At 39.9% G+C, this 144,179-nt stretch overlaps 4 protein-coding genes across 6 annotated transcripts; 2 read left to right on the top strand and 2 right to left on the bottom strand.

Annotated features, from left to right (window-relative positions):
- The first annotated feature begins 27,999 nt into the window (after positions 1-27,999).
- Positions 28,000-33,548, top strand: LOC308102284 (serine/threonine-protein kinase/endoribonuclease IRE1-like). Of its 2 annotated transcripts, none has more exons than XM_080451924.1 (6): positions 28,000-28,106; positions 30,519-30,691; positions 30,774-30,994; positions 32,109-32,256; positions 32,345-32,451; positions 32,944-33,396. In XM_080451924.1, the coding sequence occupies exons 2-6, from the start codon at positions 30,620-30,622 to the stop codon at positions 33,212-33,214; spliced, it is 819 nt and encodes a 272-aa protein (XP_080308050.1). In that variant the 5' UTR covers positions 28,000-28,106; positions 30,519-30,619; the 3' UTR covers positions 33,215-33,396. The 2 variants fall into 2 exon arrangements, with proteins under 2 accessions (XP_080308050.1, XP_080308049.1); XM_080451923.1 differs by lacking the exon at positions 28,000-28,106 and adding an exon at positions 29,910-30,425 and having other exon boundaries at positions 32,944-33,548.
- A 2,509-nt stretch (positions 33,549-36,057) lies between these two features.
- Positions 36,058-52,901, bottom strand: ift46 (intraflagellar transport 46 homolog (Chlamydomonas); the record flags this gene model as incomplete). Of its 2 annotated transcripts, XM_080451928.1 has the most annotated exons (8): positions 52,679-52,901; positions 49,749-49,883; positions 42,934-43,298; positions 42,069-42,081; positions 41,730-41,810; positions 40,047-40,178; positions 37,465-37,580; positions 36,058-36,322 (listed from the first exon to the last, which is right to left on the bottom strand). In XM_080451928.1, exons 2-8 carry the CDS (start codon positions 49,875-49,877, stop codon positions 36,058-36,060), a joined length of 1,101 nt encoding a protein of 366 aa, XP_080308054.1. In that variant the 5' UTR covers positions 49,878-49,883; positions 52,679-52,901. The 2 variants fall into 2 exon arrangements, with proteins under 2 accessions (XP_080308054.1, XP_080308053.1); XM_080451927.1 differs by lacking the exon at positions 42,069-42,081 and having other exon boundaries at positions 41,730-41,823.
- A 6,283-nt stretch (positions 52,902-59,184) lies between these two features.
- On the bottom strand, positions 59,185-69,913 carry LOC308102287 (proteasome subunit beta type-6-like). Its single transcript, XM_080451929.1, has 7 exons — positions 69,757-69,913; positions 65,872-65,939; positions 65,692-65,757; positions 64,857-64,922; positions 63,161-63,290; positions 60,171-60,315; positions 59,185-59,447 (listed from the first exon to the last, which is right to left on the bottom strand). Exons 1-7 carry the CDS (start codon positions 69,829-69,831, stop codon positions 59,320-59,322), a joined length of 678 nt encoding a protein of 225 aa, XP_080308055.1. The 5' UTR covers positions 69,832-69,913; the 3' UTR covers positions 59,185-59,319.
- Positions 69,914-71,492: 1,579 nt separating this feature from the next.
- LOC308102279 (uncharacterized protein) lies at positions 71,493-98,341 on the top strand. Its single transcript, XM_080451918.1, has 14 exons — positions 71,493-71,580; positions 79,608-79,946; positions 80,453-80,797; positions 82,022-82,297; positions 83,522-83,635; positions 83,784-83,831; positions 84,034-84,057; positions 91,445-92,014; positions 92,187-92,374; positions 92,476-92,699; positions 92,860-92,979; positions 93,869-93,920; positions 94,953-95,050; positions 96,409-98,341. The coding sequence occupies exons 1-14, from the start codon at positions 71,499-71,501 to the stop codon at positions 96,620-96,622; spliced, it is 2,694 nt and encodes an 897-aa protein (XP_080308044.1). The 5' UTR covers positions 71,493-71,498; the 3' UTR covers positions 96,623-98,341.
- Positions 98,342-144,179: the final 45,838 nt, after the last annotated feature.

Raw genomic sequence — 144,179 nt, forward strand, 5'->3', positions numbered from 1 at the left:
GAACTGAAAAAAAGTTCCAGGAATTAGTCATGCCCCGAGTATAGTAGTTTTTTTTCCTGTTCCAGGAAGTAGTCATGCCCCGAGTATGTAATGGTTTCAACAAACCATTACATATTCTGGACATGACTTATTCCTGGAACTGAAAAAAAGTTCCAGGAATTAGTCATGCCCCGAGTATTATAGTTTTTTTCCTGTTCCAGGAAGTAGTCATGTCCAGAGTATGTAATGGTTTTTTGAAACCATTACATACGAGTATTGTAGTTTTTTCCTGTTCCAGGAAGTAGTCATGCCCCGAGTATGTAATGGTTTTTTGAAACCATTACATACTCTGGGCATGACTAATTCCTGGAACTGAAAAAAAGTTCCAGGAATTAGTTATGCCCCGAGTATAATAGTTTTTTTCCTGTTCCAGGAAGTAGTCGTGCCCCGAGTATGTAATGGTTTCAAAAAACCATTACATACTCTGGACATGACTAATTCCTGGAACTGAAAAAAAGTTCCAGGAATTAGTCATGCCCCGAGTATTATAGTTTTTTTCCTGTTCCAGGAAGTAGTCATGTCCAGAGTATGTAATGGTTTTTTGAAACCATTACATACTCTGGGCATGACTAAGTCCTGGAACTGAAAAAAAGTTCCAGGAATTAGTCATGCCCCGAGTATTGTCGTTTTTTTCCTGTTCCAGGAAGTAGTCATGCCCCGAGTATGTAATGGTTTCAACAAACCATTACATACTCTGGACATGACTAATTCCTGGAACTGAAAAAAAGTTCCAGGAATTAGTCATGCCCCGAGTATTATAGTTTTTTTCCTGTTCCAGGAAGTAGTCATGTCCAGAGTATGTAATGGTTTTTTGAAACCATTACATACGAGTATTGTAGTTTTTTTCCTGTTCCAGGAAGTAGTCATGTCCAGAGTATGTAATGGTTTTTTGAAACCATTACATACTCTGGGCATGACTAAGTCCTGGAACTGAAAAAAAGTTCCAGGAATTAGTCATGCCCCGAGTATTGTCGTTTTTTTCCTGTTCCAGGAAGTAGTCATGCCCCGAGTATGTAATGGTTTTTTGAAACCATTACATACGAGTATTGTAGTTTTTTCCTGTTCCAGGAAGTAGTCATGCCCCGAGTATGTAATGGTTTTTTGAAACCATTACATACTCTGGGCATGACTAATTCCTGGAACTGAAAAAAAGTTCCAGGAATTAGTCATGCCCCGAGTATAGTAGTTTTTTTTCCTGTTCCAGGAAGTAGTCGTGCCCCGAGTATGTAATGGTTTCAAAAAACCATTACATACTCTGGACATGACTAATTCCTGGAACTGAAAAAAAGTTCCAGGAATTAGTCATGCCCCGAGTATTATAGTTTTTTTTCCTGTTCCAGGAAGTAGTCATGTCCAGAGTATGTAATGGTTTTTTGAAACCATTACATACGAGTATTGTAGTTTTTTTCCTGTTCCAGGAAGTAGTCATGTCCAGAGTATGTAATGGTTTTTTGAAACCATAACATACTCTGGGCATGACTAAGTCCTGGAACTGAAAAAAAGTTCCAGGAATTAGTCATGCCCCGAGTATTGTCGTTTTTTTCCTGTTCCAGGAAGTAGTCATGCCCCGAGTATGTAATGGTTTTTTGAAACCATTACATACGAGTATTGTAGTTTTTTCCTGTTCCAGGAAGTAGTCGTGCCCCGAGTATGTAATGGTTTCAAAAAACCATTACATACTCTGGACATGACTAATTCCTGGAACTGAAAAAAAGTTCCAGGAATTAGTCATGCCCCGAGTATTATAGTTTTTTTCCTGTTCCAGGAAGTAGTCATGTCCAGAGTATGTAATGGTTTTTTGAAACCATTACATATGAGTATTGTAGTTTTTTTCCTGTTCCAGGAAGTAGTCATGTCCAGAGTATGTAATGGTTTTTTGAAACCATTACATACTCTGGGCATGACTAAGTCCTGGAACTGAAAAAAAGTTCCAGGAATTAGTCATGCCCCGAGTATTATAGTTTTTTTCCTGTTCCAGGAAGTAGTCATGTCCAGAGTATGTAATGGTTTTTTGAAACCATTACATACGAGTATTGTAGTTTTTTTCCTGTTCCAGGAAGTAGTCATGTCCAGAGTATGTAATGGTTTTTTGAAACCATTATATACTCTGGGCATGACTAAGTCCTGGAACTGAAAAAAAGTTCCAGGAATTAGTCATGCCCCGAGTATTGTCGTTTTTTTCCTGTTCCAGGAAGTAGTCATGCCCCGAGTATGTAATGGTTTCAACAAACCATTACATGCTCTGGACATGACTAATTCCTGGAACTGAAAAAAAGTTCCAGGAATTAGTCATGCCCCGAGTATTATAGTTTTTTTCCTGTTCCAGGAAGTAGTCATGTCCAGAGTATGTAATGGTTTTTTGAAACCATTACATACGAGTATTGTAGTTTTTTTCCTGTTCCAGGAAGTAGTCATGTCCAGAGTATGTAATGGTTTTTTGAAACCATTACATACTCTGGGCATGACTAAGTCCTGGAACTGAAAAAAAGTTCCAGGAATTAGTCATGCCCCGAGTATTGTCGTTTTTTTCCTGTTCCAGGAAGTAGTCATGCCCCGAGTATGTAATGGTTTTTTGAAACCATTACATACGAGTATTGTAGTTTTTTCCTGTTCCAGGAAGTAGTCATGCCCCGAGTATGTAATGGTTTTTTGAAACCATTACATACTCTGGGCATGACTAATTCCTGGAACTGAAAAAAAGTTCCAGGAATTAGTCATGCCCCGAGTATAGTAGTTTTTTTCCTGTTCCAGGAAGTAGTCGTGCCCCGAGTATGTAATGGTTTCAAAAAACCATTACATACTCTGGACATGACTAATTCCTGGAACTGAAAAAAAGTTCCAGGAATTAGTCATGCCCCGAGTATTATAGTTTTTTTCCTGTTCCAGGAAGTAGTCATGTCCAGAGTATGTAATGGTTTTTTGAAACCATTACATACGAGTATTGTAGTTTTTTTCCTGTTCCAGGAAGTAGTCATGTCCAGAGTATGTAATGGTTTTTTGAAACCATAACATACTCTGGGCATGACTAAGTCCTGGAACTGAAAAAAAGTTCCAGGAATTAGTCATGCCCCGAGTATTGTCGTTTTTTTCCTGTTCCAGGAAGTAGTCATGCCCGAGTATGTAATGGTTTTTTGAAACCATTACATACGAGTATTGTAGTTTTTTCCTGTTCCAGGAAGTAGTCGTGCCCCGAGTATGTAATGGTTTCAAAAAACCATTACATACTCTGGGCATGACTAATTCCTGGAACTGAAAAAAAGTTCCAGGAATTAGTCATGCCCCGAGTATGTAATTTTTTTTTAAAAACAATACATACTCGGGGCATGACTACTTTCTGGAACAGGAAAAAAACTACAATACTCGGGGCATGACTAATTCCTGGAACTGAAAAAACTCTGTCTCCAACCGGAAATACACAGTCATCAAATTATTGGCTTAGGAATGCCACAAAAACAAAAACAAATCCATGAATTCAAGGCTTCATTGGGGTGTGCAATTGATAGAAAATAAGTATTTTTTGGGGGTGAACTCCTCCTTTAAGGACAGACTGGAGCTGCTTGATTCGACTGTAGAGAAACGGATTCACACCAATATTTTTGGGTTAAAACAAAATAAATGTTAATCAGGAGAGAGTACCCATTTATCAGCTTCATTTATACAGTGTTCCAGTACTCAAATGTTTTACTTAAGTAAAAGTATCAATACTCAAAACTTTTCAGGCAATCATTTACCTAAAGTTAATTGTACTTCTATATATAGATTACCAAACTCAAAAGTCAGATGTATTCAGAACTGGAACTTTTTAGGTACTTCTATAAATCGATAACCATGATTTATTATTGTCTACTCAAATAATAGTTAGTACTACATGTACTCTTTATTCATGATTAATTAAATATATTTATTATATCAACTCAAATATGTATTTGTGCTAAATGGCTACGCTGAGCTTGATCGCCACACCCCAAATTAGCCATCTTTACGACTTCAGCATTATTATTGCACAAATGTAATGACCAGAAGTCTAGCTTCACATTTGTACTTTTTATAGAATTGTCATATCAGAAGACAGACCCTTGCAGCATAGAGAATAGTTATACCCTTCCAGACAAGAGTCATATCCCGGCGGACACAGTCGTCTTCAAGGCAAGAGTCAAAGTCAGAATGCAACATATACCTTATAGACGCCGGTAGGGAGGGGCAACTATTATTCACTTAAAGATTCCAAGGACTTGAAATCAACTCTATTAATGTTAGAACAGAGTCCTAACAACACACTTCCCTAAAGGCGGGGCTCCTTTTGGTCAGAGGAGGCATCTCTGCTTTCAGAGCTCGCTCTATTCGGGACGGACATAGGGTCCTTCAAGACATAAGAGCTCTGACTGGAAGGGTATGACTATTCTTTACACTGCGAAGCTCGGTCTTCTGATATGACATTCTATAAAAAGTACACATGTGAAGCTAGAATTATGGGTATTGAATTCCCATTATATGGGAGCGCCAATGGAGGGGGAAGGCTGCTTCCGTACACGCTCCTCAGCGTCGCAACGTTTTTCCTTCTTTTTAGTATTTTTAAGCCTTTTATTTTTTTCCTACACCGTCGGGTGTCTAAGGAGTTATGACAGACAAGCACTTCTGGACATCAGCACAGCGATCACACACAGAATTCCGGACTTTTTCGCGGATAACCCTCCACCGGCTGGGTGGTGGGAGATCTTCCCTTTGTCTTGTGGGAGATCTTCTTTGTCTCGGCGGGGATCATAGCATGGAAACGGCGAAAGAGGCGAGCGCGTCCTGGCCGTCGGAGGACAAGAGCGGGCCTTCGAAAATGTTCAAAAATAGCAGATGTCCAAGCTCGCAGCGCGGCACGAAGTGACGCGCTGTGAGCTTGTAGATCTGCTATTTTTGAATAGCAAACATATAAATGGATAAAGTGGTTAAAATGTTTATGATGCTACATTAACTACTTTAGCTGGGGACCTCCTGAAATCCCCCCAAGGACCCCTGGGACCCCAAGGACCCCTTGAGACAGGCTAAGAGCTGCAGGGTGTTTGTAGCTGCGTTAGCATTGGGAACCGTATCCATCACACTGTCAGAGCTGCTGTGTGGACTTCACGTCTGATAAACCATTACAATACCAGTGGTCCTCAAACTTTTACATTTCAAAGGCCACCATTTGGTTCCATTTGTACACTAAGAGTTACAGACCTGTAATGGTCCATTTGGTCATCAACAATTAAAATGATAAAGAATAAACCGGGTAAATACAATGAATATAAAAATAAAACAAACCTAAAACATAAACCATGTAAGGGTAAATACAACACAATGAACATAAAGAATAAACCAGGTAAATACAATGAATATAAAAATAAAATAAACCATGTAAGGCTAAATACAACACAAAGAATACAACAAACCATGTAAGGGTAAATACAACACTATGAACATAAAGAATAAAACAAACCACGAAAGGGTAAATACAACACTATGAACAAAGAATAAAACAAACCATGTAAGGGTAAATACAACACAATGAACATAAAGAATAAAACATAAACCATATAAAGGGTAAATACAACACTATGAACATAAATAAAACAGACCATATAAAGGGTAAATACAACACTACGAGTAGGGCACTGCAGGGAATTGAACCCCATCCCGGTAAACCAGGAGAACCACACCAGAGCCTTTGTTTTTGTTTTGTTGTCATTTACAAATCACATGGTACCATTCACACATTTACATTTCAACAGTTAAGTCATTTCACAATTTACATTTCAACAGTTAAGTCATTTCACAATTTACAATGTCAATATTCATCTATAATCTTTATCCAGAGTGACTTACAATAAACAAAGTAAACGCATACATAGAATGCAGAGACAGTGTAGTGTCTCAGTAAACTAGGATCACAGGTAAACCAAGAAGATAGCATTAGTCTAAGCAGTATAATAAATTAATAAACAGTATAATAAATTAATAATCTGTACATAGAAACTATAAGTCAACTAACCAGGTCAACAAATGAACCCAGCATCGGAGGTCTTTTTGACTTTACTGGAGTATTTCCAATTTGCAGTACTTTTACTTCTACTCCACCATATCTCAGAGGAAAATATTGTACTTTTACTCCACTACGTTTATTTGAAACCTTTAGTTACTTTGTAGATTTTGATTACGACAAAACATTCACACAAACATTAACCCTATTTAAACTTAGATCTACAAGCTCAAAATGCATCTAAGTGCTACAGGCTGAGGTGGAGTCTGAAGAGGAGTCTTCACATTATAACAATGATGAGTTACGCTGTTGGTCACATAGAATTCCTGAAGCAGCACAGCTGTACAGTTACAGATAATGAGCCTACTGAGATTAGATACGGTAATGTTTAGCGATATAGCGCCTTTTATTTAAAAAAAAGAATACAATAAATACAAAAAAAAACAAAAAAAAACATTAAAATACAGTAAATGGAAGTTAAAACAAAACATACATTACAACTGATGTTTTTGTGCATATTACATAATTTCCAATGATATTATCTATCAAAGACTAATGCCATTATGTAATTTTGACAGGCCTATGTCAGGCCTACATAATTTCCAATGATATTATCCATCAAAGACTAATGCCATTATGTCATTTTGACAGGTCATGATGACCAAGAAAAACAGGAAAATAGCACAAAATACATGTCAATAATTAACAGTACAAAAAAAATAAAAGGAGAAAAACTAACAAAATACAGATAATAGATACAATAAACTAACAGATATTCAAATTAATATTTGTACAAAAAAAACTCTTGCTGACCTCCATCTATCCCGTCACAGTTCATCCATTTACCAATTTAGCCATGGCCATGTTAAAGGACAAGTCTGGACTAGAATAACGGCCTTTTTTTCCTACTTATATTGATCCCAAATGACCATGTAAAATTCATGAACAGACCATAAATAGGTAGCCATGTTTTCACTCCACAAAAACCTTATGGAAAACTCCTTAGACAGAGACTAAGAAAATATATTTGCATTTTATTTGTTCATGCTCATAAAGTGCTCCAAGTGTTAAAAGTGAAAAGTGCAGCAGCAAACGTTTGGGTCAACGGACCATCGTCAGTGCCTCGCCTACTGACCGCCGTGAATAATCAAGCTTTACCCGCAAATGACAACACATAAGTCCACATCACATACAGCGCCTATGGTCATATGTGATGTGTACTGACGTGATGAAGACTTACCTGCAAATGACTGAAGTGACGTGAAATGATAAGAGACGCAAATCAAATTATGCGAAATGATACGAGAAATAAGTCCACATCACATACTACACTACACTACACTACACACACTATGGTCATATGTGATGTGGACTGACGTGATGAAGCTTTAACCGCAAATGATTAGATCTGATGATACAGCACTGACGATGGTCCTATGACCTAAATGTTTGCTGCTGCACTTTTCACTTTGAACACTTGGAGAACTTTATGAACATGAAACAAATAAAACAAAAAAAGATTTTCTTGGTCTCCGTCTAAGGAGTTTGTGGAGGGAGTCTTTTTTCTGCCAGTTTTGCTTTGTTTTTGAGACCAGCTACAGTCTATATTCCTCTTTTTCTTTTTAGTTTCCTACAATTAAAAAATATATATTTACAGAAATAAAAAGCTTATTTTTCTAAGGAACCTCACACATTTAAGGCAACAAATGGAACCAAATGGACCCTGGTCCACTGTTTCCCAAGTTATGGGTCGGGACTCAATAGTGGGTCGTGGACACATTTTCTTGGGTCATGAGTAAATAAATCCCCCCCCCCCCAACTTGTTAATTAAGTATTCAATCAAAGCTTCCAGCAGGTGATTGGCCCGTGGATTACAGTTCATTGAACATTGTAATGTATTAAATACATTTGAAAATGACATTGGTTTGTTCTGCATGGAGCAGATATGACATATTGGAATATTGTTGATGTCCAAAAAAACATTATAAAAGTGAAAATAAACGATCTACAAGATCAACGTCACAAAAATAAAACATTCAAAAGAATGTAATTTAAGAAAATGCTAAATAAGAAATTCCATAAAGAAATGAAAATAATGAAAAGATCTACAAGCTCAAACGAATTTCATAAAGTAAATTAAAAAAAGAAAGAAAAGCAATTCCATAAAGTAGGGGAAACATTTGTTTAACATACAACTTACATTTAGTTGAAATTTAAACCAGTCGTTCTCTGCCTAAATAATTGGCAAAAACATTTAGATTTAATATAAAAAAGTTCTACCAAATAAATAACTTAGTCACTAAGTTAGTTCCAATGGATTGATTGGTCATTAAAGCATGCTCTGAAAAGGCCCACCCATCTGTCCACTTAACACGGCTGTCATGTTAAGTGGTCAGATCCAGAATAAGGCTGAGAACCACTGATTCACACATTTCAAAGATCTACAACTACGGCAGATGAAAACATAACCCTATCGGTTAAAGCTCTGTACATGAGCAACATTTAATTAAGTTTCACAATTATCGTTTTTAGAGGAACTATATTTTATTCAACACTTTTTTAAAGCTCTGTGGAAATTGTTTTACTTTGTTTTAATAAAAACCTGATAATGCTTTTAATCGGGTAAACAAGATATAGATCATAATTTTATCAAAAAACTAAAATGTCCACAGAACTTACAAGTGTGAAATACAATCTTGACTCCCCCAACCATTAAATAAAAAAATGTAATAACGTAATCCTTTACAGACCATAAATGTGTAGCCATGTTAACATCTTTATACAAAAGAAACCGGTTGAAGAAAAGACTCACTCCACAAAAACCTTAAGAAAAACACCTTAGACAGAGACTAAGAAAATATATTAGTGTTTTATTTTGTCATGCTCATAAAGTGCTCCAAGTGTTAAAAGTGAAAAGTGCAGCAGCAAACGCTTGGGTCAAAGGACCATCGTCAGTGCCTCGCCTACTGACCGCCGTGAATAATCAAGCTTTACCCGCAAACGACAACACATAAATCCACATCACATACAGCGCTATGGTCATATGTGATGTGTACTGACGTGATGAAGACTTACCTGCAAATGAAAGTGACGTGAAATGATAAGACGAGACGCAAATCAAATTATGCGAAATAATACGAGACATAAGTCCACATCACATACTACACTACAATACACTACACACACACTATGGTCATATGTGATGTGGACTGACGTGATGAAGCTTTAACCGCAAAGGATTAGTTCTGATGATATAGCACTGACGATGGTCCTATGACCTAAATGTTTGCTGCTGCACTTTTCACTTTGAACACTTGGAGCACTTTATGAACATGAAACAAATAAAACAAAAAATGATTTTCTTGGTCTCCGTCTAAGGAGTTTGTGGAGGAGTCTTTTTTTCTGCCAGTTTTGCTTTGTTTTTGAGACCAGCTACAGTCAGTAAATATTCCTCTTTTTCTTTTTAGTTTCCTACAGTTAAAAATATATATATTTACAGAAATAAAAAGCTTATTTTTCTAAGGAACCTCATACATTTAAGGCAACAAATGGAACCAAATGGACCCTGGTCCACTGTTTCCCAAATTATGGGTCGGGACTCAATAGTGGGTCGTGGACACATTTTCTTGGGTCGTGAGTAAATAAATCCCCCCCCCCCCCAAACTTGTTAATCAAGTATTCAATCAAAGCTTCCAGCAGGTGATTGGCCCGTGGATTACAGTTCATTGAACATTGTAATGTATTAAATACATTTGAAAATGACATTGGTTTGTTCTTCATGGAGCAGATATGACATATTGGAATATTGTTGATGTCCAAAAAAACATTATAAAAGTGAAAATAAACGATCTACAAGATCAATGTCACAAAAATAAAACATTCAAAATAATGTAATTTAAGAAAATGCTAAATAAGAAATTCCATAAAGACATGAAAATAATGAAAATCTACAAGAGTGAAGATCTACAAGCTCAAACGAATTTCATAAAGTAAATAAAAAATAAAAAATAAAGCAATTCCATAAATAGGGGAAACATTTGTTTAACATACAACTTACATTTAGTTGAAATTTAAACCAGTAGTTCTCCACCTAAATAATTGGCAAAAACATTTAGATTTAATATAAAAAAGTTATACCAAATAAATAACTTAGTATACTAAGTTAGTTCCAATGGATTGATTGGTCTTTAAAGCATGCTCTGAAAAGGCCCACCTATCTGTCCACTTAACACGGCTGTCATGTTAAGTGGTCAGATCCAGAATAAGGCTGAGAACCACTGATTCACACATTTCAAAGATCTACAACTACGGCAGATGAAAACATAACCCTATCGGTTAAAGCTCTGTACGTGAGCAACATTTAATTAAGTTTCATAATTATCATTTTTAGAGGAACTATATTTTATTCAACACTTTTTTAAAGCTCTGTGGAAATTGTTTTACTTTGTTTTAATAAAAACCTGATAATGCTTTTAATCGGGAAAACAAGATATAGATCATATATGGCTACCCATAACTGGGTAGCCATGTTAACATCTTTATACAAAAGGAAAACCGGTAGAAGAAAAGACACTCCACAAAAACCTTAAGGAAAACTCCTTAGACAGACTAAGAAAATAAATTAGTGTTTTATTTTTTCATGCTCATAAAGAGCTCCAAGTGCTAAAAGTGAAAAGTGCAGCAGCACACGTTTGGGTCAAAGGACCATCGTCAGTGCCTCGCCTACTGACCGCCATGAATAATGAAGCTTTACCCACAAATGACAACACATAAATCCACATCACACACTACACTACACTACACTACACTCATTATGTGATGTGGACTGACGTGATGAAGCTTTAACCGCAAATGATTATATCTGATGATATAGCACTGACGATGGTCCTATGACCTAAATGTGTGTTGCTGCACTTTTCACTTTGAGCACTTGGAGCACTTTATGAACATGAAACAAATAAAATAAAAATATTTTTTCTTAGTCTCTGTCTAAGGAGTTTTCCTTAAGATTTTTATGGAGTGGGTCTTTATTTCTGCCAGTTTTTCTTTGTTTTTGATACCAGCTACGGTCAGTAAATATTCCTCTTTTTCCTTTTAGTTTCCTCCAATTTCTAAAATAAAATAAAACATTTACAGAAATAAAAAGTTCTCATATTTCAAAAGAACCTCACACATTTAAGGCAACAAATGGACCCTGGTCCGCTGTTTCCCAAGTTATGGGTCGGGACTCAATTGTGGGTCGTGGACACATTTTCTTGGGTCATGAGTAAATAAAGCCCCCCCCCAACCTGTTAAAGTATTCAAAGCTTCCAGCAGGTAATTGGCCGTGGATTACAGTTCATTGAACATTGTAATTTATTAAATACATTTGAAAATGATATCCGTTTGTTCTGCACAGAGCAGATATGACATATTGGAATATTGTTGCCGTCCCAAAAACATTATGAAAAGTGAAAATAGCCGATCTATGTCGGCAATGTCACGAAAATAATCAAACATTCAAAAGAAAGTATTTTAAGAAAATGCTAAATAAGAGATTCCATAGAAAAGAAAATGGAGTGAAAATCTCCAAGAGTGAAGATCTACAAGCTCACAAGCGCAAACACATTTCATAAAGTAAATTAAAAAAAAGCAATTCCATAAAAGTAGGGGAAAAAAGTATTAGCAAACATTTATTTATTTTCTTCATTTGTTTAACATACAACTTACATTTAGTTGAAATTTAAACCAGTGATTCTCCGCCCAAGTAATTGGCAAAAACATTAAGATTTAATATTAAAAAAGTGATACCAAATAAATAAGTTAGTTCCAATGGATTGATTGGTCATTAAAGCATGCTCTGAAAAGGCCCACCCATCTGTCCACTTAACACGGCTGCCATGTTAAGTGGTCAGATCCAGAATAAGGTTGAGAAGCACTGATTTACACATTTCAAAGATCTACAACTACGGCAGATGAAGACATAACACTACCGATTAACGCTCTGTACATGAGCAAAATGTAATTAAGTTTCACAATTAAGATTTTTAAAGGAAAAACTATTTTATTCACTTTTTTTAAAGCTCTGTGGATTTTGATAATGTAACCTGATAATGCATTTAATCATCGGGTAAAAAATACATCATATTTTTATCAAAAAAACAAAAACAAAAATATACACAGAACTTGGAAGTGTGAAATACAATCTTGACTCCTCCAACCAAAAACATTTAGACAATTGTAATAATATAATCATTTAGACCATAAATGTGAAGCCATGTTAACATCTTTATACAAAGGAAAACCGGTAGAAGAAAAGACTGACTCCACAAAAACCTTAAGGAAAACTCCTTAGACAGAGACTAAGAAAATAAATTAGTGTTTTATTTTTTCATGCTCATAAAGAGCTCCAAGTGCTAAAAGTGAAAAGTGCAGCAGCAAACGTTTGGGTCAAAGGACCATCGTCAGTGCCTCGCCTACTGACCGGCATGAATAATGAAGCTTTACCCACAAATGACAACACATAAATCCACATCACATACTACACTACACTACACTACGGTCATTATGTGATGTGGACTGACGTGATGAAGCTTTAACCGCAAATGATTATATCTGATATAGCACTGACGATGTAGCCTGGTAAACACCCCCTCCCTCCGGAAATCTCATGCATTGCATTGCATTTGGTTTCAGGAAGGAGGGTCTGGGATTGCTCACAGAGTAAAGCTGCCCGAACCGCTGCGCATACGAACCAATCAGCGGCTGCTAGGGGCGGGATCATCCAATCACCTGCCTAGTACCTTGAAAAAATGAAACTCCGTCTGTCATCGATTCTACGCCCGGAGTCTCAGATGCAAGTACGCTGTGAAACAAAATGTGTGTCGCAAGCTTCTTCCATTTGACGGAGTGAGGTTACTGACGATGGTCCTATGACCTAAATGTGTGTTGCTGCACTTTTCACTTTGAGCACTTGGAGCACTTTATGAACATGGAAAAAATTAAATACAAATATATTTTCTTAGTCTCTGTCTAAGGAGTTTTCCTTAAGGTTTTTATGGAGTGAGTCTTTATTTCTGCCAGTTTTAATTTGTTTTTGAGATCAGTCAGTAAATATTCCCCTTTCCTTTTAGTATCCTACAATTTATTTTTACATGAATAAAATAAAACATTTAGAGAAGTAAAAAGTTCTCATGTTTCAAAAGAACCGATAGATTTAAAAACAAAAATCAAAGAAATTCAGATCTACAAGCCAAGCTTGTAGATCTGCTATTCTCACTAGGTCCCAGGGAGACATCACACGTCTTTTGGGTCTCGAGCTAAAACATTATGATAATCCTTACACTGGAATGTTTACGTCCCAGTGTGTTTTTGCCATTGTTTGTTTATTGTTCATTTCAGATCCAGATTCATTAGTGACTATTCTTCCTGGGGTCAAATAGTAAAATTAAAAAGAATTAAAAGTACATATAAGAAGCAAGCAAAAATAGAACATGTGCTATTTCTATTTCTAACAACAAATCTAAGCAATAAATTAGAAGAAAAAAAATAAGAGGTTGTGAAAATAGATTTACATGCTCGTTGTGAGCTTGCAAATCTTATTATTTTCACAAGTTTGGGTTCTGAGCTAAAAGGTTTGGGAACCTCTGCAGTGGCACAATGCCTGGTAGCTGTTAAATATAGAGCTTACACATTTTGATTGACATCAGTTATGACTAATGTTTAGAATGCAACACAGTTATGACACATGTTTAGAATGCAACACACAGTTATGACACATGTTTAGAATGCAATCACACAGTTATGACTAATATTTAGAATGCAATCACAGTTATGACTAATGTTTAGAATGTAATCACACAGTTATGACTAATGTTTATTTTATTTTCCAGAAGTAATACAGTCTACAGTGACTGAACTGCCTCTTACAGTGTCACAGTGGCTGCTAGCTGATGCCTATGAGTTCAATTCAAAGTTTACAATTTAAATGGTGCATTTATCTATAGTACCTTTAACCAAAGCACTTTGTAATGTGCATTACATTCGCCAACCTACTCACCAGGGGGAGAGATAGAGATGAGAGGGATAGAGAGACAGAGAGAGAGAGAGAGAGACTCGTATAATTTACATCATTTGTGGACGATTGACATAAATTATACGAGGCGCATATGACGCAATGGCAGCAGCATTCTTTGCTTCATGTTCTCTGCATCAGTCTCAGTCCAGCATCAGTCCATTTTCTTCATTATTCTCCTGCCAAATGACGAGCATTGTACGCAAACAACGTGAAACGAAGTCCACATCACATACTGGTCATATGGTTGTATGTATCGTTTATATTATATTATTATGTGATGTGGATTGACGTGATGAAGCTTTACTCGCAAATGACGGCACAAATAACGAGTAACTATACGTGATGCGTATGCCGACATCCGTCACACACCTTCACATCACATACTGGTCATATGTGATGTGGATTGGCGTGATTAAGCTTTAACACAAATGACGCAACGCAAAATCAATTGTGCCAATATTTGTCAGCAATACAGCAACAACATGAATACATTAGTACACAACATACAACACTATGAATGACATTAGTAAACAACATACAACACTATGAATAACATTAATACACAACATACAACACAAGCAACAGGAATAACCAAAGTCATTAAATGCATATAATATGAATGATGGCCCTACATCTCTTCCTGTTCTGACCTACTGTAAACAACGGCGTGTACCTCGCCTAAAAGAAAAAATTGCCGACCGATGTGAATGACCTATCCGCAAATGTCGTGAAATAATCACAAAATCACATAAATCCACATCACATACGACCAGTAATGTGATGTGGCCTGACGTGATGAAGCTTTACTCGCAAATAACCTGAAACGGTACAACGCGCATCAAATTACGTGAAACGACACGAGACACGACGTAAAGGACGACATGCATCACATACCTCCACATATGTTCATGTGTGACGTGGACTAACGTGATGAAGTTTTACCCGCATATGTTGTGAAATGACACAACACAACACATACATCACATCAATCCACATCACATACGGCCCCTGTACGGTCATATGTGATGTGGGCTGACGTGATGAAGACTTACCTGCATATGACGGAAGCGACGTGAAATCATAAGACACGACGCAAATCAAATGTAATGAAGGTTTACCCGCATGTGTTGTGAAATGACAACACATACATCACATCAATCCACATCACATACTACACTACACTACACCATGGACTTATGTGATGTGGGCTGACGTGATGAAGACTTACCTGCACGGATGTGACGTGAAATCCTGAGACGCGACGCAAATCAAATTACTTATATACCAAATGACGCGAAATGCTACGAGACATAAATCACACAAACGCTGGCCGTGACCCAATAATAAAAAACACTGGTCCAGTCCCTTCTTACTTATTCTTCACGAATGACGGGCATTAAACGCAAACGACGCAAACCGCTGGCCCGCCACCCTTTAAATGACGCAACGCAAGCGGCGCTACGCGAACGAGGCTGATAGTGCAAATTTTACGGTTAAAGCTAAAAAATATTTAGTTGATACTATGACAGGGCAAAAAAATATATATTTTTAACTTTATCAAAAATAGATAAAGCACAAATAGGTTTAACTATGCGAGTTTGCTATGTGACCAAGAGCCACATATACTATACCCTGTCACTATATTATACAACCTAGTATACATATACTGTACCCTGTCACTATATTATACAGCTTAGCGTAGGCCTACATATACTGTACCCTGTCATTACATAAACAGCCTGGTATACGTATACTGTCAGTACTACAAATGGAACCAAATGGACCAGTGACGGGTCCATTTGGTTCCATTTGTACACACAAAAACCACTAGTGAAGAACTAGTGCAATAGACAGGCATGAAGAAAGAAATAAGAAATAACAGACTTTTATAAAGACTGTTATTCTGAGTACTCAAAGACACACTAGAAAACAAAAAAGTTATAACTTTATTCAAGCAAATAATGAAGAGAAAAGAGGGGAAGTTAAAGTATGGAGGTCAGGCAGAAACCTTGCATGTCCAAAATTGTTACTTTTTAAAATGGACGCATAAAAGAACTTGTGTTCCAATGGATCCAATGTAATTATCATGATCTTTGCGTTGTGAGCTTGTAGATCGGCTGTTTGTACTGCTTTAGTGTGTGACACTGTATGACCAAGTAAAGAAATGTATTTACGACAAAAAAATATGTATATATATATATATATATATATATATATATATATATATATATATATATATAGAGAGATACAAGGTTTCTGCCCGACAACCAATGATAGACCGTGTCACTACTATCACTTACCTTTAACAGCAGCCACGACTCAGACAACAGCAAATGAAATAAAAAAACACTAAGAAAGATGCAAATGACACTACGGACATCATTTGCTTTCTCTTTTAGTTTGCACAGACCTACAGCATAGATGACTGTAAACACAGTGTTAATGGGGCTACATGCTACCATAATGATACCAGACATAAATCACATAGCTCCACATCACATACATTTGTACACACAAACCACTAGTGAAGAACTAGTGCAATAGACAGGCAAGAAGAAAGAAATAAGAAAGCGTTTTTCTAATACAAGAAATCGATCAAATCAGACACAAAAGTAAATAAAAACAAATCATTTTGTGATTGCTTTATTAAAGCAAAGAGAAAAAGAGAAGTTACGACCACATATGGTCGTATGTGATGTGGACCGATGTGACCAAAGCTTTGGGCGCAAATTACGTGAAACAATAAATAAAATCACATAAATCCACATCACAGAAAGGCACATGGTCCTATGTGATGTGGACCGACGTGATGAAGCTTTACCCACAAATGACGCGATGCAAATGACGTGAAACGATAGACGACGCAAATGACCACATACATGGTATGGTAGCATGTAGCATGTAGCCCCCTTAACAAGCAGCAGCTGCAATCAAAAGGTTCCTACCTTCCTGCCATCTTCACTGCAGTGACACAGAAGACGTCTTCTTCTTGTTCTGTAAAGACACAAAAAATAAAACAAAAACGTTGAGTTGAGCAGGCCTTACAGGGTGACATTTTGGAAGCCATGATGATCTGTAGAGACATAAGCTGGTCACTGACAGGGCTGTGTCACCATTATGACATTTTACTTGAGTAATTGTCACAAATAATAATTGCGATTAACGATTTAATTGTATTGTACATGAACATTGAACATGTTTGAAAATAAATGAACATTTTTGTAACTAGAAGAGTGGGTACCCGGGAAAAGTGGGCACTTCAATGTGTAATTGGCCATTTCTATTCCTCAAAGTAAGTAATTAAGTAACTTAAAGGAGTAGTTCACCCACAAAATGACTTATTTTCTATCAATTGCACACGCCATGAAGCCTTGAATTCATGGATTTGTTTTTGTCGCATTCCTATGCCAATAATTAGATTCCCGTCTCCTACCGGCTAATGTATCTGGTAGGAGACACAAAGTAAATTATTTGTGTCTCCTACCGGAAATACACCCGGTCATCAAATTATTGGCTTAGGAATGAGACAAAAACTAAAACATATCCATGAATTCAAGTCTCCATGGGGTGACTAATCCATAGGAAAAAGTGTTTTTTTAAGGCATGAGCTCGGCCGTGGCCTCCCTAGGTTGGCAGAGGGAAGGTAGTGCCCAGGATTACGCGCTTAGGCATTGGCACTAGGGTGAAAAAATAGGGGTTACAAAATCGTGGGATAAAATAGCCGATCTACAAGCTCACTACGCCTTGTAGATCTGCTATTTTTGGCTTAAGTTCTCCTCAGCAAAGGGATGCTAGGGTTCAAGTGGTTAATGTAAAAACAAAATCATATCACACAAAAGATTTGGCGGACCCCGTGTAGTAACTCTGAGGACCCCCTAGGGGTCCCGGGCCCCCTGTTGAAGACCCCTGCTTTAAGAACATTTTGAAAATTCTTCATTTGTTTTACATTTTGGGAGAAAAATTGCCAATTTAACAAAGAGGTGCCGTCTATTCCTGTATCAAACACCATGTTCAAGTAAAGTCTACAATGCTTGTCATTTCATCAAGTTTCAGAAACAACTAAAGACGGTGGCTCTCAAAAGTTTCATATCAAGGACCCACAAATTAATATTCATTTGGCCAAGGATTGGGCCTCTTCCTTACTTCCTTCACATGTGTTACCAATGATACAAATGAAGGCTCTGTTCTATTTAGTGTAACACAGTGGTTCTAATGAAGGCTCTGTTCTATTTAGTGTAGCACAGTGGTTCTAATGAAGGCTCTGTTCCATTTAGTGTAGCACAGTGGTTCTAATGAAGGCTCTGTTCTATTTAGTGTAGCACAGTGGTTCTAATGAAGGCTCTGTTCTATTTAGTGTAACACAGTGGTTCTAATGAAGGCTCTGTTCTATTTAGTGTAACAGTGGTTCTAATGAAGGCTCTGTTCTATTTAGTGTAGCACAGTGGTTCTAATGAAGGCTCTGTTCCATTTAGTGTAACACAGTGGTTCTAATGAAGGCTCTGTTCTATTTAGTGTAACACAGTGGTTCTAATGAAGGCTCTGTTCCATTTAGTGTAGCACAGTGGTTCTAATGAAGGCTCTGTTCTATTTAGTGTAACACAGTGGTTCTAATGAAGGCTCTGTTCCATTTAGTGTAACACAGTGGTTCTAATGAAGGCTCTGTTCTATTTAGTGTAACACAGTGGTTCTAATGAAGGCTCTGTTCCATTTAGTGTAACACAGTGGTTCTAATGAAGGCTCTGTTCTATTTAGTGTAGCACAGTGGTTCTCAAAGGACCCCCATAACTCTGAGAGTGTACAAATGGAACCAAATGGACTGTAATTTGTTTCCATCTGTACACTAAGTTACACACCCCGTAAGGGTCCGTTTGGAACAGAGCCTTCATTAGCATCATTGGTAACACCTGTGAAGGGGAGTGAGGAAGAGGCCCGATTTATTTCCAATATGGCCGCTGATTCCAAAACTCCAGTTTGTGCCTCCTGCCTCCAGCATGGTGGTGTTGTGTTACAGTGAAATTGGTAAGAAAACATGCGACCATCTCGTGGACTTCAAAAAAACATCACCATGTCCAAATGTAAAAAACAACCGTTTGTTTGTTTATGAACAGAGCAACTCCGTTCATAAACTAACAGCGATTGACTTTGGATGTTTGACATGTGAAGTCCACAAGATGGACACATCTTTTGTCAGGTCACCAATTTCTCCATAACACTGGTGGAGGCAGAATGTTGAGGGTTGGGATTCGGCTTGAAAATAAAACCACAGACGTCTTGGTTCAGCTCTCAGCCGCTAGACCAGTGGCTCTCATACCAGTCATCAGTTACCATGAGTATAAACCCTAGGGTTTATACTAGACCAGTGGCTCTCAAAGAGTGACTGTTACCAGTCTTCAGTTACCATGAGTATAAACCCTAGGGTTTATACTAGACCGGTCACAATTATTACGTAATAGCCTAATTGCAATTATTTGAATTTGCAATTATGTTCTGCATAATCGTCATAATCATTACCATGTTAAAAATGTTCATATATTTTCAAACATTTTGTGGAAATAGCAGATCTACCAGCTCAAAACATGTTGCGATGCCACACGTTTTGAGCTTGTAGATTGGCTACTTCCACTCTGCTAATCCCACTATGAATGTATTTGTTGTAATTAAATGATGTATATTATTTGTCATATCTACCTTGTGCAACTTTTGTTTACGAAGCCCTAAAAGCCTAAAATAAATTACATTTGTATTCATAATGTTCCAATGCTCAACGTCAAACACAATTAAATCTTTGATCGCAATCATTTATGTGACAATTAATCGTCAACTTACATTTAATAATATAATAATAATAATAACAATGGTGACACAGCCCTAGTTTAAAATGGCCAGCAGTGGTGGAAAAAAATACTGTTTTTTTTTACTTAAGTAAAAGTATCAATACTGCAATGTAGAAATACTCTGTTACAAGTAAAAGTCCGGAATTCAAAATTCACTTGAGTAAAAGTACAAAGGCACTGGTATCAAAATGTACTTAAAGTACCAAAAATAAAAGTACTCATTATGTAGAATATCCCGTTTCACAAATTTCAAAATATATTCAAATCTTTTGAAAATAGCAGATCTACAAGCTCACAATGTGTCGCATCGCAACGCATTGTGAGCTTGTAGATCGGCTATTTTCAAATGGCCGAAATGTATATAGGGCTGAAGTGGTTAATACATGTTTTGTAATTATAATTAAAATCTACAAAGTAACTAAAGTTTTCAAATAAATGTAGTGAAGTAAAAAGTACAATATTTGGATCCGAGATGTAGTGGAGTAAAAGTAAAAGTATTGAAATTTGGAAATACTCAAGTAAAGTACACATCCCTTGAAATTGTACTTAATAAATACAGTACTCAAGTAAATGCACCTAGTTACTTTCCACCACTACTGGCCAGGTGTGATCCAGGTACGTACCGTGTGGGGTCTCCCGCCGCGTGGTTGAAGATAGCTGGTATTAATAGAGCCGCGTAGGTTGTATGGCACCACGTCCCGAGCACCGTACGCCTTGTATCTCGGACGGAGAGCGTGCGTTGGCACCGTTATACGTTTCAGCTCTCAGGGCTCGTTGCTGCGTCGACTCCATCGAGGTTCCATCTTCCTGCCCCTTGTCCTGAGTTACAGACACTCTATTACCAGCTATCTCCTGATGACTCCATCCATCCAGGACCTTCACTGTAGAGCTCATACAGCGAGTCAAACGCTGAGTCATAGCTAGGAGCCATGACTCAGCGTTTTCAACTCACTGTATGAAGTAGATTTAGTCCACTCTGCTGAAGGTCACCACATGATTAACCTGCAAGACACAGATATACACCAACATTACATTTAATATATTGTATAATAATAATAGAAAAACTTTGATGATGTAGAGGGCCACTATATTTACACACTCACTCCAGAGGGACACTTGTTACTGTCGGACAGACACCTCTTATCTCCTTATTTGTTATTTTTACTTTTTTCATAAATTAAATTTGTCATTCTAGTATGTCACACAAAAGTAGCAAAAATAGCTGATCTACAAGCTCAGAGCTTGTAGATCTGCTATTTTTGCTATTTTGGAATTGGAATCCAGAATATTTTTTTGGTATTTTTTAATTGGAATCCTGAAAAGTTAATATTTTATTTAATTTCAAATGCATTTAGTTATCCTTAAGTTAACTTTATGAACTTAAATACAAATACATTGGACAGTCATTAAACTAATAATATAGACTGAAGTAATTAAAGCGGGTCATGATTGCATGTTAGGAATAGTAACAGCTAAAATCAATAATAAATCAGTATTAACCTGTGGGCCACATTAAGTGAAGGTGAGGGCCGCATGTGGCCCCCGGGCCGCCAGTTGACCCATCATGTATGCTATAGTGTTAACCCTTTAAGACCGGGAACGCATCAGTGTAACCACTTTAACCATTATCTTACACTTTGGCTATTCAAAAATAGCAGATCTACAAGCTCATAGCGAGGCACCGAGTGCCGCGCTATGAGCTTGTAGATCTGCAATTTGTTTTGAAAAATCGTGAAAATGTGCACATTTATTTTACTCAAATGTTTGCTTCTGGGGGGTCCCTGGAACAACATATTTTGAGATGGGGGTCCACGGCCAAATACATATCATTTTGGGTGGTCCTTGTCCTTGTCATGAAAAAGTTTGATTATAGCAACATAAGTTCTTTTCAAAAAACTGTTATTTAGAAGACATTTGTAGAATCCCCCCAGAAGCAAATATTAGAGTTAAAAATGTTGACTTTAAAACATATTTTGAAAAATGTGCACAAATTTATGATTTTTAAAAAAAATAGCAGATCTACAAGCTCGTAGCGCGGCACCGAGTGCCGCGCTACGAGCTTGTAGATCTGCTATTTTTGAATAGCCCAAAGCATAAGATAATGGTTGAAGTGGTCCAACCTCTCGTCCTACTTGATCAAACTACAGCGTCACATAAAAGCATCAACAGTAGAAGATCTACAAGCTTGAAACGCACAAAGCAACATGTTTTGAGCTTGTAGATCTGATACTTTCGCCATTTTTGAATCCTGAAAAGTAACAGTTTTGGACGTTCTGAGGTTTCCTCCCGATAGAGACCATATTATGGTTTCATTTCAGCATTAGATCAAGACTCACATTTCTTGTTATCGATATTTAGTTTAGATTAATTTTTCTCCTGCCTGAGTGTTATTTATCTTACAATTTAGCTCAGTTTAATCTCTATCCTTAGGCTTTTACATTTGTTTTGTTCTAGATATTTTATGAAGTGAAAAGTGCTGTACAAATAAAATGTCATTATTATTATTATGATGTCATCTATGACTATCTTGAACACTCTCCAAAAATAGTGTTGTGGAGTTTTAGTTCCATGTTAAAGTCTCAAACATCTTGATAAATGTATACGTTCTAAATATAAAGTTTATCCCAAAGCCACAGATGTTATCCCACCATACGGACCCTTTATGTTCAGTATTATTCAATGAATAAATGTTTTAATCTGCTCTGTCTGAACATCACTGTAGGCCAGGGGTGGCAAACTCATTTTGATGTCCGGGCAAGATTGGTCAAATGGTGACTTGAGGTGGGCAGGAACCAGTTGCGGACGCACATGCGCGCTCACACGCATTCAGTTATACAGCATTGTTTTTCAATCTGTTGTCTTGTCTTGTCTTATTATTATTATTATTATTACCCTTATTATAAACCATTTTAAGTAGAATAATTCAATTTGAAATGAAACAATACCTGGTAATGTGTGTGGGTGGTTAAATAATTACATTTATAGAACAGTGGTGTAAAGTAACTCATTACATTTACTCAAGTACTGTACCTAAAGATTTGAGTTTTACTTTACTTTAGTATTTCCAATTTCCAGAACTTTTACTCCACTACATCTCAGTCACTGCTATAACTACAGTATATCACTTTAAAAAATGTTTTATGAAGATTAGCTACTTTAATTATTTACATTAAAATCAAACAATGCAATTTGTAATGAGCCCATCCATTTGAAATAGAACAATTAAATTCATTCAAGTTCTCTCTTCTCCTCAGCTTTCAGGTGAATGGTAAATAGCTGTTTACCTGTGGCTCTTTTTATGCGGTATTTGACGACGTAGAAGAGGACACCTTATGTTAATTTACATGGCCATGGCTTCAATTGCTTGCCTATTGTTCTTTACAGAACAAGTGGGGAGGGGGGAGCGTTCTCACACACACACACACACACACACACATATATATATATATGTTTATGTTCAGTATTATTCAATGAATAAATGTTTTAATCTGCTCTGTCTGAACATCACTGTGTAGGCCTATATATATCATTCAATGGGTGTAAGTGGCGCTGTTGCAGCAGGTGAACGCCGGTATTACACCCCATGTAATCCAGGAAATACAATGACGTTCATCCACAGACGGGATTAAAACACGTCTTTATTAAACTATACTGAATATTAACTGAACACTAACACCCCGTATGTACGGATAACATCTGTGGCTTTAAGATAATCACTTTATAGTTACAATGCATACATAAATGTAGACGCACGAGCCTTAAACACAGAACCACTAACTATTTTGTAAAGTGGCGCTGTTGCAGCAGGTGAACGCAGGTATTACACTCAGTGTAAATGTGGAAATAGAAGGCGTTCAGACACACACGGGATTAAAACGCGTCTTTATTCAATTTTACGTAATATTACGGAACACGACAGACCCGTATGAACGGGTAACATCCGTGGCTTTGGGTTTAAACACTTTATGTGTTGGATTGGGTTCATTTATGGGGATTTATGAGCCGTTTAAAACTACCAACAAACATCAGACTCGATCACCATCAATACAATCCCTGACCGTCTTTTAATTATTCGGAACGAGTCTGAATTTTGCGTATATTCGCATATTCGCCGGTGTGTAAGGACCTTAATGTATATAATTATGGCAGGGTTAGATCTACAAACCCCCTCACAGTGAGTGTGGTTTAAAGTGTAAACTTTAGGTGACAATTTAGTTTAGTGATCATTTGGAACAAATGTTTGTTTGACGCTATAGCCTTGAATCAAGACTATCGTAATCGATTTAGTCATTTGCATATTATATCTATGAAGTAAAAGTTAAGACTCGATAAAAATGACTAGTTTGATGCATTTTCTCCCTCGGTTATAAAACACAATATTTCACATATTTGTCCATGTTTGGTGTCATAATAATTCAGTCCTACAACACCTCGAATGCTTAAATAATAATTGTGTTAAATATTGGTGATAAAAACGTGTCATGTTGATATAAATCAAACATTAGTTTACCTTCTACAGAGCACAGTGGTGCGTTGGAGACCAAACTTTTCAAATCAAGCAGCCGTGATGCGCCTGCGTCCAATTTAAACCCGTATTCACATCCGGTCCAAAGCCCCGCCTACTGGATCCGGTGCGCTGAACAAGACATAGACGCACCATTTCCGTTTCCGTTTTCTGACCGGATGTTGATCTCCAGACTGCTATCAGTCATCAACACTAAACCATCTACACCTGTGTGGAGTCAGAAAGCTCCACATTTTATACTTTGGCTTTTCAAAAATAGCAGATCTACAAGCTCACAGCACGTCACTTCGTGTCGCGCTGTGAGCTTGTAGATCTGCTATTTTTGAAATGTTTTGAAAAATCTCGAAAATGTTTGGAAAAGTTTGAATAATGTTGAATTTCTTAACATAAATCTTCTCTTCTGGGGGTCCCTGGCACAAAATGTTTCAGATGGGGGTCCGTGGCCAAATGCATACATTAAATAAAGTACATAAATCAATCAAACTTGTCTCTCGGACGTAGCAATCACAACATCACAAAAAAACAAAGACAGTGTGTGAGCGCCATCTACTGGACCGGCAGCGTTCCAATGTTTAACAGAGCGTTGCAATATTCAACAAATCACAAGTGAAGTGTGAATAAACAAGTTTAGTTAGAGAAAAGCACACATGGTAGCAGCACAGACCAGTGGTGGAAAGTAACTAAGTACATTTACTCAATAACTGTGCTTAAGTACAATTTTGAGGTATTTTGACTTTACTGGAGTATTTCCAATTGTCTATACTTTTAACTTATACTCCACTACATCTCAGAGGCAAATATTGTACTTTTACTCTACTAAAATATTATTATTATATTAATATTATTATATTAATATTATTATTTGAAAACTTTAGTTACTGGTTACTTTGCAGGTATAAATTATTAAATTACAAACCAAACCTGTCTCCGTCCATCCTGTAATGAAAACATGGCCAACCATTTAGTGTCTAACAGTGAAAATGGTCTGGTTTCCCTGCATAGGCCTCAATGACAAATACCTGGTATCATTTTCACCAGATCTCCCCAGAACTTCTCTTCCACAGCACTGGTAAACAGAACAGACAGAGGGTCATTTTAAGCCACAGTGAAACGCACCTCCAGCTCAATCAGGACGCAGACTGTTGAAGTCAACTTGATGCTCCTCTGCTTTGTGGAAGTCATCATCTGTGAGCCTCTCTAGTCTGGGAAACAAAGACCATATGAAGATAAGAATACAAATATGATTTTAGCCGGGCAAATCAATCAATATTTCAGTTTTCACATCTATGTAAATTGACCAGAGTTAGCTAAGAGCTCTGGTGCCAGAAGCAGGGACAATTAGAAGGACAATACAGTCACCAGAAGCAGAGACGTGTGTTTTAATGAGTCTAACATTCATTAGAAGGACAATATCAGTCACCAGAAGCAGAGACGTGTGTTTCAATGAGTCTAACATTCATTAGAAGGACAATATCGGTCACCAGAAGCAGACACATGTGTTTTAATGAGTCTAACATTCATTAGAAGGACAATATCGGTCACCAGAAGCAGAGACGTGTGTTTTAATGAGTCTAACATTCATTAGAAGGACAATATCGGTCACCAGAAGCAGACACATGTGTTTTAATGAGTCTAACATTCATTAGAAGGACAATATCAGTCACCAGAAGCAGAGACGTGTGTTTTAATGAGTCTAACATTCATTAGAAGGACAATATCAGTCACCAGAAGCAGAGACGTGTGTTTTAATGAGTCTAACATTCATTAGAAGGACAATATCAGTCACCAGAAGCAGAGACGTGTGTTTTAATGAGTCTAACATTCATTAGAAGGACAATATCAGTCACCAGAAGCAGAGACGTGTGTTTTAATGAGTCTAACATTCATTAGAAGGACAATATCAGTCACCAGAAGCAGAGACGTGTGTTTTAATGAGTCTAACATTCATTAGAAGGACAATATCAGTGACTAGAAGCAGAGACGTGTGTTTTAATGAGTCTAACATTCATTAGAAGGACAATATCAGTCACCAGAAGCAGAGACGTGTGTTTTAATGAGTCTAACATTCATTAGAAGGACAATATCAGTCACCAGAAGCAGAGACGTGTGTTTTAATGAGTCTAACATTCATTAGAAGGACAATATCAGTCACTAGAAGCAGAGACGTGTGTTTTAATGAGTCTAACATTCATTAGAAGGACAATATCAGTCACTAGAAGCAGAGACGTGTGTTTTAATGAGTCTAACATTCATTAGAAGGACAATATCAGTCACTAGAAGCAGAGACGTGTGTTTTAATGAGTCTAACATTCATTAGAAGGACAATATCAGTCACTAGAAGCAGAGACGTGTGTTTTAATGAGTCTAACATTCATTAGAAGGACAATATCAGTCACCAGAAGCAGAGACGTGTGTTTTAATGAGTCTAACATTCATTAGAAGGACAATATCAGTCACCAGAAGCAGAGACGTGTGTTTTAATGAGTCTAACATTCATTAGAAGGACAATATCAGTCACTAGAAGCAGAGACGTGTGTTTTAATGAGTCTAACATTCATTAGAAGGACAATATCAGTCACCAGAAGCAGAGACGTGTGTTTTAATGAGTCTAACATTCATTAGAAGGACAATATCAGTCACTAGAAGCAGAGACGTGTGTTTTAATGAGTCTAACGTTCATTAGAAGGACAATATCAGTCACTAGAAGCAGAGACGTGTGTTTTAATGAGTCTAACGTTCATTAGAAGGACAATATCAGTCACCAGAAGCAGAGACGTGTGTTTTAATGAGTCTAACGTTCATTAGAAGGACAATATCAGTCACCAGAAGCAGAGACGTGTGTTTTAATGAGTCTAACGTTCATTAGAAGGACAATATCAGTCACCAGAAGCAGAGACGTGTGTTTTAATGAGTCTAACGTTCATTAGAAGGACAATATCAGTCACTAGAAGCAGAGACGTGTGTTTTAATGAGTCTAACATTCATTAGAAGGACAATATCAGTCACCAGAAGCAGAGACGTGTGTTTTAATGAGTCTAACATTCATTAGAATGACAATATCAGTCACCAGTACAGAGAGAGACAGGGAGATAGAGACAGATATAGGCAGAGAGAGACAGAGAGAGGTATATAGAGACAGGGAGAGACAGGGAGAGATTAACCCCTCCTCCCTCTGCCCTACAAGGTCTGGGACACACCCCCCCCTCCTTAACCCCTCCTCCCTCTGCCCTAAAAATTTATCCCACACCTTCATTTCTGTCTCGTTGCTTCCTCCTTGTTGAACAGGTAGGTGTTCTTTACCGTGTTCTCTGTCATGACATTAGAAATGGAATTATTAATGATTTAATCAGTATAATTATGATGATAGCCTCAGATCATCTGTATGTTAATGTGTTTACTTTCATACATTAACTCCGATCAAGTTGTTTTGGACTGAAGTCACCAGCCAAGAACCGTGTCGATCGTTTTATCATGTTCCTACTTCCTCAAAGGAGAGAGGAGTTGAATCATTAAAACTATGAATGTGTCTCTTTGTTCCAACAGGGTTTTATCAACACACACAGACATCAACACTTCACTCCAACAGACACTGACTGGCTGTTAGACAAACATCACAAACAACTACACAACTGCTCCAGATACCAGGTAACTTTATTTTATTGCTCATGAGTCAAACAACCATTTTGTTTCTGCAGAGTCTTGTACTGTACTGCCTTGCTCATGAGTAGCAACAACAAAATAAAAACACTTCTAGGAGCACGGCTCAAAAGTATTATTATGTGAAGAGAACAAACTTAAAGTATTTTGTATTTTGACATCGCCTCAGGCAGCCAGAGGAAGAATGCAGGAGTTGCAACACTCTGTGTGTGTGTGTGTGTGTGTGTGTGCGTGTGCGTGTGCGTGTGCGTGTGCGTGTGCGTGTGTGTGTGTGTGTGCGTGTGTGTGTGTGTGTGTGTCCTGCATATCCTGATCCATGGCTTTTACACTGATTGTCATTTCATAGTGGTCACCCAGATTCATATTTTTTGCCGCTTCAAGATGGAGGATATTGATAATCAGTGCAACAACCATCAACACCACTACATCTGAGGTGAAGCTTGACAGCCTGCGGTTGCAGATCTCATGTTTAAATGAAAAGCTGTAAAATCCTATCTGAGCAGGTGTATTGACCTCACAATTCTGTCTCCCCACAGATCTTCTGAAGCAACAAAATGGTTCGGTTTCTAGAGGGAACACATCCTATAATACAGCTCATTATTAACAATGACCTCGACAATCTCAAGAATTCAATTAATGTGGATAGTATTTATGGAGTTTACCCCTGCAACGAGTTGGAGAAGTATGTAACTCCCTTGTCAGCTGCTGTAGCATTTCACAAAATGGACATTTGTGACTTCCTTCTGACAGAGGGTCCAGACCCAGCTTTTTGGGATTCAATATTTCACACGCCGTCTCCTCTAGATTATGCCTGTAAATCAGCACCAGTTGAATTTATGAGGAGATTAATTAAAGCTGGCGCACAAATCACAAACTCAAATACCCAAGGGTTGACACCACTTCACATTGCTGCCCTCAATGACAGGCAAGATGTTATGAAAGTTCTTATTGATGCTGGTGTATTTACAGGTTTACTCCCTCGTACTCATAATAATCATAGGCCTATTTACAAGAAGAAAATTGGTGAATTGATTGATGAGCTTGTATCGAGCGGTGAGGAAATGTATTCCAAAATACAACTTTTTCATGATGTGCTAATGGCTATGTCCCAGAAATCACCAAGAGAGGTTTTTGAAATTTTTGAGTGTAACATGCTGGAGGAGAATCCCCTGAACCACCTGACTGTGATCGATATTCTGTTTAATGGTGTTCACCTGAGTCACAGACGAGAAGAATACCATCAGAAATGTATTAAGTGGCTGAAGGACAATAACAAACTGAACTTCTACATTGAAAATGTAGTCAAACGATTTTCAAACATGACACATCATTTTCCCAAAACCACAGTTAGTTCTCTCCGAACCATTTTCAGCACAATGGAAGAGATACCCAGTGAGGTAGCACTGGCTCTGAGCTCCCACCTGCTGGGATTCCATCCCACAAGAAACAAAATTCATCTTGATCTTTTAGAAGTTCTGTCAACACTCTCTGTGATTACACAGAAAACTAATGTCAATGGCAGCTGGAATCAAGACTTCATCAACAATATATGCACAGCAATTGTTCCTTTAGTGGAAACTAAACACCCCCGAGATGTGAGCATGTACACATATGCCATACTGGCAAACCTTCCATTTGTACACACCTCCAACTTCTTTACATCAAAGGGAATAGATCATGTGCCTGAGGATGTCATTATGTCTGCACAAATGCGGAGTCAGGAAGTTATGACAGACAGGCTTAGAAAACTGCAAAAGCATCTCAGCAAACCAGCCTCAGAAATTGACACAGAGCCATCAAAACAACCACGAGAATGGAACAGAATCAGTAAAAGGTGGAGTCAACAGTTAGAGAAGCTTGCGAACGCTCATGATGATGACAAAGTTGTCAAAGTTGAGAATGTTGTGATGGGGAAAGGTGGTGAATTCCGCATAGCAGGTGGAAGTGATGGAACTCAGGTCCTCTTGGGGTTAAGAAAGGATGGCACTGAAGTTGCAGTGAAGAGAATGACTCTGGAAAACTATGAAGTGCTGAAGAACGAGAAAGACTTTTTACGTCTTCCAGAGCTTGGTGATCCTTCCATTGTACGATATGTGGACTTTATAGAGGATGAGAACTTTGGATACCTTGTGATTCAGTTATGTGAATACACGCTGGAAGAATACATCAAGTTGGGAATTGAATTTCCTGGAGGCCGTCTTTCTGAACAGGCGATCGCACAACAAGTTCTCACCAGCTTAAAGATACTCCATCAGCAGAATCCCCCAATTCTCCACCGGGATATCAAGCCCCAGAATGTCTTGATCGGTAAGCTACAGAAGAAAATTAAAACAAATGCCTGATGTAAATTAGTAATACAAAAATCATTTGCTATATTTATCTATCCAATTTACCCTGCAGATGTTACAAGGAAGGCCAGATTGGCAGATTTTGGAATAAGCAGACGGCTGCCCAGAGGACAAACAACATATTCAACAAGAAGTGCAGGAACAAAATGCTGGATGGCGAAGGAGACCATTAATGAAGATGGTGGTGATGAACATGTTCCATATAAAAGAAGTGCTGACATCCAGGTTTGTTCTTATTCTGCATGAGAACAATTTAATCAATGAAAACAATACATACTGTCACTAAATGTTCATGTTCATTCTAAAGGTGGCTGGGATGCTGTTATATTACATCCTGTCTGGAGGACACCATCCATTTGGTCCAGCAGCTAGATGTGAAGGCAACATTCTGGATGGAAAGTACAAACTGGAGCATGTTCAGGATGTGGTTGCCAAGGATCTCATCAAGAGGATGATCAAGGAAGACTCAAAGAAAAGACCTAGAGTGGAGGAATGCTTGGCTCATCCCTACTTCTGGGGAAATGAAAAGTATGAGAAACAAACAAATCATCACAAATCATTTCCATTGTACACACAGTATTTTATTATACACTCACTGACTCTAGTGGCTGATATTGTCCTTCTAATGCATTGATTTTTGTACTAAAAAATATATTTATTCATAGAAAGTAATTGAAAAATGGTCTCTTCATGCATCAACACTTTCATTGAGTAGCCAACACTAGCGTTTTCAATGAGTCTAACATTCATTAGAAGAACAATATCAGTCACTAGAAGCAGAGACGTGTTTTAATGAGTCTAACATTCATTAGAAGGACAATATCAGTCACCAGAAGCAGAGACGTGTGTTTTAATGAGTCTAACATTCATTATAAGGACAATATCAGTCACTAGAAGCAGAGACGGGTGTTTTAATGAGTCTAAAATTTATTAGAAGGACAATATCAGTCACTAGAAGCAGAGACGTGTGTTTTAATGAGTCTAACATTTATTAGAAGGACAATATCAGTCACCAGAAGCAGAGACGTGTGTTTTAATGAGTCTAACATTCATTAGAAGGACAATATCAGTCACTAGAAGCAGAGACTTGTGTTTTAATGAGTCTAACATTCATTAGAAGGACAATATCAGTCACCAGAAGCAGAGACGTGTGTTTTAATGAGTCTAACATTCATTAGAAGGACAATATCAGTCACTAGAAGCAGAGACGTGTGTTTTAATGAGTCTAACATTCATTAGAGGACAATATCAGTCACTAGAAGCAGAGACGTGTGTTTTCAGTCTAAAATGGTTTGCATGGAGTTTGAAGGTGAATGTGTTATATTGGGTTTATTGGGGTATCCGATCAAATGAATATCAAATATCTAAATATTGAATCAAGCAACTTAAAAACTGTCTGGGGTGCGCGAGCGCTATTAGTCGTTAAGTGACCCCAGAAATGTTTTGACGTGAAATACCACTTAATGCCCTATTTTCAAAAATAGTGAAAATAGCAGATCTCCATGGGCACAACCCCTTGCATCACATGTTGTGAGCTTGTAGATCTGCTATTTTAGATTTTAACATTTATTTTATTTTTCTACCAACATGTTTTAAGAGTGATGGTTTCAGTACATTATCTTTGTTTTGTAAAATCTTCCAGGAGAGTAGATTTCCTGAAACTGGTTGGAAATGAAGAGGAAGTAGAGAAGTACTACAGAAACCCAGACCACCAGAACCTCATGGCAGGATTGGACCAGTATGCTGAGAAGGGACTGTTTGATGCATGGAAACACACAATGAAAGACACAGTAAGTAAAGCATCTTTAGAGGTGAAAACATGTGTCTTTATGTCTATTAAAAGAGTTCATTTATTATTTAAGTTGTGTGTTTTTCCAGTTGCCACCCAAGGTGTTCCAGGAGATGGAGAAAAGGAGAGGGAAGACAGGATACTCTGAGAATGGATTTGAATTGCTGCGCTTCATACGCAATCTCCATGCACACCAGTAAGTTGAATTTGATTACAAAATGAGTAAACGACACATAGTGTAGTCGCTCCGATTAATTTCTAAGTACAAAATATATATTTGTTCTAATGTGTGATCATTTCCCTGGGTGTGTAGTCTAAAGTGGGGTAGGATGTTTTTTAGAACTCGGTCAAGGTCACAATCAAAGAACATTATTATTATTATTTTTTTTCTTCATAAAACGTGTTGGTAATGATCAGTAGGTTTTACATCTCATAAGGAATATGAGCATTATATGGATATAATGTGATACACAACAGCACAAAGACAATACACACATTTTGTTTTATAATTTGTTTTAATGTTTCATCTTCTCTGTCTCGTATTGAAGCTTGTCAATGATTAGGAGCCATGAAGCTGAATTCAATAATGTGATGCGTTTTATTACTTTATAAAGCAGCAGTTAGATACTATAGATGTGAGTGTGTTCATTATAACATGTTCAGTGATCACTGCTTTGTGTGTTTACAGTGCTGAGGCTGCTGCTGACATTGACCTGATGGAGATGTTTCCTGGTCTGTTTTACTGTGTCTACCTGTTTGTCAAAGATCAAGGCTGGAACACACGAGTCACCCTGAAGAAGATGTTACGGCCGACGTCCGCACATCTTAAGGACAGTGGTGCTTCTAGCTCTGATGGTGCCCTGGGTGAACCCTCCTTTCAGCCCCTCGCCCAAAAAGTCCCAGAGCTTCTAGCTCTGATGGGGCCCCCCGCCCCAAAAAGACCCAAGAAATCTGCATAATGTAGACGTCATTTAACTCAACTCTGACAGTAGAGATATCCTACATTAATGACAGGAGAAATGACTGTATTAACCACATGAACCCTAGCGTTCCTATTCTGTAAATATTCACCAAAGATATGTGGTGTAGAGTGAAAACATCAGGGGTCCTAGGAGAGCCCTGTGGGACTCCTTTTCACCCTTTTTTCAAACCCAGGTCCTCACCCAAGTGCTGAAATTATTTTTAAACTGAGCCAATAGAGCCAGTGAACTTTGACCCTCAGACCACAGGATCTAAATGCCTCAATACAAGAGCAGGAAGACCAAATAGAACCACTGCAGTTGTGTTTACGTAAGCTTTGTAAATGAACAAAAGACTATATTTTGCACCCTGTGTGTGTGTGTGCGTCTGTCTGTGAACAGCTAATCTCCGGCGCCGTTGGACCGATCGCAGGAAAACTCTGTACACACACTCCCTGGACGTCTGTGGCCGAACACCATTTTCCCCCCTCGTTTACTTCCCGTTTATATTGAGTGTAATATTGTCTTTCACCAGGCGCGCCGCCTCACAACCGCCCAATGAGGAATACAGGGAACTCCCGACAGAATCCGACACAGACGGGATTAAAACACATATCGATTGAAATATACGGACTAATACATTGAACACAGGTTCCTAATTTAGAGTTAACATCCGTGGCTACAGGGTCAGCACTTAGATAGTAACTCCATTTGGTTAGATAGATTTGTTTTGTTCGTGTACGGAGAAGAACAGGCTTTCTGCGCGGATGTCCAGTGACAATTTGGGGTGTGAAGCCCAAGACTATCATAGATACGAAAGTAAACACACTCAGTAAAATACATCTATAATAGTCTTGATCCAAGGCTAATTACACACAGTGAAATGTAGCCACACCAGAAGAGAGGAGACAAAAACAAATAAAAATAAAATTTAGTTTTTCGAAATGTATATATTCAAATATTTTCAAAAATAGCAGATGAACAAGCTCGCAGCACGGCACAGTGACTCGCTGCGAGCTTGTAGATCTGCAAATTGTTTTATGGATAAAGTGGTTAAAATGATTGTGATGCTGTATTAACACATTTAGCTGGGGACCCCCTGTTACAAAACATACATTAACCACTTCAGCCCTATATAGACTTCGGCTATTTGAAAATAGCAGATCTACAAGCTCACAATGCATCGTGACTCGTGACACGTTGTGAGCTTGTAGATCTGCAAAAAACAAAATTACACACATTTGTACACATTTGAAACTTGTGAAATGGGACATTCTGCATAATGAGTACTTTCTACTTTTGGTACTTTAAGTACATTTTGATACCAATACTTTTGTACTTTTACTCAAGTAAATGTTGAATTCTGGACTTGTAACAGAGTATTTCTTCATTGCAGTATTGATACTTTTACTCAAGTACAAAATGCGAGTACCTTTTCCACCACTGCTTGCAACTGGACCTTGACAGGTCTTCTAGCCAAAAGATATCACCCCCGCTGTTTGTTTCTGTAAATATACTTTTATTGCTCTCAGTATTGATTATATAGTATTGTGTCTTTATACGTCTTTATGAATTGAATACACAGGACCACAATGGATACAAGCCCTCTGTGTTATCCTTTTAGCATTATTGTAGAACTGTACCGCTGTACTTTTTGCAAACTGTTAATAAAGTATTCAATCAATCAATCAAAAACATCAAACAGAAAATATACAACCACACGGAAAGATATAAGATTATACTCTCAAGACGTAGTGAACAGGGATGCCATGGTCTTGGGACGCGGTAACACGCCGTGCTACAACCTTTTTGAGCAGGAGCACGCACACACATCGATTTAAAACAACCTTAAATTCACACCTCAACCAAGTTTACAAAGGCTCCCGACCAGGCATGCATTGTTCATTTGGTTCATGTTCTTGCACTCTATTTCAATGACGTGACGCGCACGTCGCTTAACACCTACACTGCAAGTCACACAATGGACAATTGATATGCATCTATAGGCTCATTCCTATGTTAATTCGCTAGGTGTGAGTCGGGAGCCTTTGAAAACTTTGTTGAGGTGCGAATTTAAAGTAGTTTTAAATCTATGCGTGTGCCTGCGTGTGCTTCTGGTCAAATAGGTTCATTCTATGCGTGTGCTCCTGGTCAAATAGGTTCCGGCACGGCGTGCAAGGCCGTCCAGTGAGCATTGCACCCCTGCCCCCGACTCACACCAGGTACATTAACACATTGACCGCCAGAGGTTAATCTCATAATGTACTCACCAGTGCCAACGTGTTATTGTTGTTTTTTTGTTTTTTTCATGTCGCCATAGATCTTGTTAAAATCCTTAAGATTGAGCCGTACACGGTCTGTTTACATCCGCGACATCTCACTGTATCTCCCAGTGAAAACCGCATGTCAAACGGATCTCCATGATTGTAGTTAGAGCGGATTACGTTAAACAGTGATATGCGAGGAGAAAAAACTACAGGAAGAGAATTGAGTTTCAGTTTGCGCTTTAGAATGAGAGCCGGCGTGATCGTCAAAACCGGATCCCAAATAATTCTGTTTCCGGTCATCAAACCGGAACCGGAAATGGATCAAAAAATTCCGAAAGTGCACCTGGAAAATTTTCAACGCGAATCTGCGGTTCGCGTAGATCTACGCGACTGGCACGCTGCGGCTTTAAATAGGTTCGCGTAGATCTACGCGATTGGCATTCAAAAACATAGGAATGAGCCTAGATGCATAACAATTGTCCATTGTGTGACCTGTAGTGTAGAAGTGGTGAGAGTTCTTAAACTCCTGGTAGAGGGTGAACAGGTGTGACAGTGTGTTTGAAGTGGAGAGAGTTCTTAAACTCCTGGTAGAGGGTGAACAGGTGTGACAGTGTGTTTGAAGTGGTGGGAGTTCTTAAACTCCTGGTAGAGGGTGAACAGGACGTGCAGAGACTGGACTCGGTTCTTGTAGACGGGGACGTCCAGCAGACCACACACCACGTCCACGTAGTCCTTCAGCTCACAGTCCAGGTTGGCCCCCGGCAGACCCACGGGGCCCAGCAGCTCCTCCAGCTGGGGGGGCCACTCCTGCATCAGGCTGTCGATGTCCGGCATGGAGCGGCTGGAAGGAAGCATAACAATTTTTTACGAATGCAAACAACGTTGATTCAGACAACATAGAACATCACCAAACCCAGTACTGTTTGTAAAAAACTAAACAATCTAACAGCAAAATCATCAGGAAGTTGACATTTTTATTAAAAAAAACAAACAGTACTGGGTTTGTTGATGTTCTATATTGTCTGAATCAGCTTTGTTTGTGTTTGTTTATGTGCTAAAAGAGTGACTTTGACCGTACAATGTACGTCAATGAGGAGCATTATTTTGAATGATCAATTTCTAATCAATGGAGCAATTATTTTACATTTCTTGTCCACCTTAGGAGTTACATCATGGCAAGATAACTAAACCAAAGTGATCTTGGCCTCAGCAAGCTCACTGTGAGCTTGTAGATCGGCGTGAATATCCCCCCCCCCCCCAGAATGGGGAGGCAGGGGTTCAAGTGGTTAAATAACAATTACAAACCTGTAATTAGAGTTGTTGTTCCTGTATCAATACCAGTATCAGAAAAGCTGTTGATTTACTGCCTACAATGCTGGTTATCAGTATCAGAGAGTATGTCAGTCTGTGACATTCTGATACCATTTATGTCATTTACAGCATGGGTTCTCAAAGTGGGGTCCGGGGACCCCCAGGGGTCCTTAGGGGGGTTCCGGGGGGTCCCCCAGCAAAAGTAGTTAAGTAGCATCACAGTCATCTTAACCACTTTATCCATGTAAAGGTTGGCTGTACAAAAACAGCAGATCTACAAGCTTGTCAATCTGCATTTTTGTTTCAAATACTTGAAAACTAGCGAAAATGTTCGGAAAATCTTGAATGATTTAGATTTAGAATTTTGAACCCCAAATATTCTCTTCTGGGTGGTCCCTGAAGTGGTCCCTGAATTGGTCCCTGATTCACATTATTATTGTAGCTGCACTTTAACAATTATTAATGGATTTATTTATTTATTCCTAGATCAGTGCTTCTCAAACTTTTTAATTTCAAGGACCCCTATAACTGAGAGTGTACAAATGGAACCAAATGGACCTGTAAGGGTCCATTTGGTTCCATTTGTACACTCAGAGTTACAGACCTGTAAGGGTCCATTTGGAAACCCTTCAATGTAATCTGTACTGTAATGTAATGTAATGTAATGTAAACCTGTAATGCACTGTGGCTGGAGGCTTGGATCTGTGGAGCTCTGAGATGCTGTCCATCCAACTGTCTAACGCTCTGGGGTTCTTCTGAGCGTTAGACACACTGGATACCTTCTTTAACTGAGAGAGAGAGAGAGAGAGAGAGAGAGAGAGAGAGAGAGAGAGAGAGAGAGAGAGAGAGAGAGAGAGAGAGAGAGAGAGAGAGAGAGAGAGAGACAGAGAGACAGAGAGAGAGGGAGAGAGAGAGAGAGAGAGAGAGAGAGACAGAGAGACAGAGAGAGAGGGAGAGAGAGAGAGAGACAGATGGAGACAGATTCTAGACCTTACCATCTTTAAAAGTACTGATGGTTTGTTTGACACCACTATTTACCGTAAACCACTCAGTAGGAATACTTTACTAAGAGCGAATAGCAACCATTCTAAACAACTCATACGGAATATTCCTATTGGCCAATATCTGCGCCTTAGGCGTAACTGCAGCTCCACCACAGACTTTGAATCAAAAGCCACAGAGCTCACTAACCGCTTCACAGAAAGAGGTTATAATCCAGTGGACCTAGACGCAGCATATAACAGAGCCCTACATACAGACAGAACGTCCCTACTAATAAAAAAACCTAAACAGACACCCACTCGGCTCTGTTTCTCAACACAATATTCTCCAGCGGCAGGGCTAATTAAGAATGCTTTCCTAAAACATTGGCACGTTTTAAAAAGTGATCCCAAACTTGTCAACATGTGTAATGATCCTCCTCTCTTTTCTTTCAGACGCTCTAGAAGCCTCAGAGACCGTCTTGTCCACTCGGACATGAACACACCCTCCCCCCCTTCCTGGCTCCCTAGTCCCCCACAGGGTTTCTATAAATGTGGCAACTGCGCCCAATGCTCTAATTCAACGAATGCTAAATTCTTTACCCATCCACGTACAGGTAAAAAATACAAAATATCCTCATTTATAAATTGTAACTCAACCCATGTGGTATATATGCTCAAGTGTCCCTGTGGACTGGCATATATTGGTCAAACCAAGAGACCACTTAAACTCCGTATAGGCGAGCACAAAACTGCTATTCGCACTAACAACCCAGAATATGCCATGGCCAGGCATTATAAATCAGCAAATCATGGCTCTCCAGCATCCCTGAAATTTTGGGGAATTGAAAAAATGTCAGTCCCATCACGGGGTGGAGACATAATTAACAAACTGCTTCCAATGGTCTAAATGAAGAACTGAGCCTTTCATGCTTTCTATAGACGGTCCCTGAGGTTTCCTGACTTTGCTTTTGTGTGCTCTGTACTCTTGAGAGTGTTCCCCTTTTTTGTGAATTATCTTTTTTGTGAATTATCTCTTTGTTGTGAATAATTATTTAGTCAAATGTATTCTAAATGTTTTTGCATTGGCCTAATTTTGCCTCTTTCTACTTATACACTGTTTTTCTAAGCTAACCTTAACAAGGCACTATATGTGTAGACTATTTTCCATATCTTGCAATATGCTAAATGGTCCACATGCCCAGATCTAAGCCTAATCACCACTGATGGGCGCATCCTTCAGACTGTGACATGCAGTACTAGGTAATTACCACTAAACAGAGGGCCATCCACCATTGGTTTATTGAGAGCACAGCCCATGCTCACCTCTGTATATAACTGCTTACCTTGTTGCTGCCACCTATGACTCTGAGGAAGGTCGAAACTTCAGTCATTCTGTTGTACCTGCACCGATCTAAATAAAAGGCCTAAACTGTCCGTGTTGCTCCAGTGTTCTCTCTTCTGTATATACTGTCCCTACTCCTGTGACGCACCGGACCGGCCGTCTAAGGCTTGAGGCGCAACGGTAGAATCCCTTTGATCAAAAGATATCTCTTCTATTTTCAGGTCCTCCATCATGCTGTATAAGCATTCTACTGTGAAGCCGAGCATGTTTAGCCTGTGTAACGATGATTCTGTGTTCTCTAACATTTCAGCTAACACCCCTGATGTCATTGTTGTTAATGAAAACCATAGGGAGGTGTTCATTGTCGAGGTCGGCTGTACTTTTGATTACAGCTTAGAGGAAGCCTTCCTAACCAAAGTGCTAAAATATCATCATCTAGAGCAGACCATCTCTCTGCTATGTAAACTTTTGGTTGTTATCTTTGGTAGTCTAGGACACGTGCACAAGTTGGTTGTAAGGGGCCTGCAAATGGCCGGCCTCTCCAAAAGGAGGGCTAAACAATTAGCAAGGTACTGCTCAATATCAGCTATTATAGGAAGCCGCTCAATTTGGAGGAGGCGTTGCTTCCTTTACCCATGATTGTTGTCCGCTGTGTTCGACAAGTATGTCATCTTTTGTTTTGTATGTAACAATGCTCTGCTTTACATGCACTTTGTAACTGTCTGTTTTCCCTTCATCTGACTGCACTGGCAGTGTTTATGTCCTTTGTACATCCTGTACTTCTCATTATGTGGACATAAATAAATATTTTGTGTGTGTGTGTGTGTGTGTGTGTGTGTGTGTGTGTGTGTGTGTGTGTGTGTGTGTGTGTGTGTGTGTGTGTGTGTGTGTGTGTGTGTGTGTGTGTGTGTGTGTGTGTGTGTGTCTACCTGTGTAGTGCTGTGTTGCTTGGTGTCTTCAGACAGCCACAGAGAGAGGACAGTAGGATCAGACTGTTTGACACACGGCTCATCTAACACCAACAGACCTAGACTGTCTGTCACTCCATCTGGTCTGGGGACCTGAGATATGAGAGAGAGAGAGAGAGAGAGAGAGACATAGAGAGAGAGAGAGGGACAGACAGACAGACAGACAGAGAGAAAGAGACACAGAAAAAGGGAGAGAAAGAGAGACAGAAAGAGGGAGACAGAGAGAAAGGACACACAGAGATTATTTTTAATATTGCACAAACAAAAATACCACAATTCTGTTTTCTTTTTACCACATTTTCTCCTCAATTTAGTCGTTATGACAATTAATTCCTTAATAATTAAAAGGAATTAATTAAGTCATTCCTGATTAATTCAATAAAAAGTTTGACAGTGCAGTCTTTTTTCTTTACTGTTATTTATGTTGTCTTTACTGTTATTTATCTTGTCTTTACTGTTATTTATGTTGTCTTTACTGTTATTTATGTTGTCTTTACTGTTATTTATGTTGTCTTTACTGTTATTTATCTTGTCTTTACTGTTATTTATGTTGTCTTTACTGTTATTTATGTTGTCTTTACTGTTATTTATGTTGTCTTTACTGTTATTTATGTTGTCTTTACTGTTATTTATCTTGTCTTTACTGTTATTTATGTTGTCTTTACTGTTATTTATGTTGTCTTTACTGTTATTTATGTTGTCTTTACTGTTATTTATGTTGTCTTTACTGTTATTTATGTTGTCTTTACTGTTATTTATGTTGTCTTGCACCAGAGACTACTGGATGTGAACATAGCTCATTGATACAGTAGCGTTGTGCTCTGAACTGTATGTAGTCCTACCTTGTTGTCAATTAAAATAAGCAGTCTGCCATCATTTAGTTAACGGATTCATTGCTTTTAAATGTTCAAAAACAATTGATTGATTGATTGATTGATGTACTTTATTTAGTAAGACATGAGAACATCAGTACATGGAAGTACAAATTCACAATACAAGGTCTACTAAACTGGAAGACTCATTAAGCACTGAGCTTGTTTAAGATGAGAACCCCATGCACACAAATCATGATGACATATAAGAGACAGACAGATATACACACTACTATACAGAATGTCATACAATCAGCTTTCAGGTTACTGGTATGAAGAGAGAAAAATATGTACAAGAGAAGAAAAAGAAATGGGGGGGGGGGGGTAGGTTAAGACTTAGACAGGGGCCATTTTTGAATTGCAGCCTCCTGAAGGTGTATCTTTAGGGCAGTTTTGAAAGTGAGTAGGGTTTTACACTCCTTTACTCCTTTTGGTAGGGCATTCCACATTTTTGATGAATAGCATGAGAACGAGTTCATTCCCTTTGTTGAGCCAAATCTGGGTTGGACATGAATTCCTATGGCTCTGTTGCACTTCACTATGTAATGTGCTCTAAATCAGCATTGAAAGTTTATGAAACACTTGCAATTGTATCCTCCAATAAAGGTCATAATTAAAGACCTATTTTCTGTATACAAAAAAAATGTTGAATAGTCTCGTTAAACTCCCGACTCTGATTGGACTTCCTGAGTCCAATCGGGGGACAGCCCTACACCCCAGACATCCAATAATGATGAACATGGTGGTTACTATGGTTACGTAAGTGGTTTACCTTTATGAAGGCATCGATGTCTCCTACTGCTGGAATGAAGTCTGGAATGAACGGCTTCAACTTATGATCCAACTCTACTATCTGAGGAGTATATCTGTACAACAATATACACATTATTATTATTATTATTATGATATATAACTCTACTATCTGAGGAGTGTATCTGTACAACAATATACACATTATTATTATTATGATCTATAACTCTACTATCTGAGGAGTGTATCTGTACAACAATATACACATTATTATTATTATGATCCATAACTCTACTACCTGAGGAGTGTATCTGTACAACAATATACACATTATTATTATTATGATCCATAACTCTACTACCTGTGGAGTGTATCTATACACAGTGGTGGGAAAAGTACTCAATTTCTTTACTTAAGTAAAAGTACTGTATCAATACTGCTCGCTCATAGCGCTTGTACATCTGCTATTTTGGAAAAAATAAGTCATGAGAATGTGTGCAAATCTTTGAATATGTATATACATTTTTAAGTCAAATCTTTGCTTCTGGGGGTCCCTGGAACAAAATATTTTCACATGGGGGTCCGCGGCCAAATACATATCATTGTGGGGGCCCTTCACGTGAAAAAAGGTTTGAGAACCACTGATATTATAGCAACACAAGTTATTCTTTTCCAAATAAAGTCACGAATTAGAAGACATTTGTAGAATCCCCCAGAAGCAAAGATTTGAGTTACAAATGTTCACTTTAAAAATATATATATTCAAAGATTTTCACACATTTTCACAACCTAGTACGAGCTTGTAGATCTGCTATTTTTGAATAGCCTAGGCCAGGGGGTCTTCAACAGGGGGTCCGGGACCCCTAGGGGGTCCTCAGAGTTACTACAGGGGGTCCGCCAAATCTTTGTGTGATATGATTTTTCTTTTTTACATTAACCACTTGAACCCTAGCATCCCTTTTCTGAGGAGAACTTCAGCCAAAAATAGCAGATCTACAAGCTCACAACGCCTCGCGCTGCGAGGCGTTGTGAGCTTGTAGATCTGCTATTTTTGGCAAAAGAGGCTATAGGTGTAGAGGGAAAAAAAAGAGCAGACCACGTAAACAAAAAAGTATAATCTGAAACACAATTTTTATACAATATAGAGGGGGTCCCTGCTTCATCTCTCTCTCAACCAGGGGGTCCTTGGCCTGTAAAGGTTGCAGACCCCTGCTCCAGGCCGTTACCGTGTGATGTACTGGAACAGCTCCTTGATCTCCGTGGAGACGGGCAGGTTGTCGTAGTCGGCGGGATGGTACGCCCCCTCAGCCCCGCCCCCCCGCTCATCATCCTCATCCTCCTCTTCATCGTCGTCAGAGTCCTCCTCCTCCTCCTCGGAGTCCTCCTCCTCCTCCTCTTCCTCCTCCTCCGGCCCCGCCCCCTCGTTAGGGCTCGTTAGGAGGGCGGGCTGCCGTCCCATTGGCTCTTTGGCCTTCTGCTGCTGCTGTTGCTCCTCCCCTCCCCCCTGCTCCTCCTCGTCAAACTCGTCGCTGCTGCTATTGGCCGCCGCCATCAGGCCACGCCCCTTCCTGTTCCCGTGGCCGGGTCCTGTCTGAGACACATGAGAGACATGACATGCAGGGGTTAATACATTTAATTGATTATAAAATATAGATTAGATTTGAATGACATCATTGGTTTTCAAATATAATGAAAATAGCAGATATACAAGTTTGTGTCGTGGCGTGTTGTGAGCTTGTGCATCAGCTATTTGTGTTAAAAAATAAATACATCTCTACCGTGATGTGTGTGACGTGCGTTACTGTGTGTGTGTGTGTGTGTGTGTGTGTGTGTGTGTGTGTGTGTGTTTGTGTTGTGAGTTCAGAAAGAAGCACACACACACACACACACACACACACGCGGTAACGCACCCAATCGATTTTGCAAAAATTATATCATTTTGGAATTTTTTGATTAAAAAAAAAATCGGTAAAATTAGGCAAAAATGTTTTTTAAATAACATAACCCTAACCCAACCCTAACCCTAAAACCGAAATAAAGTAACAAAAAAACGCCCAAAACATATCAGGTGCTGAACCAAAATACACACATTAGAGAAAAAGAAAAGGAGGTCCACACACTAGTGCTGACCTGCTCGAGGTGCCACACACTAGTGCTGACCTGCTCGAGGTGCCTACAATGACATATAAAAAATACGGTGAAGCAGCATTCTGCTTTTACGGACCGACAGTGTGGAATAAACTCCCATTACACCTAAGACAGGCAGCCTCTGTCGATAGCTTTAAAGCACAGCTCAAGACCTATTACTTCACTCTTGCTTTTAGCTGATTCTTTGGTTGATTTTTAATTCCTCACTGTATTCCCTATTTTAATGTTGTTTTATGCCTTTGCTTTTGCTTGCTTTTATTTTATTTTATTTTATCTTTGTTTGCTTTATTGTTAAATTGGTTCTAACTGTAATTGTATTCTTGCTCTGTAAAGCACTTTGAGCTGCATTTCATGTCATGAAAGGTGCTATACAAATAAAGTTTATTATTATTATTATTATTATTACTAGTAGCTCCCAGTAGAACATGTATTAACTAGACGCGTCGCAATTCAGGGCAATTGCAGAGTGTGGTTGCACCGACGCTAGTCGCGGGTCGCTGCCGCCGGGACTCGAGGAATACGCTGGGAGGAATACCGTCGGAGGCTGTGCCAATTACATTGTCACGTAACTCCTGAGATCACTTGCGTTTCATTTTGAGAGGATTGATCCCCCCAAAATAAGGTTTTTGCATCAAACGGTTACATTTTGAGCATTTGTGGCGCCCCCTATGGATCAAAGTGGAAATTCTTTTGGGGATTTGTTGAGTAAACCACCCTTGACATGTGATTCAAATTTGGGATTGACTGGACGTTTTGTTCGTGATTTGTGGGCTTTTTTGTAAAACGGGCCCCTCCCTTTAACTTTGGAAGCCATTTACGGACGAACGGTATGGACTATCAAAATTCTGTTTCGCTCCAGATTATCGCATGGGTCCAGAGATCATGTGTACCGATTTTTGTGAAATTTGGAGAAAATATGTGGGAAGAGGAGCTAAAAGTGTGTTTTGAAGAAAATTCAAAATGGCGGAAAATCTATCCTGACGCAAATGGGCGTGGCCTATATGGGGAGTTGCGTCATGACCCAAGGAATCTAGGGTAAAAAGATTTTTATTCTACGATCTACGGTTCAAGAGTTATAGGCCAAAACGTAAAGGGAGCTGTTATAGCGCCACCATGAGGCTGATTGGTTTAATTCTTTTTATAATAATTTTGGACTAAATCATGAACCACCCCTCCAAGTCTTGAAACTCTAGCCCTTACGGTTTCTGAGAAAGAAAAACTTGAATTGGAGTCTTTTCATTTTCCCATGAAAGTGGATGGGGATATTTAATGCACTAATAAATCAATATCAATTAAACTATGTAACCAATCTCTTAGCAAAATACAAGCACACGATTCCCGATGAAGCCGGTCATTTTGACATATGGCACTAAATTGGGAAAAATAAACTGTGGGAGGAGATGCGGTGCAAAATAAAGTTTATCTACAATAATAATAAAGCGTAAGGATTACTATAGTCTGGTTGCCCTGTTAGGGCAACCAGCCTTTGACCTTCCGGGGCCTCACTACAAGGCAGTAGTCTGGTAACCCTGATGGGGGGGGGATCGGGGGCTAACGGGTGCTAAAACCTTGCCCAAAGGGTGACCTGAAACTATGTAAGGCAGGGGCGTTCAGCTCCCTGAGGCTTATACGAGCCGTAAATAAAGCAATAGCCAGCACTCCAAAGTCCTTCTGGTACTTTTAATTCATATGCACCAGCATGGACAACAGCGTACACGGACACGTTTCGGCGTCAAGCCTTCCTCAGCGTGTATGGCGATGTAAACATTAGGGACAGTTAAATAGGGGGACCAGGGTGTCGCACAGGAATCGGTCCGTCTAAAAACAGGCTAGTTCATAGGCATCATCATAATTCTTCATACAACACATAAGTCCCTATATACCCCTTTTGTTTTGGATGGAGGACTCTGATCCATTACATATACAAATGACTAAATACCAGTTGAAAATGTTTTAAAAGGCAGTTCATGTGGGTACACTCCCTTGACTTACTGTCATACACAGGAATGCAGTAACAAATGCAAATACAAATACAGAACAACAAAATAAACCCAAAAACATCATGAAAAATTATGAAAAATTATACGAGCCCACATACCCATACACCAATACATGGCAAGGCGTGTTAACCCATTAAGACCTGAAGCCGATTCTATAAAATGTCTGTTTTTAGAATGTCTTCTAAAAACAGTTTTAAAAAAAAAACGTATGTTACTATATATCAGTGGTTCTCAAACCAAAAAGGACACCACAATTATATGTATTTGGCCAAGGACCCCCATCTCAAAATATGTTGTTCCAGGGACCCCCGGAAGCAAAGATTTGAGTTAAAAATGTTTGCTTGAAAAAAATGTATATTCAATGATTTGCACACATTTTCACGATTTAAAAAAAATAGCAGATATACAAGCTCCCGCGCTATGAGCTTGTAGATCTGCTATTTTTGAATAACCAAAGTGTAAAATAATGCTTTTTAGCTGAAATGAAAAAGTGACACACAAACCCACTCAATACTATGTCTCCTTGTGGGGTTCAACCAAGAAGCCATTCCTGTGATTCCTCTGTATCTTTATATTTATATTTTTTATCACTTTTCTTAGTATATCTGTCATTTTGCACTGGTTTTGTTCTTTTGTCCGCTTTATTAATATAACTTTTTTTGTATTGCATCTGCTGCACCTACTCTGTTAGTGGTCGTTACTTTTAGGCGTTTTTATCATAGAGGTACTTTTAATCTTAATGTGTCCATTTAGCTGTGTATGGTAATGTATAGACCACTTATTTGTTTACCAACATTGAGATGGACGCACAGGTGATTGTTTCACGCAATCAATTCCCAACATATTGTTTCGGGGTTTCGCTGGTTTCAGCACACCCCAACCTGCTCTTGTGTGTTGGCTAGTGAGGCGCGTCCTAGCGAGACCTGACAGAATGGGTTTCATTTGCAACCAGTGTGACGTCGTCTGTTAAAGGTTTCATGACGTTCAGTTTTACCACACATTAAAAGTCTTTGTCATGGTCCTTCAAACGTGTATAGAAAGTTTTAACAAAAAAATCCATTCCAGTGATCCATGGCAGGTGTTTTTCTCTCACATTTCTAAAGCCTTTTCAACTGCAATGAAAAAATAAATCTTTGCCTGCGGGTGTCGCTGGTGAGGGATTTTGCCTGTCAATCATCACCTCTGCTCCGCCCCCCCCAAAGGAAAGGATAGGGGAGGGGAGGGGCGAGGAGGAGAGTGGGCGGGATTAATCGACTGTGACCTCACTGCCGAAGGGCCAAACTCAGATTACTTTTCAGCCTAATTATTCAGAAAACCCCAGACCACAGAAAATCCACTGAATGTTCAAAGTTCAGATTTTTTGGGTGTAATTGAGGTCATAAAACCCCCAAAAAAAACATAAAAAACTAGAAAATGTGCTCCTCGGAGCACAAGTCTCCACCAGCAGACTATAGCAATTATATTATCATAGCAATAACTAATGAGATACAGTAGAGTAAAAGATATATACTGTAGTTAAATAAAAAGGTGTATGTTAAAGAAATATTTATTTAAAAAAAAATGATTTAAAAATCATATTTTGGGTATTGGGTCGAGTAATAAGTTGTTAGCCCAAGCCTGTGTAGGGAGTTTCCCAAGTTTAATGGCCCGATGACACGTGTGGCACATCCAAGTGTTGTTTTGCTTGATTGCAGTTGGGTTTTTGCCTAGGAGACTTACAATATCTATCGTTCCTGTATGATTTCCAGGTTTAAACTCTGCCACTGATTCTCTGTAGAGCATTCGTTCACAGGAACCACAGACATAATTGGGTCCACTTTCGGACATCTTCTTTAAGAATGCGAGAGCAGCTTCATTAACTTCTAATTCTTGTGATCTGTATCGTTTCTTCTTACTCGTGTTATGTGCTTGTTGATGTTGTCTTTCATTATTTAAATACTCTGACCAGTTCCTTTTTTTCCTTTCGATGTTCTCTTCAGACTCTTCTACTTTTTCTTCCAGAGATTGTAGCAATCTTTGCTGTGTCATATTGTAAGCATTCATGGCTAGTCTTCGTCTTTTGTCATTTAGCAATTTTTTGTCTCTGATTAATTTCATTCTTTCTTTATGATTCTTAGCTCTGTTTAATTGAAGCAATGCTTTGTTTACATTGAAGCAATCTATCATATGGGAGTCGTCATAATTGACTGGTTTGTTCAAATACTTGTCTGTCTTCTTCATCTTCATTGTCTTGAACAGTTTCAGCAGTTGATTGGTGTGTTTGATCAGCTTTGGCCTTCTGCGCCTTTGTTTGACCAATGTTAGGTGTTCTCAGAGGGACACACACACGCACGGACGGGTGATTTGGACTAGAAGATACTGTTCCAATCAAGACTGATTGATCCTGTCTTACCTCGCTTCAAAAACGTAAACGGTTTTTTGAAGTGACACACCTATTTATAGAATTGTATTTCGTCATGCATTCCTCTAGCCAATCAAAGGCATTGGTGTCAACATATTAATACGTATTAAGATTTCGGTCTTGTTGTGGGATCAATTCAACTCTAGTCCTCTTCTGTGTTACTGTTGTAGATGAGTATGCTTTCTTAGCTTTGGCCTTCTGCGCCTTTGCTTGACCAATGTCAGGTGTTCTCAAAGGGACACACACACGCACGGACGGGTGATTTGGACTAGAAGATACTGTTCCAATCAAGACTGATTGATCCTGTCTTACCTCGCTTCAAAAACGTAAACGGCTTTTTGAAGTGACACACCTTTTTATTATAGGATTGTATTTCGTCATGCGTCCCTCTAGCCAATCAGAGACATTGATGTCAACATATTGACACGTATTAAGAGTTCGGCTTTGTTGTGGGATCATTTCAACTCTAGTCCTCTTCTACGTTACAATTGTAGATGAGTATGCTTTCTTAGCTTTGGCCTTCTGCGCCTTTGCTTGACCAATGTTAGGTGTTCTCAGAGGGAAACACACACGCACAGATGGGTGACTTGGACTTACTGAAGGTACTGTTCCAATCAAGACTGATTGATCCTGTTTTACCTCACTTCAAAAAGTAAGGGCTTTTTGAAGTGACACACCTATTTATAGAATTTTATTTCGTCACGCGTCCCTCTAGCCAATCAGAGGCATTGGTGTCAACAACTTGACACGTGTCATGTGGAGCTTGCCCAATGTTAGCTTGGCTAACAATGTTTGCTCACACAAAGCGAAAACATATTCTCCACCTTCGGCGGAGACAATAAAAAAAGTGAAAATGAATGTCATAGAACCTTTAAGTGGTCTATTGCACATGAACTATGCTGTTGGCCTCTTAACCACCCCACCCAGAATGCCCTTATTTGGACAGTTGTTTTACTTTTTTTTGATGGCGTTACCGCCCCCTTCACTCTACTCAGCCTGAGCCTGTAGATCTGGTGGGTGTGTTTGCTGGTTCATTACTTTTGTGAAGGAGGCCGATGCACACCCCAAGGGTTAGCGACAGGTGCGTAAAAGTCAAAAATGTACAAATTATGGAGGAGATCTCTTGATGGTTTAGATCAAAGAATGGGACCCGCACACCATCTGGATCTTGCAAAAAAATGGAGCTCTTTATTATTCAACGTTTCGGTCGTTAGACCTTCATCAGGACAGACTATTACTAATTACTACCACAGCCGCCTTTGATTGGGTCGTTCCTCTCTTCCTGTATTTAACACGCCTTTCCATGTAATGTATCAGACCTGATGAAGACCCTTTGCGGTGGAAACGTTGTGCTAACTTATTAATATGCTTTCTACTAGGAGCTACCAGTGTGCGGACCTCCTCTTCTTTTGTGTGTGTGTGTGTGTGTGTGTGTGTGTGTGTGTGTGTGTGTGTGTGTGTGTGTGTGTGTGTGTGTGTGTGTGTGTGTGACCTTGCTGTGTGTGTGTGGTGTGGGGGTGTAGATACTGGCTACATCCTCAGAGTCGTGAACCTCCACACTCTCATCATAAGGCTGGTTAGAGATCAGTTTACCACTGTTACCACGGTTACCACGCTCCATCTGATACTGAGGAGAGGAGAGGAGAGGAGGGGAGGGGAGGGGAGGGGAGAGGAGAAAATTATATATAAAATATTTTCTTGCTGTAGCAGCAAGTCTTTATCCAGAGTGACTCTCAATAAGTCATACATCACATGCATAGAGACTGTGTAGAGCCTCAGTCATCTACGATCACACTAACCGCAAGCAAATCTTAGATCCTATTTATAATATCTGGATGGAATCTAGAGATGCAATACCAACCCTTGACAGCCCATTCATCCAAACACAATCTGATTGTATTAAACAACGTAATATAAATGCACCATTTACCATTTTACGATTATATTCTGTGCAGATGATTATCTTTCTAAGTGTCAGAGTGTGAAAGCGCTGGTTTTCAATAACACAACGTCTCGCTGCCTCCTACATTATGTGACATTTTATAAACAGGTGCTACACAGGACCGTTGTGGTGGCTTCCAAATTCTAGCACTTAGAAAAACAATCACCTGCACGTAATGTATTGACATAAAGTATCTGATAACATGTCTCTATGGTGGATTTTTATGAAACAAAAACTTGACAGATATAAAGAGGATAATCCAAGCTTTCTGTACAGCTGCAATGTTGGTGAGTTTAACGTTGTTTAATACAACCAGATCAGACTTTTCTGTTTGGATGTATGGACTGTTAAGGGTTGGTATTACAACTCTACATGTCAGATATTAAAGATAGGATCTAAAGAGTTCCTTGCAGAGACATGGTGTCTCAGTAAACCAGGGGGTCCGGGACCCCTAGGGGGTCCTCAGAGCTACTATAGGGGGTCCGCCAAATCTTTGTGCGATAGGATTTAGTTTTTTTACATTAACCACTTGAACCTAGAATTCCTTTTCTGAGGGGAAAATTTGCCGAAAATAGCAGATCTACAAGCTCTCAACGCCTCGCGTTGCGAGGCGTTGAGAGCTTGTAGATCTGCTATTTTCGGCAAAGAGGCTATAGGTGTAGAGGGAAAAAAGAGCAGACTAAGTAAAAAAAAAAGCTTTAATCTGAAACACAATTTTATACAATATAGATTAGGGGGTCCCTGCTTCATCTCTCTCTCAGCTAGGGGGTCCTTGGCCTGAAAACGTTGTAAGACCCCTGCAGTAAACTATAAGATCACAGGTTAAACAATGAACCTAGCATCAGTCTAAACCTGAGGGGTGGGCAACCTTAGGCACGGTGCCAACATGTTGGCACAGAGGAGAGGGGGATCACTGGCACAGGTGTGAGAGAGAGGTCTTTTCTTTTAAAATTAAATATTTATAAAAATGTAGTCAATTCAATGAAGTCGTCTCAGGCTCACATCTGTATTAGTCCATGAGCCAGAGCCCCAAAATTCAGCAATGATTATCGAAAGAGTGGGCAAAACCAAACCTATATTAAATTGTTCATAGGGTCAATACGAGTAAATAAATATATGATAACCTTTCCACAGGAGCAGCTTTTTCATAGTTATCACACATTTTGTTATTTTCCCCATACGTACATGACAGGTGAAAATAGTTTTAAAAATAGTTATCATAATTAAACTTCCCCAGTTGATTACTTACATGAAGACAATGATTTATTGTATTACGAGTTTTCTGAAATTGTATATTTAAATATGCAAATTAGGCATTTAGTCCATGAGCCAGAGCCCCAAAATTGAGCCAGATATTGAATATTCCCTCGTTAAAAACCTTTGACTCCAAAATCTTAACAACATTAAATAAGAATGTTCACTCTGGCTTTGTCCAATGTTCCAATGTTGATTCTGGAAAGTTATGCAAATTCAGGCATATTTTCCTAATGCCTAATTTGCATATTTAAATATACAATTTCAGAAAACTTGTAATACGATAAATCATTGTCTTCATGTAAGTAATCAACTCAGGAAGTTTCATTATTATAACTCTTTTTAAAATGTTGTAATTTTTTCACCTGTCATGTACGTATGGGGAAAATAACAAAATGTGTGATAACCATGAAAAAGCTGCTCCTGTGGAGAGGTTATCATATATTTATTTACTCGTATTGACCCTATGAACAATGTAATATAGGTTTGGTTTTGCCCACTCTTTCGGTAATTAAATCTTGTCTGGCTCATGGACTATATGCAAATGAAATCCTGCACATAATTCTACATTCATTCAAACTGATAACTCTGACCTGGGGAGGCAGTCTGAGAGATTATTGGGGGTTATTGTAGTAGGACTATTATTATTATTATTATTATTTAGTCTGAGAGACAGGTGAGGTTATTGCTCTGAGTCTAATGGTCATTAAAACCTGAGGTGAAAGAAAATATTTCGAAAGAATAAAAATAAATACAAATAAAGGTTGTTATGTATAGCCTATATATGGACAATCAACATCAGTTGGAAATATTACATTTTGATGTGATGTCATAATTAAACTTATTTTGACATGACACACTGACTATCAAGAACATTAAAACATGGCCCTTCATGTCTATGGATGCCAACCTCCTGGTTTAAACTATATAATATCAGAAACATATCCACTAAGTAAAAAGTTACATAATACAGCTTTAACACCAGGAAATAATACCTTATTTGAACATTTTACTGTTTCTGATAGTCATGTCACGAACACACACTAAAACACACGCACACACACACACACACTAAAACACACGCACACACACACACACACTAAAACACACGCACACACACACACACACACACACACACACACACACACACACACACACACACACACACACACACACACACACACACACACACACACACACACACACACACACACACACCAGCCTACCTGTCTGGATCACATCAGCTTTAGCATCTTAGCATCACAAAGCTAAAAAGCTAAAAAGCTTAAAATCTCGCGTTTTCAGTAGTTTAAAGATTTGCTGACGTCACACGACGGCTGTTATTCGGTCATACGTACACATATGACGTAATAATGTAAACTATGACGTATTAAACGCAGACTGTAACATTCAGACGCAGCTCGCTGACAACAACCAGCAGCTGACGGTGTCCTAGCAACAACAACGGCTCCGCGGTCCGCGCTGTGCATCATGGGATATGGAGTCCTCTGTGGAGCTGTACGGCAGGCTTCACAGCGCCTCCTGTGGCTGTGGAGGTGTTTAGAAACAGCAGAAGACAACCCTATCATGATAATAACTATTAATTAGTATTATTAATTGCAGTTATTATTAGAATTATGAATAATAATCCTGACAATAACTCCAATTTATTAAGTAATTAAGTTATTAAGTAAAAGTATCAATACTGCAATATAGAAATACTCTATTACAAGTGAAAGTCCGGAATTCTAAATGTACTGTTCAAAAAGTACAAAAGTATTGGTATCAAAATGTACTTAAAGTATCAAAGGTAAAAGTGCTCATTATGCAGAATGTCCCATTTCAAGCTTTCAAATGTATAAATATCTTTTGAAAATAGCAGATCTACAAGCTCACAATGCGTCGCATGGCGACGCGAGGACTGAAGTGGTTAATGTATGTTTGGTAATAATAATCAAAATCTACAAAGTAACTAGTTACTAAAGATTTCAAATAATTGTAGTGGAGAAAAAGTACAATATTTGCCTCTGAGGTGTAGTGGAGTAGAAGTAAAATTGGAAATACTCCAGTAAAGTAAAAACACCTCAAAAGTGTACTTAAGTACAGTACTTGAGTAAATGTACTTAGCTACTTTCCACCACTGGTAAGGAGTCACACTTTTTATGACTGTTGGTGGCATTATTTATATCAATAGGACATTCCACATAGCAGTAGAACAAATGTATCCCCTTGTTTGAGCCAAATCTGGGTTGAACGTGATCTGGTGTTTCGTTTGCGAACGATTTTGAAGTAGTTTGACAGGCTGATGTTCAGGCCCACAAATTTGAGAGGGAGAATTATGTCAACAAGGTGCACTGTGTGTCTTGCTCATACAATTTCAATATGAATATGAACAGTGGTCATAATGCATTGAAACATCCACTTTCTGCTCACATGTCTGATGATATTTGCTGCTCTCCACTGGCATTATTGTGTGCATGGAAACCTTTACAATTAGCTAAAGTAACCAGTAGCCTGCAACCTCTATACTACTGTTACTGACCAGTACATTACATTACATTACATTACATTACATTACATTAGGCCCTACAGTCATTTAGCAGACGCTTTTATCCAAAGCGACTTATAAGTGCATTCAACAGAGGTAGGCAAAAAAACTACTAATCACCAGAAGTCTGAAGTGCATTTTCTTCTAAAACAAGCAACTAAGAGCATACCTAGCACTGAGGCAAAAGTGCAATATATCAGTTATGCCTACTGTCTTAAACAATTCAATTTCAATTCAATTGAGCAAGAGCTAAAACAAATAAGTGTATACAAATAAACCAGGTCCAATAAAACAAGAGCTTGTACAAGTAATTGACAACAAGTACAGTGCAACCACTGTCTGATACTACTGACCAGTACAACCACACAATCTACTACTGCTCTGGTCAGCTCCCAGTACAACAGTAATAGACTATGGTTGTACCGGTCAGCTGTTGTACTGGGAGCTGACCGGTACCGGGGAGCTGTCCTGTAATGCCTTGCTCAAGAACCCTTCAGCAGTATTTGAAGTTGTTTTGTTCTTCCAGGTTTGAACCTTCTATATAAAAGCAGTCATGTTCACTGACACAATGTTGTTACACTGTTTCACCAGCAGATGGCTCAGAATGCCATCTTTTAAAATTTGCAGCAGAGACAAAAACCCACATTCTGATATGTCTAATCTGTGAGATCTAGTTCAATGAATGGTGAATGGTGAAATGTTCTTTAACATGTCAAGGACCCCCAAATTAGTGTACTTGGCCATGAACCCTCATCTGTAAAGACGTTGTGGCCAGGGACCCCCATAAGAGAACATTTGACAAAGATTTGTCAACATGTGCCAAATATTTTTTCATAAATATGCAATGCATTGAGATTTGTTGTGAGCTTGTAGATCGGCTGTTTTCGAATAGACCCCACTTTGAGAACCAGACAGCACAGCAGTGTTGATTTCGTCGACTAAAACTATGACAAAAAATATTGGTCGACTACCTTTTTTCACTGATGAAAACTAAATAACTAAATATAATCTAAGCTATGATGACTAAAACTATGACTAAATATATTGACAATTTCGTCAACAAATAAAAACTAGACTAAAATGTCAGTGAGGGATCTAGTGTAGAAGAGATCCAGTAGAACTAAAAGACAAGTCATTATATGTTTGGTTGCGCTCGGGTGTTGCAATCTGAAAATAGCAGATCTACAAGCTCACAACGCGTCGCAGTTGTGAGCTTGTAGATCTGCTATTTTCAGCATGCAACCAAGTGTAAAATCAGCCATTACGACGCCATCAGGGCCTGCCAAAAAATATTTTAGTCGACTAAATCAACTGTAGATTTAGTCGACTAAAACTTATGATATTTAGTCGACTAAAACTAGACAAACACTAAAACATGTCAGATGACTAAAATATGACTAAAACTAAATGGAATTTGATTCAAAAGACTAATGACTAAAACTAAATACAAATTTGCTGTCAAAATCAACACTACCAGACAGAGACAGACAGAGAGAGAGGAGAGACAGAGAGGGTACAAGTAGTAGTAATAATAATAATCTAAGTCATTAGCCATTTAAAGCAGTGGTTCACAGCCTGGGGTATAACTTACGCCGGCATATAGGGGACAGGGCTTGTTGATCAGCTTGTGTGGGGTAGATGAAACATGATAAGATATCCCAAGTCAAGTCATAAGTCTATGAACACCTGATCAGCTCAGGGTCAGGAGCACAGGTAGGGATCAGACATATAGGGACATATTTTCACCGGTTCATTCTTCCTCAGAATCCAAACATGTTGTTGATTCTGAGGAAGGCCATCATTAAGGCCTAAACATTAACCAATTAAAAATAAAATAAAAATCACTGTGTATAGAACCAGTGTGTGTAACACTTATTTTCTTGTTTTTTAAGTTTGCTTCCGAGGGGGTCAGCACCTCTCACCAGTCTTTGGTGTGTGTTAGCTTTACGCGATACTGTAGTTCACTTTTCACCTGCCTCTATAAAACACCTGCCAGACTGTTATAAGCAGGTCCAGCAGAATGTGTCACATCACTCCAGTTCTGGCCTCTTTGAACTGGCTTCAGGGTCCTAGTGCTCACTTAGAGAGCTCTGCATGGTCAATAATACATTATTATTATAATTATTATATAGAGCTCTGCATGTTCAGGTACCTGAATAGCTACCTGACCTGATACAACGATATGTGGACCCTCAGGTCAGCTGACCAGCAGGACCCTCAGGTCAGCTGACCTGAGGGTCTATTGGTCATTCCTCCTACCAGGTTAATCACAAAGATGACAGAGCCTTCAGCCTTTCAGTCTGTAGCTCCCAGATTCTGAAATGTTCACTGACATGTTGTTACACTGTTTCACCAGCAGATGGCTCCGGCTGACATCTTTTCCCATGTGCAACAGAGAAACAACCTCACATCGGCACACTGATAGGTCTGACATATACATTCAGGTCTTAGAAGCTGCAGCCTCTGTGGACATGTTTTAAGATCCAACTAAAAACACTGTTTCAACAAGCATGTCCATGAGCTTCTTCTCCAGGTGACATGTCTGCTCTTGTTCTTAAATCATTTAAATGCTTCTAGCTGGGTTTTTATACCATGCAGTCTTTATGCCAAATTTAAAATGAAATTCAGACAGATGCCAGGTCCATTTGTTGACCCTGGCATCCTATAGTTTGTATAGTTTGAATACACCGATATGTTTAAAATGTATTATTATACTGATAGGTTCTTGGTTTACCTGTGATCCTAGTTTACTGAGACACTACACTGTCTCTATCCATTCTATGTACAGTGGGGAGAACAAGTATAAAACCTGTATACCTGTATAAAAGACACCTTTAACCACCTGCACATACTTTAACCTCGACTCCACAATGGGCAAGACCAAAGAGCCGTCTGATGACATCAGGGACAAAATTGTAGACCTGCACAAGGCTGGGATGGGCTTCAGGACAATAGGCAAGCAGCTTGGTGAGAAGGCAACAACTGTTGGCGCAATTATTAGAAAATGGAAGAAGTTTAAGATGACGGTCAATCTCCATCGGTCTGGGGCTCCATGCAAGATCTCACCTCGTGGGCTATCAATGATCATGAGAAAGGTGAGGAATCAGCCCGGAACTACACGGCAGGACCTGGTCAATGACCTGAAGAGAGCTGGGACCACAGTCTCAAAGAAAACCATTAGTAACACACTACGCCGTCATGGAATAAAGTCCTGCACAAGGTCCCCCTGCTTAAGCCAGTGCATGTCCAGGCCCGTCTGAGGTTTGCCAATGACCATCTGGACGGCGTAGTGTGTTACTAATGGTAACCTTAGTAAATCTTTGAGATTTGATACAGATTTGCCTGCATGTTCACTGATCCACCACAACCAGTGTTTTCCAAGTTGCTAATAGTCAAAGCAGCATCATTCTATGGCATACATGGGCAACTGGCGGCCCGGGGGGCACATGCGGCCCGCAGGTTAATATGGGAATACTGATATATTATTGATTTCAGCCGTTACAATTCCAAACATGCAAACATGACCCACTTTAATGACTTCAGTCTATATTAGTAGCTTAATGACTAGTATTAACATTGTATTGTCTATTTTATGTCCAATGTATTTGTATTTATGTTCATAAAGTTAACATAAGTATAACTAAATGCATTTGATATTAAATAAGGGATTCGGGATTCTAATTCAAAAATAGCAAAACAATTATCAGCATCTACAGATCTACAAGCTCAAAACATGTCGCACTGTGACACATTTTGAGCTTGTAGATCAGCTATTTTTGCTACTTCCGTGTGACATAGAATGGCCAGACAGTATATGCAACGTGTCCCTCTTGAGTGAGTTTGTAAATATCATGCATCACCCCTGATCTATGGTGAAAGATGTCATTCTTCCTGCAGCCATAGTTTGGGCTGAAACTATGATTGACTAGAAACAACATGACGCACTGAAGACTAGTTCAAACAACAGTGTCCTGTCAGATCCATGACATGACATGTGCAGAAATAGTTTGGGAGAATAATACAACAAATATAACAGAATCATCAGAACACATGAGTGAGGGGGTTCCATCAGGCATGGCAAAACAGCTCAACTTATAAGACCGGGAACACATCTGTGTTACCACTTAGACCATTATTTTATACTTTGGCTATTCAAAAATAGCAGATCTACAAGCTCATAGCACGGCACCGAGTGCCGCGCTATGAGCTTGTAGATCTGCTATTTTTTTGTAGATCCGCTTATTTTTCTTATTTTTTCTTGAAAGATTTAGCAATTTTTCCAATATACATATTTTTTTAAAGCAAACATTTTCAACTCAAATCTTTGCTTCTGGGGGGTCCCTGGAACACAATATTTACAGATGGGGGGGTCCGCGGCCAAATACATATCATTTTGGAGGTCCTTAACACGTTTGAGAGAACAGGATTTAGATGACATTTGTAGAATCCCCCCAGAAGCAAAGATTTGAGTTAAAAATGTTTGCTTTAAAAATATATATTCGATAAAATATAGATTTGCACACATTTTCACGATTTTCTTTTTTCAAAAATAGGCGAAGAAATCTAAAAATAACACGGATGCGTTCCCGGTCTTAATGGGTTAAGGGCTACAAGAGACAAAAAAAAGGGTTGGGAACCAATATTTTAACACCCTAGGCATCCCTATTCTGGGGGCAAACATTTGGCTGAAATAGCGGTAGATCCGCTTTTTCAGCCAAACATATTTAGTGTAGAGTGAAGACAGCAGGCGGCCCTAGTATAGACCCCTGTGGGACTCCAAGGTAACCAGGTACACAGGGTTTAAAGGAGAATTTCGCCCGACGATATTCGTACCTTTATTGTGACGTTATGATGTCCTAGGAGGAGGAGTGGCCCCTCACCGTAAGCCACGCTTTGACGACGTCAAAGCGTGGCTTACGCTCGAGCGCATTCAAGAACGACAGGTTGCATAGTGTTCTCTCACTGTAAACATCAAATCTCTCCAGAATAAAGCATTTAAAAAAGCTATTAAAATACGCGATTTAAAGCAAGAACCAGAGGCGTGTGTTTTTAACTGCCGGATCCGTTATGGAGTTATGGAATTTCTCGTCCTAGGATATCATAACGTCATTATAAAAGGTAAGAATAAGGTTTGGGCGAAATTGTCCTTTAAGTGATTAATGAATAGACAGTAAAACCAGGATATTTCCAAAAAACTAACTTTTATTGAATGTATTATATTTTACTTTAATACAAAGGAACACGTATAAGTGTGTATGTTTCAGTGTATGTGTGTGTGTGTGTGCATGGGTTTCAGAGTGTGTGTTAGGTGTGTGTGTCTCAGTGTGTAGAACACTTAGGCAGCTGGTCTCCGGTCAGAACCTGTCTCTCCACTCCGCTCTCGTTGATGGCAGCCAATCGGATCACCCCACCGCTGGAGCCGTCTCTCTCCATGGCCAGAGCCAGAGCTACACACACACACACACACACACACACAGAGTTAACATCATAATATATCATCAACTTATCTTTAGTCTTGTGTCTTTGTCTTCAAGGTCTATCTATAGTTTGGGTCTCTACATCAGTGTTTCTCAAAACATTTACATGTCAAGGACCCCCAAATCAATATGTAATTAGCCACAGACCCCCATCTGAAAATATTCTGTGCCAGGGACCCCCCACATACAAGATTTGTGTTAAAAAAAAGTTTCAAATCAACGCGCTGTGAGCTTTTGATGGTATATTAACTACTTTTGCTGGACCCCCTCAAGAACCCGTGGGGGTCCCCGATGTCTGTCTGTCTTTTCAATTCATCTATCGGGGACGCAACGGTTCTGGGTTTAATGTTGAACCATACGGTTCAAAATGCACTTATCATTCACTGTGTCAGTGCAGAAACCCCCCCCCCTATCACACAGATTCAGACAGTGTGTGTGTGTGTCTCACCAGAGGCAGTGAGCTTCAGACATTGTGTGTGTGTGTGTGTGTGTGTGTGTGTGTGTGTGTGTGTGTGTGTGTGTGTGTGTGTGTGTGTGTGTGTGTGTGTGTGTGTGTGTGTGTGTGTGTGTGTGTGTGTGTGTGTGTGTGTGTGTGTGTGTGTGTGTGTGTGTGTGTGTGTGTGTGTGTGTGTGTGTATATATATGTGTGTGTGTGTGTGTGTGTGTGTGTGTGTGTGTGTGTGTCTCTCTCACCAGAGGCAGTGAGCTTCAGACATTGCTCTTTGTTCATCCCAGGTTTGTAGTTAGAATCCATGAAGCCGTAGATGTAGGTACTTCCACTTCCTCCAATGGACACAGGCTGTCTGACCATCATGCCTCCTATGGGCACTGAATACACCTGGGGGGGGGGAGAGAGAGAGAGAGAGACACGTCAGGAATTCAGTATGGAACGCATGGATACAAGCAAAAAACTGATCTTCTCACCACTGACATTTTTCTATAGTCCAAGTCCCCAATGTGTGATTAGTGGAACAGTGTGAAAGAAGTGTGTTTCCTATCTACATTCATATTAAGAAAGTAGGTCTGAGAGGCTTATTGTCAGTATCAGCCAGAACTCAAAGAGTCTATCCCCCGTTCACAATGCACTGCTAGACCTCTAAGAGATGGAGCGCCACACCTATCATCCGCTCCCAGTACTTAACAACACGACTTGCCGCACTCCAAGCCGTGCTACTCATGCGCCGAGTTGGCGGTGCCCGGGGATCGAACCCATGACCGAGTGGTCCACAGGCGAGAGCTCTAGTACCGACTAGCACTGTGACCGAAATCACAGATTGAGGCTTTAATCCTTGATTTTATGAAATTAATAATGCTTCTGAACATCAACTTACTATTCACAGTTTAACCACCTGAACACTCTATTGTTAACTGACTGATTCTATTACTATTCACAGTTTAACCACCTGAACCCTCTATTGTTAACACATTAACCGCCAAGAACGTAGTCCTACGGTCCGTTAAATCCAACTGTTAAGCGCCGAGACCGTAGCCCTACGGTCCACGGTCTTTTCGCGCTACAAATGTCCGGGTTCACTTTCGGATTTTTTTGGATCCACTTCCGTTTCCGGTTTGATGACCGGAAACGGAATTATTTGGGATCCGGTTTTGACGATCACGTCCGCTCCCATTCTACAGACGAAACTGAAACTCAATTCTCTTCCTGTAGTTTTTTCTCCTCGCATTTCACTGTTTAACGTAATCCGCTCTAACTACAACATGGATGCCCCGTTTGACACGTGATTTTCACTGGGAGATACGTTGAGATGTCGCGGATGTAAACAGACCGTGTACGGCTCAATCTTAAGGATTTTAACAAGATCTATGGCGACATGAAAAAAACAAAACAACAACAAAAACACCTTGGCACTGGTGAGTACATTATGAGATTAACCTCTGGCGGTCGATGTGTTAACTGACCTGATTCTATTACTATTCACAGTTTAACCACCTGAACACTCTATTGTTAGTAAAATACTGACCTGATTCGCACTGTGCTTGGTGCACTCTATTTTCCTGATCTACACACCTAATCTCTTCACCAAAAATAGCAGATCTACAAGCTTGTAGATAAACACTTTTTGGGGGGTGAATGTTCTCCCCGGAATAGGGATGCTGGGGTTCAAGTGGGAGTAGTTGGACCAATTCTAATACTCTTTAATCTTGACTGAAATCAGTCTGACAACTTAAATCCATGTGAATGAGTTACTATTGGTGTCTATTAGGTGTGTAGTTACCTGTCCTCTTGTCCCATCCTGCTACTTACTATAATCCCAGCAGACAGGTTGTGTATTTTGGTGTATTAGGTGTCTATTAGGTGTGTAGTTACCTGTCCACCCTTCCTCTTGTCCCATCCAGCTACTATAATCCCTGTTGTCTATTAAGCACCGGCTTAGAATGCTATCAATGCACTGAATGGGACATCATCACATTTTAGCAGACCGTTGAATGGGCTTAGTAGGCGACATACTGACCTACCCGTCATTTATCAGACCATTCCTACTCGGAGGCAGAGCAGTCACAACAACATGATTTACCATTCTGTGCCTATCGATACATAACCAGGGGTGCACATAACTGCTGCGCATGCACACCCAAAATAAATAATGCGCGGCACATCAGGCGACACGAGGCGCTTTTGCATAACAACAGCTGGGACAGGAATTTACAAGCTTTTATTTTTTTAGCAAAAATAAAAAATAAAAGCCTGGAGATCGAGGCTAGGAATTTACTTCCTGAAGCCACACTCACACAACCACGCTAAAGCACGCGTCGGCCCCATGTACAGCCATTAGGCGCAGGGGGAGAGGGGACGCATGCTGCACGTGATTGTGTGAGTGTTGCCTCGCATCCTGACACAGACACGCTGCGACTCGCTGCACACAGCCAGCAGCGGCTGTTAGAGGCACTCGTCACCGATGATGAACGCACCGTAATGATGCAAAATATGCCGTGAACGTCCCAATCTGGCGGATAAAAGCAGCGCAGCACAGGGCACCAACATTGGGGGGTTCACCAAACGGTGTGAGAAGGAAAAAAAAACAGCCATTTATTTGGTGCGCCCCAAGTCACATCTCCAGGCGCTCTTCTGAGTACCAGACCTAAAAAGTTAGGTGCACCCCTGTGCATAACTCTTATCGGTACATAACTCCAGCGGCGCCGAGTAGTCTCAAGCGAACGTCGCAACGGCAACTCGCTCGCTTTAGCTTGCTCGGTGGTCCCTCACGTGGCTCCAGTTCGCTTGAGACTGCGCGCCTCCGTCATGGTCCCAAACCCAACCCGAAACTTAACTTATATAATTTGTCTCCGTCGGTATGTCAGTATGTCCTGATTACACCCAATGAATTGTCTGATAAATGGTGGGTATGTCAGTATGTCGCCTACATCGCCCATTCAATGGTCTGATAAGACGTGATAATGTCCCATTCAATGCATTGATAGCATCCTAATGGGGTGCATTAAGTGCATTAGGTGTCTATTAGGTATGTAGTTACCCGTCCCTCCCTTCCTCTTGTCCCATCCAGCCACAATAATTCCAGCAGACAGGTTGTGTATTTTGGTGTATTAGTGTCTGTTAGGTGTGTAGTTGGAGTAGACAGGTGGTGTATTAGTGTCTGTTAGGTGTGTAGTTACAGCAGACAGGTTGTGTATTGTGGTGTATTAGTGTCTGTTAGGTGTGTAGTTACCTGTCCTCCCTTCCTCTTGTCCCATCCAGCCACTATAATGCCGGCGCTCAGCTCTTCTCGGTAGCGGTAGCAGGAAGCTTTGAACAGATTGGCGGCCGTCTCCACCAATGGGGGCTCGTCTAGCTCGATGCTGACGATGACATCATTAATTCATGTTAATGAATGAGTGTCACTGTACTGTACACACAACTAACTGTGAGGATTATTTTACTGGTTCTCACACAAAAAACTATTGTTTTATTGTTAAAACACAATATTTGGGTTTATTAGGAATTAGAAAAGATTGTGGTTGGGGTTAAGAGATTAGGGTTAGTTAGACCTTTAGAAGTTATAGGTTTAGAGGTGACAATTTCAATTTGACAATTTAGGCATTTAGCAGATACTCTTAATCCAGAGCGATTTACAGTAAGCAAGGGAAACAGTAACACAAGGTAATACATCAAATGCAGAGAGATAATGTTGAGGCTCAGTTATCTAGGATCACAGGTAAACCAAAATAAATGTTAAAAAAGGTATAATATGTACATTGAAACTATACAAACTATTGGTGCGTTCACACGGGAAGATACAAATATATATGCTACCATTCATTTTCAATGGAAACCAGCCACATGAAGATACAAAGATACATCCCACATTTGCAGTGGTGGAAAGTAACTAAGTACATTTACTTAAGTACTGTACTTAAGTACAGTTTTGGAGGTATTTGCACTTTACTTGAGTATTTCCAATTTCCAATACTTTTACTTCTACTCCACTACATCTCAGAGGCAAATATTGTACTTTTACTACAATTATTTGAAAACTTTAGTTACTAGTTACTTTTCAGATATAAATTATGATATAATAAAACATACATGAACCACTTTAGCCCTATTTTATACCTAGGCCATTTGAAAATAGCCGATCTACAAGCTCACAACGCGTCGCGATGCGACGTGTTGTGAGCTTGTAGATCGGCTATTTTCAAACATTTGAGTATTTTTACTTTTGGTACTTAAAGTACATTTTGATGCCATCACTTTTGTACTTTTACTCAAGTCAATTTTGAATTCTGGACTTTTACTTGTCATGGAGTATTTCTATATTGCAGTATTGATACTTTTACTTAAATAAAGTATTTGAGTACTTTTTACACCACTGGACATTTGTAGCTGTAGCTCTAGCGACAAAGATACAAATTGAAGTTGAGCAGGGTTCAACTTCCAGATACAAAGCGACAGAGCCACAAAGATGCTGTTTATTTTTGTATCTTTGTATCTTTTAATCTGCCCGTGTGAACACACTCAACGCAGCATAAAGGATGCCAAGTCAACAAATGACCTGGCATCTGTCTATACAGACAGATGTAAATGTAATGTAGATAGCATGTCATAGACTCTAGATAGCATGTCATAGACTCTATAACATGCTATCTACATTACATTTGAACCTTTGCATAAGCCTGCATACAGGCTAAAGTGGACTCTGAAGAGGTGAGTCTTCAGATTACGGCGGAACATTGGGAGCAAGTCTGCAGTGAAGAGTTATTCCTGATTTATACATAGTTAGGAGTCGGTGACGCAGACCAAAAATAGCAGATCTACAAGCTTTTCGGCTTCAGGGTCAAAATGTAATTGATCAAATCGGTCCTAAAATGTTGATGTCCTCACAAGTATAGTAACACAAAAGTGTGTGTGTGTATGTATGAACGTACCTATGAAAGCCCAGCTGGTAAGCCACCACTTCAGCGATGGCCTGAGTGTCAGCAGCAGAACCAGACCTTTAAAACAAAAAAAACACGCGCACACACACACACACAGAAGAGAACAAATGGTTAATGTTGTCTATGCAAAAAATAAATAAAATAATAAATAAATAAATGACTGGGGTATCACAGAGCAGCATTTTATCACTGTCAATATTATTGCCACATCACAGGATAACAGAGTAAATAAGTGGGAGGGTGGTGAAGTGTTGCATTGTGTGACAGACATGCTACGTTACAGACGAGGTACAAGATACCAAGCAGTCGGTCTACAGACAGACAGCACACTCTACACACTGTCCAATCAGAGTCTGGCGTAGAGGATGGCACCCTGTGCCAGACATGTTCAATACATTTTAACCCATTAAGACCTGGAACGCATCTGTTATTTTTTTATTTGAGCTAAAAAGCATTGTTTTACACTTTGGCTATTCAAAAATAGCAGATATACAAGCTCGTAGCGCGGCACCGAGTGCCGCGCTACGAGCTTGTAGATCTGCTATTTTTCTGCAAATCTTTGAAAATATATATTTTTAAAGCCGCCATTTTTAACTCAAATCTTTGCTTCTGGGATCCCCTGGAACAACATGTTTTGAGATGGGGGTCCGCGGCCAAATACATATAATTCTGGGGGTCCTTGACATGAAAAATATTGAGCACCACTGACATAGAAACATTTTTCAGAATACTGTTGGGATTTAGGAGACATGTAGGATCGGCTTCAGGTCTTAATGGGTTAATAAACAGGCTGGGAGCAGCGTTTAGAGCAGAGATGTTGACTGACCGGCAGCAGAAGATACGGTCGTGGATGGGAGTCAGTTTGTCTGTCACTCTGTTAGCAATGTAAGCCCTGGATGGACAGAAAGACACACAGGTTATTATAATACACAATATAGCATGTGATTTAATGATGCACACAAACACACACACACACACACACACACACTCACTCTCGCCCTCTTACCCAGTGGTTGTACGGGAATCAGCCCCCATCACAACACCTTCATCATATTCTACTGCCATGATGGTAGTCTGAGAGAGAGAGAGAGAGAGAGAGAATTAAGACAAGATACAGACCACCATGTGGGGTGGCAGTGGCTCAAGGGTAGAGCGGCCGGATGGAAGTGAGGTTTCCAGTTTGATCCTGGGCTCCCCCAGAGTTAGTGAAGTGTCCTTGAGCAAGACACTGAACCCCTAACTGTTTGGTGCCTTGCATGGTTTCCTCCTCCATCGGTGAATGAATGTGTGTGTGAATGGGTGAATGTAATGCACAATCTATGTAAAGCGCTTTGGGTAAAAGCGTTATATAAATGCACCATTTACCATTCCACAATGTCAAATGATATGATATAAAATGATAAAACTGCTCAAGTGACCACAACTCAAGGATGCAGATGAGCTAAATGATAGAAATTATCCAAGTTTTGACAGTCAAGAAGATTCAAATGGATTAACAAATTAAACTGAATAAAGCACTGGCAGCTAATTCAGCAGTCATAAGGTGCATCAATTAGATAAACAAACAAACATAATAGTTTATTTAATTAAAGAGTAGCCTACAGTCTGGGCCACTTCTATGTGAGAAGTAGCTGCAAGCAACTCTTAGATGCTATTTTTTATATCTGGCATCTAGAGTTGCAATACCAACCCTTAACAGTCAATACATCCAAACAGAAAAGTCTGATCTGATTGTATTAAAACAACATTAAACTCACCAACATTACAGCTGTACGAAAGCTTGGTTATCCTCTTTGTATCTGTAAAGTTTTTCTTTCATAAAACCATAGAGACATGTTATGAGATACTTTATGTCAATACATTCTGTGCAGGTGCCAGGTGATAATTGTTTTAAGTGTCGGAGTTTGGAAGCGCTCGTTTTCAATAACACAACGTCCTCCTGCATCATGTGACATTTATAAACAGGAGGTACGCAGGACCGTTGGGTGATTTACAACAAGCGCTTCCAAACTCCCAACACTTTTATTATCACCTGCACAGAATGTATTGACAGAAAGTAGCTCATAACATGTCTACGGTGGATTTTTATTAAACAAAAACGTACAGATAAAGTAAGTAGGTCTGGGGGTGGCTTATTGTCGGTATCAGCCGAGTAACACGCGGGAGTCTGTCCCCGTTACAATGCGCTAGACCCCTGGGAGATGGATTGCTGAGGTGGAGCGAGCGCCACGCCTTTCCTCAGCTCCCAGTACTTACCGCACGACCTACCTCGACCCAAGCCATGCTACTCATACACCGAGTTGGCGGTGCCCGGGATCGAACCCATGAAGGCGAGAGCTCTACCGACTGAGCTACCTGGACACATGACAGATACAAAGAGGATAATCCAAGCTTTCCGTACAGCTACAATGTTGATGAGTTTAACGTTGTTTAGTACAACCAGATCAGACTTTTCTGTTTGGATGTATGGGCTGGTATTGCAACTCTAGATGCCATATGATACAAATAGCATCTAGGATGTGCTTGTGGCTATCAACATTCATATTCATAAACCTAGTAATGAAGTGTTTCCACATTTTCTTTTACATATTTATAATCAGTAACACCAGGATTCATGCTCTTTTTCACAGTTAGCTGCATAGCTAACTTTCTAATCCTGCTTTTTTTGGGCGGTGAAACCGCCCCTATAAGTGAGATTTGGAAAAATGTACAAATATCTTGGGCAGTGAAACCGGCCCTAAAAGTGAGGTTTGGAAATTTGTACAATTATCCTGCGCTGTGATTGGCCAATCACAATCTATTCAGGACTGTGATTGGCCAGTGTCACATGACACATTAGCCCTATATAAGCAACCATAACTTAAAAAAAACCAAACTATGGTTTTTTTTAAGTTATGGTTTTGTCCATCATAGAGTGTGTTTTACATGATTGATCGACTCCATTCAGTATTGTGATTAGCTAGCAAGACACATGCTGACACTAAGTGGCTCTTTCAGATCAAAGCATATATATTGGTTGACTCCATTCAGTATTGTGGTTAGCTAGGAAGACACCGCCCACTTCACACAGGGTGTGATTTTTAAATATAATTTTGACCATCTGACTTCTATTAACAGTTACCAACCCAAGTAGTAGACCTATCCTACATCCTTTATCATCTACTGTATGCCTACATCACTACATTAACCCTACATCAATGTGATAAATGGTCCAGTATCCACATTAAGTTTCCTAGGGGGGTATGATGGCATCACTTCCTGTTGATTTGATTGGATAGGATTTGATTGGATTTGATTGGATCAAATTGACAGGAAGTGATGCCCACGACGCCCTAGGAAACTTGTGGATAGAGTTATTTCAGGAATAGGTACAGAATGTGCATCTTTGTTTTTCAGTCAAAAAGATTCAAATGGTGCCTTGCAGGACCTAGTTGTGTTGAGCCCAAGTGTTTTTCTGTACTTCTGTGCTGTTCACTTTTTTTGACTAATAGTCAATAGTCAAAAGTATTCAATCAGAATGAATAAAACACTGACAGGTAATTCAGTAGTCTTGAGGTGCATGAATTACATATTTAAGGATATAATTATTAAAGAGTAGCCTACAGACTGGGACACCTCTGTGAGAAGCTGGTGTTTAGGTAACTTCTGTTGGGACCACTGTACTGTACAGATTTTGTTTTCAAACTGTTGATATAATGTTTTGCATAGTATTGTATATTTGTATGTCATTAAATGTTTCTATGAATTGAGTACAAAGGACCCCAATGGAAACAAGCCATAGTGCTTTCTTGGGTTTATATTAATCCTCTTAACAGACCTTGTATTAAACTGTACATTTTTTGCAAACTGCTAATACAGTATTCAATAAATCAAGATTGGTGTTAAAATGTATACATTAATAATTGACTGTCGAGGGAGGATGGTCAAAAACATACCTGTCACTGTACAGTCAACTACACACACACACACACACACACACCCCCCCACCCACACACACACACACACACACACAGAGCTAGGCTAAATGTTAGCCTGAACCATGCTAATGATGTTAGCTTGGTGGTCAACAGCATGATCTCTCGTCCATGTAACACACACACACACACACACACACACACACACACACACTCATTATTACACACAACCCTTTAACACACATAATGATGATTATCATGATTCATGTTCATAAAAGCATAATTATAAACACATTAATAGTGTCATTCATTCATAGTAAATAAAGTGCCGTCTCATTCAGAGCGCCTATAGCAACGCAGCGAAGCCGTGACGTCATGGATGAACTTCAACATAGTGTTTGCACTTTCTCCGTTTACAACCCGTAAATCTACATAAACGTTCATATTTCAAATGTAAAGTGTTTACCTCATGACCACGGATGTTACAACTATGTACGTTCCTCAGAAATACCCGTATCTTCTTTATTGTCCAACAAAAAGCCTTTTAATCCGATCGGTGTCCATTTTCCTCATAGAGTCATAATGTATCAGAGGAGTGCAATACACCTCCCAACCGATAGGGTCACGTAGTTGAAAGCCTATATTATACGGAGACCATGGCCACCGATCGGATTAAAATGCTTTTTATTGAACAATACGGAGCAAACGGGTACTTCTAAGGATCCGTACATAATCATAACATCCATGGTCATGAGATTAACACTTTATATGTGAAATATGAACGTTTATGTAGATGTACGGACCGTAAATGGAGAAAGTGCAAACACTATGTTAAAGTTCATCAATGACGGACCGTCCACGGCTAGCATAAAGCCAGGCTAGAATGAATTGTGTTTTATAACAGCATGAGAACCCGTATTAAACCAGTATGAACCAGAATAAACCAGTTTAAATGTGTTTTATGGTCCATAACTCACCCCGGTGGTGACTTCAGTACCAATCCAGTCTGGTACCAGGTCAGTGTTACTCATGTTCTCTACAAACATCCTCATTGTGATAAAGCTGTGTGTCTGACCGACGCCTGAGCTAATAGTTAGCCTAGCTTCTGTACTGTCTTAACACGCATGCGCTAACTGCACTACGACACCACGCATGCGCGTCTGCGGCTTTTCCTGCTTCGTCACAAGGAATGTCTTTTTAAGGAAGGGACACCGACGTAATTTTCCCTCTGATTTTCTCAAGCCCCCAGAACCCAGAGGTTGCATTGACTCATGGACTCTGTGCGACAAACTGATCAAATTCTTCAAAAGTTACGACAAAACATAGATATTGTTGTACAATAGGCTACTACTGAGTTAGAATGCCATATGAATGAATACAAATAGTCAGACATATTTTATATGTTTATATATTTAGACCACGTCTCCTAACAATCTCCTGCATTGTCATTTCTCCTGGATTTCTCCTGGATTTGGTATCAAACTCCCAAAATTCACCAGAACACAGGAAATTACATCTACTATGTTAAAAAGTTTCTGAGGGAGTGCCCCCCCCCCCCCCAAAAAAAAGAACTCCTGGATTCTGACAGTCCAATGTTGGCAGCCTTGCCCTTGATTTATATATATCAATGTGCTACACACGTAAAGTGTTGAGGAGTCCCTCAAAATTGTACTTAAGTACAGTATACTTGAGTAAATGTACTTAGTTACTTTACACCACATGGTTACAGTTACCATGGAGTGACTTGTGGAGGCATCAGGACCTAAATGTGATTCAACATCTGGCACACAATTACATTTTCAATTCAAAGGGCTTTATTGGCATGAGAAAACATACGTTTACATTGCCAAAGCAGAAAGCACAATACAACAATACAGAAATACAATCAAAACAAAAATTATGTACATTTGAAAGTCAGAATCTTCAATAGATCAATTTCTATGTACCAAGATCGATCACTGGGTGCAGGTATAGTGCAGGAATATACACAATGATTAGTCTTTAGGGTGGTTGTGTTCCGTTTGATATCCTTCTCCTCTATCACAGCAACTCACGCACTCACGGCACACATTGCTTAGACATGTAGTCGTGTAAAACAATAGCCCCGCCCCCATGTGGAACCTCCCTCTCCTCTGATGATGTTTCACAGCGTCGGGTCCCGGCAGAGTGCGACATCGGCGAACAATTGTCCACTATGCATAGTTCTTACCTTTTTCATCACATCGTATCCATAAAGTAAAGGTCAGCCCTCCTGCTCTCAGATGTTTTACATTTTAGCGGCCAAGAAGATTTTAACGACGGGTTGAAACAAGTGTTTAAATCTCTTATTTAGTCAACCTGTGGCCATGTTTTACCGATGCAATCTCACGGGAGCAGTACTGCGCATGCGGACGGGGGTTGACTGGCCACAGGCTAATTAAAAAGGATATTTAAACGCTTGTTTCAACCCGTCGGTAAAAATGTCTTCGCCGCTAAAATGTAAAACATCTGAAAGCAGGAGGGCTGACCTTTACTTTATGGATACGATGTGCAGAAAAAGGTAAGAATCATGCATAGTGGAAAATATTTGCCGGTGTTCCACTCTGCCGGCCCCCGACGCTGTGGAACCTCATCTAGGTCTAGGAGATATACAGAGGAGGAGAGGTTCTGATTGGAGCTGGTTAAATAGATGAGAACGAAAGTAAATCCGTACTTTTCTCAAGGAGCACAAACAACAACAATGGACTATTTTCCCTTCCAAGTCAGTGTTTATTTCAACATTCTGGTCATATGGAGCAGCTGTTACAACACATCTGTGACAGGTAACGTTATATACAACTTATTATTATAACTTAAAGGTTATTACAGTGGAGAAACGGATAGAGAAGGGAGCGGCTCCCTTCCCAAACTAACAAGAAATTAATGACTTGAAGTCATATTCTACCAGGTGCTGTGTGTGTGTGTGTGTGTGTGCGTGTGTGTGTGTGTGTGTGTGTGTGTGTGTGTGTGTGTGTGTGTGTGTGTGTGTGTGTGTGTGTGTGTGTGTGTGTCTCTGAGGCACAAGTACAGGTCATGTTGTACTTGCCCACAGGTCTTGCCCACTTGCCCGAAGAGTAAATCATCCATTATAAAAGGATAAGCAACATTGTTTTTACCGTTCAATTTAACGTGTATTTTTTACTTTCTACTTGCGAATTCTGGGGCTGTACGAAGAAAAATGGCATACCTCAATGAGACAATTTCTTTTATTTATAAAGTGCTAGCCTAATCACTGTCATTCAAGCAAAAATGTATAGGACTATTAGCCTACCTATTGTGGTACAAAACATAAATCCTTCTGCAGTGAATTACAATATTAGAATTTTGCTGAATGCAAGATTGAAGAAGTTTTTTTTTTTACTGACTTATAAAGATCCAAGCATCAATATCTTGTTGGAACTTGTACCACAGATTGTTCTACATACACAGTAATGATCTAATGGAGAAAATAAAATATTAAGCAAGAAAATGAAATGGACAATAATAAATAAATAAAATTAGCCTACAGATATACAGTTTTAGGAATACTCTAATACAGTCAGGGGTCTGCAACGTGTTCAGGCCAAGGACCCCCTAGCTGAGAGAGAGATGAAGCAGGGACCCCCTCTATATTGTATGAAATTGTGCTTGCAGATTAAACTTTTTTTGTTCCAACTTGGTCTGCTCTGGCAAAAATAGCCGATCTACAAGCTCAGTTGTGTTTGTAGATCTGCTATTTTTGGCTAAAGTTCTCCACAGAAATAGGATACTAGTGGTTATTGTAAAACTGTACTCTGTACTCTGAGGACCCCCTAGGGGTCCCGGACCCCCTGTTGAAGACCCTTGCTCTAATAAGGGACTTGTCTTAGACAGGCATGTAGAGAAGGGCACTTCAGAGTTAAATTAACACTGAGCTTATTGAGAGTTGACAAGTGTCTATTGTGATATTGTGATGACCTACTTGTTGTTAACTAGTTGTACGAACGCTTGTTTTCTATTGCTGTATTGTTTATTGGATCTTGTTTAGTCGATACACTTATTTGTTTTAGCTCATGCTCATTTGTTTTAGCTATTTTGTCTCATCTGTTTAAGGAAATAGGTAGCTGATATATTGCACTTTTACCTTAGCGCTAGGTATACTCTTGGTTGCTTGTTTTTGCAGAAAATGCACTAAAGACTTCTGGTGATTAGTAGTTTTCGTTCCCTACCTATGTTGAATACACTTATTGTAAGTCGCTTTGGATAAAAGCGTCTGCTAATGACTGTAATGTAATGTAATGTAATGTAATGATGAGCGTGGCAAACGGCTGTTGTAAATCACAGATGATTAGTAGATGCTGCGCGTTCAAACTGGCCTACTTTTTATGACTAAATGACTTTATGACTCTCAGCCCCTCGATCTGTCCCTTAGAGGCAGAAGGAGCGGCACTGTGTTGTGTTGTTAGCATGTAGCTAACGCAGCAGCACAGACAGTTGAATGCGACGTTGCCTTCAGAAGGAAAACAACAACAAACATATAGGCTAGAATTGCGGATGGGATGCATGCAACCGTTGTGAGCTTGTACATAAGCTGTTTTCAACTGAGCTGGTGTGTGCGTGACTGCGTGTGTGTGTGTGTGAGGAACTACGGAGAGGGGTAGACGAGCGGAGCCAGGGGGGGCGCTGACTTTTGTGCGCGACCATGGGGGCTGAACTTGACCTAGACCAGCCCCCCCCCCCCGCCGTCGCGACCGGAAAAAAAGTCTCTCTTTTTTTCATTGAGTAATTTATTTACAGTTTTGCCAATAGTACAGTGGTACGATTTTACAAGGGCTTTTTATGACACACTACTCACTTTCAGCATGTTTCAACATTTCAGCACCATATCAACAAAGTAGCCGACATTATGCAAGAAGACATTTATTGATGATCTCACAAAAGATAACGTGCTACAAGCACTAGCAGAACGCTTATAACATTGTAGATGTTTTTAATATAATTTAGCTAATTATATATTTTTGTCTATTTTAATTGTGGAGGATCCTTCTCGCTCCCTCTCTCTGTCTCTCTTGTTGACTGTGCCTTCACTCCTTGGAGTCGGTGCTGCTTTGTGCGTCATCATGATGACTCTAAAAATGAAGAAAGAAAATGGAAAAAAGGAAAAAAATGTATTACAACCATGACAACGCTATTGATACAGTAAATTACAGCCTCCCTATTATATAGTGAACAAAGCATACAAGTGCATGCATGCAGTAAAAAATGGGATTTGTTTTTCGCTTACCATTTTTTTGTTCTGAGGAAGGTGTTCCCCCTGACTGATGCGCGGCTGATGAAGGTATTGGCTACGGCGTCCAGGTCCATTCTCTCCTTTGCCACATCCTTGTGGCAGTTTAACAGAGCAATAGTTTATACAGGAATAGTCAGTGCTTGTCTCGCCAGTCTTGTGAGCTCTGGGCAAATAGCTCTGTTGCTCTTCCCCTCATCACCTTTCAAGAACCCAACTACATCATGAAAAGTAGACAGGCGACGTCCTTCTCTCGTTGCCTTGTCAAGGCAAATGTCACGATGCAGTGTCAGGGTGCGTTCATTTAAGTCATTTCCATAGAAGTGCACTATGCGTTTGCAATCGCCCTTTCCGACCATAAAATCCTCGACATCTTGCATGTGATTGAACACAGAAGCACTAAATCTGCAGTTCAGGGATGCTGATGCTGTGTCCATGACCTCAAAGTATTGCTGTCGGTACATTTCTGCTGGTGTTTGGAAGGTGTGTGGAGGAGCACCTCCATCATCGAATCGGCGGGGAACCTTTCTTGGTCTTGGCACAGCTGGGGGCTCCAAATACAGGTCATTTGCTGCTGCAGTAGTGCTTTCCCAAAAGGGTTGGAATCCTTCACGAAGAGACGCTATTTCTCCTCTGAGGCAATCCAACATCTCTCTAGCTTGCTGAAGGTGCAACTGCTGGCCTTGGAGTGCAACATTGACTGCTTCCAGGCGCGAGAAAAATTTCAGCATGAGTTTCAAAGAGAAAAAGGTGCTAAACTTTTGTAGGTGGGAAAGCATACCAGTGGCTTTTGATCCTCCCTCACTTGTGTCGTGTACAGTCATGTGCTGGAGAAATTCCATTAATGCAGTGTAGTTAGAAACAATGGATTGTAACGAGGCCGTTTTCACAGTCCAGAGTGTGGGGCACAGGGGGCTCAAAGACGTTGTGCCTTTGCCTTGGTACTGCTTAAACCCGGCGAGTCGCTTTGGCGAATTTCTGATCAGTGTTATTATCTCACGAACCCAGTCCCGGCGTGGCTGATGTCCTTTGCCACCTCGTCCGAGGCGGCAGGTCCTGGGGTCTTGCTGAGGCTGGTAGGCACAGCGAAAAAAAGGGTCTTCTGTGTGAATCTCGACTTCTTGGCTGGAGGAGACTTCGACTTCGTCATCTTGCTGTGTATAATAATGAGTGCGTTCTAGCCACTCTCTCTGCTAATTTATACTATACCTGCCAGGTGAAAACAAAGCCCTATACATTTGCATGCCTATGGGAGCGTGCCCCACCAATGAAATGGGTGCAATGGAAGCCCCATCACCCCAATGAGGGACAGGTTTGTCAGCCAGCCCAGCCTGCCCAGGTGCTGTTGTTTTATTTTTGTTTCTATTAATTTTAAAGTTTTATATAAAAGCCCTTTACATAGACACCCACACATAAGTAGGCTATACTTAAAATAATCAGACAACTTGTCTTAAAATCAGTTAAAAATAATGGCAGTAAAATGGGATTTATCAGCCAGTGGTTTTCAACCTTTTTCATGCCAAGGACCCCTACATTGCTGCTTACTATACTTAAAGGCTAAATAATCACACAACTTGTTTTTACTTGAATTACTTTATTTATAGAATGAAAATTAAAACCACCTTAAACAGTTTAATTATTTTAGAGATTTGAGCTAAAGGTAAAAGAGGTAAAAGAAACTTTACAGTAATTGCAATCAAACAAAAAAAAACACCTTAAACAGTTTAATTATTTTAGAGATTTGAGCTGCACTCATGTTATGAAAGGTGCTATTTTCGTTTCATTTTAGTTATACAGTAAAATCAATCAAACTAAAATAATTCGAATAAACAAGAAGAATCAGGTTTATTTCAAATTAGGACGGTTTACACATCAAACTCTACAGAGCAGGTTTACAAGGGCTGAGGTGCTGGGTGCCAGTGGGTGGGGTTGTTTGTTACATTCCTACATTCCTGCGCTATTGTTCTATAGGTGTTAACGGCCGGCTCGTTGAATGCGTCTCTCTCGCGGCCGGCCGTCGCGGCCACCATTTGAACCTTCAGAGAGCTCTGCTTTTTTTAAAAATGTTTTTATATATATCATTTGAGTGTGGGGGCTCTTGCCCCGGTGCCCCCACGTCATCAGCGCCCCTTTTCGGGTATGTGATCCGGTCGGGAGCGGAAGTTAAAAAAATAAAAAGTGGCCGGATGGGCAGAACCGGAAAGACGTCTCACCTCAAAATAGGTCCGTCCTAATAAAATCCTTGATGCGGCATAGTTTAGCTTATTTTTTAAATGTAAATGTGCGTGCACTATCCGGAGACTATTTAGCGTCTGTATTATCCCACAGGGAAATTCTATTCCATTTAAATAGGGATTGGGGAACCAAAACAAAGCAGCACCGCAAAACCGGATGGGCACAATCCGGAAAGAGGATTCTTTTTTCATTTTTTTTTTCAGTAGGCGTGGCCTAGACCGGATCATATGGCTCTTTAGTAACAGAGACCAGGCTTTCCTCCGAGGTGGAAAGACTGGTGATGCGAGGTTACAACGCGTCGCTGATGGAAGCGGTGTGGGCTTGTAGGTCAGCTCATTTGTGTTGCTTGTGCTAGACAGGGGAGGGGGCGTATGATCCCATAGCATGGGAGTACGGCCCGTCTCCCCATTGGCTTAAAGGACAGACACAAAGCCAGGACAGCCAATGACAAATAGGTGTCGCAGATGACGCAGAGCAAAATAGAGCTCTATAGAGCATCGCAGTTCCCGCCCACTTCCTGGTGCCGGAAGGAAAAACTCAATGCATTTTTCCCATTGACATTTCCAAAAATATTTATATCAATTAATTTAAGCCTAGAATCAAGCCATCCAGGGTCCTGGTGAATCATGACCATAAAACGTTTTTTTCTGTGATTTTTTTTATTTTATATTTAATTATATGATATACTATACCGTTTAAAAAAAAAATCAAGCGTTTTATGGTCATGATTCACCAGGACCCTGGATGGCTTGATTCTAGGCTTAAATTAATTATTTTTATATATATATATATATTATTATATATTTTTGGAAATGTCAATGGGAAAAATGCATTGAGTATTTTGCGGTGGAACCCGGAAGGGGCGGGAACTGCGATGCTCTATAGAGACACACGGCCGGAAGCGGAAGGCCTACAAATCCACGCCCACTTTTGACACTCGGGGTCCGTTAGAATGATGAACTGCAGCTCTCAATGCAATCTCTATGAGAGGCATTGTAAAATACCGTCATTTCACTGGTTAACTACTGAGGCTGTAGCGATTTTTTTTGTGTTCTAATAATCTGTCCCATTTGTTTAATTTGTCCTTTTTAATGTCCCATATCTTTCACCGCGATATACTCCCTCAGTAAAATGAAGGTAAATGACTTCAAGGTCAAAGTCGATGACACAATCATCACTAGCAAAGAAGAGATTACCTATTTGGGATGTATTCTTGACAAATACCTGACAGGTGAAAGCATGGCAACAAAGGTGGTCAAAGGAGTAAACCAGAGAACCAGATTTATGGGCAGAGTTTCCTCTTTTGTCAACCCTCAGGCCCTCAGGACCCTCTCAGGGGCCCTGATACAGCCCCTTTTTGACTATGCTAGCTCCTCTTGGTACTCCAACACCTCAGTGTCACTGCAGACTAAGCTTCAAACCTCCCAAAACAAACTGATCCGACTACTTCTCGGACTGGGGCCCATGACCCACCTCTCTCCCACTCACTTTGCCAGCCTAGGCTGGCTCAGGGTGGAAGACAGGGTTAAACAACTAAAAATGGGTCTGGTCTTCAAAATTGTAAATGCAGATTTGCCCGATATGCCCCCTATACCCGCATATCTGTATAAATACCTCGAAAAAGTTAGTGACACCCACAGCCACGAAACTAGAGGGAGCGTAAACAACAATCTGGTACCACCCACCCCACCCATAAAACAAACATGGGCAAATTCTCCTTCTATAGCACAGCCACCAAGGAATGGAATAGTCTAACCCCATCCCTCAAAAAATGCAGTTCGCTGGGCTCATTCAAAACAGCCCTAAAAACCCATCTTTCTGGAGGCCGAAAGAGGAGCTAGTACCAGTTTCCCTGTAGACAGACGACCCCCCCCTCCTCTTTTTGTACATATTTTGTATTTCCTCATGCTTTTTGTGTATATAATTTTTATTTTTCCATGCTTCCCCCCCCTTTTTTTGTACATATATTTTTTTAATGCTTTTTTTGTACATAGTGGTATTTTTTATGTATTATCTGTATTTCATGTTGATTTTTGAACTGTTTGGTTGCTACTATATATGTCTATGAAATTAACTCAAGGACCCCAACGGAAACAAGTCCGCAAGGACTTTTTTGGCCGGACCTTTTAGACAAAAGCATTATAAATGTAACTGTGTTGTTTTACATTCTTTTGCCTAATAAAAATTTCAATCAATCAATCAATACCCACAATATACTATAATATACTCCATCAGTATGTCAAAACCGCTAGCATCGGAGATCCAGAGTTTAAAGGTAGGGTAAGTGATATTTTTTGGTTAAAACAAAAAGTATTTTGTTAAAAGGTTAAAGCACTATATTGTGATAGTAATCATTGCTATAGAGTGTTTCTCCAGCTCTTTAATAAACAGAAAATACATTTTCCGGTAGGTGTCAAAATCTCAGCCAATCAGGAGAAAGTACCAATTTTTAAGCTTCATTTTTATAGTGTTCCAGTTCCATTTTTGCATGCTAATTTCTTAGTGTCATCACTTCCAATTTCACTTGTTTAATCTATATCCTGGGTGAGTTCTCTATCCTGATTGGATAAAATTGGAAATGAAACTGAAACTGAAACGAAAATGCATTTTCTGTTTTATAAAGGGCTGGAGAGACAAGGAGACTCCTTTTACTGAACAAACACTCTATAGCAATGAGTACTATCAGAATATAGAGCTATTTAACACTTATTTTAACCAAAGAAAATCACTTACCCTACCTTTAAGTGGTCGCATGGTATATACGTCACGGACGCATCCCTTGAGGTTTTCAATACCCAGAAAACTGGCGAAAGTGGCCGTTTTCAATAGGTTTTGGTCATTATCTCTGGAACAGAAGGTCCAATCTGCTCAGTTCAAAGCTTGTTGAGAGAGAGCGAGAGAGAGAGAGAGAGAGAGAGAGAGAGAGAGAGAGAGAGAGAGAGAGAGAGAGAGAGAGAGAGAGAGAGAGAGAGACAGATAGATAGAGAGATAGAGAGAGCGAGAGATAGAGAGAGCGAGAGAGAGAGAGAGAGAGAGAGCGAGTGAGAGAGACTTTTAAGTATATTTTGATACCAATACTTTTTTCACTTTTACTCCAGTACATTTTGAATTCCGGACTTTGACTTGTAACAGAGTATTTCTACATTTCAGTATTGATACTTTTACTTAAGTAAAACATTTGAGTACTTTTTCCATCACTGCACTATATGATTGATCACACACTGACATTTCACCAGCATGAGATCCAGAAACAACACACTGTACATTTATCTAAATACACATTAAACATACATTAATATCTCTACTCTAAATACATTGTTTTGTTTTAAGTAAAACCTCAGGTCATAGGGTCATCTCATCCTGTGAGTGCCATGGAGGGAGATGATGTCATCCTTCCTTGTCACACTGAACCTCCTGTCAACATGGAGAGGGGGCCGGTGTATTGGTACAGATCTGACCTGAAGCCAACGCATGTGTACGTGCTCCAAGATGGACATACTAACTACATTCTGAACCCGTTGTACAAAGGGAGGACGTCTCTGTTTGATGATCAGTTGTCTCATGGTAACATCTCACTGAAGCTGACCAGTGTGAAGCTCTCAGACCAGGGGACGTACAGGTGTTGGGTTCCAGACCTGAACAGCAGCAGTTCTATCCAGCTCCTTGTTGGTAAGATTTACTGTTCATAAACAATGGATGTAAAAACAACAATAAAGATCATGACAACATAGCTGTCATTAAGTCAATACTAAAAGGCTCAGGGTCCTATCAGTGAGTCAGGCTGACTGAGAGAGACTCACACACTGACAGTGGTGGAAGAAGTACTCAGATAGTTTTTTTACTCAAGTAAAAGTATCAATTCCACAATGTAGAAATACTCTACTACAAGTGAAAGGTGTGTAGTTAAAATTTTACTTAAAAGTAATAATAATAATAATTATTATTATAAATGTAATAATAATAATAATAATAATAATAATAGTAATAATAATAACAATAACAATAACAATAACAATAACAATAACAATAATAATAATTATTATTATTATTATTACAAAGTATACATTAACCACTTCAGCCCTATATATATTCTGTCTATTTTCAAAAGGTTTTTATTAAACATACATTAAACATACATTAATATCTCTACTCTAAATACATTGTTTTGTTTTAAGTAAAACCTCAGGTCATAGGGTCATCTCATCCTGTGAGGGCCATGGAGGGAGATGATGTCATCCTTCCTTGTCACGTTGAACCACCTGTCAACATGGAGAGGAGGACGATGTGGTGGTGGAGACCTGACCTGTCAGAGCCTAACGATGTGCACCGTCTCTCTGATGGAAGTGTAAATACTGACATTCTGAACCCGTTGTACAAACAGAGGACGTCTCTGTTTCCTGATCAGTTGTCTCATGGTAACATCTCACTGAAGCTGACCAGGGTGAAGCTCTCAGACGAGGGGAGGTACGGGTGTTGGGTTCCACACCTGAACAGCAGCAGTTGGATCCAGCTCCTTGTTGGTAAGATTTACTGTTCATAAACAATGGATGTAAAAACAACAATAAAGATCATGACAACATAGCTGTCATTAAGTCAATACTAAAAGGCTCAGGGTCCTATCAGTGAGTCAGGCTGACTGAGAGAGACTCACACACTGACAGTGGTGGAAGAAGTACTCAGATAGTTTTTTACTTAAGTAAAAGTATCAATTCCACAATGTAGAAATACTCTGTTACAAGTGAAAGGCCTATAGTCAAAATTTTACTTTGGTAAAAGTAATAATAAGAATAATTATTATTATCATAATAATAAAAGTGCAAAAGCATCGGCATCAAAATACACTTGCAGCATCAGAAGTAGTAAATGAGTTGTAAAAGTGGTTACTCATTATAATAATAATAATAATAATAATAGTTTATGATGCACTTTACATTTGGGCAAATCTCAAAGTGCTACAATAAACATTTGCATAAAAACATTTGCATCTATAATGTCCACTTAAATTTGTCATGTTTGAAAAGCTTGCAACGTGTCATGATGTGAATAGCCTTAGTTTAACATTTAAGTGGTTGATGTATGTTTTGTAATAATAATGTAAATCTGCAAACTTAATAAAGTAAATAAAGCTGTCAAATAATTGTAGTGTAGTAAAAAGTACAATATGTGTCTCTGAGATCTAAGTGTTTTCCTTGTCTAAATGGATTATAAATGATCATTTTATCTGGGGGTCATACAGAATTTAACTCTGATGATTTTACAAGTGGAATCAAATGGGTCTGTTCCATTTGTATACTCTTTGTCTTAAAGTATCAATAAGTTAAATAAGCACTGAGGATTGTACAGTGTAGGCTGCATAAACTAATAAAGGAACAGAGCCGACCACAGTGATCAGTGTAGGCTGCATAAACTAATAAAGGAACAGAGCCGACCACAGTGATCAGTGTAGGATGCATAAACTAATAAAGGAACAGAGCCGACCACAGTGATCAGTGTAGGCTGAAGAAGAACATCTATTGGTTCACATTCAGTCTGAAAATGGAGGGAAAAGGATGCAATTACAAAACGTGAGGGTTGTAATGGATGTAATTTAAGAAGTATGTCATTTAACTGCTTACTGTGCAGGGAATAATAAGTAAAGTGAAAATATTACTTTTTAAAAATGTATTGAGTTATAAATGCTCACTGACTGACTGACTGACTGACTGACTGACAATGACTGATGATCTATTTATGTGTTTGTGTAGGGTCTGTGTCTCAGCCAGTGATCTCTTTAACTGGAATAAAAGATGATCTCTTATCTTGGAGATGTGATTCTGGGTGCTGGTTTCCTAAACCTCAGGTCTCTTGGCTGGACAGAGATGGAAACAACATCAATGATAGACCCTCAGAGACAGAGAAACGTTCAGATCACTGTTATGTTGTCCAGAGGACTGTGACAGTGGCTTTAACAGATCATGTGACCTGTAGAGTTCACCTACCACACTTCAACCACGCTGTTGAAATACATAGTGTTAAAGCAGGTAATGAACCTTTCCTTCACTGTTTAACACCTTGAAGAACCTCTGTAAACACCTCTGTCATACTGTAACACACTATTTATTCACTGTAATGATTAATGAAGGTCTGAAAGTAGTTTGATAACTCTAAGAAATAAGACAAGTCGATTGCAGAGTAAAACATTGTATATGAGAGGCGGGGCTCCATGTGATTAACAGTCATTGATCAAAAGCACGTCCCACACCTATACATGGATGTGCTAATTAAAGAAAGATGGTGTAAAAAACACAAACAGACTGGACAGATGTTAGATAAATCAATTAGTCTTAATTAAAATTGATTATCGATTATGTTTTATAATCGATTAAATCTATTAATTTGATTAACTGTTGCACCCTTAATCCGTACATACATACTCTTACACTTTTACCTGCTATATTTACACAACACAAACGTTGGGCCAGAGTGAGCTTTATAACTCATTTACATCTGTCATCCCTTCTTGTTACTATAGTTGTATTACAGTTATGTATTTATCACATTGGTTGTGCACTATAGGGCCATCCAGGATCCTGGTGAATCAAGACCATGAAACATTCTGTGTAAAACATATTTGAATATTTATAACAATTATATTATATCCTACTATATATTTAATAAATACCCTTTTTAGCTTTTTTCCAATATTTTTGGACACAGAATCAAATGTTTTATGGCCTTGTTTCACAAGGTGCCTGGATGGCTTGGTTCTAGGCTTAAAATAATTAATATAAATATTTCCATAAATCTCTATGGTAAAAATGAATGGGCCACAAAATGGCCGCCACTGCTATGCCCTATTATGTCATGCACTAACATGGAAATGGTGTTTGATCAATTTACCTATAACTGTCAACTATTAAACCATTTATTAAAACTATACATTGAACTGTGGTCCTAAATAACACATTGTATAAAACAACAACAACAAAAAACATATAACTTGATGTGAATGACTATATCAGATTATCATAAAGTCTTCATCCACATGTGAAGCTGTTTCTACTCTGGAATCACACAACAAAGCAGAAGGATTTGTTGTCTTTCTCAGGCTCCTTGATAAGCAAAGCAAATGTACATTTATTTATTTATTTATTAATAAATGTACATTTCTCCAAAGTGACTTACTGTAACATCACAGCAGAATTGATGGATTCATTATAATGTTACATAATGTAATAGTTGTGTCATGACTCACTGTCTTTCAGAGAGAGGATCAACTACAGGAGTGATTGCAGGGATTGTTATTCCAGTGATCATCATCATCATCTTAGTGGCAGCAATACTGGGATATTTATACTGGAAAAAGAAGAAGCAAACTAGTAAGTCTTAAACTAATTTGTTAATGTATATATTTTTTTCAAATCCATATTTAACACATCCATACATCTATATATCTATAATGATAATAATGTGAAGGTCTAAATGATTAGTGTCTCCACACTGACCTCTCACTGTCTCACATCTCAGCTTTTACAGAACGAGACGAAGCCACAGCCTCCATCATATGTCAAGGAGGTAAGTGTGAGTGTGTGAGTGTGTGTGTGTGTGTGTGTGTGTGTGTGTGTGTGTGTGTGTGTGTGTGTGTGTGTGTGTGTGTGTGTGTGTGTGTGTGTGTGTGTGTGATACGTGTCTTTTGACTGTGTGTGTAAGAACATTCTACACAAGTTATATAGTAAGTCCAGATGATAATATAATCCAATATTTCATATTGTTTCAGATGAAGGACAGATCTTCCTGCAGGGTGAGAAACTATAACTTCAATATATTGATTATATTTATCAACAGTGTTAGATTAAAACTCATTCAGTGCCCAGCTTATTTATGGAATTTTGGCTCTGAGTGCCACAGCCAAAATTCATTGTAAAAAAAAAGTTAGGAGCCGAGATACAGCCTTTTTCAGTAAGAAGTTAAACAAAGAGTGAATGGAGCAGCAAATCTTTTTTTTATTTTTTTTATGACGTCTTAGAAGTCATGTGGCGCACAGGGCGTCAGGCCACGTGACGTCTTAGACACTGAATGAGTTGTTAGACACTGAATGAGTTGTTAAAGGCCTTGATGAACAGGGGGGGGATCTAAATGATTAGTGTCTCCTCCACACTGACCTCTCACTGTCTCACAGCTCAACTTTTACAGAACTAGAGCCATCACATGTCCAGCTAAGAGTGTGTGTGTGTGTGTGTGTGTGTGTGTGTGTGTGTGTGTGTGTGTGTGTGTGTGTGTGTGTGTGTGTGTGTGTGTGTGTGTGTGTGTGTGTGTGTGTGATACGTGTGTGAACGAAAACGAACGGCGGCCATTAAAACTTTCTCCGCTTTATTTTAAAACTTCAAAACGCTCTCAAACTTATTTTTTATGGCACGGAATTTACTTTTAAGATATTTTTCGGATAGCATTTAGTTGTTTAACTTCATATATGTGATCAATTAATCTGACAGAGCCTATTTAAAAATTAAAATTCAGAGAACCAGCAAGATAATGCACATAAGACATCTCCCACTGCTTCTCTCAGGAAGGGACCGCACACTCCAATGACGATGGACAGGACTCACTAAATGCTTCATTTTTGTTTTATTTTCTGCACTAAATAAAACAAAAATGAAGCATTAAGTGAGTCCTGTCCATCATCTTTGGAGTGTGCGGTCCCGGACCCTTCCTGAGAGAAGCAGTGGGAGGTTTTCTGTCATGACTTGACTTCAGTTCTATAAGCTGCAGTTTCAAAACTATTCAGTCAATCTATGATTCCCTGCTTCCATATGACATGAAAAAAATAAAATGAAAAAATGCTAGTCTCCCAGTCAAATGTATATATGTATGTATGTATGTATGTGTATGTATTAACTTTAATATATATATATATATATATATATATATATATATATATATATATATATATATATATATATATATATATATATATATATACACATATAAATATATATATATGTGACCAAATTTGACTGGGAGACAGTCATCTAGCATTTTTTCTTTTTAATTTTTTCATGTCATATGAAAGCAGGGAATCATAGCAAAATAATGATATATTGGTTAATAAGATTGAGTGAATAGTTTTGAAACTACATAGAACTGAAGTCAAGTTAAAACTCTTCAGTAGTAGTAGTAGTAATACTACCAGTATTCTCATTAGACACAGGCCAAAAAGCTAGTGATACCTTTCAAAATGCTCGGGTAGAAATAGCGTTTTTTACCGCGATTTCGCAATGTTTGGATGGAAACTGAGGATTTTGTTAGCAATGCTAGCACATGCTAGCTCTAACCTTATATTTTAATGCATGTTTATGCATTTATTTCATATTTACATGTCGATTTAAGCTCTGAAATTTCTGTCAGACATACTCTGGTATGTGAAGAGTCTAACTGGGCTATAGACTCATTTTGTGTAAAAAAAAAAAGTTTTTTTTGTCCTTCAGTCAAAAATGGTCACATATATATATATATATACACACACATATAAATATATATATATATATATATATATATATATATATATATATATATATATATATATATATATATATATATATATATATACACACACACACACACACACACACCACACACCTCACACCACACACACACACACACACACACACACACACACACACACACACACACACACACACACACACACACACACACACACACACACACACAGATATATAGATAGATATTTATAGATAGATATATAGATTAATTTAGGGCTGTCAAAGTTAACTTGATTAATCGCAATTAACTCACTGTTATATTAATCGCGATTCATTATTTGTATCGCAATTAATCGCATATTTATGTATTTTTGCCATTTGGCCTATCCGTAGTTTAGGACACAGCTCTCTATGTCTGTGAGCTTATGTTATGCTGTTATGTGTTGTGGATTTCCATGGACATTATAGATGTTACCCCACAATTCATTAGGCATTACATTTGTGTCTTCAGCTACTTTCAATAGGGAGCTAAATGCTACTAGTAGATTGGAATGGAAACAGGGAGGCTACGATCTTGTACTCAATTAATGTTTGTTTTGTAGAATCCTGTATGAGGTCCATCATGTAGTGTTAAAAGTTCTATGACATTCATTTTCATTTTTTTTTTTTAATGTTTTTATTTTAGTTTTATGACCTCAATTACACCCAAAAAAAAATCTTTTGGCTTTTTAATTTATTTCCAATAGTAAATAAACATACTTTTGCATATAGCCAACATATTTTCCACTCCCATGTTAATTGGGGTATAAAATACTTGAAAAATAGACCTTTAAGGTACATTGTTAACAGATAAAAAAAACTGATGATTTATTTGGGATTAATCGTGCGATTAACTATGACAAAGCATGCGATTAATCGCGATTAAATATTTTAAATTGGTTTCGTTCAGTTTCTTCAAATTTTTACACGGCACAGCAAGCGCTCTCACACGGCACACTAAATTGTGTTATCCTTTTAGCCCCAGTGTTACTGTACTTCTGTGCTGCTTACATCTTTGACTCATTTAGAATTCAATCAATCTGGGAAAAAATTGTCATAATATTTGTTGTCGTATCGCCTGCAGCCCTACATGGAAACCCTCAAGAGTTTGATTATGAGATAAAGATGATAATATTTACGATTACATCATGCCCAGTTAGCTGGTATACAACCCTAGCCTGGCATGGCCAGACTAATATCACTCTGTAGATATTAGTCTGGAATCTCTGTGTGGAACATGCATTTCCAAGGGGCAAATTCAAAAATGCCTCTGGTGATAAACCAGCCCCATATTTGCATACTGGGCTCTGATTGGTCCCTCACAACTTCGGAGGGAGAGAAATAAAATCTCTATTGAGAGGGGTCAGACCTAATCTGCCAAGGGCAATTCTTTTTTTTTGCAATGGCAGATTTGTCTGGAACCAGGCTAATACAACCCAGGCTTCTACCAAAGTTCAACATTGCTTCAATTGTGATCAAAATAATCAACAACCCATGATGTACTGTAGATGCCGGAGCAGAGTTTAATTGCTAGTGTGTGTGTGTGTGTGTGTGTGTGTGTGTGTGTGTGTGTGTGTGTGTGTGTGTGTGTGTGTGTGTGTATACTATATTAGTCCCTCCTGAAAAATTTGTGTAAAAATCCTTGATAATGAGGCCAAAAATCCTTGATTTTGCGGGATTGTGCAATGGCTTTATGTGAATTTGTGCAGTGAAATTGTGGTTTGTGTTTGTGTTGTTTGCTAAAATAGCTTGGAAAGTCAGACAAAAATGCGGGAATTTGCAGAGATGCTGCTAGTCCTGCGTCTCTGACGCACATTTTTAATAAAGGACGCATTAAATCAACCATCATAGCATCCACAGGACGCATAAAACTTGATCCTTTAGCCTTACAAATTCAGCACTTATAATTAGACCCTCCAGAAAAACGTGGGCAAAAATCCTTGCTAAAACTCTTGATTATGCGGGCTAAAACTCTTGATTATGCGGGCTAAAACTGTTGATTATGCAGGCTAAAACTCTTGATTATGCGGGCTAAAACTCTTGATTATGCGGGCTAAAACTCTTGATTATGCAGGCTAAAACTCTTGATTATGCGGGCTAAAACTCTTGATTATGCGGGCTAAAACTCTTGATTATGCGGGCTAAAACTCTTGATTATGCGGGCTAAAACTGTTGATTATGCAGGCTAAAACTCTTGATTATGCGGGCTAAAACTCTTGATTATGCGGGCTAAAACTCTTGATTATGCAGGCTAAAACTCTTGATTATGCGGGCTAAAACTCTTGATTATGCGGGCTAAAACTCTTGATTATGCAGGCTAAAACTCTTGATTATGCGGGCTAAAACTCTTGATTATGCGGGCTAAAACTCTTGATTATGCGGGCTAAAACTCTTGGTTATGCAGGCTAAAACTCTTGATTATGCGGGCTAAAACTCTTGATTATGTGGGCTAAAACTCTTGATTATGCGGGCTAAAACTCTTGATTATGTGGGCTAAAACTCTTGATTATGTGGGCTAAAACTCTTGATTATGCAGGCTAAAACTGTTGATTATGCAGGCTAAAACTCTTGATTATGCGGGCTAAAACTCTTGATTATGCAGGCTAAAACTGTTGATTATGCAGGCTAAAACTCTTGATTATGCAGGCTAAAACTGTTGATTATGCAGGCTAAAACTCTTGATTATGCGGGCTAAAACTCTTGATTATGCGGGCTAAAACTCTTGATTATGCGAGCTAAAACTCTTGATTATGCGGGCTAAAACTCTTGATTATGCGGGCTAAAACTCTTGATTATGCGGGCTAAAACTCTTGATTATGCGGGCTAAAACTCTTGATTATGCAGGCTAAAACTCTTGATTATGTGGGCTAAAACTCTTGATTATGCGGGCTAAAACTCTTGATTATGTGGGCTAAAACTCTTGATTATGCAGGCTAAAACTCTTGATTATGCAGGCTAAAACTCTTGATTATGCGGGCTAAAACTCTTGATTATGCGGGCTAAAACTCTTGATTATGCGGGCTAAAACTCTTGATTATGCGGGCTAAAACTCTTGATTATGCGGGCTAAAACTCTTGATTATGTGGGCTAAAACTCTTGATTATGCGGGCTAAAACTCTTGATTATGCGGGCTAAAACTCTTGATTATGCGGGCTAAAACTCTTGATTATGCGGGCTAAAACTCTTGATTATGTGGGCTAAAACTCTTGATTATGCGGGCTAAAACTCTTGATTATGCGGGCTAAAACTCTTGATTATGCGGGCTAAAACTCTTGATTATGCAGGCTAAAACTCTTGATTATGCGGGCTAAAACTCTTGATTATGCGGGCTAAAACTCTTGATTATGCGGGCTAAAACTCTTGATTATGCGGGCTAAAACTCTTGATTATGCGGGCTAAAACTCTTGATTATGTGGGCTAAAACTCTTGATTATGCGGGCTAAAACTCTTGATTATGCGGGCTAAAACTCTTGATTATGCGGGCTAAAACTCTTGATTATGCGGGCTAAAACTCTTGATTATGCGGGCTAAAACTCTTGATTATGCGGGCTAAAACTCTTGATTATGTGGGCTAAAACTCTTGATTATGCGGGCTAAAACTCTTGATTTTGCTACGAAATATGCGTATTTTTTTGCAATTTTATGCGGTGAAATTGCGGGAAGTTGTGAAATAAGCGGAAAGTTGTGAAATATGCGGCAATTTTTCTGGAGGGTCTATATAATGCAGGACATTCCCGCACAACATGAACATGAATGCGTTTGCGTTTGCGCTGCCGGGCCGCCTCTCTCTCTCTTTATGCAGCGAGCCATGAACCGAAGCGAGCCGCACACCAAAGTGAGCCGCACACCAAAGTGAGCCGCACACCAAAGTGAGCCGCACACCAAAGTGAGCCGCACACCAAAGTGAGCCACACACCAAAGTGAGCCACACACCAAAGTGAGCCGCACACCAAAGTGAGCCACACACCAAAGTGAGCCGCACACCAAAGTGAGCCACACACCAAAGTGAGCCACACACCAAAGTGAGCCACACACCAAAGTGAGCCACACACCAAAGTGAGCCACACACCAAAGTGAGCCACACACCAAAGTGAGCCGCACACCAAAGTGAGCCACACACCAAAGTGAGCCACGCACCAAAGTGAGCCGCACACCAAAGTGAGCCACACACCAAAGTGAGCCACACACCAAAGTGAGCCACGCACCAAAGTGAGCCACGCACCAAAGTGAGCCACGCACCAAAGTGAGCCACGCACCAAAGTGAGCCACGCACCAAAGTGAGCCACGCACCAAAGTGAGCCGCACACCAAAGTGAGCCACACACCAAAGTGAGCCGCACACCAAAGTGAGCCGCACACCAAAGTGAGCCACGCACCAAAGTGAGCCGCGCACCAAAGTGAGCCGCGCACCAAAGTGAGCCACACACCAAAGTGAGCCGCGCACCAAAGTGAGCCACGCACCAAAGTGAGCCACGCACCAAAGTGAGCCACACACCAAAGTGAGCCACACACCAAAGTGAGCCGCGCACCAAAGTGAGCCACACACCAAAGTGAGCCGCGCACCAAAGTGAGCCACACACCAAAGTGAGCCACACACCAAAGTGAGCCACGCACCAAAGTGAGCCGCGCACCAAAGTGAGCCACACACCAAAGTGAGCCACACACCAAAGTGAGCCACACACCAAAGTGAGCCACGCACCAAAGTGAGCCACGCACCAAAGTGAGCCACACACCAAAGTGAGCCACGCACCAAAGTGAGCCGCACACCAAAGTGAGCCACACACCAAAGTGAGCCACACACCAAAGTGAGCCACACACCAAAGTGAGCCACACACCAAAGTGAGCCACACACCAAAGTGAGCCACGCACCAAAGTGAGCCGCACACCAAAGTGAGCCACACACCAAAGTGAGCCACGCACCAAAGTGAGCCGCACACCAAAGTGAGCCGCGCACCAAAGTGAGCCGCACACCAAAGTGAGCCGCACACCAAAGTGAGCCGCACCCCAAAGTGAGCCGCACACCAAAGTGAGCCGCACACCAAAGTGAGCCGCACACCAAAGTGAGCCACACACCAAAGTGAGCCACACACCAAAGTGAGCCGCGCACCGAAGCTTTTGGTGCGACAGAAGTATAAATCATTTGAAGAGAGTCCCACTTTGTAAAAAGAAAACACCAGAGCAATAAATCAATACATAAACTGGCACAAACATATACTTGTCTTCATAGACATAAAAAGGTAGACGCCTCCTCCGACTCTGGATTTTTCTGTGTCATAATATTTGTTTTTGTATCGCCTGCAGCCCTACATGGAAACCCTCAAGAGTTTGATTATGAGATAAAGATGATACTATTTAGGATGACATCATGTCCAGTTAGCTGGTATACAACCCAGGCTTCTACCAGAGTTCAACATTGCTTCAAACGTTGAAATAATCAGCAACCCATGATGTACTTAGATGCTGGAGCAGAGTACTGAGTACTGTGTGTGTGTGTGTGTGTGTGTGTGTGTGTGTGTGTGTGTGTGTGTGTGTGTGTGTGTGTGTGTGTGTGTGTGTGTGTGTGTGTGTGTGTGTGTGTGTGTGTGTGTGTGTGTGTCTGTGTGTGTGCGATGATTACCTTTTGATGTTGTCTCCATGACTACCATTACAGAGCCACCCGGATCACCAGTGTCAGGAGAGGATGAGCAGCTGGATGACATCGTTCCTAGTCCATCACCAAAACCACGAGAATGGCCCCCAGTCAGTAAAAGATGGAGGCAACAGTTAGAGAAGCTTATAAACGCTGATGACTGTAAAGTTACCAAAGTTGGGAGTCTTGTGTGTGGTAAAGTTGAGGAATTCCGCATAGCAAATGGAAGTGATGGAACTCAGGTCTTCTTGGGGTTAAGAGATGATGGCACTGAAGTCGCAGTGAAGAGAATGACTACATTCAACTATAAAGCGTTGAAGAACGAGAAAGACTTTTTACGTGTTCCAGAGCTTGATGATCCTTCGATTGTTCGATATGTGGACTTTATAGAGGATGAGAACTTTGGTTACCTTGCTCTTCAGTTATGTGAATACAACCTGGAAGAATACATGAACAAAGGAAAGGCATTTCCTGGAGGCCGTCTTTCTGAACGGAAGCTTGCAAAACAGGTTCTCACCGGCTTAAAGATACTCCATCAGCATAATCCTCCAATTCTCCACCGTGATATCAAGCCACAGAATGTCTTGATTGGTAAGCTACAGAAGACAAATAAAAGTAGCACCTAATAAAAATAAATGTAATTTAAAAGCATTTATTAATTTCATACACACACACACACACACACACACACACACACACACACACACACACACACACACACACACACACACACAAAAACACACACAAAATATTTTCCTTACAGATATTCAAAACAAAGCAAGATTGGCAGATTTTGGAATAAGCCGACGACTTCCCCAAGGACAAACAGCCCTACTTACAAGAGTTGCAGGAACGCCCTGCTGGAAGGCCAAGGAGATTTTGAAGAGTTTGGAGGAGGATAATGGTGGTGACCCCGTTAAACCCCCACATAAAACAAGCACTGATATCCAGGTTGTTGTTTTATTTTTATTTTTTTTCTGCATGAAACATGAACAATTTAATTAATGACAACAGCATAACAATGTTCTTACTCATTCTCATGCACATTTAAGGTGGCTGGGATGTTGATATATTACATCCTTTCTGGGGGCGAGCATCCATTTGGCAAAGGCGAAAAGAAGTGTGAAAAAAACATTTTGAAAGGAGAGTACAACCTGCACCATGTTCAGGATGTGGTTGCCAAGGATCTCATCGAGTGGATGATCAATGAAGACCCAAAGAAAAGACCTACAGTGGAGGAATGCCTGGTTCATCCATTCTTTTGGTCAAACGAGAGGTAAAATAAAACTTTGCAGACATTATTCATTCATTCTCTGATAACATTATTTCAGCTCATCTAAATGAATGTTTATCCCAATTGTAAGGTATAAATATTTTAACCTAATGCTTTAAGAATTATTATTTATTTTTTGTTTATGTATTTATTATTTTCCCAGGAAAGTAGACTACTTGAGAAGGATTGGAAATCTAAAGGAAGTTGAGAATTATAAAAATGCTGACAAGGACCTCATCAGAACATTAGACCATTATGTTGAGACGGTTTTGGCGGTAACAAGGTAAAAGCAATGTATTACTATAATATTATCACTTTATCTAGTAACAAATAATGTAATTAATTACTACTACGTTTTGAGTAATAATATTACAGTTACTCTTTCCCAAAAAGATACTGGTTACTTTGACACACCATGGTGGAAGTGTTTCCAGCACATCGTAAACACATGACATTGAAAACAACAACGTATGGGGCTGCGAAGTTCAGGACTTTCCCCGATGTGAATAAATAGTTGTGTCTCTCATCTTATTTGAAGTCCATAAAAGCGAAATAATCTTTTCGAGCTCCATTCCACATAATTGACAGCAGCATTCTGACACCGCTACATTAATTAGAAATGTCATCATGTTTAGCTGTCCAGATATCTACAGTCAGGAAGAGACATAGTTCATCTACTTAAATTGCTTTCTTCTGCTCACCTTCCATTGAAGTGTTGGCCCATTTCTAGATATTGTTGCTCTGCAGTAGGCTACCTGTGGAAAGCTTGTTTCTATTCAGAATTAACCAGTGTGATTCGTTCTAGGGCTTGCCTTCTGTATCCAGTAATTTACACACACACACACACACACACACACACACACACACACACACACACACACACACACACACACACACACACACACACACACACACACACACACACACACACACACACACACACACACACACACACAGTCGTCTTCTCTAGACCCAGACCGGACCAGCAAACTGCAAAGTGAACTGACAGGCTAAAATATAGTATTCATTTAACTCAGATGAGGGTACACATTGAACCTATGTAACCCAAAAGTAATATAACAAGTTACTGTTGGCAGGGAGTAATAATTAAAGTAGTAATATTACTTTTGAATAGTGTTACATATTGAGTAATATATTACTTTTTGTTTTAGTAACCAGGCCAACACTGATGAGCAGGGACAGATCAACACATGGAAACACAAGGTCAGTTTATTACTAATAGTATGAGGAACAATAAAACTACTATTGCTTTATGAGCTTTTGTTCTTTTCTCTATTTTATTCCTTCTGTCCTTTATTCATCTTTAAGACCCTATTTAATGCCTTTAACCCTTCCATTGTGTTAGGGTCTTTTTTTACCCATTTTCAAGTTTGAATAGGTAAAAAGTACCCTTTACATTTCTTTATTGGAACGAGGCTTCATGATATCCTCAGAAATAGCCATTTTAACGCAACAAAATTATTTATCATCATTTTAATAAATTCTGATGGTCTAAAAAAAAGTGACTCTTGTGGTGTTAGGGTCCGAAATGACCCGGCAAAGAAGTGTGGCTCAATTCCCCCCCAAATTGTCAATATTCAATGTTTACATGTTTGAGAGTGAGAGAGACTTGTCCTCAATTAGCATTTGCTATCAGGAGTAAAATAAAGTTTGAGTTTATGAAAAATAAATGACTTTTTACCTTCTATGGTATACAGGTCATTTCGGACCCTAACACCACTAGTGCCACTATTTTTAATAATTTTAACATTTTTTAAAGTTAAAACGAAAACAAGTATTAAAAAATAAATAAATAATTGGAAGTGTGTTCTAATTATTATTCTTGATTATTCTATTATAGATAGATAACATCATTATCCATTGCCTTCATTATAGGAAATGTAATGAGTGAATTTTAACATTTCTAATAGAAAACGAGATATATTGAAAGATGAAACCCTAGCCCTAACCCAACATAATATTTTAAAAAGTGTTTACATGGATATGAATGCATTACAAGTCAGCTATGAGGTGGGAGAAAAAACAATAATGAATTGTTATGTATTTTTTTGTATTTTGGGCTGATTTAAATCACGGGTCAAATTTGACCCGCTAACACCACAAGTGGATGCAGTTTTCTAACACAATGCAAGGGTTAAGTGACAGTGAAATGTGCTAACTACAGCATAATGTCATGCTCATATCCATCTTTATGTTCCCAAGTGCATTAGATTTTTAAGTTGTTTGTTTTTCCAGTTCCCAGAGGAGTTGCTTCAGAAGTTGGATAAAAAGAAGCAGTACCCTGAGAACTCATTTGGATTGCTGCGCTTCATACGCAATCTACATCAGCACTAGTAAGCTGAATTACACTTAAAAACAACACAAAGAACAAAGATTTGCTGCTCCATTCACTTCAATGTTAAAATTCAAACGGACAAACAATTCACATTGTTTTTTGGTTTAAAACTACTGGTTTTGAGCTATTTTCAAACATCAAACAACACATGTCAACGAGGTCACAATGACCTCGTTGACATTTGTGAAATCACACCTGAATCTCCTCAGCAACCATCTGGGGATCAATCATACTGGAGGAAAAAATGTTGTGGCTACTTGAAAAGGTAACAAAATCGTTCAAAACCCTGGCAGAGGCTACAGACTGCTCTAAAAAAACTCTGGCAGGGTAAGAGTTAAAGTCTATCATGTACGCTGAGTGAGTTTCAGTTGGATCTGACCATCCTTCTAGGAGGAATTTGTTAAAGTATGACTTTAGTAAATTGCATAGAATTCTCCAAAACGGCACAATAATTTCAAAAAGGTTGACATCCTGTTAGGTTTAGGTCATGGCTCCAAGAGAAGAGTTTGAAACTTGAGTTTCTTGAGTGCAATTCACGGGTGTCTTTGAGTGAACACTTCACAGTTTTAAAAGAAACGGCAAAACTTGGCAAATCTACAAGCTAGTAGAGGCTACTACCTAAATATTTTACCACTCCGCCATCCATCCAGCCCTTAGGCTGGAACAGTTATTAGAAAGGTGTCACTAAAGTTCTTATTCATATTAAAAAAGGAGATGATTAAAATGCTGCTATTAATTCACATTTAGCCTTTATAAAAGTGAAGCTCACAAAGGTGTCTTCTATTTTCACAATTTGAAACAGAACCTTTTCACTACTGGCTTATACTGTACCTTACATGAAAAACATACCCAAAATAGCCGATCTACAAGCTCAAAATGTGTCGCAGTGCGACACGTTGTGAGCTGGTAGATTGGCTATTTTCCTGATTGTTTTTGGAAATTACACATAGTCAAGAGAGACCTCAGTCATTTATTATCAGTAAAAACAGAATTTCTACCGTTATCCACCGCAAAACCCATCCGTGTATCAGAACACGGACGGGTAGGGAGCTGTGTGGATCCACGACAGCCACTGATTACCCGATAAACAAGCGTTTTTTTTTTCTCGGATGCCATGGTGTTGCTAACTTGCTGAATACAGTAGATTAATCCACTGGTGAACAATTACACCAGCCGCTATGACGCAACGTGTGAGCCAGGTTTAGATACAAATGGTTGTCGTATCTCTCTCTCTCTCTCTCTGTGTGTGTGTGTGTGTGTGTGTGTGTGTGTGTGTGTGTGTGTGTGTGTGTGTGTGTGTGTGTGTGTGTGTTACAAGATGTTGTGTCTTCAGTGACCACTGCTTTGTGTTCACAGTGCTGAGGATGAAGCTCACATTGACCTGTTGGAGATGTTTCCTGATCTGTTTGGAGGAGTTCACAAACTTGCCAAAGAACAAGACTGGAACTCGAGGACCTCCCTGAAGGACATGTTTACAACAGAAGATGCTGTAAAGTCCCCAAACCCTGAGACAAAGACCAGTCTCAGTCTACCAGTGCAGGAATCAGGACCGGATCAAACTGACTGTTAGCCCAGACGCCGTCTGTGGGTGGGGGCAGTGCTGGACAGTAACTAAGTACATTTACTTGAGTACTGTACTGTTTTCTTTAAAGCTGTGCAGGCCTCTTCTATCCACACGTTTCCTAGAGAGCTTACTGGGGGAACGAGAGTGAGTGAATTATGGGCATCACGTCCTGTTGTTAGTTATTCACTTCATGTGAGTGATTTGCATCAGTCAATAATAATGTGGGAACACATCTTGACAGAAATCAAAAACAGTCATTTTAATATGCCTACTTACCCTACAAGATCTCCCTCCACACAGCTGATTCAAACTCAAAATATAGTACCGTCTGATTACCAGCACACACATCAAATAGAGCAGTACCGTCTGAATACCAGCACACACATCAAATAGAGTAGTACCGTCTGAATACCAGCACACCCATCAACTAGAGTAGTACCGCCTGAATACCAGCACACACATCAACTAGAGTAGTACCGTCTGAATACTAGCACACACTCAAATAGCTGGCTGTGTTTTTTCTCTTTTGCATTAGAGCTAGGGGTGGCCATATAGCTGAATGGGTAGAGGTGTCGCCTGGGGAACAGAAGATTACAGGATAATGTGACATAATTCTCTTCAGTTAAACAAAGACAAAACTGAAGTCATTGTTTTTGGAGCCAAGGAAGACCAATTAAATGTCAGCGCCCAGATTCAATCGGTCATGTTAAAAACTACAAGCCACGCCAAAAACCTTGGTGTAGTGATGGATCAGACCTGAATTTAAACAGCCGTGAGTTTAATGAGTCTATCTGGTCAAAATGGAATTTAGTTTTATCAGGGTTTTTTCAGGGTGATAAAGATCACCCATGTGCCACCATGGGGGGTAATACATTGATAGTATGAGATATTTTTACATTGATATTGTGTGACATTTTTACATTTATACTGTGGGATACTTTTACATTTATACTGTGGGATATTTTTACATTGATATTATGGGATCTTTTATATTGAGATTATGGAATATTCTGTATTGAGATTATGGTTTTACGTTGATTTTATGTGATATTTTTACATTGATTTTATGTGATCCAAATGTATTGGTATTGGTCATTATAGAGAGAGAAAAAAAGCTCAGTTTTAAAGTGCAGTGAAACAGGCCCCTGGTGTGACTATTCTCATGGCTGACCTCTGAACTGTGTTTGTGGCACGTTTGGTGCAGATTGAAGCAACAGTGTGTCTGTGGCCCCCGGGGGTTTGAGTGCCAGAATTGCCAGAATTGAGTGCCAGAATTGCCAGAATTATTTCTGGCTATGTTGTCCCAGTGCCAGAGTTTTTTTCAAAGTAAAAAAAAAGTGCTTAGGAAGCGAGATACAGCCTTTTTCAGTTATAAGATAAACAAGGAGTGAATGATTATCTTCAGATAATGATATCTTGGGTTCTGAACATGTTTGTCAAAAAAATTAGACAACAAAACTAGACAGTTAATGGTGTGATACGATGTGAGGGTGTTATTTTTTATAACATTGGGTTTTTGTTTTTATTGTTGTTTTTTAGTTGTCTTATGGATTGTTTTATGATGTATGTGACGTACGCCTGTGTTTCGCTCTGTCACATCGTCCAGTTGTTTCCTTCTTTGCTCATGCTGTTGGACATACAATCCCATATGACAGACAAGCACTGATGAAAACAGCCATCACTCATGTACATACATGATTATGGATGGATATGCTATGCTATGTGCAAATACATTTTTTTAAAATACATTTTAAATTCCTTCTTTAATTTTGTATTCCTTCTTTATTTTATATGGTGTGGGGGGGGGGGGAGGCTCCAGTGAGTCTGAGCCAGCCATTAATTGTACCTGTCACAATGTTTTTCCCTGGCTGAAATGTACTTCATGGCCTGTATTGGCTCCAGACAGTGTGTTTAGTGTGATAGTGTGTGCACTAATGTGCAACAACATAATAATATGATAATGTGTTGTCAGATACAACATTTACACTGTTAACCTCTGATGTGACAATAAAGATGATTCTGACGTATGTTGTCGTCTGGTTTATATTCTTACTGTGAATGAAAACGTACTTCTTTACTAAATCCTGATATATAATATCCACTGTATCATATATTGTTACAGTATGTATCCACTGTATCATATATGGTTCATTAAAGGTATAGGGCACATTTCTTTGCTACAATAAGTGTCATATACAGTAGCTCTGTATTGTGATAGTAATCATTGCTATAAGGTGTTTGTTCAGTAACAGGAGTCTCCCTGTCTCTCCCAATCTTTAATAAACAGAACATAGGTCGTGATACCAATGTTATCCAAGAGAGAAGTCACAGATTAAGTGCTAGCCTAGTACACACTGCAGGATATTTGCTCCGATAATGCTGTCGTCGAAAAAAAAGCGAGGTTTTGCTCGCTGTGTGTGAAAGGCTCTGCGAGACGAACCGGCCGTGATAATAGTGCTCGGCGATGCCTTCCCGGGCGTTTCTAGATATCTAGCAGGTTCGATATTTGGCCGACTGGACATCATACATTATGAATAGGGTTACGATCACTCCAATGAGATCCAGCCAATGAGAGCACAGTTAGTGCAGTATGCTCCAATCAGCAGCATGGACCAGGAAAGTCCGGACGCAATGCAACTTTTTTTAATAGGTTGCAGGTATGAGGGGATATAATTCCTTTGTCACCTACTGTAGGCCTATAGAGTAGGTCTACATGTACATAAAGGTTCACCTACTGTAGGCCTATAGAGTAGGTCTACATGTACATAAAGGTTCACCTACTGTAGGCCTATAGAGTAGGTCTACATGTACATAAAGGTTCACCTACTGTAGGCCTATAGAGTAGGTCTACATGTACATAAAGGTTCACCTACTGTAGGCCTATAGAGTAGGTCTACATGTACATAGAGGTTCACCTACTGTAGGCCTATAGAGTAGGTCTACATGTACATAAAGGTTCACCTACTGTAGGCCTATAGAGTAGGTCTACATGTACATAAAGGTTCACCTACTGTAGGCCTATAGAGTAGGTCTACATGTACATAAAGGTTCATCTACTGTAGGCCTATAGAGTAGGTCTACATGTACATAAAGGTTCACCTACTGTAGGCCTATAGAGTAGGTCTACATGTACATAAAGGTTCACCTACTGTAGGCCTATAGAGTAGGTCTACATGTACATAAAGGTTCACCTACTGTAGGCCTATAGAGTAGGTCTACATGTACATAGAGGTTCACCTACTGTAGGCCTATAGAGTAGGTCTACATGTACATAAAGGTTCACCTACTGTAGGCCTATAGAGTAGGTCTACATGTACATAAAGGTTCACCTACTGTAGGCCTATAGAGTAGGTCTACATGTACATAAAGGTTCACCTACTGTAGGCCTTTAGAGTAGGTCTACATGTACATAAAGGTTCACCTACTGTAGGCCTATAGAGTAGGTCTACATGTACATAAAGGTTCACCTACTGTAGGCCTATAGAGTAGGTCTACATGTACATAAAGGTTCACCTACTGTAGGCCTATAGAGTAGGTCTACATGTACATAAAGATTCACCTACTGTAGGCCTATAGAGTAGGTCTACATGTACATAAAGGTTCACCTACTGTAGGCCTTTAGAGTAGGTCTACATGTACATAAAGATTCACCTACTGTAGGCCTATAGAGTAGGTCTACATGTACATAAAGATTCACCTACTGTAGGCCTATAGAGTAGGTCTACATGTACATAAAGGTTCATCTACTGTAGGCCTTTAGAGTAGGTCTACATGTACATAAAGGTTCACCTACTGTAGGCCTTTAGAGTAGGTCTACATGTACATAAAGGTTCACCTACTGTAGGCCTTTAGAGTAGGTCTACATGTACATAAAGGTTCACCTACTGTAGGCCTATAGAGTAGGTCTACATGTACATAAAGATTCACCTACTGTAACCCTATAGAGTAGGTCTACATGTACATAAAGGTTCACCTACTGTAGGCCTATAGAGTAGGTCTACATGTACATAAAGGTTCATCTACTGTAGGCCTATAGAGTAGGTCTACATGTACATAAAGATTCACCTACTGTAGGCCTTTAGAGTAGGTCTACATGTACATAAAGGTTCATCTACTGTAGGCCCATAGAGTAGGTCTACATGTACATAAAGGTTCACCTACTGTAGGCCTATAGAGTAGGTCTACATGTACATAAAGGTTCGTCGTCATCAAGACTGGAATACGTTTCATCACGGTGGCGTGAACGACCGAGGAAATGCTTCTGAACAGTGTTGCCAGATTTTGCCAGAGAAATAAGCAACCAGGTTTATGAAAACAAGCCCTAGGCCACATGAGCACTTTAAACCTAGATAAAAAAATACGTTGGCTATTTGAAAATAGCTGATCTACAAGCTCAGCTGTGAGGTTGTAGATTGGCTATTTTCAAAGAAGAATCTCGAAAAAAATTAAAATAATTGTGGAATATTTTCCAGATCCACACAAATCTTGTATTGGGTTTCAGAAGGGGGAGGGGGGGGGTGGTCTGCGTTCAAATATATATTAATTTGGGGGTTGCCAGGAAAAGGTTTGAGAACCACTGGTTTAAACAACATTAGGAAACAAGGCCAAATAAGCAACTACACTTTGGAAGTAAGCCAAAAAAAAACTCAACCCGCAACTACCAATTTTTACAAGCAACTTTACAGAAAAACAAGCCCAAAGTCGCTTATAATAACATGGCAACACTGCTTCTGAATTGCATTAATTTGCGCACTTGAACACTTGAACACTTGACCGGTTGACCGGTTGAGAGAGAGAGAGAGAGAGAGAGAGAGAGAGAGAGAGAGAGGGAATTATTTAATGTCGAGGTAGTTTATACTTCACCGTAGGTACATACATTCATTCATTCACTGCAGGCAGCACTAATAACAACAACATTAACCCGGAGCCGGAAGTGGTTATATTCCCTTAACCCCCTCTCTTAAAGAGACAAGCCCTCTTTGGTGAATGTCTCTCAATGTCTCTCGATGTGGGTCACCACACAGGCCCCCCCAGAATTCACCAATACAAAAAGTGCAACCAAATAATTAGTCAGTAAACAGTCCAACAGCACAGTCCCTCAGTGAACAAACTCTAAAGTCAGCGTGGTGGGGGACGGATGAAGCGGCCGAAACGACTGCGCTTAACAGGAGGGGACTTATGGGCGAGAAGTGGGACCCGAGGCCGGCGCCCCCCCAAGGGCCAACTGAACTGGCTCGTCCTTGCCCTTGTCCAAGTGAACTGGCCTGCCCGCCATGTCCACAACAAAGTTTTTAGTGCCCGCCTCCAGGACCCGGAAGGGCCCGTCATAGGGGGGCTGCAGCGGAGTCCTATGGCTGTCGTGCCGGATGAAGACGTAGGGGACGTAGGACTGGGGGAGGCAGTGGCGAGATGTCGGAATGGGAATAAGGGCATCGGCAACGCCCCGGGACACAGTTCGATGCGAGGCGGCCGACCAGGGAGCCGTGGCATCCAGAAGAAACTCCCCCGGGACCCACAGTGGCTGGCCGTACACCAGCTCGGCGGACGAGGCCTGGAGGTCCTCTTTGAGTGCAGAGCGAAGACCGAGCATGACCCACGGGAGGCGGTCAACCCAGTCGCTATCCGTAAGGCCGGCCCTGAGAGCGGCCTTCATGTTCCTATGGAACCGCTCGCAGAGTCTGTTGCCCTGTGGGTTGTACGTCGTAGTGCGGTGGATCTTCACCCCCCAGGTGCTCAGCAACCGCAGTCCAGAGCTCCAAAGTGAACTGGGGGCCCCTGTCGCTCCTGATGTGCCAAAGCGGGCCACACAGCACCCGATGAACGCCCAAGCCACCTCCACCGTCGTAGTCCTGTCCACCATGGTGAAGAGGTGAGTATATCCGTGGGAGGGGGGCAGGGGGCCCACCAGGTCCACATTCACGTGATCGAAACACCTCTCTGGCACTATAAACGGTGCCAAAGGGGCTTTGGTATGGCGGTGCATCATGGCGTGCTGACACGCCACGCATGAGCCATGCCAAACAAACCTGACCCCCACCAGCTTAGTCGATCGAGGCCTTCACACCTGGGTGGGAAAGGCCGTGGATCGAGTCAAAAACCCGGCGCCGCCAGGCAGCGGGCACCATATGGCGTGGTTGGCCGGTGGAGATGTTGGAGAGGAGAGTGGTGTTGACTGTGTCGAACACCACCTCCTCCAGCTGCAGTGCAGTAGGGCCCGTCCGGTAGGCCTGGATGTCTGAGTCTGTGGCTTGGTCTGCCGCCATGGTGGCATAATTGAGCCCCAAGTGGACGGACCTGACGATCGCCCGAGAGAGGCAGTCGGCGACGAAGTTGTCCTTGCCCGCCACGTGCTGGATGTCCGTGGTGAACTCCGAGATCGCAGAGAGCTGACGCTGCTGACGCCCTGACCACAGCTCCGAGGTCTTGGCCATGGAGAACGTCAGGGGCTTATGGTCCACGAAGGCAGTGAACTGGCGGCCCTCTAACAGAAATCTAAAGTGTCTGGTGGCGAGGAACAGACCCAGCAGTTCTCTGTCGAAGGTGCTGTATTTTCGCTCGTGGACGCAGAGCTGTTTGCTGAAAAAGGCCAGTGGCTGCCAGGCCCCGCCCACCCACTGCTCACACACCGCCCCCACTGCGTAGTCAGAGGCGTCTGTTGTGAGGGCGACCGGGGCAGTGGGAGAAGGGTGCGCCAGCAGAGCAGCGTTGGCTAGCGCGGTCTTAGCTGCACCGAAGGCTTTGTCCATCACCGGGGACCAGTCCAACTCGTCCTTGGGCACCTTGCCCCGCAGGGCTTTGCACAAGGGACACATGAGGTGGGCAGCATGGCCTCTTCTGCAGCCAGACGACGATAGTCCTTGGTGGAGGAGGGGGGGAACTGGCTAGGAAGCGGCCACAGGAAAAGCTGTGTAAACGGAAAGGAGGGATCAGCTGCTGCAGCCAGCATCTTCTCCATTTATTCTGACGGTCTGCGATCACAGAGGCCATTGAGGGACAGCAAGTGGTCCGCTTTCTCCAGTTCTGACCGTTCGTAAAGTTTCAGAAGGAATGTCTTTAGTGCATCGTACTTGCCGGCTGCCGGTGGATCCTAGCGTCATCGTATCACTGAACTTCCACACTCAGGTTGGAGCAAAGTGAAGATTATGTTCTGCTGGCTTTCTCCATCACCATCAACAAAGGTGAGGGGTCAACAGAATGAACGAGTTAGCATCTATCTGTCTCAGCCTGTGTTCAAAGTGACATTTTTTTAACCACTTACAGCATCATGCAAAGCTAGTGCATACACATCATTTCATCAGCTACATTCTCTACGTATGTGAGGTGTCAATTTTGTCTGTAATGTCCGCCGTAGTGTGGAATTCCGATACTCAGAAATTAGGCAAGTTCAAAAGCTTCACTTTATTTGCTCTGTTTATGGTGGGATTACACATGTGTATTTAACAATACAACTGAAAATAGAAATAAAAATAGAAATACAATCTAGGAAGGTTTCATGTCGATCTGGTCAGATTTACAAATGCCATAATTTAGGCTTGTTCTGAAAATAATTTAGAATTTAGATCTCATTCAGCCTTAAATGCTGGCCAGTCTAAATTTGGTAGCTCCAAAAATGTATAGATAATACCAATTATTATTATTATTTATGGATAATTATTTAAATATACAATTATTATTAAAGTTGGAGAAGTCAGTGTGTGTGTCTGCATGCATGTGTGTGTACGTGCGTGCGTGTGTGTGTGTGTGTGTGTGTGTGTGTGTGTGTGTGTGTGTGTGTGTGTGTGTGCGTGTGCGTGTGTGGCTGTTTCAACAGCCACACACACAAACAAAAACCCTTGCTTTGCACCTTTTCCAACAGTGCTTGGGTGGGGGGGATTTCCCCAAGATGTGCATACAGTATATACTCATATACTTGAGCATAATAGTTCAGTAAAAGCAATTATACTGTATATTATCATAAATTACATACTAGTAAATAAAATTATTAATAACATCAGGTTAAATAAATGAGAAAATCAAATGATTCAGGCTTGCATGTGTGCATGTAACCTTTACTCAGATCTCTAACAATATAGATCTAATTTCTGAACAAGTTATCTCACTGATAATCAGTCATAAAGACAGGCTGTCTGTCACCTACGCAGCGGGAGCAGCTCACATACAGGAAATACAAAACCACAAACTGCCACTTCCTGTTGAAGTGTTCCAGTGTGCCTCAGCAGTCATTTCCTTTTGCACCACTTTACCAGCATTTGTTATTTTCATTGATATTCATCAAGTTCTGTTATGTCTCTGACAGCTATTACTTTAGCCTGTTCAGGTCTACCATTCAGCCGTATCATTACTTTACACTTCCTTCTCCAAGTGTCCTGGATTTAGATTATTCATAATAAAGACCTTATAATTATCTTTCTTCTTTCCTCATTGTATTAATGTCTACGTTTCAAGGTTTAATTATCATTAATTTGACATTAACTCATAAACATATATCTGGCATTGGAAAGTGTCATCCAACCCATAGATATAGAAACCTAGATACCTCATTGGCCTCATAGTTCATTGGAGCGACCTGTGTCGTGGCCGCCATTTTGGAGAAGGCAAGCTTCCTGACTACTGGCCAATCAGAGCGCGTCTTTTCCGGAACAGAATCTTGCCTTCTCCTAAATGGCGCCCGAGATACAGACGCCTCAGAGCTGGAGGAGGCGTCTACCTTTATATGGCTATGATCCAACCTGCCTGTCTGTCACTGTCACGTGCACTTGTTCTGTCACGTGCACGTGTTCGGGCCCTGCCTGTGGTTTCCTGTTTTCTACATGTCTTCACAGTAAGTTCCTCTTTCCAGCGAGGCTGTTACTGTCAGTGTGATCTAGTATGAGAGTGATGACACTATCATAGACTCCCTCAACTCCCTCTAATGTTTGTGTGTGTGTGTGTGTGTGTGTGTGTGTGTGTGTGTGTGTGTGTGTGTGTGTGTGTGTGTGTGTGTGTGTGTGTGTGTGTGTGTGTGTGTGTGTGTGTAATATTAGCCCAGTGGTTCTCAACCTGTGGATCGGGACCCCAAGGGGGGGATTTCTTTGGGGGGGGGGGGGGGTCCCCAGATTACAGTGAAGTGACAATTTAAGGACTTTTAAGACCTTTTTAATACCTCAAAAAAGGGGGAAAGAAGTAAGAGGAAAAAGGCTCATTACTGCATCAAAAGTCATCAACAAACTACTTACTATAAAAACTGGTCAAACGTTGGCCAAATTGTCAAATAATATAATAAAGTTATACAATTTTGAAAAAAGCAGATCTACAAGCTCACAACGCGAGGCATTGTGAGCTTGTAGATCGACTAATTATTCCTTTTAAAGAATAATATATACAAATATTGCAGTTGTATCAATTACATGGCCTTGTTGAAAACATTAAATGATAGTTAAAGTTTCTAGGGGGGGGGGGGGGGGGGCACCACAAAGATATTATGCTTTATAGGGCAAGCAAATGGCCCTGCGCGCACACGCACACGCACACACACACACACACACACACACACACACACACACACACACACACACACACACACACACACACACACACACACACACACACACACACACACAGTGTGTCCCTGATTGACCTGTATTCTCTGACTGACTACTGTCTGTTCAGTGTCCTCTTCTGCCCTCTGCAGGTTGTAAAGTGCATGACATGTGTGTATGCCTTACTGAAGACATAGAGGTCAGAGGTCACAGAGAAGTGTTTTAACCCCTTAAATGGTTCAAACTTATGCTTACATTTTAATAGTGAATTAACAGATCTACAAGATCACTCAACCCAGTGCACAGTGAGCTTGTAGATCTGCCTATAATGACATCATGTCCTGAATAGAGACACCAGGATGAAAGCTGTTAGATCAGAGGTGGAAGTACTCAGATATGTTACTTAAGTAAAAGTAGCAATACTCTGTTACAAGTGAAAGGCCTGTGTTCAAAATGTTACTTGAGTAAAAGTACAAAAGTATTGGCTTCAAAATATACTTAAAGTACCAAAAGTAAAAGTACTAACATTTCTGAAAATAGCCTAGGTATAAAATAGGGCTAAAGTGGTTAATGCATGTTTTATAATGTAATAATTTATATCTGCAAAGTAACTAGTAACTAAAGTTTTCAAATAATTTTGTGGAGTACAATTATAATATATGCCTCTGAGATGTAGTGGAGTAGAAGTAAAAGTATAGACAATTGGAAATACTCTGGAAAATGTACTTAGTTACTTTAAACCACTGCTGTCAGTTTCCCTATTTGACAAAACAAAAGTACATTTTAATTCCACATTTGTTTGTTTGTTTGTTTATTATCACTTACAAGAACATTTAAAAATGATACACAAAGATTCGGTACAAATGTGAAGGAGAAAGCCTAAAAACCCTCCAGGGGCTTGAGAAGTGGCATTCTCCGGGAATATTTGTACATTCATAGGATAAAATTAACATCAATGTGGAATATACACATCCATTACAGTTTAAACACTAATAGACATGTCATACAGATGAAGAAACAGAACGGAAAAGACCAAAATGGACACTGTTACAAAAAAAGAAAGAATCAGCAAAAACATATTACAACAATAAAAGTCAAGGGAACCAAAACATAAACCTCTAGGGAAAATGTTATTATATTATATTAGGCAGACCATATGGAAAGTATTTGGTTGTTAAGAGAAGCGATTTTAGAAACTTCTTAAATTGGTAAGAAGACAACTTCCATAGATGTGATGGCAGAGAATTCCATATTTTTGACCCTCTGAAGCCTATATTAAACTGGGTTTGAGAGGTACGGGCCTTTGGGGGTCTGAGGTTATTTGAGCTACGTGTTGGGTAATTATGAACCTGAAAATTATACTCAAATATATGATGAAAAAAGGAGGGAAGGGTTCTCCCCAATGAGCCATAAACAAATAAGCCAATTTGAAGATGGTTCACTTGATAAATACTGAGGACACCTAATCGGATAAATAAAGGCTGAGATGAATGTCTTGGGTGTGCACAACTTATTGTTCTTACAGCTCGTTTCTGAAGACGGTATATGGGCTCCAGTTTGGTCTGATGAGTACTAGCCCAGACTATATTACAATAATTAATATACGGATAAATCATGGAATAATATAACATAGTGGCTACCTCAGAACTGATCAAATGACGGATTTTACGTAGGATACCAATACTCTTAGCTATTTTTGTGGATAAAGCCATAATATGTGATTTCCAGGATAATGATTCATCAAGCATAATGCCAAGGAATTGTGTGGAACACACATTGGTTATAGGGATGTTATCGATATCTATTTTTGATGATTTGTTGAAAATATGTGGTTTAAGACCAAAACATATGAAATTTGTTTTTTTAATGTTGAGTGATAATTTATTGGAGCGAAACCAAATGGACAGCTTACCAAGTTCTTCATTTATAACCTTTATAATGGTGTCAGGATCTTTATGAGAGTAGAGGACACTTGTGTCATCTGCAAATAAAATCTTAGACAGTTTATCCGAGACATTTGAAAGGTCATTAATATATAGCAAAAACAACAAAGGCCCAATAATTGATCCTTGGGGGACTCCGCATTGCATATGAAGAAGAGGTGAGTTTGTTCCATTGTAGGATACAAACTGCTGCCTGTCTTTAAGATAACTTTTGAACCAGAGAAGTGCATTGTTGATAGTGTAGACTTCTAATGTCTGCAGGACTGTTCTTTCTGCATCCATTTTGATCTGATTCACACTTTTTAAACAACTAAGTGTTCGACATCAGTCAGCAGGATGTTCACTGTCTGACTGAAACATCAGGCCAGCTGAACTTGGAGATCTAAATGTGATGCAACAGTGCCCTCTAGTGGAGAAGAACACAACATGTTCAACAGTTAAAATGTTTGACTTCTTCACCAGATTCCAGCATTAAGTTTATTACGTTATTTGAGCTTATTTGTACTTATAATAGAACACTGTTACCAAACCCTTTCAGGTCTATAGGTATAAGTTTGCAACATAAAAATATTCACCAGGCTGTTTAGCATAAGAGATGCATAAGATGTTTAGCATAAGAGATGTAAATAAGGGAGACCATACAAGGTTTAGAGTAAAAAGTTGCAAAGTGCTTTGACTCTTCTGCTGAGGTATTAGCATTTATATACAGTAGGTCTGCACAGGAATACAATAAACCACAAACAAGACACTACCAGGGACACGGGTGTTGACAAAATAACAGAAGCAGCAGCTAGGAAAAAACAAAGACAGACTAGCTAACTAACTAACTAACTAGTAGTAAAACAAAAGCCTGCCTACCTAACTACTCTAACCAAACAATGTTCACTAATACATAAGTGGTAACTAACCACCCTTACCTAGTGAGCTTAACAAAGGTTCTGCCTACATGGTGTCTATGTATAGAGGCCTCTGTCCTTCCTGTCCCAAGGCAGAGCTCAGTGTTGATTTTGACAACACATTTTGATGTAGTTTTAGTCATTAGTCTTTTGAATAAAATTCCATTTAGTTTCAGTCATATTTTAGTCAATCTGAAATGTTTCACGACTAAATATCATAAGATTATAGTCGACTAAATCTACTGTTGATTTAGTCGACTAAAATGTATGTTGTTGGTGCCTTGATGGCGTCGTAATGGCTGATTTTACACTTGGTTGCACTCTGAAAATAGCCGATCTACAAGCTCACAACGCGTCGCAGTGTGAGCTTGTAGATCTGCTTTTTTCAGAGTGCAACCAAACATAAAATGTCTTGTAGTTCTACTGGATCTCTTCTCCACTAGATCCCTCACTAACGTTTTAGTCTAGTCTTTATTTGTTGACGAAATTGTCAATATATTTAGTCTTAGTTTTAGTCATCGTAGATTAGATTTTATTTAGTTTTTATTTAGTTTTCGTCAGTGAAAAAAGGGAGTCGACCAACATTTTTCGTCACAGTTTTAGTCGACGAAAACAACACTGTCAGAGCGTACAGAAATGACTAAGTAGGAGAAAAGACACTAAATATAAAAGTTTACTCTGGGCTTCAAAATGAGGACTACAAAACAAGACTACAAAGACAGAGCTACAAACACATGAAATGAGGACTACAAAACAAGACTACAAAGACAGAGCTACAAACACATGAAATGGGTGAGAGAGAAAGAGCTGAGGTGGGACCCAGCATGTTTAGTAGGGGGGATTAAGCAAAAAAAAAATCTGTTTAGGAATAAGGTTAGGTTTTAGGCATAGTTTTACTGAGGTTAAGGTTAGGAATAAGGTTATGTTTAGACATAGTTTTACTGAGGTTAAGGTTAGGAATAAGGTTAGGTTTAGGCATAGTTTTACTGAGGTTAAGGTTAGGAATAAGGTTAGGTTTAGACATAGTTTTACTGAGGTTAAGGTTAGGAATAAGGTTATGTTTAGACATAGTTTTACTGAGGTTAAGGTTAGGAATAAGGTTATGTTTAGACATAGTTTTACTGAGGTTAAGGTTAGGAATAAGGTTAGGTTTAGGCATAGTTTTACTGAGGTTAAGGTTAGGAATAAGGTTAGGTTTAGACATAGTTTTACTGAGGTTAAGGTTAGGAATAAGGTTATGTTTAGACATAGTTTTACTGAGGTTAAGGTTAGGAATAAGGTTATGTTTAGACATAGTTTTACTGAGGTTAAGGTTAGGAATAAGGTTAGGTTTAGGCATAGTTTTACTGAGGTTACGTGTAGGAATAAGGTTAGGTTTAGGCATAGTTTTACTGAGGTTACGTGTAGGAATAAGGTTAGGTTTAGGCATAGTTTTACTGAGGTTAAGGTTAGGAATAAGGTTAGGTTTAGGCATAGTTTTACTGAGGTTACGTGTAGGGATAAGGTTAGGTTTAGGCATAGTTTTACTGAGGTTAAGGTTAGGAATAAGGTTAGGTTTAGACATAGTTTTACTGAGGTTACGTGTAGGGATAAGGTTAGGTTTAGATGACTGTGTTTTGGGGCGAACGTTTTGGTATTCGTCTGTAGTGTGTAACTGTGCATGCGTCCAGCACAATGCTATCAGGATCAGATTATTAGATATTATTATCAGATATTATAAGTATTGGGTTTAGTACCAAAGAAGTTTTACTCTGGGAAGGTGAAATCAGAATCCTCCATTCATTGCTCTGACCCAAGTTTATATATCTGTAGGCCAAAGACATTTTGTAATGTTCAAGGTTTCTTTATTACATCTTGTGTACATGAGAGTAAATATGTTGTTCTGGTTCCTCATACATTGTAGCAGCAATAAAAATATAGCCTGCCTATAATGTGTGTGTGTGTGTACTATATATATACATACACACACACACACATAAATAAAAAACATCACATGGATGAACCTGGGACGTATCATCAGTGTTGTAGCCTGGGGTCGACGGGTGTTTCGGGTCTCGCAACAACATACACCCTCGCCCAGGTGACCCAGCCGGGGTTGATCAAGTCCCGACTTACGTCCCAGTAGCTACTGTACCCACGGTCAGTCCTCTTAGAGAAAGACAGGGTCACTCAGTCCTCTACTCTGGAACTACTCTGCCGGGACTGGGGAGAGGAGAGGCTCTGGCACGTGGAGGGACTAGGCTCTGTGGATGGCCTCCTGGCCGGGCTCCTCCTTCGTCTCACCAGGTCCAGGACCTGAGCGTTGCACCAGACTCCCCCGCTCCAAACATTTCATTCTGGTGTGATGGTGTCTTGGGCCGTGGTGGTAGGCCTACTGCAGGCCTCACCGTGGGTTTGTTGGGCTTCTTCCTCACAGAAGACACAGGCTAGGGCACGCACACACACACACACACACACACACACACACACACACACACACACACACACACACACACACACACACACACACACACACACACAATTATAATATTACCATCACAATATAGAGCTATTTAACACTGTTACTCAACAAACACTCTATAGTAATGATTACTATCACAATATAGAGCTTTAACCTTTTAACACAAAAAGACTAAGTTTTGTTTTAACCAAGAAATATCACTTTAACTACAATGTTTTTTCTCTAATTCTAGTTTTCACATTAGTTTTAGTAACAATAATAATATTTCATTAGTTTTAGTAACAATAATAATATTTCATTAGTTTTAGTAACAATAATAATATTTCATTAGTTTTAGTAACAATAATAATATTTCATTAGTTTTAGTAACAATAATAATATTTCATTAGTTTTAGTAACAATAATAATATTTCATTAGTTTTAGTAACAATAATAATATTTCATTAGTTTTAGTAACAATAATAATATTTCATTAGTTTTAGTAACAATAATAATATTTCATTAGTTTTAGTAACAATAATAATATTTCATTAGTTTTAGTAACAATAATAATATTTCATTAGTTTTAGTAACAATAATAATATTTCATTAGTTTTAGTAACAATAATAATATTTCCAGTGTGAATGCATTCAGAATGCAGTATATTGTTGCACTGTCTGACCAGCAGGTGGCAGACCTTCTGAGCACAAATCAATAGAACAGGGAGTTCATCACCCAATGCAGAGGAAGTGGTTCCAGGGGGTCAACTGGGACAGCGTGCTCGTCACCAACGCACAAGGCCATTGGCTGCTCGTCACCAACGCACAAGGCCATTGGCTGCTCGGCACGGACACTCACTTGTCTATTATAGAATTTCAGAAAATGTGTTTATTTAAAGTGCTGAAGGCAAATAGTATTAATGTATGACATACATGTTTTTAGGGGTATTAAGGGGTGCTGAATCCAAATCCTGATGTATGCCCAGCTCAAACATGTCTGCTAAATGAAATAATGCCTCAAAATGGACCATTTACAGATGGTCACCACTAAGCTGAAATATGTAAAAAATAAATAAAAATAGAATAGATGTGAATGTTTTTCCTCTGGGGTTAATATGATGATAAATGTGATCTAGTCTACTGGCAGCTTGCTCACGACCCTCAAGGCCTCGCTGCCTTGTTTTAACGTGATGTAAAAACTAATGCATTTTAAAACCATTCTGTATCAAGTTGAGATTTAAATAAATCTAGTTCTCCTAGGATTGTTCCCATCATCACATTGTGATGTGACTCTGGAGTTAGGAAGGTTTTTTTAAAATACATTTATAGTTATAATAACAACCCAGTTACAGTCAGGCAGGCGTTGTATGTGATAATAAGTAATCTATTACATTAATGTGATAATAATAAGTCATCTCACCCATGACTCGGGCGTGAACTTTGACCTTGACGCAGACCTCCTGGTTGGTCTCAGTGAGGAGCAGAGCCTCCTCACACAGAACTCCTTCTGTTGACCTTATGACCTCCTGAGAGAGAGAGAGAGAGAGAGAGAGAGAGAGAGAGAGAGAGAGAGAGAGAAAGAGAGAAAGAGAGAAAGAGAGAAAGAGAGAAAGAGAGAGAGAGAGAGAGAGAGAGACAGAGAGAGATTCAGTTTCTTCTTTACTGCCAACTAGTGGTGTCACTAAACTCCAGTAATGTTGAATGTTTCTAGAAGCCGTGGTGAGAGAAGTACTAAGATGTTTACTTAAGTATTGATTAGATGTATTGATTTACACAACAGGAATCATATACATACACATATCATATTACTGCTTTCCTAGGAAAGGAGACATTAGCCAGGATGAAGAAAAGAAAAACACAGTATTATAATTGTTTCAATAAGCCTTTCTGCTGTCATGCAGGCTGATGCTGCTGCACTTTAAGTACAATGTTTACCAATGATCATATTTGTGGCGTCCAGAGTTATTATTGTGTCAGGACTGAGGAGATGAATGACCGGGAGACAGGAGCACTATGGCACCGTAAGTTGTTTTATTGTCATTTTATTGTGTATTTACTTGTATTGGGACTGCGTTGGGAAAGTGTTATTTTATTCATGTTATTTTGGTCATGTGTTTCATGTATTTATTCATTTAGTTTGTCTCTTTGTGTACCAGTGTTGGTTAGAAGCAGAAATATGATTGCATTGGAGTTGGTTGGTGTGTTGCATGCAGCAATAAAACAAGGAGGTTGTTCTAATTATAATCCCTCTCTGTCATGGTTCATTCTTCTGATGCACTTTTTTTTGCCTTGTTTTCTCACTGAGTGTTTGCTCCTTATATTGTCTAAAATGTAACATTTAGCTAAAGACTGAGGCCTCCCTCACACAGTTAAAACAAGTGTTTTATGGCTGCCTTATGCCTTACGTGAAGCATAAGGCCATTTCAATGAATTCCCTATGGAAGTCACATGGTTTGATAAAGCTGACTTGCTTCGCCGCTCTCTGGCTTCCCCCCTCCTCCCCTCCCCTCCCCCTCCCCCTCCCCTAAGGCAGTGGTTCTCAACCAGTGGTCTGGGGACCACCAGTGGTCCTTGAGGGAGTACCAGGGGGTCCCCAGCAAAATTAGTTAATAGCGTCACAATCATTTTTAACCACTTAGCTTTGGCTATTCAAAAATAGCTTGAAAAAGTGTGCATATCTTTGAATATTTATATTTTTTAAAGCAAAAATTAACTGATATCTTTGCTTCTGGGGGTCCCTGGCACAAAACATTTTCATATGGGGGTCCGCGGCCAAATGTAAATCAATTTAGGGGTCCCTGGCATGAAAAAGGTTGAAAACCACTGCCCTAAGGCAAGTCAGCTTTATCAAACCATGTGACTTCCATAGGGAATGAATTGAAACGGCCTTATGCTTCAAGTAAGGCATAAGGCAGCCATAAAACTCTTGTTTTAACTGTGTGAGCTATAGGCCTGAGAGTAAAAAGGAATCCACAGAGCTCTCCCCTGGAGCAATGGCAGCAGGAGTATGACACCACAGCGCTCTGTGGATTCCTCTTATAGACAAATATAGATATAAGATGTATAAGAATATAGATAGAGGCCTTTTTGATCTGAAAACCCATTGGTAAAAAGGTGTGTCTACGCCACTGAGAGGACGTCTCACACTAACACACCTGGATGTACTCACACTAACACACCTGGATGTACTCACACTAACACACCTGGATGTACTCACACTAACACACCTGGATGTACTCACACTAACACACCTGGATGTACACACACTAACACACCTGGATGTACTCACACTAACACACCTGGATGTACTCACACTAACACACCTGGATGTACTCACACTAACACACCTGGATGTACACACACTAACACACCTGGATGTACTCACACTAACACACCTGGATGTACTCACACTAACACACCTGGATGTACACACACTAACACACCTGGATGTACTCACACTAACACACCTGGATGTACACACACTAACACACCTGGATGTACACACACTAACACACCTGGATGTACTCACACTAACACACCTGGATGTACACACACTAACACACCTGGATGTACTCACACTAACACACCTGGATGTACTCACACTAACACACCTGGATGTACACACACTAACACACCTGGATGTACTCACACTAACACACCTGGATGTACTCACACTAACACACCTGGATGTACTCACACTAACACACCTGGATGTACTCACACTAACACACCTGGATGTACTCACACTAACACACCTGGATGTACTCACACTAACACACCTGGATGTACTCAAGGACGATGCAGGAGCTCAAAGTACCAACGAACTGACCAGATGTCTGGAGAACCTGATGACTGGAGGAGACCATGGAGGGCTCGTCTGAGGACCACCTAGTCTGAGGACCACCTAGTCTGAGGACCACCTAGTCCTAGAGAGAGAACCATTACATTGTTTTTAGCATTAAAATAAATATATATATATTTGTTTGTCTTTTAGGCCACAAGGCCGATATATAACACATTATACAACAGGTAGTTCCGACCAAGCAATCTGATTGGCTGAAATAGCTATCTAGCCGTGCTTCAAACCAGCATCATAGCACAGGCCTAATCACATTAATAAATCACTCCGCACTGCAGTCCGCACCTGATTAGACCATATATGGCACAGCTGTGCTGTGACGTCACGCTGTCCCACGGTTGGAAAACAAACAGACAGTAGCCTGACCCACCGCCGCCACCGGTGAACAAACAGCTATGCAAAATGGACTATGTTGTTAATTTTGACTTATTTGGTGGACTTACGGTTGATCAATGGTTAGAAGGTTATAAATATCCTCCTGTGATAAAGTAAAATTACTCGCATTTCGTTAACAGTCCAGTGTATGTTATACTTTACATAGCCGATCTACAAGTTCACAACGCGTCGCCATCGCTGACGCGTTGTCAGCTTGTAGATCAGTTATTTTGGCCACGTGACACGGTCGTACGACGGAGCATATAGCCTACTGGAATTCATTCCACTGCGCAAGCATTGATAGTAGTGCTGCACGATTAATCGAAAAAAGATCGTGATCTCGATTCAGACACCTATGCGATCTCGATTTTAGATTATGACGATTTTTTTTTCAATATATTTTTATATTTACAAGAGAATTGTGTGAGAATCGTGTGAGAATCGTGATCTCAATTCTTATGGAGGAAAATCGTGATTCTCATTTTAGCAAGAATCGTGCAGCCCTAATTGATAGGCAGCTCAGCTGTGTTGATGAGACGTGCCTCAGAGCGCTGCTACAGGGACTATTTAATGTCTCTCAGTCAAAAACTCTTCTCTTTACAGGGAAACAGATAATAGCGAAACATTTTTATTATTAATTGCCCCACAATATGAATACATTTGGATGTGTTTTGTTGGTAACTGTTGTATAATCGCAATATTACACTCAAGGGTGTGCTTTACCTTACATTATTGGCACTTCAGTGATGCTCGCGGAACTCGGCTTCGCCTCGTTCCTGACCGCATCACTGGCGTGCCAATAATGACGGTAAAGCACACCCTCTCGTGTAATATTGCTTAATTATATAATGATGTGAGCGTCTACACTGAAGAATCATAGTGTAGGGTCACCATACGTCCTCTTTTACCCGGACATGTCCTCTTTTGAGGGGCTGTCCGGCCTGTCCGGGGGGGTTTTATAAAATCCTTCAAATGTCCAGGTTTTGAGAGTTTGGGTAGCGTGTATCTGTGTAGGGGGGGCGTATCTTAGCAACAATGAAAGCGCTAACTCTCATTGGTCGTGTCATGAGTAAATGAGCCAATGAGCTGCTGAGCAAACTCTCAGACGCCAGAATCTTAGTGTTGCCATGTTCACTTATTTACAGCAACTTCTGGACAAGGTTTGGCTTGTTTTTGGAGGTATGTTTCCTTATTTCTCTCACGAGACTTGGCAACACTGCTGACATCAGTACACAGTGACAACAACGCACACACACACACACACACACACACACACACACACACACACACACACACACACACACACACACACACACACACACACACACACACACACACACACACACACACACACACACACACACACACACACACACACACACACACACACACACACACACACTCTGAGAGAGAGAGAGAGAGACAGAGAGAGAGATTACATTAGTTGCTAAAGTGACAACTCCTCCAGTTGAACGAGTCACCTAGTTGAGAACTAACTTCATGTACATCCTACCTTATGTCTAACCTCATGTAGATCCTACCTTATGTCTAACCTCATGTACATCCTACCTTATGTCTAACCTCATGCACATATATACCCCCCCCCCCCTAAGTAGCTCCAGTACTTGGGTCTAAGGTGAGGCCCTGATCCTGTAGTGTAAAATACATGTCCTTTCCTCAGAGACATTGGCCCTCATTTATCAATGGAGCGTAAAAAACAACATATTTTTTGCTTTAAATCCGCCCGTAGGGCAACGTCAAAGTCACATTTATGAAGCAATCCTATACAGCCAATCCTAGAGTACATTTAAATAACACGCCCTTAAATACGCCCCGATTTTATGACATGAAGAACCAGAATACGACCAAACAAAGCATGAAGTTTCCCCCGCTCTCTTCCTCTCATGTCCATGTCTGACACACACACACACACACACACACACACACACACACACACACACACACACACACACACACACACACACACACACACACACAGCAGTTCTTGATGGTACAATCTTTGTCAAGTAGCCTACATGAATGACACCAAACTCAGACAGATTTGTCTCAACTAAGGGAATGAACTCGTTCTCATGCTATTCATCAAACATGTGGAATGCCCTACCAAAAGGAGTAAAGGAGTGTAAAAACCCTACTCACTTTCAAAACTGCTCTAAAGATACACCTTCAGGAGGCTGCCATTCGAAAATGGCCCCTGTCTAAGTCTTAACCTACCCCCCCCCCCCCCCCCCCCCCTCCTTCATTTTCCTCTTTTGTATATATATATATTTTTTGTGTGATGGCTGACTCAGCAGCCACACATTGAGCCGATATTGTATGGTGATTCCTTTTGGTTTGTTTATTTAGTTGGTTTATTTTCAGTTGTACATTATACACAAATGCCATCTAATATATGTAACCACACATAACCAATTGGAATAACAGTTTATTGTTTAGTTGTTTTCTGTGACTTTATTTGCATTTGATTTGACTGAGTTTTCTTTGAGTTACCAGTGCTGTGGGAGGTGGCTGACGGACATATATGGACATGATGGGCTGGCCAAAGCACTGGGGATCAGCTGCTCCAGATCTAAGCTAATCTGGAGGAATGGGACTGCACCACAGTCCCTCTGTACCAGGGGGTGGGGCAGGGGTTTGAGTGTGTGTTTCTATGTTAGTCTTTGTCTTTTCCCCCTTTTGTGTTAACAGTGGTCTGACCCATCCCTATATATGTCCACCTCCTGTGTCATTCTAGTTAGTCCAGTTTTCAGTTCAGTTCTGTTGTTTGTCTGTTAGTTATTTAGTTTAATTTCCTTTTTGTGTTGAGCACCTTTGTTTTGTTAAATCCTTATTTGCAACAAACGAAAAAAAGAAAAGAAAGAAAAAGAAATAAAAAAGAGAACAATATTTTAAAACCCACAAAGTTTTCCCTGTGTCTCTCCTTCCGACCAACTCGGTCCCTGACAGATGGTGGCAGTGGTGGGACAACGGTGGAGAGCACAGGTTTTTTTGTTTTTTTTTGTTTTTTTTTCTCAAATACATTTTTTTTTTTCCAAACCCGGATGAGCAATGAATCGTGGCAGAGGAGGAAGAGGACCACCAAAACCGAGACAGGAGGATGAGGAGGATGAGGAGGATAATCCATACTCTGAAGGAGCCACTGGAGGGGACGTTGAGATCAGTGTTGGCCGAGAGCCAACACTGGGAGATTTGGCCGGTATTTTTCAGGCCCACATAGACAAACAGGAGGCCCGGGATGCTCGTCAGGAGCAACGTTATGAGGCACTGAAAAATCAGTTCCAGCAGATGCAGCTGGAGGTGCAGGCTCATACTTCCCCAGGCCCAGAACGCAATGCAGGTGGTGAACCTGGTCCACAGGCCGAAGCAACAACGTCTCCAGAGGGCCCTCCAGACGTCGCTACAGGTCGGTTTCGGTTCTCTCCAGAGCCTAGATTGGATAAATTAACCGAGAGTGATGACATTGAACATTTTCTAATGACGTTCGAAAAAATTTCATCAGCATGTAGGTGGCCTAAATCTGATTGGGTTTTCCGCCTAATTCCACTGCTTACTGGTAAGGCGAGAAGTGCCTATGTACATATGGATGTTGATGAAAGTCATGATTATGAGAACGTTAAAAATGCCATTCTAAGAAAATATGACATTAATCCAGAGTCCTATAGGCAGAGATTTCGCTACACAGATATTGAACCGGGGGAAACCCCCAAGGAACTGTATGTAAGGTTAAAGGAGCTGTATCAGAAATGGATCCGACCGAAAGATAAAACTGTCAATGATGTTGGTGAAATGATCATTTTGGAGCAATACTTACGCATGCTATCCCCTGAGCTACAGATATGGATCAAGGAACATGATCCTCCATCGGCAGCAAAGGCTGCGTCACTGGCTGATGTGTTTGTGGCCGCCAGGAGGAAAGGACAGCCATGGAGCTATAACAACTGGAGGGAAGCAAAAGAGAACCGCTGGCCCACCTCTCCTCAATACCACCAGGATGCAACACCAGGTGTGGGTAAGGCTCCCATCCGGGAGAACCAGCCAACAAATACACCAACGAAACGGTTTAATAGAGTACCCACTTGTTATTTGTGTGGACAGGAAGGCCACATACAACCAAATTGCCCAAAGAATCCACTCAAGCTCACTCAAATGTGTGTGGTGCCTCGTAAAAATGATTTAAAAACTAATAATGATCAGTACATGAAGATGGCAACCGTCAAAATTAATGGAAAGACTCTGAAGGCCCTAATTGACACTGGCAGTGATCAGACCCTGGTGCACCGGAAATTCGTGCCACCCAATGTTATTTGCACTTCAGAGACAATTCCCATTTGCTGTGTGCATGGAGATAAGAAGCCGTACCCCACAGCTGACATGTACATTGAAGTGCAAGGACAAACTTACCTGTTGAACATTGGAGTGGCAGACAATCTGCCCTTTTCAGCCGTGTTAGGTAGTGACCTGCCCGTCTTGTTTGATTTGTTACACAAACCTCACAGTTGTAATGTTGCAGTAACCAGAGCCCAAGCCAAGTTGGTAGATGAGCCATCAGTAACACTCAGTACCCTGCCTTTTTATGATGCAGACCTAGACCAACAGCCCGGGAAAGCCCGAAAACCACGCAGACAAAGGAGGCAGGAGAAGTTCCAGCATACTGTGGTAAAACCCTCAAAGGAGGTAGCTCCAGATCTACCACTGGGTTTTAAGGTGCCCTCAAATATGGTGCAGATGCAACAGGATGACCCCACTTTAGCCACATTGTTGCAAAATGCTAAAGAGGGGGGGAATGGGTTGCAGAACAGTTCTAGAGAGGAGTATTTCCTACAGAAGGGTATGCTCTACCTTCAACATGGACCAGTTAAGCAGCTAGTGGTTCCCAGGTTAGCCCGAGAGTCAGTACTTACCTTAGGCCACTCTGTTCCCTGGGCGGGCCACCTAGGGAAACACAAGACCATAGCGCGCATTAAACGACACTTTAACTGGCCTGGTTTACAGGCAGATGTTGACCAGTTTTGTAGGACTTGCCCTCAGTGCCAGAAGACATCAGCCAGAAGACCCGCGAGAGCTCCACTTCAGCCTCTCCCCATTATTGGCACCCCCTTTGAACGATTAGGTATGGACATTGTTGGTCCAGTTGAAAAAAGTAAAGCCGGAAACCGTTACATGCTGGTGATTACAGATTACGCTACTAAATATCCAGAAGTGTTTCCTCTAAAATCCATCAAAGCAAAAGTTGTGGCATTCTCCTTGGTGCAGTTTTTCTCCAGGGTGGGTCTTCCGCAGGGGATTTTAACGGACCAGGGCACTAATTTCATGTCCACCCTTCTGAAACAGGTTTACCAGCTGCTCGGCATCAAGGGTGTGCGAACGACCCCTTACCATCCGCAGACAGATGGACTAACGGAGAGGTTTAACCAGACCCTCAAGCAAATGCTCCGTAAGTTTGTCGATGACACTGGATCTGATTGGGACCAATGGCTACCTTACCTCCTCTTTGCATATAGGGAAGTACCCCAAGCCTCAACTGGCTTCTCTCCATTTGAACTGTTGTATGGTCATGAGGTGAGGGGACCTCTGACTTTGCTGAGGGAGGCTTGGGAAGGGGACCAGGGGGGGGAGGAGGGAGCTGTTGATGTAATAACCTATGTGGTTCAGATGAGAGAAAAGCTGCAGAAGATGACGGAACTCGCCCAGCAGCACATGGCCGAGGCCCAACGCTATCAGAAAACGTGGTATGATAAGTCAGCACGACAGAGGTCCTTTAGTCCAGGACAGAAGGTTCTGATCATGCTACCCACCAGCGACAGCAAGCTGCTGGCAAAGTGGCAAGGGCCATTTGAGGTGGAGAAACAACTTGGCCCTACCACCTACCAGGTTGCAACCCCAGGGCGGCCACGTTCCCGTAAGGTGTTGCATGTGAACCTCCTCAAAGAATGGTCTGAGAGACCAGAGAAGACGGCAGGGGTTATGCTGATCAGAGCGGTGGAGGAGGAAGAGGCAGTAGATGACCAATATCTGCCCTCACCTGCTCCTGCAGTGCTTGATCTAGGCCATCTGTCAACGGATCAACAAAATCAGGTGAAAGCTTTATGTAATCCTCAAATATTTCAAGAATATCCAGGACGCACAAATATTGTTGAACATGATATTGTCTTAAAAAAAGAGGCTGACGTAAAACGTATGAGTTACAGGATTCCAGAACGCCTCCAGGGCTCCTTGAAAAAAGAGGTGGACCTGATGCTGTCCCTGGGCACCATTGAGGAATCCAAAAGTGAGTGGTGTAACCCAGTTGTTTTAGTCCCAAAGAAAGATGGCACCATACGATTTTGTATTGATTTTAGATACCTGAACTCTGTGTCAAAATTTGATTCTTACCCAACACCACGTATTGATGACCTGATTGAGCGACTGGGCAAAGCAAAGTACCTGACCACCATTGACTTATGCAAGGGCTACTGGCAAGTGCCTCTTTCCAAGCGGTCTAGGGAGCTGACAGCCTTTCGCACTCCATGGGGGCTTTTCCAGTTCACAGTCCTGCCATTTGGGTTGCATGGGGCCCCGGCAACATTTCAAAGATTGATGGATCAGGTATTGAGAGGATGTTATGACTATGGATGTGCATATCTTGATGACATTGTGATTTTCAGTGCCACTTGGGAGGAGCATCTCCAACATCTGGGGGAGGTTCTGGGGCGAATCCAATCTGCGGGCCTGACCATTAACCCTGCAAAGTGTGTGTTCGCCAAAGCTGAGACCGAGTATCTGGGGTTTGTAATTGGGAATGGGGTCATCAAACCACAGGTCCACAAGGTCCACGCTATCAATTCCTGTCCCCCACCTAATACCAAGAGGCAGCTAAGGTCCTTCCTTGGCATGGCGGGCTTCTATCACCGTTTCATACCCAATATGTCCGATAGAGCTGCTGTCCTCACAGACATGACCGGGAAAACACGGCCCAACGCACTCCGGTGGACGAAGGAGACATTGGTAGCCTTTCAAGACATTCAGCAGGCTCTGGGTAAGAACCCCGTCCTATACAGTCCAGACTTTGAAAAAGCGTTCATTTTACAAACTGATGCCTCGGAGAGGGGGCTCGGAGCTGTCCTTCTGCAGGGCCCACCGGAGGACCAACATCCCCTGGCGTTCATCAGCCGAAAGCTGGAGCCAAGAGAGGTGCGGTATTCTACAGTGGAAAAAGAAGCCCTGGCCATCAAGTGGGCCCTCGACTCGTTCAAGTATTACCTCCTGGGGAGGGAATTCACTATCCAGACTGACCATAAAGCCCTCCAGTGGATGCAGCGGATGAAAGACACCAATGGCCGCATCACAAGGTGGTACCTGGCCATGCAACCTTTCCGTTTTACTGTGCAACACATCCCCGGCAAACTCAACGTCACGTCAGATTACCTCTCTCGCTGTTTCAGCGAGAGCTCCGAAGGGGGGGAGTGTGTGATGGCTGACTCAGCAGCCACACATTGAGCCGATATTGTATGGTGATTCCTTTTGGTTTGTTTATTTAGTTGGTTTATTTTCAGTTGTACATTATACACAAATGCCATCTAATATATGTAACCACACATAACCAATTGGAATAACAGTTTATTGTTTAGTTGTTTTCTGTGACTTTATTTGCATTTGATTTGACTGAGTTTTCTTTGAGTTACCAGTGCTGTGGGAGGTGGCTGACGGACATATATGGACATGATGGGCTGGCCAAAGCACTGGGGATCAGCTGCTCCAGATCTAAGCTAATCTGGAGGAATGGGACTGCACCACAGTCCCTCTGTACCAGGGGGTGGGGCAGGGGTTTGAGTGTGTGTTTCTATGTTAGTCTTTGTCTTTTCCCCCTTTTGTGTTAACAGTGGTCTGACCCATCCCTATATATGTCCACCTCCTGTGTCATTCTAGTTAGTCCAGTTTTCAGTTCAGTTCTGTTGTTTGTCTGTTAGTTATTTAGTTTAATTTCCTTTTTGTGTTGAGCACCTTTGTTTTGTTAAATCCTTATTTGCAACAAACGAAAAAAAGAAAAGAAAGAAAAAGAAATAAAAAAGAGAACAATATTTTAAAACCCACAAAGTTTTCCCTGTGTCTCTCCTTCCGACCAACTCGGTCCCTGACAGTATTTATATATATTTTTTTCTCTCTTCATACCAGTAACCTGAAAGCTGATTGTATGACATTCTGTATAGTAGTGTGTATATCTGTCTGCCTCTTATATGTCATCATGATTTGTGTGCATGGGGTTCTCATCTTAAACAAGCTCAGTGCTTAATGAGAGTTCCAGTTTAGTAGACCTTGTATTGTGAATTTGTACTTCCATGTACTGTTATGTACTGTCATGTACTATTCTCATGTCTTACTAAATAAACTACATCAATCAATCAAACTCATCGTCATAAATCATACCATGCGTTTGTATATTAATTTAACCCATTACGAGCAGTGCGCATTCTAGTTTACACTAAAATAAAGCAATCATGTATTGAGTCACGGGCTGCTGTGACGCCACGTTAAATGAGAGATAGCAGGCAAGGCAGTGAATAATAATCTAAACGTTTATGGAGTGATCATTGATTAATGAATTATAAACATTAATGGATGAAGGCTGCTGTGTGTTTGGAGGGTTAAATGTCTGATCTCCCGCGGCGGCCCAAATGAATCCACAGCATGAAGAATAACCTGCTGGTCAAAGGTTTGGAGGGTCGGGTTTATATCCTCAACCCAGTCCAGGTTGTATAACTCCATATAGGACACACTACAAAGGGTTTATATCCTCAACACAGTCCAGGTTGTATAACTCCATATAGGACACACTACAAAGGGTTAATATCCTCAACCCAGTCCAGGTTGTATAACTCCATATAGGACACACTACAAAGGGTTTATATCCTCAACCCAGTCCAGGTTGTATAACTCCATATAGGACACACTACAAAGGGTTTATATCCTCAACACAGTCCAGGTTGTATAACTCCATATAGGACACACTACAAAGGGTTAATATCCTCAACCCAGTCCAGGTTGTATAACTCCATATAGGACACACTACAAAGGGTTAATATCCTCAACCCAGTCCAGGTTGTATAACTCCATATAGGACACACTACAAAGGGTTAATATCCTCAACCCAGTCCAGGTTGTATAACTCCATATAGGACACACTACAAAGGGTTAATATCCTCAACCCAGTCCAGGTTGTATAACTCCATATAGGACACACTACAAAGGGTTAATATCCTCAACCCAGTCCAGGTTGTATAACTCCATATAGGACACACTACAAAGGGTTAATATCCTCAACCCAGTCCAGGTTGTATAACTCCATATAGGACACACTACAAAGGGTTAATATCCTCAACCCAGTCCAGGTTGTATAACTCCATATAGGACACACTACAAAGGGTTAATATCCTCAACCCAGTCCAGGTTGTATAACTCCATATAGGACACACTACAAAGGGTTAATATCCTCAACCCAGTCCAGGTTGTATAACTCCATATAGGACACACTACAAAGGGTTAATATCCTCAACCCAGTCCAGGTTGTATAACTCCATATAGGACACACTACAAAGGGTTTATATCCTCAACACAGCCCAGGTTGTATAACTCCATATAGGACACACTACAAAGGGTTAATATCCTCAACCCAGTCCAGGTTGTATAACTCCATATAGGACACACTACTGTAAGTTTGGAGACCTCACTGTCCATGAAAAGATTACAGCGACGCGGCCGTGCCAGTCCCGACTCCCGAAAATGCTCTCGCATAAGCACTCGTATATTTTGAAAATAGCAGATCTACAAGCTCACAACGCGTTGCGATGCGACCCGTTGTGAGCTTGTAGATCTGCCGTTTTCAAATAGCCAATCTGCAAGTAAAAGTCTGGAATTCAAAATTGACTTAAGTAAAAGTACAAAAGTATTGGCATCAAAATATACTCAAAGTACCACAAGTAAAAGTACTCATTATGCAGAATACAAAATGTATAAAAAACATTTGAAAATAGCAGATCTACAAGCTCACAATGCGTCGAATTGTGAGCTTGTAGATCTGCTATTTTCAAATGGCCTAAATGTATATAGGGGATGTATGAAGTGGTTAATGTATGTTTTGAAATAATAATACAAATCTACAAAGTAACTAGTAACTGAAATGTTTTCAAATAATTGTAGTGGAGTAAAAACATATAAATATATTTGCCTCAGAGTAGTGGAGTAGAAGTAAAAGTACTTATAAGTACAGTACTTGAGTAAATGTACTTATGTTACTTTACACCACTGTAAACCAGTATAAATGTGTTTTATGGTCAGAACTCACCCCAGTGCTGACTTCAGTACCAGTCCAGTCTGGTACCAGCTCATTAGTATTATTATAAACATTATTAAACCAGTATAAACCAGTATAGAGGTGTTGTAGGGTGCTGACTTCAGTACCAGTCCAGTCTGGTACCAGCTCATTATTATTATTATTGTTATAAACATTAATGTTCTCTACAAACATCTACAAACATCTTCAAGCTGTCTATCTGACGCCATCTTGGATTCTCCACTGTCACAACATAGAGTTATAATATATCTAGAGAACGGACGGCCCCGCCCCCACCTATTCATTTCGGGCGCGTTCGAAAATACAGCACTGAGTGCACTGGCCAATACAAACTAATAGGCGAGTGTGCTCCGGTGCGTAATTTCCGAACGCATCAATGAAAGTTGCTCACAAGCGCATGAAACACCAGAAGTAACTACTTCCTGGATTGGCTCCAACGTTGGAGCCAACGGAGCAGGCGCACTAGCGTTCTCAGACCATAGAAGCATGCGCAGTAGCGTTTTAAATGCAGAAGTCCTGCAAACTCAGACTTGACCACTAGGCGACGGCAGCTTCACTGTTCCAGCGTGGCCCCGGGGGGGGGGGCTTGGCTTTTACACCTGCACACCACCACGCATGCGTCATCTGCGCTGCACCACAACGCATGCATGTTCAGATCAAGGAGTACATTGAAGAAGGAAAGGTCGGATACAGTGACACGGTGCAATTTAGCACGACGGGGCTTCTCCTGATTCCTGATTCGTCATCATTAAAATGTCACATTTAAGAGCAAAAAAAGAATAGGCATTTATTACAGTTCTACTTTAGGTAGGCAGTGGGCGCTTTTTTATATATATTTATTTATTTTGTATTTTATATTCAATTTTATATTGACATTTATTTTATAAATGAGGGGCTTCAAAACCTAAATAGCCTATCTACATCTCCTATTTTCAAATGGCCTAAATGTATATAGGGCTGAAGTGGGTAATGTATGTTTTGTAATATTAATCTAAATCTACAAAGTAACTAGTATCGTTTTCAAATAATCGTAGTGGAGAAAAAGTACAATATTTGCCTCTGAGATGTAGTGGAGTAGAAGTAAAAGTACTGAAAATTGGAAATACTCCAGTAAAGTAAAAGTACCTCAAAACTGTACTTAAGTATAGTACTTGAGAGTAAATGTACCTAAATGTGATAAAACAGCTGGCACACATTGCATAGACATGTCGTGTAAAACAGTAGCCCCGCCCCCATGTGGAACCTCTCTCTCCTCTGTATATCTCCTAGATGAGGTTTCACAGCGTCGTGTCCCGGCAGAGTGCGACACTGACGAACATTGTCCATTATGCATGAAACTTACCTTCTTCCTCACATTGTATCCATAAAGTAAAGGTCAGCCCCCCTGCTCTCAGATGTTTTACATTTTAGCGGCCAAGAAGATTTTACCGACGGGTTGAAACAAGTGTATAAATGGCGTTTCTAGTTCAGCCTGTGGCCATGTTTTCCCAATGCAATCTTACGGGAGCAGTACTGCGCATACGGACGGGGGTTGACTGGCCACAGGCTGAATAAATAAGTGATTTAAACGCTTGTTTCAACCCGTCAGTAAAAAAATGTCTTCGCCGCTAAAATGTAAAACATCTGAAAGCAGGAGGACTGACCTTTACTTTATGGATACGATGTGTAGAAAAAGGTATAAGAATTATGCATAATGGACAATGTTCACCCGTGTCGCAGTCTGCCAGCACCTGACGCTGTGGAACCGCATCAGAGGAGATATACAGAGGAGGAGAGGTTCTGATTGGAGCTGGTTAAATAGATGAGAACGAAAGTAAATCCGTTATTTTCTTAAGGTGCACAAACAACAATCATTAAGTATTTTTCCTTCCAAGTCAGTGTTTGTTCCATGAAGTCATGATGTGGATTTATTTCAACATTCTGGTCTTATGGAGCAGCTGTTACAACACATCTGTGACAGGTAACGTTATATACAACTTATTATTAAAACTTAAAGGTTATTACAGTGGAGTGACGGTTTGGGGCTGCAGATGTTTTCAGTGCATGGTTTCTCAAAGTGGGTGCCGCGGTGGCACCCTGGGTGCCTTGACGCAAGTCCAGGGATATCAGTGTCACTCAGGGGTGAGCTGTAGGGGGTGCTACGGGGGGTCGGCGACCCCTTAGTTCTTCTGGCGCTATGGGGGCTGGGGGGCTGGGAGCGCCACATGCACGCGCGAGCACGCACCGTGAGCTGCGGTCTTAACACCTTAAAGTTTAAACAATAGCCTCTCAAGGTTCGCTCCGTCAGCGGCGAGCCGTTCTCAATAGCGTCTACCTGGCTGCTTTGCATAACATTAGGCTACTCGAGAAAAGCCATGGACTTGAATTGAATGTGTTACATTCCTCTCACAATGAGAGACAACAGTCTCTGCACTGCAGAGTGTGAAGGGGATCGCTTAGAAGAGGACCCAGTTCTCTGAGACAAGACAAAGACATGTTGTCTGATTATTTTAAGTACTTATGTGTGGGTGAGTCTAGGTAAAGGGATTTTATATAAAACTAAAAGGAAAATAAAATAATTAATTAATTGAAACAAAAATAAAAACAACAAATTAACAATGCAACTAAATAATAAGATATAATTACATTAAAAATCACATGTCGAATACAGTATTTCAACTAGCACTGAGCTGATTGGCTATGTGCACATACGTGCACGTGCGCGTGCACGTGACGTCAGAAAATATAGCCCCCCTAGTTAAAAAATCCACAGCTCATCACTGGTGTCACTTCAGTTTAACCACTTAAAGGCTTTTACACACCCGGGGCGTTTTTTTTTTTCATGCGAATAATTCGTTTTTTCTTTAAAAACCTTATTAAGTCAAAACAAGCTTTCACATCAAAGACGAAGTTTTGCGGACAAAAAAAGCGGCTTTTATTTACTCGGACCGCAGTTGAATTTTGCGTTTATTCGCCGGTGACTGCTACACCTCTGACCAATCAAAATGTATTTATGTATTCCATTTATTAAATGGTTAATAAATGGATGCGCATCTGGCTATATAGCCAGATGCGCATCTGGCTATATAGCCTGCAGCAGGGGCGCAGGTTTTTGTGCGCAACCACGGGGGCTGAACTTGACCTCCACCAGCTTTTTATAATTTAACATTTTTACTTAAGAATGTTTTATATATATAATCACAATTAATTTGTATTTTTATTTGAATTGTTTTATTTTTCAATTTAGTTTTTTCAAATTCCTTGAGTAAAACTAAAAGTAGAAAAATAGTACTAGAAATAGGCTACTCATTATGCAGAATGTCCCAGTTCACAAGTTTTCAAATGTGTGCCAGAGGCGTCAATTGGGTATGGCAGGCTATGGCAGCTGCCATACCCTGGCTCCAGGAAAAAAAAGATATATATATATATAATTCTTTTTTTTTTTTTTAATAAAAAATAAATCCATGAATGTCTCTGTCTATCTGCGTTGATTATTCTGTTATTAAATTTCAGTAAAATAACTACCAATGCAAAATGATTGCTTTCACAGGGTATTTCATTCTTCACAACTGCTTGTATCTCCCCTATTCTCCCCTATCTTGTCAAATGGTATATTCCCAGGCCCAGCCTGGGAATCCCAGGTTCAACACAGGTGCAATGCATTATTGTTAATTAGCAAGCAGCAGAGGCGCGTTTTTTCAATAGCAGACAGGCTGTTTTATTTACTTGTGAACAGTGAGTTAAAATGAAAAGGAAGCAGACCTCTCTGCATGCATTTTTTGGTAAAAAGACTGACACAGCAACCCCCGCAGCAGACAAGCCGTGCGGCCGAAAAAGGGCCCCCCCAAAAAGGGGCCCCCAAAGGGTAAAAAGACTGACACAGCAACCCCCGCAGCAGACAAGCCGTGCGGCCGAAAAAGGGCCCCCCCAAAAAGGGGCCGCGCGCCCCAGATAGTTAACCCTGCCATACCCTAGCTTTTACTGAACTGACGCCACACAGTGTAACATCTATAAAAAAAAAATTGAAAATAGCGGATCTACAAGATCTGTGAGCTTGTAGATCGGCTATTTTCAAAAGATTTTTATACATTTGAAAACTTGTGAACTGGGACATTCTGCATAACGAGTACTTTCTACTTTTGGTAGGACTTTAGGTACATTTTCATAATTCCGGGCTTTTACTTGTAACAGACAGAGGTGGACAAAGGACTCAACCCCAGCGCTAGAGTAAGAGTACAAATAGCCTACTACTGGTCAAATTGACTGGTAAAAGTAAAAGTAGCTTAGTCAAAATGTTACTCAAGTAAGATAGAGTAAAAAAGTAATTGCTTTTAAATATACTTAAAGGGATATTTCACTTTCAAAAAAACTTTGGGTCATTTTATCATCTACTCAGGCTTTTGTGAGCCCCCCAGACAGTTTTTAAGTTGCTTGATTCAGTATTTAGATATATGATATTCATTTTATCAGACACGCCCCCTTCCTATACAAACCCATTATAACTTCAAACTCCATTTTAACCATGTTAGATTTATCAAAAACACCCGTCCTTGGTTCTGGTGACTCACCCCGCCCTCCTAATACGCGAGGGGGCCGTGTTTTTTCGATAACCTTTTTAATTTATTTAATTACATTTTTTTATTGTATAATTTTTTTTCATTTTCCAAACATAATATTAAAAATAAATGAAAAAAGTTATCGAAAAAACACGGCCCCCTCGCATATTAGGAGGAGAGTCACCGAAACCAAGGACGGGTGTTTTTGATAAATCTAACATGGTTAAAATGGAGTTTGAAGTTATAATGGGTTTGTATAGGAAGGGGGCGTGTCTGATAAAATGAATATCAAATATCTAAATACTGAATCAAGCAACTTAAAAACGGTCTGGGGGGCTCACAAAAGCCTGAGTAGATGATAAAATGACCAAAAGTTTTTTTGAAAGTGAAATATCCCTTTAAGTATTCAAAAGTACATGCTTTTAAAAATTCCTTTGAAGTCCTTGACTACTAAAGATATTTATTTTCTCATGAGGAAATAACAGTCACACATGAGTGACACATCGCTGACAAAGCTGCACTCAGATCACATTAATTATATGTACTTTGGTGATAAAGGAAAACATATTTGGTACAAATGATCAGATCCAAGGCCATCAGCTGTGACCTTTTTGTCAAGATACAATAATATTCAGCTTGAAAGATTAGGACATGGAGCTAACTTTAAACTGAGGCCATCTGTTATTTAAAAAAACAACTAAATGAAAACATTAAATGCATAGAGTAACTGTCATGATGATTACAGTGATTACACATCTTTTTTCACCAGATTATAAGTAACATCTGGTGATATGACACAATACTTTACATACTCATTCTGCATGCATACAGTTGACATAGAAAACAGAATATTCTCTCTGTTCAGTGTATGTTTGTGCAGAGACCTGCAGACATTGGCGGCAATCCTGTGGGTGCTCGGGCTCCCCGGCACCCACAGGATGTGGGTGTCGGTCGGATGACTGTTGTGTGATGCTTTGTAACGTGCACAGGATGCATGAAATGACTTGAAATGTAGTAAAAAAACACCTACTGGGACAGGTGCGTAGGAGCAGGCAGCCAGTGCATGAGACAGGAAAGAATGGTGATCGTGCACACTGTCTGCACTTACAGCAAAAAAAAGTGTTTATTGCGAGTACAATGTTTCCAACTGACATTCATCAGGTATTTCTGATTAAGGGGTTAAAGCTTGGTTGATGTGTGTGTGACTTGTTGAGTACCCTACCCACCCAACATAAATCGGCATCCATGCCTGCAGAGATGGTGGTTGCAGAGAGGCAGGTGTTGTTTGCTAGGCATGTGGTTAGGTTGAAGGTTTCAGCATCTGTCATTTCTCAGTGCTAGATATGATCTACAGCCTTCTTTGTGACCACATCCTCTGCTCTCATGAGAGCAGAGGATGTTTCATATCTACCCACACGCACAACCGTTAACTTCACCTTGTCAAAACAAGACAGCGTCGACATGCACAGCGGCAAACTTCACCCTGTCAAAACAAGATGGCACAGAGCCAAGTCGACCTACTTGGTCTCCATACAAACAACCTTTGATTTCCTACTAACACATGGTCAAAACTCACTCAAACTCAGATCCTGTGTCTAGGTGAGACATGACCTTTGCCACGATCTAAATGTCTCAATAGAAGAGCAGGGAGACAAAATATAACCGCCCCAATTGTATAAGTTGTAACATACTCTACCATACAGATTGGACAAAATTACATTTTATTCATTAAAATAAAGTTACATAGTGCCTCTTTAAGTAGATCTCATGTCATTATGCTGGATGAGTGAGAACTTTCTTAAGCTAAATGAGGATAAAACAGAAGTTCTCATAATTGGCTCCAGTGAGCAGAGAGAATCAATAATAAGTAGACTTGGTAACCTGGCTGTAGAAAGTAACACCACAGTAAAGAACCTGGGGGTTATTATCGATTCTGAATTGAATTTTAATACACACATTAATCATGTCACCAAGATTGCTTTCTTTCATCTTAGAAATATTGCGCGAATTAGAGACTATCTGTCGTTAGACGATGCAAAAACGGCTTGATTACTGCAACGCACTCTACTCTGGCCTGCCAAAGAAAACAACTGACAGATTACAACTTGTTCAAAATGCGGCAGCCAGAATTTTAACTAAAACTAGGATGAGAGAACATATCACTCCAGTTCTAGCTTCACTACACTGGCTCCCGGTTGTTTTTAGGATTGATTTTAAAATTATTTTAATAGTTTATAAAGCTCTAAATGGTCTGGCACCTTCCTACCTCTCTGACTGCCTAGAGAGATATGTTCCAAACCGGGCCCTCAGGTCTTCAAGTGCTGACCTGCTCGAGGTGCCTACAAAGACATAAAAAATACGGTGAAGCAGCATTCTGCTTTTACGGACCGACAGTGTGGAATAAACTCCCATTACACTTAAGACAGGCAGCCTCTGTCGATAGCTTTAAAGCACAGCTCAAGACCTATTTCTTCACTCTTGCTTTTAGCTGATTCTTTGGTTGATTTTTAATTCCTCACTGTATTGCCTATTTTAATGTTGTTTTATGCCTTTGCTTTTATTTTATTTTATTTTTGTTTGCTTTATTGTTAAATTGGTTCTAACTGTAATTGTATTCTTGCTCTGTAAAGCACTTTTTTTTTCATGTCATGAAAGGTGCTATACAAATAAAGTTTATTATTATTATTATTATATATATTTTTTTACAGTACATGCGTTTAAACATACTTAAAGTACTAGTAAAGGTAAAAGTAGAAGTACATTTCTTAATTTTTATATCAATGAATTGCTGTAATGTTTTCACAATGAATTTATAGGACCTTATAACTCTTGTTTCAGAGAAGTAACTCTCTGACACCACATGCACTGCATGCACTGATGTGCTTGTAGAACCACTACTCCTATACACCCATACAAGTACAGTACTCAAGTACATTTACTCCGTTACTGTCCACCACTGGTAACAGAGTAGTTCTACATTGTGGTATTGATGCTCTTACTTAAGTACAACATTTTAGTACCTTTTCCACCACTGCCAATCGAAAACAGCGACGTTGCCATGTAATGACAAGTTGCTGTGGGCTTCTTTCCTTCTGATATTTTGGAATTAAATTCCGTTATGAATATTCCCCTAAAAACTGTTTGAGCTATAATATAATATCTGTACCAATACCAAGGTTCTGTTCTCAAGGTCCATACTGGGTATAGGCCTACCCAAACACTTCTATTCTTTTTCTTTTTATTATTCAATAAAACCATGACCAGATCAAGTAACTAGTACATTTACTCAAGTACGGTACTTAAGCACAATTTTCAAGTACGTTTACTTTCCTGGAGTATTTCAAATTTTCATTACTTTTACTCCACTACATCTCGCCCTATATACATTCTGGCTATTTGAAAATAGCAGATCTACAAGCTCACAATGAGTCTTATCGCGATGCATTGTGAGTTTTCATAAATTAATGCCGTGCTGCCGCCATTCTATGTCACACAAAAGTAGTAAAAATAGCCGATCTACAAGCTCAAAATGCGTTGCAGTGCAACAGGTTTTGAGCTTGTAGATCTGCTATTTTTAAATTAGAATCCTGAAAAGTAACATTTTTATTTGATTTCAAATGCATTTAGTTATACTTATGTTAACTTTATGAACTTAAATACAAATACATTGGACAAATACAAAACAGCGCCCCCAGCGTTTTTCACTTTTGCATCAGGTTTTACGACCTCAACTACACCCAAAAAAACTGAACTTTGAACATTCAGTGGATTTTCTGTGGTCTGGAGTTTTCTGAATAATTAGGCTGAAAAGTAATCTGTGATTTCCCCTTGGAGAGTGAAGTCACAGGCCATTAATCTCGCCCACTCCCCTCCCCTCCCCTATCGTTTCCTTTGGGTGGTGGGGGGGCGGGGGGGGGGGCGGAGCAGAGGCGATGATTGACAGGCAAAATCCCTCAACAGCGACGAATCTAGGCAAAGATTTTTTTTTTCATTGCAGTTGAAAAGGCTTTAGAAATGTGAGAGAAAAACACCTGCAATGGCTCACTGGAGTGGAATTTTCAATTAAAACTTTTTATACACGTTTGAAGGACCATGACAAAGACTTTTAATGTGTTGTAAAACTGAATGTCATGAAACCTTTAAGCTACTAATATAGACTGAAGTAATTAAAGCGGGTCATGTTTGTATGTTTGTAACTGTAACAGCTGAAATCAATAATATATCACTATTCTGATATTAACCTGCGGGCCGCATTAAGTGAAGGTGGGGGCCGCATGTGGCCCCGGGGCCACCAGTTGCCCATGTATGTTCTAGACTGACTCCAATGTTTCTCCGTGGTGAATAACTTTATTGACTTGCACTAGGTGTGTAGAGGCAGACCCGGTTTAATTCGCCGGCCGAATATTTTGCATTTTCGGGTTTGTTTATTCGCGTTGCGTCGCATAATCGCCTGTCTGTAATGACCTTATGCTTAGTATAAGTATAACGGACCTGAGTTGCACTTTACTTGGTGCGTTCTCTATCAGCACATACACCATGTCTCTTCACCAAAAATAGCCGATCTATAAGCTCACGCCGCATTTTTGCATTGTGAGCTTGGTATTTTTGGTGAATGTTCCCCCCAATAGGGATGCTGGGGTTTAAGGTTAAACGCCAAGTATAAAAGTTATTTTCAATCTGTCCTAGAATATAAACAGATATTCTCTCACGTTTTCCTCGTGACACATATTGGATCTTAGGGGGAAATATTTACATATTTATGAACCGTTAATATGACATAAATGTAAGGTGCTGTAAAGTAACAATGTCATTCAGGGATAAATACGTTACAGAGAGACCTGAGACAAACATGTTTGAGAACCACTGTTTAGTGGACAAGTAATGTCAGGTAGGCCTACTATACACTGTAGTGGTGTAAAGTAACTAAGTACATTTACTCAAGTACTCTACTTTTTACTTCTACTCCACTACATCTCAGAGGCAAATATTGTACTTTTACTCCACTACAATTATTTGAAAACTGTAGTTACTACTTTGTAGATTTTGATAATTATTACAAAACATACTGTAACCAAATGGACTTTTGAGGTTACTAAAACATAAACTACTGACTACGCCAGTTGGAATTTCACCAACAACCAGTTAAGGCTTTAACTTTAGAAAAGGAGGTTCGTAACAGAGCTTAAAGAACTGGGTAGGGAGGCTCAGGAAAGACACCAAGTTAGAAAATATGACATTTTATTCACATTAAATTAAAAACGGCTTGTAACAATTTAGGCCACAATAAATTAGTCATGGTCTTCCTCAATAAGTTACCATTTCCTTTTGACTCAATAAACACATAAAATACACAGCAAACAAAGCACACAGCACTACAAATAGGGTTTACTGCAATCTCAAAATCTGGCATATAAAAAGGAGGGAGGACCAACATTCTAATTCAGTGGGTTTAAAACATTACCAGGTTAAATAAATACACATTTTCAACAACAAGTCAACATTACGTGCACGTAATACCTAAAACCACTTACCACGGGGCGAGCAGAGTGCAGCGCACCTTCGCAGAAAGCTGCCTCACTTATACAGTTTTAACCATAAGCATTACACATCATTTACAAATCAACCCCATACCATAAACCCATCTCTTGCCGGTCACGCTGGATCCCACTCTGCTCGCTCCATGTTCAGTCCCTTTGTGCCAAAACACACTGCTTTTAAAGAGCACTGGCACCACACCCACAAACACCTGCAATCAATGACAAGCAATTAGTTGGTGTCAATGACACACCCACATAGACACTAGTAGGAATACAATAAATGACACGTCAATACTCCACCCGGTTACATCCACCCCAACTTTTACACAGCCATGTCCTCATGGCTCACAAAAATAATAAAAGGCTACAGGATGGTCCTGCTCTCTGGAGGGGCCTCCATTGCTTCTGGTCAGAGACAGTCACTTCACACCGACAGTTGGTCAGACTTGTAAGGGGTCGCCTGGATTCCAATACCAGTCCCAGCAGCACACCTTCCTAAAGGACCAGACAGACAGCAAAAGCAGGACCTACCAGCAATTTACACTCCCACCAGACCACACAACATTGAATTCCTGCCCACATCATTTATATATATCAAATTTATATTGCCCAACACCATCCCCTCAGTCATACCACTCACACCATCCGTGGGGAAGCTCCACGCCATCTGCACTCCTACCATGCGTCCCCCCTTTATGGGGTGGCTGCTCCTCATGGGCGCTTCCACCCGGTTACAATACATTCACCACTTCAGCCCTATATACATTATGCCCATTTGAAAATAGCGGATCTACAGATACGACACATTGTGACCTTGTAGATCTGCTATTTTCAAGAGATTTTTTATACAGTTTATGCATTTGAAAACTTGTGAAATGGGACATTCTGCATAATGAGTACTTTCTACTTTTGTACTTTAACTATATTTTGTTACCAATACTTTCGTACTTTTACTCAAGTACATTTTTAATTCTGGATTTTTACTTGTAACAGAGTATTTCTATATTGCAGTATTGATACATTTACTTAAGTAAGAAATGTGAGTACTTTTTCCATCACTGGTCAGTGGTGGAAAGTAACTAAGTACATTTACTTGAGTACAGTTTTGAGGTATTTTTACTTTACTTAAGTTTGATACTATTTGCTATATCCATTTGCTATATCCATTTGCTATATCTGTGAGCCCAATCTATACTATGAAATCCTAACTCTGAGTGTACGAATGGAACCAAATGGGTTCTAACCAAATGGGTTCTAATTAAAAATATTATTTTTTGTATTTAAACATTTTTTTGTGAATATATACATATATGAATATATACTTAAGTAAAAGTATCAATACTGTGAAATGGGACATTCTGCATAACGAGTACTTTCTACTTTTGGTAGGACTTTAAGTACATTTTCATAATTCTGGACTTTTACTTGTAACAGAGTAGTTCTACATTGTGGTATTGATACTTTTATTTGAGTACCTTTTCCACCACTGCCAATCGAAAACAGCGACGTTGCCATGTAATGACAAGTTGCTTTGGGCTTCTTTCCTTCTGATATTTTGTAATTAAATTCCGTTATGAAAATTCACCTGTTTGAGCTATAATATAATATCTGTACCAATACAAGGTTCTGTTCTCAAGGTCCATACTGGGTATAGGCCTACCCAAACACTTCTATTCTTTTTCTTTTTATTATTCAATAAAACCATGACCAGATCAAGTAAATAGTACATTTACTCAAGTACGGTACTTAAGCACAATTTTCAAGTACGTTTACTTTCCTGGAGTATTTCCAATTTTCAGTACTTTTACTTCTACTCCACTACATCTCAGAGGCAAATATTGTACTTTTACTCCACTGCAATTATTTTAAAACTTCAGTTAGGCCACTATAGTTGCTTAGTAGATTTTGATTATTATTTCAAAACATATATTAACTACATCAGCCCTATATATATTCTGGCTATTTGAAAATAGCAGATCTACAAGCTCACAATGCGTCTTACCGCGATGCATTGTGAGCTTGTAGATCTGCTATTTTCAAAAGGTTTTTATACATTTTGAAAACTTGAAATGGGACATTCCGCATAATGAGTACTTTTACTTTTACTTTAAGTATATTTTGATACCAATAATGTTGTACTTTTTTTACCTTTTTTTTAAGTCAATTTTGAATTCCGGACTTTTACTTGTAACAGAGTATTTCTACATTGCAGTATTGATACTTTTACTTAAATAAAACATTTGAGTACTTTTTCCACCACTACACTATATGATTGATCACACGCTGACATTTCACCAGGATGAGATCCACACACAACACACTGTACATTCATCTAAATACACATTAAACATTATACATTAATATCTCTACTCTAAATACATTGTTTTGTTTAAGGACAACATCAGGTCATAGGGTCATCTCAGACTGTGAGGGTCATAGAGGGAGATGATGTCATCCTTCCTTGTCACATTGAACCACCTGAGAACATGGAGGAGGGGACGGTGGAGTGGTGGAGACCTGACCTGAGGCCACAGCATGTGTACGTGCTCCAAGATGGACATACTTCTACATTCTATACATACATTCTGAACCCGTTGTACGAAGGGAGGACATCTCTGTTTCCTGATCAGTTGTCTCATGGTAACATCTCACTGAAGCTGACCAGGGTGAAGCTCTCAGACCACGGGGAGTATATGTGTTCTGCTCCAGACCTGGACCTCAGCAGCAGTCCTATCCAGCTCCTTGTTGGTAAGATTTACTGTTCATAAACAAAGGATGTAAAAACAACAATAAAGATCATGACAACATAGCTGTCATTAAGTCAATACTAAAAGGCTCAGGGTCCTATCAGTGTTCTACTTAAGTAAAAGTATCAATACCACAATGTAGAAATACTCTGTTACAAGTGAAAGGCCTGCCTTCAAAATGTTACTTAGGTAAAAGTAATAATAATAATAATAATAAAAGTGCAAAAGTATCTGCATCAAAATACACTAACAGCATCAAAACAATTAAGTAAATGAGTTGTAAAAGTGGCTACTCATATAATAATTATAATAATAATAATATTAATATTAATAATAATAATGATTATAATTATTATTACCCTTATTATTATTATTATTATTATTATTATTATTATTATTATTATTACAAAGTATACATTAACCACTTCAGTCTTATATATTCTGTCTATATATCTCTGTACTTTTACTCAAGTGAATTTTGAATTCCGGGCTTTTACTTGTAACAGAGTATTTCTACATTGCAGTATTGATACTTTTACTTAAGTCAAACATTTCAGTACTTTTTCCACCACTGCACAATATGATTGATCACACATTGAGATTTCACCAGGATGAGATCCAGACCTGACACCACACACAACACACTGTACATTTGTCTAAATACACATTAAACATTACACATTAATATCTCTACTCTAAATACATTGTTTTGTTTTAAGGAAAACGTCATCAGGTCATATGGTCATCTCTGCCTGTAAGGGCCATGGAGGGAGATGATGTCATCCTTCCTTCTCACATTGAACCACCTGAGAACACGAGGGGGAGTTATATCAGCAGCAGGTTGATCCAGCTCCTTCTTGGTAAGATTTACTGTTCAAAACAATGGATGTAAAAACAACAATAAAGATCATGACAACATAGCTGTCATTAAGTCAATACTAAAAGGCTCAGGGTCCTATCAGTGAGTCAGGCTGACTGAGAGAGACTCACACACTGACAGTGGTGGAAGAAGTACTCAGATAGTTTTTTACTTAAGTAAAAGTATCAATACCACAATGTAGAAATACTCTGTTACAAGTGAAAGGCCTGTCTTCAAAATGTTACTTGGGTAAAAGTAATAATAATAATAATTATTATTATTATTATGATTATAATAATAATAAAAGTGCAAAAGTATCAGCATCAAAATACACTTACAGCATCAGAAGTAGTAAATGAGTTGTAAAAGTGGCTACTCATTATAATAATAATAATAATAATAATAATAATAATAATTTATGATGCACTTTACATTTGGGTAAATCTCAAAGTACTACAATAAACATTGTAGAACATTTGCATGTATAATTTCCACTTAAATGTTTGAAAAGCCTCCAACGTGTCATGATGTGAATAGCCTTAGTATAAAGACAGAGCATCAGAGGTCCTTGGGAGTGTTCCAGGGGGTCCCCAGCAGTTTAACCACTTTAACTATATATAGCTACATCAGCTATTTTAAAATATCCGATCTAAGCTCACAAGGAGTCGCAATGCCATTGCCACATATTGTGAGCTTGTAGATCGGCTATTTTCAAAAGATTTTAATACATTGTATACATTTGAAAACTTGTGAAATGGGACATTCTGCATAACGAGTACTTTCTACTTTTGGTACTTTAAGTACATTTTCATAATTCCGGGCTTTTACTTGTAACAGAGTAGTTCTACATTGTGGTATTGATATTTTACTTAAGTACAACATTTGAGTACTTTTTCCACCACTGCCAATCGAAAACAGCGACGTTGCCATGTAATGACAAGTTGCTGTGGGCTTCTAGCTTTCCTTCTGATATTTTGTAATTAAATTCTGTTATGAAAATTCACCTGTTTGAGCTATAATATAATATCTGTACCAATACAAGGTTCTGTTCTCAAGGTCCATACTGGGTATAGGCCTACCCAAACACTTCTATTCTTTTTCTTTTTATTATTCAATAAAACCATGACTAGATCAAGTAACTAGTACATTTACTCAAGTACGGTACTTAAGCACAATTTTCAAGTACGTTTACTTTCCTGGAGTATTTCCAATTTTCAGTACTTTTACTTCTACTCCACTACATCTCAGAGGCAAATATTGTACTTTTACTCCACTACAATTATTTGAAAACTTCAGTTAGGGCGCGCTCCCACCAAGAGTTGGCTGGCCGCTGTTTGCAGAATCTGCCAATGCATTGTCAATGCAAATGCGTTGATTCACGCAAGAGCAGATTTTTCCGCTAGTCGCGCAGACCTTGCGTTTATCTGCTCTCCGCGACTAAGCATAAAACTGCTGGAGGCAGGAGCTGATTTTCTCCCTCTGTCCAATCGGGTGAGTGGAAGGCGGACTGTCTCAAGACTCAGGAAGCAACATGGTGCTCAAGGCAGCAGGCTATGGGCGGTGCGGGCTACGGGGAGGCTCCTGAAAGTGAGTGACAGGCGCGACACTCCCGTTTTTTAGAATCCGCTGGCTGCAAAAAACTGTGGCCGCGCACAACCTGCGTTTAACAGCGGCCAGCCAACTCTTGGTGGGAGCGCGCCCTTAGGCCACTATAGTTACTTAGTAGATTTCGATTATTATTTCAAAACATATATTAACTACATCAGCCCTATATATATTCTGGCTATTTGAAAATAGCAGATCTACAAGCTCACAATGCGTCTTACCGCGATGCATTGTGAGCTTGTAGATCTGCTATTTTCAAAAGGTTTTTATACGTTTTGAAAACTTGAAATGGGACATTCCGCATAATGAGTACTTTTACTTTTACTTTAAGTATATTTTGATACCAATAATGTTGTACTTTTACTCAAGTAAATTTTGAATTCCGGACTTTTACTTGTAACATAGTATTTCTACATTGCAGTATTGATACTTTTACTTAAGTAAAACATTTGAGTACTTTTTCCATCACTGCACTATATGATTGATCACACACTGAGATTTCACCAGGATGAGATGAGATCCAGACCTGACACCACACACAACACACTGTACATTTATCTAAATACACATTAAACATCAGTGGCGTTGCCAGGAATTACATTTAGGGCAGGTGAGATTTTTTTTTCTCCCCCCCTCCCCACGAAGGGGGGGGGGGGGAGAAAAAAAAATGGACGAGGAGGCGGGGCTAATGGTGCGACGGACACTATTCTGTATGAATTTTTTTCACTGCCTGTTTTTCGGTCAGTCTTTTACTTTTTATTTTCTAGGGGAGGTGAGATTTTAGTTGGGCAGGCGGCCGCCTGCCCTGCCTCTATGGTGCGTACGCCACTGTTAAACATTACACATTAATATCTCTACTCTAAATACATTGTTTTGTTTTAAGGACAACCTCAGGTCAATGAGGTCATAGCGTCATCTCAGCCTGTGATGGCCAAAGAGGGAGATGATGTCATCCTTCCTTGTTACATTAAACCACCTATCAACATGGAGAGGGGGCCGGTGGAGTGGTGGAGATTTGACCTGAAGCCACCGCATGTGCACCATCTCTTTGATGGACGTGTCACTGAGAACCCGTTGTACAAAGGGAGGACGTCTCTGTTTCATGATCAGTTGCGTCATGGTAACATCTCACTCAAGCTGACCAGGGTGAAGCTCTCAGACCAGGGGACGTACGGGTGTTCTGTTCCAGACTTCAGCCACATTCCTATCCAGCTCCTTGTTGGTAAGATTTACTGTTCATAAACAATCGATGTAAAAACAACAATAAAGATCATGACAACATAGCTGTCATTAAGTCAATACTAAAAGGCTCAGGGTCCTATCAGTGAGTCAGGCTGACTGAGAGAGACTCACACACTGACAGTGGTGGAAGAAATACTCAGATAGTTTTTTACTTAAGTAAAAGTATCAATACCACAATGTAGAAATACTCTGCTACAAGTGAAAGGCCTGTAGTCAACATTTTACTTGGGTAAAAGTAATAATAATAATAATTATTTTCATAATAATAAAAGTGCAAAAGTATCGGCATCAAAATACACTAACAGCATCAAAAGTAATAAATGAGTAGTAAAAGTGGTTACTCATTATAATAATAATTAGTATTATTTATTATTTTTAGTTTAGTTTACATTTGGGCAAATCTCAAAGTACTACAATAAACATTTACATAAAAAGCTGTTACATTTATAATTTCCAATTAAATGTGTCAACATGTTTCAAAAGCTTGCAACGTGTCATGATGTGAATAGACTTAGTATAACATTTAAATGGTTAATGTATGTTTTGTAATAATTATCTAAATCTGCAAGCTTGTAAATAAAGCTGTCATATCTTTTCTTTCTTTCTTTTTCCTTTATTTATTCAGGGAAACCCATTGAGAGCAAGCTCTCTTTTTCAAGGACGCCCTGATAACAAACATTTGAATCACATTACAATGTCACAACTTTGACAATAGAGCAAAAAATAAAAGCAGAAGCATAAAACAACATTAAAATAATCGCAAAAGGCGGTGAATCAGACAATACAGTGAGGACATGGATAACAACTCAGAGATTTAAAAAACAGGAGCAAATAAACAGTGTTACATGAAACAGGTGCAGTCACTATGTAGTGTGTCCTCAAGAAGCACCCTGAATGTCTCTATACAGACCAATCACACCAGTTTCAGAGTCCTGAACTTTGTTCCATTTGTGTGGAGCATAATACATGAATGCAGTTTTTCCATGTTCACTGCTCTTACGTGGACTGGTATATCTAATGTGTGTTTGTGAACGTGTTGAGGGACCAGTAACCTTTGGTTCCAAAAGCGAGGTTAGGTATAAAGGAAGTTTACCACACAAGGCCTTATAAATAAATAAATAACATACAATGTTGCTCTCTACGAACTGCGAGAGATGGCCAACCCACTTTATCATATAAAATACAGTGATGGGTGAAATAATCATCAGCAGTAATAAAACACAAAGCACTGTGGTAGACTGCATCCAGTGGCTTCAGTGTGGAGAGTGAAGCATGCATATACAGTGTATCCCCATAATCAAATACAGACATTATTACAGATTGAACAATAGTCTTTCTCCTGGTAAAAGAAAAACAGGACCTGTTTCTGTAAAGGAAGCCAATTTGGCCTCTTAATTTTTTTATTAGGTTCTCCACATGAACCTTAAAGGGATAGTTCACCCCCAAAAATATTTTTTTTCTATGGATTAGTCACCCCATGGAGACTTGAATTCATGGATATTTTGTCCTTTTTTGTCTCATTCCTAAGACAATAATTTGATGACCGGCAGCGGTTCCGGCAGAGATGGGAAAAGTACTGACATTCTGTACTCGAGTAGAAGTACAATTACTTGTGTAAAAAACTATTTTGGTAAAAGTAGAAGTACTCATTCAAATAAT

Source organism: Gymnoscopelus braueri (assembly GCF_963280865.1).
Source record: "Gymnoscopelus braueri genome assembly, chromosome: 15".
NCBI classification, from domain to species: domain Eukaryota; kingdom Metazoa; phylum Chordata; class Actinopteri; order Myctophiformes; family Myctophidae; genus Gymnoscopelus; species Gymnoscopelus braueri.

Bases quoted from the DNA above. Each gene is read 5' to 3' on its own strand.
- LOC308102284 (XM_080451923.1), top strand. From the start codon at position 30,026: ATGGGGAAAGGTGGTGAATTCCGCATAGCAGGTGGAAGTGATGGAACT. The intron at 30,426-30,518 runs GTAAGCTACAGA...TTTACCCTGCAG, and splicing joins GCCCCAGAATGTCTTGATCG to ATGTTACAAGGAAGGCCAGA. The intron at 32,257-32,344 runs GTAAGTAAAGCA...GTGTTTTTCCAG, and splicing joins AACACACAATGAAAGACACA to TTGCCACCCAAGGTGTTCCA.
- LOC308102279 (XM_080451918.1), top strand. From the start codon at position 71,499: ATGGACTATTTTCCCTTCCAAGTCAGTGTTTATTTCAACATTCTGGTC. The intron at 83,832-84,033 runs GTAAGTGTGAGT...ATATTGTTTCAG, and splicing joins CTCCATCATATGTCAAGGAG to ATGAAGGACAGATCTTCCTG. The intron at 84,058-91,444 runs GTGAGAAACTAT...CTACCATTACAG, and splicing joins AGGACAGATCTTCCTGCAGG to AGCCACCCGGATCACCAGTG.
- LOC308102287 (XM_080451929.1), bottom strand. From the start codon at position 69,831: ATGAGGATGTTTGTAGAGAACATGAGTAACACTGACCTGGTACCAGAC. The intron at 60,316-63,160 runs GTAACTACACAC...CCCCCCCCCCAG, and splicing joins ACAAGAGGAAGGGAGGACAG to GTGTATTCAGTGCCCATAGG. The intron at 59,448-60,170 runs GTGAGAGAGACA...GTGTGTGTGTAG, and splicing joins TCTGAAGCTCACTGCCTCTG to CTCTGGCTCTGGCCATGGAG.